At 45.6% G+C, this 144,179-nt stretch overlaps 1 protein-coding gene across 1 annotated transcript; it reads right to left on the bottom strand.

The window, feature by feature from the left end:
* Positions 1-32,817: 32,817 nt before the first annotated feature.
* Positions 32,818-138,659, bottom strand: LOC126426527 (odorant receptor 2a-like). The gene is made up of 6 exons (XM_050088431.1): positions 138,241-138,659; positions 92,821-92,920; positions 72,615-72,728; positions 56,667-56,851; positions 33,869-34,015; positions 32,818-32,911 (listed from the first exon to the last, which is right to left on the bottom strand). Exons 1-6 carry the CDS (start codon positions 138,657-138,659, stop codon positions 32,818-32,820), a joined length of 1,059 nt encoding a protein of 352 aa, XP_049944388.1.
* Between the last annotated feature and the right edge of the window lie 5,520 nt (positions 138,660-144,179).

The raw sequence follows: 144,179 nt of genomic DNA, 5'->3' as shown, positions 1-144,179 counted from the left end.
AATATAAAATAGAAAATCTGACTGGGTTTGGAATTTTGGTGGTTTCAGTTACGGATAAGGCGGACTTCGTATTATTGATTGAGATCGTGCTGTAATTTGACCGTGCATGGCAGACCAGGTCGGCAACACTACAAAAAGCGACTGTACGGAAATAGCATCAGAAACTAATTGAAATTTACCTTATAATCTTGTTAGATACGCAGTATTAATTACAATATAGTTTTCATGGCTGTCCTCCTAATTTCTCTTGTAGGACGACCCGTCTTTCACTTTTCTCCATCTGTTGAAAACTTCTTTAAGTTGTCACTGTCATGATCAATTTACAAATTTGGCGATAACCACCTCGAATCACTATTGAAACAACCTCGCTTTGTAATATAATTTTAATTTCCACCAAAAAGCACATTCAACACATCCCCGAGAAATACACGTCTTTCGTATCAAGACAAGAGAGAGAGTCTAATCAATTAGTTGTTAAAAACAAAAACCTACGCAAAAGTAAAAAGACGAACAAAATTATTTATAAAAATCGGTCGCTGGCGCAACGCTCTTCGGCGTGCGCGATCGTAAATTATATCTTTGTATTGGCGGAGGCGCGGAAGTCAAAGTACCATTACACCCTCCTATCCAAAATCTGTCTTTATCATAGTGTCTAATTACTGCAGTACTCATTACCTACGAATATAAACTGTTTGTGTATGTATTTTTCCAACTGTACCTTTGTAATTGTTTATTTCACTTTTTACTAGATGTGGTTTACCATACCTACTAAAACATTCGAAATCAAAATCTGTAGAATGCCTGGTTAGATGTAAGAGAGGACCTGATGGGCCCAATCTTGCCAGGTTAAATAAATCAATAAATAAATAAACTAAATAAAAATATACACTACTGGCCATTAAAATTGCTACACCACGAAGGTGACGTGCTACAGACGCGAATCTTAATCGACAGGAAGAAGATGATGTGATATGCTAATGATTAGCTTTTCAGAGCATTCACACAAGGTTGGCGCCGATGGCGACACCTCCAGCGTGCTGACATGAGGAAAGTTTCCAACCGATTTCTCATACACAAACAGCAGTTGACCGGCGTTGCCTGGTGAAACGTTGTTGTGGTGCCTCGTGTAAGGAGGAGAAATGCGTACCATCACGTTTCCGACTTTGATAAGCAGAACTGTTAGCAGAATATGGAATCGGTGGGTTCAGGAGGGTAATACGGGACGCCGTGCTGGATTCCACCGACCTCGTATCACTAGCAGTCGAGATGACAGGCATCTCATCTGCATGGCTAAAACGGATCGTGCAGCCACGTCTCGATTCCTGAGTCAACAGATGGGGACGTTTGCAAGACAACAACTATCTGCACGAACAGTTCGATGACGTTCGCAGCAGCACGGACTGTCAGCTCGGAGACGATGGCTGCGGTTACTCTTGACGCTGCGTCACAGACAGGAGCGCCTGCGATGGTGTACTCGACGACGAACCTGGGTGCACGAATGGCAAAATGTCATTTTTTCGGATGAGTCCAGGTTCTGTTTACGGCATCATGATGGTCGCATCCGTGTTTGGCGACATCACGGTGAACGGACATTGTAAGCGTGTATTCGTCATCGCCATACTGGCGTATCACCCGGTGTGATGGTATGGGGTCCCATTGCTTACACGTCTCGGTCACCTATTGTTCGCTTTGACGGCACTTTGGTCAGTGGACGTTACATTTCAGATGTGTTACGACCCGTGGCTCTAACCTTCTTTCGATCCCTGCGAAACCCTACATTTCAGCAGGATAGTGCACAACCGCATGTTGCAGGTCCCGTACGGGCCTTTCTGGATACAGAAAATGTTCGACTGCTGCCCTGGCCAGCACATTCTCTAGATATCTCACCAATTGAAAACGTCTGGTCAATGGTGACCGAGCAACTGGCTCGTCACAAGACGCCAGTCACTACTGTTGATGAACTGTGGTTTCGTGTTGAAGCTGTACACACCATCCAAGCTCTGTTTGACTCAATGCCCAGGCGTATCAAGGCCGTTATTATGGCCAGAGATGGTTGTTCTGGGTACTGATTTCTCAGGATCTACGCACCCAAATTGCGTGAAAATGTAATCGCATGTCAGTTCTAGTATAATATATTTGTCCAATGAATACCCGTTTATCATCTGCATTTCTTTTTGGTGTAGCAATGTTAATGGCCAGTAGTGTATATATATACAGGGTAGTCCACTGACAGTGACCAGGCCAAATATCGCACAAAATAAACGTCAAACGAAAAAACTACAAAGAACGAAACTCGTCTAGCTTGAAGGGGGAAATCAGATGGCGCTACGATTGGCCCGCTAGATGGCGCTACCATAGGTCAAACGGATATCAAACGCGTTTTTCTAAATATGAACCCCCATTTTTATTACATATTCGTGTAGTACGTAAAGAAATTTGAATGTTTTAGTTGAACTATTTTTTTCGCTGTATTAGTCACACACGTACATGTACGTGATATCACGCAACATTCCGCCAGTGCGGACGGTATTTGCTTCGTGATACATTATCCGACTTAAAATGGACCGTTTACCAACTGCGGAAAAAACCTGGCAAACCGCCGTCCGCTGTCTCTTCCTACCGTCCCATCAGCCTTACCTCGGTCTTCAGCAAGGTCCTGGAATCTATCCTCACCCGACGCATCCACCTGCATCTCCGCCTGCACCGCCTCCTTCCCGTTACCCAGTGTGGCTTTCGGCCGTCCTTCTCTTCCGACGAACTTCTCCTTCACCTCACTCATCTCCTTTCCAAACAGCTTAATTCCCGTCGCTCCACAATCTTCCTCTCCCTGGACCTCGAACGTGCTCATGACCGCTTATGGCATTCCGGTCTCCTCTTCAAGCTCCAAACCTTCGCTCTTCCCATTAACCATGTCCGTCCGATCGGTTCCTTTCTCTCCCGCCGTCCTTCCTATGTCACCGTCCATAACACAGATTCCTACACCTTTTTCCCCTCTGCCGGTGTGCCCCAAGGCTCCGTCCTCTCCCCCCTTCTGTACCTTTTGTACTCGGCGGACATGCAGACGCCGTCAGCCCCCGTCCACCTTCTCCAGTTTGCCGATGACACCGCCTTCCTTGCCCTTGCCCCCACCCTACAGCGCTCCCAACACCTTCTCCAATCCCATCTTGACCGGTTCACCGCTTGGTACAACCAGTGGTTGCTCAAGGTCAATCCCTTCAAAACCCAGGCGATCATTGTAGGCAAAATCACCCCTTCCTTCCGCCTCCTTGATTCCATCTATCGCCCTCACTCCCACCCTTAAGTACCTTGGCGTCACCCTCGACCGTCGCCTCTCCTGGACTCCCCACCTCCGGACAATCCAAGCCAAGGCACGCTCCCGACTCTGTCTCCTCAAGCTCCTCTCTGGCCATACGTGGGGTCTGGACCCCTCCACCATTCTCCACACCTACAAATCCCTCATCCGCCCTATCCTTTGTTATGCCCATCCGGCTTGGATCTCCGCCCCCCCCCCCCTACTTTTTACAAATCCCTCCAAATCCTTGAACGCCATGCTCTCCTCCTTGCCTATCGCATCCGTCTCCCCTCCCCTACGCGGATCCTGTACGATCTCATCCCCTTCCCCCACCTCCTCCTTTTCCTTGAAAGGATACGGATCCGGTACACCTCCCGTAAACTCGATCCTCCTCACCCACTCGTCTCCCCGATCCTCTCCCACCCCTGCCCGCTGCCGCGCCTGTATTCCCGCGTCCCACCCGGTCTCCATCTCACCACCCTCCTTACCCTCTCCCAAGCTGCTTCCGCCAGCTCCCCCTCCCTGATGATGTCCTCCTCCCCTCCATCTACCCCTCCTATCAACTTTGACCCTGCCCCACCCCTCACTTCCGGTGTCCTTTCCTTTAGGCACCCTCCCTCCCTTCTCTTCCCTTCCCTTCTCTTTCCTTTTCCCCCATCCCCTCCCTCCACCCCTCTTCCCCCGGGCTTCCCCTCCCCCTTCCTCCCACCCCCCTATCTCCCCTGCCCGTGGCATCTCTGCTCTCCCCTCTTGCTCTCCCACTCCCCTTCCTCCTCCTCCTCTCTTGGCAGGTCCCAGGACTCGCACACGCACAGTGAACATTCGCGCGCCGGAGATCATCGCCGTCAGTGTCTCGTGTGTGTGCTTCGTTTTGTGTTTCGCGTTCTTTCGTAGTTACAACTCCTCTGTTCACATGTGCCGTCGCCGTCCTCCGTGCTCTGTGCGCCGTGTCAACAAGTGTTAGTGTTTTTATCGTCCAGTGTGAACGGCTTCATGTTTATTGTTTTTTGTCTCTACTTTTTTTGCCCACCATTTTCATTGTATTGTCTATGTCGCCTCTTTGTCATATGATTGTACCACTTAAGGCTGAAGAGCGGCGTACTATGCTGCTGACAGCCCGCCTGTATGAGGTGCTAAAATTACAATAAAGAAAAAAAACTGCGGAAAAGGTCCATATCGTTTTGATGTATGGCTATTGTGATCAAAATGCCCAATGGGCATGTGCTGTGTATGCTGCTCGCTATCCTGGACGACATCATCTAAGTGTCCCGACCGTTCGCCGGATAGTTACGTTACTTAAGGAAACAGGAAGTGTTCAGCCACATGTGAAACGTCAACCACGACCTGCAACAAATGATGATGCCCAAGTAGGTGTTTTAGCTGCTGTCGCGGCTAATCCGCACATCAGTAGCAGACAAACTGCGCGAGAATCGGGATCTCAAAAACGTCGGTGTTGAGAATGCTACGTCAGCATCGACTGTACCCGTACCATATTTCTATGCACCAGGAATTGCATGGCGACGACTTTGAACATCGTGTACATTTCTGCCACTGGGCACAAGAGAAATTACGGGACGATGACAGATTTTTTGCACGCGTTCTGTTTAGCGACGAAGCGTCATTCACCAACAGCGGTAACAAAAACCGGCATAATATGCACTATTGGGGAACGGAAAATCCACGACGGCTGCGACAAGTGGAACATCAGCGACCTCGGCGGGTTAATGTATGGTGCGGTATTATGGGAGGAAGTATAATTGGCCCCCATTTTATCGATGGCAATCTAAATGGTGAAATGTATGCTGATTTGCTACGTAATGTTCTAACGATGTTACTACAAGATGTTTCACTGCATGACAGAATGGCGATGTACTTCCAGCATGATGGATGTCCGGCACATAGCTCGCGTGCGGTTGAAGCGGTATTGAATAGCATATTTCACGACAGGTGGATTGGTCGTCGAAGTACCATACCGTGGCCCGCACGTTCGCCGGATCTGACGTCCCCGGATTTCTTTCTGTGGCGAAAGTTGAAGGATATTTGCTATCGTGATCCACTGACAACGTCTGACAACATGCGTCAGCGCATTGTCAATGCGTGTGCGAACATTACGAAAAGCGAACTACTCGCTCTTCAGAGGAATGTCGTTACACGTATTGCCAAATGCATTGAGGTTGACGAACATCATTTTGAGCATTTATTGCATTAATGTGGTTTTTACTGGTAATCACGCTGCAACAGCATGCGTTCTCAGAAATGATAAGTTCACAAAGGTACATGTATCACATTGGAACAACCGAAATGAAATGTTCAAACGTACCTACATTCTGTATTTTAATTTAAAAAACCTACCTGTCGCCAACTGTTCGCCTGAAATTGTGAGCCATATGTTTGTGACTATTACAGTGCCATCTACCACAACGCGAAAAAAGTGGTCGAACTAAAACATTCATATTTCTTTACGTGCTACACGAATATGTAATAAAAAATGGGGTTCCTATTTAAAAAAGACGCAGTTGATATCCGTTTGACGTATGGCAGCGCCATCTAGCGGGCCAAACATAGCGCCATCTGGTTTCCCCCTTCAAGCTAGACAAGTTAAGTTCTTCGAATTTTTTTTGTTTGACTCTTATTTCGTGAGATATTTGGCCTGGTCACGATCAATGGACCACCCTATATATATATATATATATATATATATATATATATATATATATATATATATATATATATATATATATATATTTTGTGTGGGAAAACAAACTCTTCGATTTTCAGGAAGGAAACCATATCAGGAAGCACAGGGCTTGGGTGCTGGAAAGTCTGAGAACGAATGGTTCCAATTGGATATAGTGTCTGAATACAGAAGGAATGCAACCATTTATCCATCTGTCTACTGTATATGGGTGATCTGAGCCCAATAAGATTCCTTACATAGGCGCTACACTTCTTCACGCAGCCCTTGTGCACATCTTACTGTGAACTGTGTGTGGTCTGACAGTGCAGTAACATTGTTGACAGCAGTGTTGACAGCAGTGTGAGCAGTTCTCTTAGGTTGTTCGCAGATGATGCTGTAATTTATCGTCTAGTAAGGCCATCAGAAGACCAGTATCAGTTGCAAAGCGATTTAGAAAAGATTGATGTATGGTGTGGCAGGTGGCAGTTGACGCTAAATAACGAAAAGTGTGATGTGATCCACACGAGTTCCAAAAGAAATCCGTTGGAATTCGATTACTTGATAAATAGTACAATTCTCAAGGCTGTCAATTCAATTAAGTACCTGGGTGTTAAAATCACGAACAACTTCAGTTGGAAAGACCACATAGATAATATTGTGGGGAAGGCGAGCCAAAGGTTGCGTTTCATTGGCAGGACACTTAGAATATGCAACAAGTCCACTAAAGAGACAGCTTGGACTACACTCGTTCGTCCTCTGTTAGAATATTGCTGCACGGTGTGGGATCCTTACCAGGTGGGATTGACGGAGGACATCGGAAGGGTGCAAAAAAGGGCAGCACGTTTTGTATTATCACGTAAGAGGGGAGAGAGTGTGGCAGATATGATACGCGAGTTGGGATGGAAGTCATTAAAGCAAAGACGTTTTTCGTCGCGGCGAGATCTATTTACGAAATTTCAGTCACCAACTTTCTCTTCCGAATGCGAAAATATTTTGTTGAGCCCAACCTACAAAGGTAGGAATGATCATCAAACTAAAGTAAGAGAAATCAGAGCTCGAACAGAAAGGTTTAGGTGTTCGTTTTTGCCGCGCACTGTTCGGGAGTGGAATGGTAGAGAGATAGTATGATAGTGGTTCGATGAACCCTCTGCCAAGCACTTAGATGTGAATTGCAGAGTAGTCATGTAGATGTAGATGTAGATGTTCCAGCGCACAGCTGCAGAGGTGGCCGTCATGGCACCTGTGTACTGCAAAATGGACTGCAATGCTGGAAAACTGTGTGCAGAACGTTTTTCAAAGAGATGTACCCCACATCACTCCATGTTCACGGCCATTGAGAGATACCTCACAGAAGCCAAAATGTAGCATGTAGGTATTTTCCGCCTGAGGTGTGTCCATTGCACACTAAAGTAGCAGCACTTTTCGCTTGGTACTTGCGAGTACTATCGCCAGTGTGCTGTTTATCCTCTATTTATTTAATCGTATGGCTAGGGCACCCGTCAGGCAGGCCGTTTGCCGGGTGCCGGTCTTTCTGTTTGACACTACTTCAGCGACTTGCAGTCAATGAGGATGACAGGACGATGATGAGGGCAGCACAACACCCAGTCTCTGGGTGGAGAACATTCCCCAACCCAGCTGGGAATCGAACCCGGACCCAGACGATGACAAACCGTCACGCTGACCACTCAGCTATTGGGGGTGGACTGTGGTAGGTGTCGATACATCCACACGTGGGTCAAACACTACAGTTGGAGGAGGACGTGCTGACAATTGTCGAAGTGGACCCAGCCACCAGTATTCGCAGGTGGCATAGGTGCTGAAATGGCTAAATGTGCCATGTGACATGTCGTCCATGAATACCGGCTCCATCCTCTCCATCTGCAGAAAGTCTAGTAAGTATAGGAAGAGGACTACCCATGATGGGTACAGTTTCATCAATTGGTATTTACAACAATGCATACTCCATCCACAATTTCCGAATTTGGTGCTATTCATGGATCAATGCATATTTGCTAGAGACAGCATATTTGGGCAGACAAAAACACAAGAGTGTTGGTGATTCAAAGTCGTGAAGGTTGATATTAACATCTGGGCCATATTTACTTCCAAATAGACTAATAAGATCCATCTACCTCACATTTATTATAGATGTCTTGCTTGTCCTATTGGACATACTGCCACTAAATGTTCAGATAGACATGTGGCTGCAACACGACAGAGTTCCAGCCCACTTTGATGTTGATATGTGAAATCACCTCAACGTCACATATCCCAGTTGATGGATTGATAGGGGTGGACCAGTCCCATGACCAATACTGCCACCAGATTCCGATTATTTTCTGTGGAGTAGAATGAAGAGTACGGCGTATGTCACACTTGTAAAATCGGCAGAGGGCTTTATTGCTCGATTCAACACAGCGATTGAAATACTTCAAGGACAACAGTACATATTGGCTCATGTACTTGAGGTTCAGTGTCACCTATGTAGGCTCTGCATTACGTAGGAGGTACTCAGTTCAAAGCCCATTTGTTATGTAGGCAGCATGATGTGCTGCCCATGTTGAGTTTATTGACATAATGTAGAATGCACACCAATCTCAGATTTCTCCTGCGTTCAAGTTGTGCGTTCCCGAGTATGGCTGTTAAAGACTGGAGGTCTGCACTGTTTTGGAAAATTATATCCTACATCTATTGTATCTGGGTACATGCTATCCCAGTTATTTGCTACTGCCCTATGGATCTGTGATGTTGTAATTTACAGCACCCAAAGATGCTTTGCTACTACCCCCTGTTGATGCTCTGGCAATTTTTTCATCCCCAATATATGTTAATAATGACTTGATGAAGACACTAATTTTTTATTAAAGTTGTTCTGTGCACTATTTTTTCATCTCTCCTTGTGTAATATACCTCCCTATCTACAGTAAATTATGTAACTGTAACAATGGAGCTGGTATACGAGATATTCATATTTCTACTTAATGTTGTGATAGAAGAAATATATTCAACTAAAAAGAAGATACTTATATGGAAAGTTTGCTTGTCATCTAAGATCCACGAGAGATCAAGGTTGCAACTCAAATTACGGAATGAAACTTCATTTTTCATGTCATTTACATATACACGCGTTCATTGTTTGACAACACCATCAAAATTTTATATAAAGTGCTGGTGAGCGATGTAAATTTGCCACATTACTGATACAGAATTCATCTCTGTGTAGCTATACACAATCAACAACAATAATATCAATCCATTTTGGCTTACATTGGGGCTTTTATAAATGAATCAAAATTAGCAATAAGTTTTACATTCTTACAATTTTAATTCATCTTGATTTACAAAGTGGAATTAATTATCACAAAGTTTGAAACATGACAACATATTCTGCATAAACCAACTTCAAGCTTTGTAATGTGTCAATTATTTACGTTTATAATGGTTTCCAGAAACTTTTGTTATAAGAATTATATACAAAAAATTAATAGGGAATTGAATATGAGTTTCTCTGAAAAGAATGTAAGTTTCTTGCACTGAGCTACCATGTTTCCCATTTTGTACATGTTATCGTTCACTCAGTGTCTCGAGTGTAGATCTGTTGGAGGTCCCACTTATGTTTTAATTTTTAGACTACATTTTTCGAAGTTCTTTCTGAGAAATTACCAAACATTAATTTTCCTTTTGCGTCCCACTTCTATTCTTATACCGTCACATACATTACTGATTGGGACAATAATGTAAGTGATGTTGAAGAACAGTGAAATCGCAAAAGTTAAACAAGACTCCAGAACCTGATCGAATCCTTTTACGTGCTCTATAGAACATGCAACTGAGGTCTCTTTCATCTTAACTAAATGTACTGCTGATCCCTGTGCCCAGTAGCAGGAAGAAAGTGCAGGTTAGACATATGTACAAAAAGTGTAGGAGAATCATCCAAAAAACTGCCATCACATTTCATTAACGTCCACTTTTGTAGAATCTTAGAATATGTGGAACATGAAAAGGTATCTCGAGCAGAAGATCTCCTCCATGCCAGCCACCATGGATTCCGAAAACATCGATCACACAAAACACAATTTATGCTTTAGTTCTCGAGTGTATGGTTTTTTTTACGGTTTAAATTTTCATTAACATGCTCACCCAGAGACTTTTGCTGGAACACTGCGTTGCTAGGGAATGGCCCAGTTGTGAAACATTAAAACTGAATGAGTTGTGTTTAAAGCCGATCCATTTTGGCAAAAATGCTTAACAAGTTTAACAAAGACTCCATTTATTATTTTCCATGCTGACAATAAATCACTAACACAAAGCATGAATGGTATTGTGCCAACAACGAAACCTGCTAATTACTCATAGGGGCTTCTCCCTATGCAGATGTTGTGGCATTTCAATTTGTATTGCTCGAACATCCTAGGGTAGAATTCAGCATCCAGGGAACAAATCAGCCACATGTACAGGACTGACGGATATGTGCTGCAAAGCAGACACCTTGATCGAACAGCACCACACTGATACTCCAGTATTTACATGCTTGTCGCATATAATCATTAAAATATCATCCTTGTGCCTGTTTATTTTCACTACAGAAAAAAATTACATAAATCCCCCCACTCTATGGCCGTGGTGCAGTAGCTTAAGTAATACATGAGGTTGAGTCAAACGAAAACCTTTAAATTTGTAACAACAAATCGAAATTTCGCCCCGTTATCCTGTAAGTTGGTAAGCATGCTACAAACAGCGTGCAGAATGGCCTGTAGGTGGCAGCACAGTGCAGATGCACACATACCGTCACAGTATCAGTATAAAGATGGCCGCCCCACTTGCGACTGGCACCAGGGAAGAACAGCGTTCTGTTATTCGGTTTTTGAGTAGTGAAGGTGTGAAACCTTTTGAAATTCATCGACGAATGAAGCTTCAGTACGGTGATGCATATTTGTCGCAGCAGCAAGTCTACGAATGGAGTAGGAAGTTCGCAAATGGTGTGACTTCAGTGGAAGATGCTCCTCGTCCAGGTCAGGCACAACGAGTTGTGACTCCACAGAACATGGCAGCAGTTGAAGCCGTAGTGAAGTAAAACCGCCGAGTGACACTGAATGACATTGCAGCATGTTTACAGATTAGTCATGGGTCAGCACATCGCATTGTGCACGATGTGCTTCAGTTTCACAAAGTGTCTGCAAGATGGATGCCACGGCAGCTGACTCCTGAAATGAGAGAACGACGTGTTGATGCTCGTGAAGAACTTCTTCGGCGCTTTGAACGAGAAGCTGATGGCATCCTTGCAAGAGTCGTTACTGGGGACGAAACCTGGGTTCACTTCCACCAACCGGAAACAAACAGAGCGAGCAAGGAATGGCGCCATTCCTCATCACCAAAACCAAAGAAGTTTCGAACAGAACCATCAGCAGGGAAGATTATGCTGACTCTCTTTTGGGACGAAAAATGCGTCATTTAGGAGCATTACATGCCTAGAGGGACCACTGTCACCAGTGCATCATACACAGATCTCCTAAAAAATCATCTGCGGCCTCCAATCAAATCAAAGCAACGTGGATTGCCGTCAGCAGGTGTCCTTTTGAATCAAGACAATGCAAGGCCCCACACTGCCTGTACAACAGTTGCAAAAAATCAGAGACCTGCATTTTGAGTGTCTTCCTCATCCACCCTACTCAGCAGATCTTGCCCCAAATGATTTCCATATGTTTGGACCACTCAGACACACACAGTGGGAGGAAAGAAGTTCCATTCCAACGAAGAGGTACGCCACGCCGTGCATGAGTGGTTGCGCGGACTACCAAAAGATTTTTTTTCTAAAGGAATTTATGCACTTTGTAAGCGCTGGAGGACATGCATTAAGCGTAGGGGAGATTATGTTGAAAAGTGATACAGCTTTGTACCACTTCTGCACAATAAATAATATTTATAAAAATATTTAAGGTTTTCATTTGACTCACCCTCGTATTTCAGAAAGAAATGCAGTCTCGGTTGGAATGACCCCAGAAGTTTTATTGATGCTTTTCATCTTTTTCAGGAATTCATAACTAGCCAAAACACACCTTTGGCGAAGGCACACAGCTGCGCTGAGATAGTGCCACACTTATAATCTTGAGAAACATCAAACACTAATGTTTCCAGAGTATACATCTTTCCCTATTGTAACCTTCGCTGAGGTGCATACCAAACATTTAGCTTTTTATGACTAATTTGTTACGCACAGTTCCTAGACAGATTCTGAAGATGCCTGAGAAAGGCAAAATGAGTCAATGAAACTTCTTTGTCTATGAAAAAATCCGCTACAGTAACAAAAATTATTTATTTCTTAGAAGACAAGCACTACCCAGTTTCGGGAAATATGTCCCATCTTCAGGTGCATATTAAAATATGAGTTCACAAAAGATACATAACTTCTGCTGTCATTGCAACCTAGACCGAAAATCCGTTCATCATAAGACTAATCCTGATGTAAACAAACACAAACGCGATGATTGGTCAGATGCCGTAGCACACGTACACTGGTGTTGTTACGCTCTTGGAAGTAGGTCCTACTTATGTATTACATATATTATTACAAAGTTACGTTAAATGAAACTGTAAGATATTCAAATGTATCAACAGCTATCAACGTTTTTCTTAATCACGCCTCAGCTACTTAGTTTTTATTTCGAAAATCGCGTACAGTCACAGCCTATGCTGTGTTGTACTCTGATTGTCGCGCAGTTAATGCGCAGTGTGTAAATGGCTGAGGCTGCTTTCTGTTCCGTTGTGAAGCACGGTTAAAAGAAGCCGAGAAATAGGCTGTTCTTAATGGTTTTCATAAATTTACGGAGATAATCGGCTTTGACGTTTTTCCCAGCTTTGTATGTACTGCAGTACATGACTAAACTTAAATTGGACGTATAGTGCAGTCGGTAGCGCTATGGAATGTCAGGCTAATGCGATTCTTTGGGTAGTTGCCCCCTCCATTTTTTTTTCTAGTTCAATTTGAAATACCTAAATGTCGAAATTATAAAACTCAGCGTCATTTTTTATGAATAATGCACGTCTCCTTGTTTCTAATTAAATATTGAACGCGAAATTCTTGCTTCCATTTTAAATACGAATTCTTAGTCATCGATGTTTTATGAAAGACTGTTCATAAAAATTGTTTAAATTAAGAAAACATAACAATTTAATTTTTTAAGGCAAAAATGAAAAACCAAATACTCTTTATTTGGACTATGTCCATCGTTTTATACCAGAGAGGTAGACAAGTATCGTAGAAACATGAAAAACAATCATTTTCACAGCACCGAGCGTATCATAAAAATGCTGCATTTTTACATTTGCTACTGTACCGTTACAATATGTACCCAACAGAACTGATGCTGAGCGAAGCTACAGGATTTGGGCCGAGAAGTAACAAGACTGTTAAGCTGCCAGACGTCCCGGAACCAACGCACATTGGTTTTTCACACGTCACTACCGAACGCTGGCGTAATACAGAATGGCTCGTCATAAAAGAAGAGGAGAAAATGCTGCGTCTGGTTGGATTCGTGGATTCTATTGTTGACAGGCAGGTGACACTTCCAGAACTGAATTGTATTCCTCGGATTCGGATAAGTAAGGACCTAAGAGATTACCAGACGACTGATAGTAATTAATACCTTCAGTGGCTTGAATATTTAACTATACGGTGAAATCCTTCAATAGTCTCTTACGTTACACACAGCTTATGCGGAAAAAATTGCCCTGTGGTTAAGTCAAGAGTTTTCATCATCCTTGTTTTTAATTACAGTAGCTCGTTAACTAAAAACGACAACGTGTTGCGGTTTTCGTCTAGTCGTCTAAGGAGCGTATTGTGGGAGATTTGCAGTGTATTACCTCATTCTGGTTAAAAATTAAACGACAGCTGTATTGTACCTCTGCTCGTCTCTTTCTACTGCAGCTGGCCACGCCACTGAGGGCTAGCTGTACCAGCTGACCGGCCACTGCTGTCCGAGTTAAATGCGCCGCTAAAGCTGTTGTCCCGCCTTATTGTCGCCGAGTCGATGTGCGCGTAACGCACGGCACGAAACTTTTCCTTATTATCGCACTTAGTACTCGAGACAGCTTGGCCGCAGTCCCATGTGAAACGGAAATCCGATGAGGTTCCAGCAAACATGGAAGAATACATGGTGCAATGTTTACATCAGGTTTATTCTTATGATGGACGGTTTGTAGGACTGCTCAACTAGTTTTGACAAATAAGTAACAACAACTGAAATTCCGACGGCCTTTATAGACAGTGTGTCACCACAAGCGGTTGAGAACAGATTACTGGAAGCTGAGATGTCAAGTTGACATGTATCAGACTTCGAGTTGCCATGTGTTGTTTATCGCTGGTACCATACCACAACAACAGAGGCTTGCAGCGTGTAGCTCTAGGGGCAACTGGGACACTGGGTGGCATTCTGTGGTGTCCAGCGATGAAAGCAGCTTTTGTCAGTGTGAAACGTCCCCTTAGAAAAATTATAAATGACTGTGCTTAAACTGACACACAATATTTTTTAGCGCAACGCAATCTGACTTTGAAAAATCCCTACAAAAGAATGACCCTGACTAACATTAACCTATACAACCTATACCTTTCATGAATCACTTACCTCACAAAAATCTTCGTTACTTGAACTACTGCAATACAGCGAGCGCCACTACTGCCAGCTAAATAAAAGATTCAAACTTCTGAAGGCACTAACTACTGATAGGCGTAGTTGGCAAATGAAAGATTTTGATAGAGAACAAACAATGTATTTACCTTAATAGTGTTCAAAAGTCATAATATATATCAGTTCATGATATCCAGTATTACAAATTTACTCTTTCTGGCGGACACACGTCCAGGTCGTCCGCTCTTAAAATTCTGCCATCTCTCTCCCCACATCCACCACTGCTGGCGGCTCACCTCCAACTGTGCAACGCTACGCGCTGCCCAACGCTACAGTAGCAACTATTCCAACAATGCCACCCACCCACAGATTGCACACAGCACAGTCAGTGATATTCATACAGAGCGCTACATGGCGTTACCAATATAAAAACCTAAACAGCCTACTTACAAGTGGCGGACAGATCGGCGCCTGCATGTCTGTAGACGACCTGTGGAAGGTGGGAGGTGCCAATTCTGGAGACCCATGCCTCTGTTATGTTATGTTATGTCGTATTAACTGGGGGCCTAGAAACGACGGAGAGGCTCCGTCCCCGCCGCAGCCGCAGTGGTCCACAACCCCACGACGACTATCGCAGTCCACTTCACCCCTCCGCCACCCCACACCGAACCCAGGGTTAGTGTGTGGTTCGGCCCCCGGTGGATCCCCCAGGGAACGTCTCACACCAGACGAGTGTGACTCCTATGTTTGCGTGGAAGAGTAGAAGTGTTTGCGCAGCAATCGCCGACATAGTGTAGCTGAGGCGGAATAAGGGGAACCAGCCCGCATTCGCCGAGGCAGATGGAAAACCGCCTAAAAACCATCCACAGACTGGCCGGCTCACCGGACTTCGACACAAATCCGCCGGGTGGATTCGTGCCGGGGACCGGCGCTCCTTCCTGCCCGGAAAGCCGTGCCTTAGACCGCACAGCCAATCGGGCGGGCTCGTGCCTCTGTTACTACTTGAAACCACGGTCTGCCGAGCTGTTGGCTGTGGTGGCAGGACTGACTTGGCACATGATGGAGGAATGCTGAGTGCTGACCAGTATCTGACAGTACTGTCTAACACTGCTGCCATTCTATTCATGACCGGAGTATCAGATGGCGTATTCAATCAGGATAATGGCGCCACATTGCAGTTCAGACTGCTAACACTTGAGGAATGTAGGGATCCTAGGTTGACAGAGCGTGTGAGGCTTGTGCTGGGATGACATATACTTTCACACCTGAGTGTCAGGCGTGGCTAGAAAATCGTCGTGATAATATTTAGAAGCTCCTAGCTCCCATGCCACAACGAATGCGTTCATAACTGTGCGTTCATACCTGTTTAGGTCACATCTTATACTAATGTTGATGATTGAAATCAGTTCTGAATCCAATTGAAAATTTAATCGCGAAATACCTGTTTCGTTCTGAACTTCCCCTCAAAGTTTGATAAAAATCACACTATTCCTTTATAACGAAAAAGGCGTACGACTCCATAGACAGGGAATCTCTAATCTCCATATTAAAAGAATTGAACCTAGACAATAAAACTACAAACCTAATTAGAGAAACCATCACCAACACATACTCCAAAATTAAATTTATGGGAGAACTCTCGGACCTATTTGAGATAAAAACTGGAGTACGACAAGGTGATGGACTCTCTCCATTGTTGTTTAACTGTGCCCTAGAAAAAATAGTAAGAGAATGGAACAAGAAAATCAATAGTGGAATCCGACTAGGAACAAAAAACAAAGGCATCAAGGTTAATTGCCTAGCATTTGCAGATGATATGGCCCTACTAGCTGAAACATGGGAAGAAGCCAAAGAACAGATCCTCGAATTACAGAAACAAGCAGAGAAAATAGGCCTTAAAATTTCTTTTGAAAAAACCAAAATAATCACAAATATAAAAAAGCCAATGAAATATCTTAAAGCAAGAGACCAAAAGATCGAAATTGTTAAAGAATTCAAATATGTTGGTGAATGGATTAGCTGGAACGCCCTTGAGAAAAAAGCAATAGAATTAGGAAGAAACAAAGTTGAACTAGCCTTTCAGCTTACTAAAAATACTTATAATAAAAAGTCCCTCTCATGGAATTCAAAAATAAAACATTACAACACTGTCATTAAACCAGAAGCACTATATGCAGCTGAGACATTATCTATCACTAACCATGGCCCAATTGAAAGGCTAGAGATCAAAGAAAGAAAAATATTGAGAAAAATTTTAGGCCCCAAATTTCATAACGACAAACGAATTCATAACAAAAATGAAACACTCTACAAAACCACAGAAAAACTTTCGGATACAATGAGGAAAAGAAGAATTGAGTTTTATGGGCACATTCTCAGAATGAACCCAAATAGACTTACAAAAAGAATGTTTGACTACTTCAGGAATAAAAAATCCAAACCAAATTGGTTTATCCAAACAGAGAAAGACTTAAGAGAACTACACATCACAGAAAAAATGCTCACAGACAGGACCGCAAAAATGATAAACAAAGACAGAAAAGAGGGATTCCAGCTCCAAAATAGAAAGAAAAGAACGATTGTCATCTCTGATGAGGAAAGAAAAGCAAGATCAGAAAGAATGAAGCAGTACTGGGCGAAAAGAAAGGCACAGAACACACAGAAGTGATTGATTCAACGTACCCCAAAGTTGGGTGAAACGAAGAAGAAGAAGAAGAAGAAAAACTTTATAACGAAAAACTTTCTTTTTTTGTCAGTGTATTAAATCTTAATTTCTGTTACAAAGCACGGAATTTTCGATAAGTCGCAGAGGAGCCCAGCTGATGATACTTTCTCATCTAAACATTGTATTATACAATGAAGAGCCAAAGAAACTGGTACATCTGCCTAATATCGTGTAGGTGCCCCGTGAGCATGCAGAAGTGAAGTGCCGCAACAAGACGTGGTATGGACTGGACTAATGCGACACTGTGAATCCTGCAGGGCTGTCCATAAATTTGTAAGAGTAAAAAGGGAGTGGAGTTCTCTTCTGAACAGCACATTGCAAGGCATTCCAGATATGCTCAAATATGTTCATGTCTGGGGAGTCTGGTGGCCAGCGGAAGTGCTTAAACTCAGAACGGTGTTCCTGCAGCCACTCTGTAGCAATTCTGGACGTATGGGGTGTTGCGTTGTCCTGCTCGAATTGCCTACGACCGTCGGAATGCACAATGGAAACGAATGGATGCAGGTGATCAGACACTTGTCAGAGTCGTACGTAGACGTGTCAGGGATCCCATATCACTCCAACTGCATAAATGCCACACCATTACAGAGCCTTGACCAGCTTGAACAGTCCTCTCTGACATGCAGGGTCCATGGTTTGATGAGGTTGTCTCCATACCTGTACACGCCCATCCACTCGATAGAATTTGAAACGAGAGTCGTCCGACGAGGCAACATACTTCCTGTCATCAACAGTCCAATGTCGCTCATGATGGATCCAGGCGAGACGTAAAGCTTTGTGTCATGCAGTCATCATGGGTACACGAAAGGGCCTTCAGCTCTGGAAGCCCATTTCGATGATGTTTCGTTGAATGGTTGGCATGCTGACACTTGTTGATGGCCCATCATTGAAATCTGTAGCAATTTCCGGAAGGGTCACACTTCTGTTATATTGAACGATTCTTTTCAGTCGTCGATGGTTCCATTCATGCATGACCTTTCTCTGGCCCCAGCGATGTTGGAGATTTGATGTTTTACTAGATTCATGATATTCAAGGTACACTCGTGAAATGGTCGTACGAGAAAATCCCCACTTCATAGCCACCTAGAATATGCTGTGTCCCATCGCTCGTGCGCCGACTTTCAAATCTTGATAACCTGCCATTGTAGCAGCAGCAACCGATGTACACTACTGGCCATTAAAATTGCTACACCACGAAGATGACGTGCTATAGACGCGAAATTTAACCGACAGGAAGAAGATCGTGTGATATGCAAATTATTAGCTTTCAGAGCATTCACACAAGGTTGGCGCCGGTGGCGACACCTACAACGTGCTGACATGAGGGAGGTTTCCAACCGATTTCTCATACACAAACAGCAGTTGACCGGCGTTGCCTGGTGAAATGTCGCTGTGATCCCTCGTGTAAGGAGGAGGAATGCGTACCATCACGTTTCCGACTTTCATAAAGGTAGAACTGTAGCCTATTGCGCTTATAGTTTATCGTATCACGACATTGCTGCTCGCATTGGTCGAGATCCAATGACTGTTAGCTGAATATGGAATCGGTGGGTTCAGAAGGGTAATACGGAACGCCGTGCTGGATCCCAATGCCCTCGTATCACTAGCAGTCGAGATGACAGGCATCTTATCCGCATGGCTGTAACGGATCGTGCAGCCACGTCTCGATTCCTGAGTCAACAAATGGGGACGTTTGCAAGACAACAACCATCTGCACGAACAGTTCGACGACGTTCGCAGCAGCACGGACCATCAGCTCGGAGAGCATAGCTGCGGTTACCCTTGACGCTGCATCACAGACAGGAGCGCCTGCAATGGTGTACTCGACGACGAACCTGGGTGCACGAATGGCAAAACATCATTTTTTCGGATGAATCCAGGTTCTGTTTACAGCATCATGATGGTCGCATCCGTGTTTGGCGACATCGCGGTGAAGGCACATTGCAGCCGTGTATTCGTCATCGCCATACTGGCGTATCACCCGGCGTGATGGTATAGGGTGCCATTGGTTACACGTTTCGGTCACCTCTTGTTCGCATTGACGGCACTTTGAACAGTGGACGTTACATTTCATATGTGTTACGACCCGTGGCTCTACCCTTCATTCGATCCTTGCGAAACCCTACATTTCAGCAGGATAATGCACGACCGCATGTTGTAGGTCCTGTACGGGCCTTTCTGGATACAGAAAATGTTCGACCGCTGCCATGGCCAGGACATTCTCCAGATCTTTCGCCAACTGAGAACGTCTGGTCAATGGTGACCGAGCAACCGGCTCGTCAGAATACGCCAGTCACTACTCTTGATGAACTGTGGCATCGTGTTGAAGCTGCATGGGCAGCTGTACCTGTACACGCAATCCAAGCTCTGTTTGACTCAATGCCCAGGCGTATTAAGGCCGTTATTACGGCCAGAGGTGGTTGTTCTGGGTACTAGTTTCTCAGGATGTATGCACCCAAATTGCGTGAAAATGTAATCACATGTCAGTTCTAGTATAATATATTTGTCCAATGAATACCCGTTTATCATCTGCATTTCTTCTTGGTGTTGCAGTTTTAAAGGCCAGTAGTGTAACAACCGCACCAGACACTTGTTGTCTTATACAGGCGTTGTCGACCGCAGTGCCGTATTCTGCCTATTTACGTATCTCTGTATTTGAATACGCATGCCGATACTAGTTTCTTTGGCGCTTCAGTGTATTCTCAGTGAGAGAAGCTGATGGGTAAAGAAGGTTTTATTTTGCTCATTGCAGCCGCAGCTTTCTTAATTCAGTGAAAACAAACAGAGGCGAATACGACGCCATCTGAGCAAGGATGGAAACTGAAACGTGTCTTTAATGAATTAATCTGAAAACCGTGGCTGAGCACTATGCTTTTTCGAGCATTCCTGTGTCCTGCACACACTCTGCCCCTCGTGCCATCGCCTCTAGCAGCGGAGCAGCCGTCTCCGCCCGGAGCCTGGTGGGGGCGCCGCTCAGTCGGCGCTCTGCAGTTCGAACAGCAGGTTGAACACCGTATAGGACATGTTGAGCAGCTGTGGACAAAACATGGAGCCTACTCAGCAAGGTGGAGGAAAGATCAAGCGCAATTTTAGATTAGGTTAGTTTTTCGTTACAGAGATCTGTACCGAGGAGAGATCCTCGTAGATGTGGAACATGTCGCTTTTTTTAAGCGAAATAACAAAATTAATAGTATGGGTATATACAGTACATGAAACTTCCTGGCAGATTAAAACTGTGTGCCCGACCGAGACTCGAACTCGGGATCTTTGCCTTTCGCGGGCAAGTGCTCTACCATCTGAGCTACCGAAGCACGACTCACGCCCGGTACTCACAGCTTTACTTCTGCCAGTATCTCGTCTCCTACCTTCCAAACTTTACAGAAGCTCTCCTGCGAACCTACAATACATCATTTTTTTAAGCTGAAATAACAATACTAATGTTGTTGTTGTTGTGGTCTTCAGTCCTGAGATTTGTTTGATGCAGCTCTCCATGCTACTCTATCCTGTGCAAGTTTCTTCATCTCCCAGTACCTACTGCAGCCTACATCCTTCTGAATCTGCTTAGTGTATTCATCTCTTGGTCTCCATCTACGATTTTTACCCCCCATGCTGCCCTCCAGTACTATATTTGTGATCCCTTGATGCCTCAGAACATGTCCTACCAACCGATCCCTTCTTCTAGTCAAGTTGTGCCACAAGCTCCTCTTCTCCCCAATTCTATTCAATACCTCCTCATTAGTTAATCTTCAGCATTCTTCTGTAGCACCACATTTCGAAAGCTTCTATTCTCTTCTTGTCCAATTTATTTATCGTCGATGTTTCACTTCCATACATGGCTACACTCCATACAAATACTTTCAGAAACGACTTCCTGACACTTAAATCTACACTCGATGTTAACAAATTTCTCTTCTTCAGAAACGCTTTTCTTGCCATTGCCAGTCTACATTTTATATCCTCTCTACTTCGACCATCATCAGTTATTTTGCTCCCCAAATAGCAAAACTTCTTTGCTATTTTAAGTGTCTCTTTTCCTAATCTAATTCCCTCAGCATCACCCAACTTAATTCGACTATGTTCCATTCTCTTCGTTTTGCTTTTGTTGATGTTCACCTTATATCCTCCTTTCAAGACACTGTCCATTCCGATCAAGTGCTCTTCCAAGTCCTTTGCTGTCTCTGACAGAATTACAATACTAATAGTATAACTATTTACAATACATCATTTGTTTCTATCAAAAATTCGTCACTGGAGTGGAAGGAGTTGGCCACTAGTAAGTGTTTCAGGCTCCTTTTAAACTGATATTTATTTGTAACTTAATTTTTTATGTTTGCTGGCAAGTTATTGAAGTTGAGTGTTCCTGAGTAGTGGACCCCTTTCTGAACTAAAGTAAGTGCTTTTAAGTACTTGTGCAGATCAGTTTTGTTCCTGGTATTGTATGTATGAACTGAGCTGTTTGTTGGTGTGGTGTGTGTACTGTAAGACCTTCGGTACACACACCATCAGATTATTTGACTTGTCTCTCTAACGAAGTAGGCGAGCGTCAGCAATATGTCTCGTGGTGTTATTGTGGCATGTTTATCTTCTGCCGTTAGGTCAGACGATAGAAATGCCACTTGCACGCTTAGAGTAGCAGATTGGCGGTGACCAACTTTAAACAGAACTTGATTAATTTTCACACACATTTATTAAAATAACAAGCATAAAAATAACTTAACTTGGTTCTGGAGGCTATTTACAATTGACAGTCTGAAGTTCCTTTGGTCTTGGTATGTTAATGTTATTCTCACATATCTCTGATACTTGACAAAGTGTCTATTCAATTCTCTTCATGGCTATGTACAGGAACATGGTAATCTTATTAGGTGCAGACTGAAACTTGACTATAGACTAATGCAGACTAATGCAGACTGACTAATTGGAGGTCTGTACACTTGTTATAATACCTCGCGTGTTCCGGTATCACTGCGCGAGTGTGATCCGCGAGGAGAAAAGGTTCTACGTTAGCAGCAATATCATTGGCTGCGTTACATATTAATACGCAGATCGGCGGAAGCAGAATTTGGTCCGTCTCTATGGCAGCGCCATCTCCTAGTGCGGAGATGGACGAGCGCTGCGCCTGCGTGGTTGTGCTTAGCGGGGCGCGCTCTATTGGGAAAGTTGTGTACGCGCTGACTACGCGGAACTATGTACACAACAGTTAGAGAAAGAGATACATTATTTAAGACAAATTTCATTAAGGGGTAAATATACTGAGAGGCAGTAGTTAGTATACCCAGTTCTTTGAAGACGTTTCTACAGGACGTCTGTGAATTTACTCCACAAATAATACGTGTTACACGCTTTTGGACTCTGAAAACTTTTGTTTGACTTGAAGAGATACCCCAAAATATTATACCATATGGCATTATGGACTGAAAGTAGGCAAAGTATGCAAGCTTTTTCATTTTTATGTCGCCTATGTCTGCTAACACTCGAATTGCAAATACACATTTGTTAAGGCGTTTCTGCAGTTCTGTGGTGTGCTCCTCCCAACTGAATTTATTATCAAGTTGTAATCCCAGTAATTTAAGACTGTCAACCTCTTTTATCTGCTCTTCTTGATACTTTATGCAAATGCTGGGTGGAAACCTCTGACAGGTTCTGAATTGCATATAGTGAGTCTTTTCGAAGTTTAATGTCAGTGAGTTGGCTTTAAACCATTTATTAATATCCATGAAAATATCATTAGCATATCTTTCTAGAACTATGCTTGACATACTATTTATTGCAATACTTGTGCCATCTGCAAACAAAAAGAACTCTGCTTCTGTCATTGTAACTGATGAGAGATCATTAATGTACACAAGAAAAAGCAATGGCCCTAAAATGGATCCTTGTGGGATGCCACATGTAATTTCTTCCCATTCCGATGATGACTGACGACTTAATTCACTAGTCCCTTGCACTGACACCCTTTGTTTCCTGTTAGCGACGTATGACTTGAACCATTTTGTAGCGCTGCCCATGACACCATAGAATTCTAATTTATTTAAAAGGATGTTGTGATTCACACAATAAAATGCCTTTGACAGATCACAATGTTCGAAGGAAAGCCCCCAACAGTCAATCAGGGTAATTTAATACCACTTTTTCCATGTTTTGAAACTACTTCAGACAAAATAAGTTACTCACAACAGATATTGTAACATTTTACATTTATAACACAGACCAACGAAATTTTTTTTAAAAACCTTTTTTTACTTTGATAGCTGGTGTTTACAGATTTTTATGAAAAGCCTTGATACAACGTAAGCATGGTTTGTATTTGCAGTAAGCTACTTAAAACAATGATATGTGTTAATAGAGGTTTCACTTGTTGGCTGGATTGCTTTGTATATTCTTTATCTTTTTTCTCTGAAGCTTCTTCTGTAGCTTTTTCTACAATGAGTCGCTTGCTGAACTTATTGGTGAAGTGACCAACAGCAGTCCCTCATCATGTTGGTGTTCCAGAGGCCTTGGTAGCGTTTTTCCATCACTTTAACGACCTGGTGAAAACGCTCCACTTGCTCCTTACGAACATCTCCCATATTGTCCGGGAAGTAATCAGGGTGACTGTTCAAAAAGTGAACTTTTCAGGCTCATTAAACATCCTAAAGCTTAAACTTCTTTAACATTGTAGCTATAATAGAAAAACATTCTGGGTCTTTTTCATGTCCTAAGAACTTTGTAACGACTTGCTTGAATGATATTCATGCTTCTTTCTTATTTAATGTCATTGAGGATTCAAAGATAATATCAAACATCACTTCTCTAATGTCTGGTCCGACAAGGACGCATTCTTTTAGTTTAGCTTCTCAAAGGTATGGAAACTTTTGGCAGAGATACTTAAAACATGGTTCATCTTTAGGCAAAGCCTTCACAAACTGTTTCATTAGGCCTAACTTTATTTGTAGAGGTGGTAGGAGTACGTTTTTTGGAAGGTTTTAGCATAGAATATTCTTATCACCAGGTTTTAAAGACTCCCTCACAGCCCAGTTCTTTCTGCCCCAGTGTTGATCTCTAGCCCTAGTGTCCCATTCACACAAGAAACATGGAAATTTGGTAAAGCCACCTTGCTGACTAAGGAGCATGCATGTTACTTTTAGATCGCCACATATCATCCAACCATGAGCAGAATAGCCTATTTTATTTAGCACTATTTCTAGGTTTTCATAGATTTCTTTCATATGTACAGAATGTCCAACAGGTATAGATACATACATGTTACCATTGTGCAATAAAACAACCTTTAAACTAGTTTTGGATGAATCAATAAACAGCCGCCAGTCTTCCTTTTTGTATTCAATACAAAACCCAATCATCACACCAGGAATGTCTGAGCAGTACACTAAATCACCTTCTTGTTGAAAAAAACTTGAAAAATTGCTGCTCTCTCTTTCTATACATGTACATGCTGGTTCCAATTCTCAATAAGTTCTTTTCTTTTAATCTAGAGCCAAGCAATTCAGCTTTTTCTTTCGTTAAGCCCAGATTCCTAACCAAACCGCCTGAGTCAACAATTTGCACTCTAGACTTTCCGTATTACAAAAATGGTTCAAGTGGCTCTAAGCACTATGGGACTTAACATCTGAGGTCACCAGTCCCCTAGACTTAGAACTACTTAAGTACCCAAGGACATCACACACATCCATGCCCGAGGCAGGATTCGAACCTGTGACATAGCAGCAGCATGGTTCCAGACTGAAGCACCTAGAACCGCTCGGCCACAGCTGCCGGCTTTCTGTATTACAACGGAGTTCATTATCATCTGGTTCATCTAAATCAGATTATATATCAAAAAATACTTCTGTTGGAATAGAATTTAAATCATCTGCTGGTTCAGGAACCAGCAAATCTACACCATGCCTTACTGGTCGGATGGCGGACAGACGGTTAGGGTAGCTTATTACCTTCTTGTTTTTCGAATTGTGAGCAGTAATATCAAAACTGCAAAAGTAGCAATCATCGGAATGATTTCTTGGCTCCCTCCAGATCATAGGAACAGCAAATCTAAAGGCTTTTCTCTCCTTTTTGGACCATTTTCTCAGATCTTCAACACACACATAACATAATGTGGCGACCAAGATTTATTTTGATCACCAGTTTTAAATCAAAAGTATGATAGATAAAACATTTTCACAAAATCTGTAATATTTCTTTTGTGTTTTTTAATCAGAAATTCACCGCAAATATAACAAAAAGTGTCAGCAGAATTTTCACAACCGGGATTAGACATTGTATTGAATACATGTACAGGAAACAGGAAAGTGATGTTAGGTTGAGAGTAAACAAAACACCACCTGTTAACACAAAAATAGAATAGACCTTTTTTTGCCAGCAAATGTTTTTCAGCAGTGCTACCACAGTCATCTACATTCATTACACCTCCTTTTTCAATTATTTTAACTACATAAAAGCTGTTAAATTCTTTAAAAATCGCTCAATTTAATAAATTTCACTGTGAACAGTGAAGAAATTGTGGGTGCTACCGTTTTTTAAGTATCATATTTGGATTTCACACCCTAAAAAACATAAGAATGAGGTATTTTCAGCAAAAAATGTTTTCCCATCGTTGGCCTGTGTAGTAACTGAGTGCTTGGGAAAGTAAAAATGTTCACTAACTGTGCCGTATCACAGTAAAATTCCGGTTTAAATACTGGTGCAAAGTGACACTGTCCTATACCGTATCTTTAGACCAGTCTTAAAAAACATAGTATTTTTTTCTATATCTAATGCTCTGTGTAAATTTAGGTCATGCCAGAAGAATATCAGGTGTTTATAAGGAATAAAACCAAACAGTATACAAAGGTATCTGTATAGATCGGACATTGTTGAACTTACATCATTTTCGTCAGAAGCTCTCTTCACCGTCAGTGCAATTAAAGGATAATCACAACTGTGGGAGCTAGTAAGATGGTGGAAAGACAACTGAAATACTAACTAGAAAACACAAAGGTAACAAAACTGCAACTTTTAGTACAAAGTAATCTAAGCAGGTGGCGCAGATGCCATTTGAAACAACAGTAGTAAGTATTACAAAGCTACATCGACTGGTAAAAAGTTATCTTGATTGACTGTATCCTAGGGCCACGTCAACAACAAGACATCTGCTGCTACGATCACACCTACCCACATGCATGAAGAGTGACGTTCGTGGTGTCCAAAACATATATCTGTTGTTTCTCACTATAGAATACAGGATGGACATACGTCTGCACGTGGAAAAAAATAGACAGGGCGTCGGAAAATTTTATGGTACATTGCTCACCATTAAAATGCAACACAAGAAATAATATCTAATAACCCAGTTCTAAGCAAAGAAGGGAAAGCAGAAAGGTTGAAGGAGTATATAGAGGGTCTATACAGGGGCGATGTTCTTGAGGACAATATTATGGAAATGGAAGAGGATGTAGATGAAGATGAAATGGGAGATACGATACTGCGTGAAGAGTTTCACAGAGCACTGAAAGACCTAAGCCGAAATAAGGCCCCGGGAGTAGACAACATTCCATTAGAACTACTGACAGCCTTGGGAGAGCCATTCCTGACAAAACTCTACTATCTGGTGAGCAAGATGTATGAGACAGGCGAAATTCCCTCAGACTTCTAGAAGAATATAATAATTTCAATCCCAAAGAAAGCAGGTGTTGACAGATGTGAAAATTACCGAACTATCAGTTTAATAAGTCACAGCTGCAAAATACTAACGCGAATTCTTTACAGACGAATGGAAAAACTTGTAGAAGCCAACCTCTGCGAAGATCAGTTTGGATTCCTTAGAAATGTTGGAACATGTGAGGCAATACTGACCCTACGACTTATCTAAGAAGAAGGATTAAGGAAAGGCAAACCTACATTTCTAGCTTTTATAGACTCAGAGAAAGCTTTTGACAATGGTGATTGGAATACTGCCTTTCAAATTCTGAAGGTGGCTGGGGTAAAATACACGGAGCGAAAGGATATTTACAATCTGTACAGAAAGCAGATGGCAGTTCTAAGAGTCGAGGGGCATGAAAGGGGAGCAGTGGTTGGGAAGGGAGTGATACAGGGTTGTAGCCTCTCGCCGATGTTATTCAATCTGTATATTGAGCAAGCAGTAAAGGAAACAAAAGAAAAGTTTGGAGTAGGCATTAAAATCCATGGAGAAATAAAAACTTTGAGGTTCGCCGATGGCATTGTAATTCTGTCAGAGACAGCAAAGAACGTGGAAGAGCAGTTAAACGGAATGGACAGTGTCTTGAAAGGAGTATATAAGATGAACATCAACAAAAGCAAAACGAGGATAATGGGATGTAGTCGAATTAAGTCAGGTGATGCTGAGGGAATTAGATTAGGAAATGAGACACTTAAAGTGATAAAGGAGTTTTGCTATTTGGGGAGCAAAATAACTGATGATGGTCGAAGTAGAAAGGATAGAAAATGTAGACTAGCAATGGCAAGGAAAGTGTTTCTGAAGAAGAGAAATTTGTTAACATCGAGTATTGGTTTAAGTGTCAGGAAGTCGTTTCTGAAAGTATTTGTATGTGAGAGTAGCCATGTATGGAAGTGAAACATGGACAATAAATAGTTTAGACAAGAAGAGAATAGAAGCTTTCGAAATGTGGCGCTACAGAAGAATGCTGAAGATTAGATAGGTAGATCACATAACTAATGAGGAGGTATTGAATAGAATTGGGGAGAAGAGGAGTTTTTGGCACAACTTGACTAGAAGAAGGGATCGGGTGGTAGGATGCGGATAGGAGGGGCATGTGGTCAGTACACCGCTCTCCCAGTCGTTATGATGGTTTTCTTTGACCGGAGCCGTTACTAGTCGGTCGAGTAGCTCCTCAATTGGCGTCACGAGGCTGAGTGCACCCCGAACTCTCCATAGGTCCACATGAATTTTGCCGTGCGGGATTAGCCTAGCGGTCTAAGGCGCTGCAGTCATGGACTGTGCGGCTGGTCCCGGCGGAGGTTCGAGTCCTCCCTCGGACATGGGTGTGTGTGTTCGTCCTTAGGATAATTTAGGTTAAGTACCGTGTAAGCTTAGGGACTGATCACCTTAGCAGTTTAGTCCCATAAAATTTCACACACATTTGAACATTTTTTGAACCACATGAATTTAATAGGTGTCCTGCAACAGATAATTTAATGAATTTATTAACCATGGTGGCCCTAGTATATGTGAAATATGGATCTTATGACACAAAAAGGTGAAATAGGGGTTCATCAAACTATTGAATGAAAGACTGGTTAGTATGAAATCCTATTTACCAGAAGTCCCTGTAGGGTTCACATTGAAGATAAGTGCACGAAGACAGTAATCCGTTATGTTCAGTAAGTATTAACACAAGTTACAATGGGATTACAATATCAATAAAATGGCAAAACTCATGTAATGAGTCTGAGATGAGTACGTTAAAGTCAACAATACACTGGGGGAACAATCAAGTTTGCGGAAGCAGCAATGTGATTGTCGAATGTTAATCATAGAGGAAAGAAATACGGAAAGAACTATGCATACACCTACCATCTTCATCGAGCACATGCCGAGTTGTGAGTGTTCACAAATTTACTTGAATTAAAATTGTGAAAGTCCTGCCATTAATCTGAAGTCCTCGCATGGTTCCTACAAACACTGCTGCTGCTCACTTAGAGTTACCAGTGTCCAAGACCGGTGGCTGCTAAACTATAAACCATCTGGTCTGCACCGAATGTTGCCCTCCCTCAAAGCCTGGAATAAAGGCCCCTCTCTTGGCTGAAACGTCACCTGTCGAGTCTCGGATGAAAGACACTCTGCCGATCACTCCCAGCAAGCAACGGAACTTTTACTCTTACTTTCTGAGTGTGAGCATCCGAATGACAGCCAATCAGATGCTAAGTCTTCCTTCCTTACTCACTTTTAATACAACTGCCCAATTGTAGGGAGTTTTAGTACTAGAGCTCAGAAGCAGCCAAGCTCTGACGCCCACTATCAGTGGTATTTCGCGCTTCAGCCGGTAAGGCCTTCTCCATGTTCGCAAAAGCGAGTCATGTTCTGCCATTCCGAAATTTATTTATGGATTGAAGAGCCGAAGAAACCGGTTCACCTGCCTAATATCGTGTAAGGCCCCAGCGAGATCGCAGAAGTGCCGCAACACGACGTGGCATGGACTCGACTAATGTCTGAAGTAGTGCTGGAGGGAACTGACGCCATAAATCCTGACAGGGCTGTACATAAACCCGTAAGAGTACGAGGGCGTGGAGATCTCTTCTGAACAGCAAGTTGCAAGGCATCCCAGATATCCTCAATAATGTTCATGTCTGGGGAGTTTGGTGGCCAGCGGAAGTGTTTAAATTCAGAAGAGTGTTCCTGGAGACACTCTGTAGCAGTTCTGGACGTGTAGAGTGTCGCACTGTCCTGCTGGAACTGCCCAAGTCTGTCGGAATGCACAATGGACACGAATAGATGCAAGTGATCAGAGAGGATGCTTACGTACGTGTCACCCGTCAGCGTCGTATCTAGACGTATCACGGGTCTCATATCACCTCTAACTGCACGCGCCCCACAGCATTACAGAGCCTCCACCAGCTTGAACAGTCCTCTGCTGACATGTAGTGTCCACGGATTCATGAGGTTGTCTCCATACCCGTAGACGTCCATCCGCACGATAGGATTTGAAACGAGACTCGTACGACCAGGCAACATGTTTCCAGTCATCAACAGTCCAATGTTGGTGCTGACGCGCCCAGGCGAGGCGTAAAGCCTTGTGTCGTGCAATCATCAAGGGTACACGAGTGGGCCTTCAGCTCCGAAATCCCTTATCGATGATGTTTCGTTGAATGATTCGCGCATTGACACTTGTTGATGTGCCAGCACTGAAATATGCAGCTACACTCCTGGAAATGGAAAAAAGAACACATTGACACCGGTGTGTCAGACCCACCATACTTGCTCCGGACACTGCGAGAGGGCTGTACAAGCAATGATCACACGCACGGCACAGCGGACACACCAGGAATCGCGGTGTTGGCCGTCGAATGGCGCTAGCTGCGCAGCATTTGTGCACCGCCGCCGTCAGTGTCAGCCAGTTTGCCGTGGCATACGGAGCTCCATCGCAGTCTTTAACACTGGTAGCATGCCGCGACAGCGTGGACGTGAACCGTATGTGCAGTTGACGGACTTTGAGCGAGGGCGTATAGTGGGCATGCGGTAGACCGGGTGGATGTACCGCCGAATTGCTCAACACGTGGGGCGTGAGATCTCCACAGCACATCGACGTTGTCGCCAGTGGTCGGCGGAAGGTGCACGTGCCCGTCGACCTGGGACCGGACCGCAGCGACGCACGGATGCACGCCAAGACCGTAGCATCCTACGCAGTGCCGTTGGGGACCGCACCGCCACTTCCCAGCAAATTAGGGACACTGTTGCTCCTGGAGTATCGGCGAGGACCATTCGCAACCGTCTCCATGAAGCTGGGCTACGGTCCCGCACACCGTTAGGCCGTCTTCCGCTCACGCCCCAACATCGTGCAGCCCGCCTCCAGTGGTGTCGCGACAGGCGTGAATGGAGGGACGAATGGAGACGTGTCGTCTTCAGCGATGAGAGTCGCTTCTGCCTTGGTGCCAATGATGGTCGTATGCGTGTTTGGCGCCGTGCAGGTGAGCGCCACAATCAGGACTGCATACAACCGAGGCACACAGGGCCAACACCTGGCATCATGGTGTGGGGAGCGATCTCCTACACTGGCCGTACACCACTGGTGATCGTCGAGGGGACACTGAATAGTGCACGGTACATCCAAACCGTCATCGAACCCATCGTTCTACCATTCCTAGACCGGCAAGGGAACTTGCTGTTCCAACAGGACAATGCACGTCCGCATGTATCCCGTGCCACCCAACATGCTCTAGAAGGTGTAAGTCAACTACCCTGGCCAGCAAGATCTCCGGATCTGTCCCCCATTGAGCATGTTTGGGACTGGATGAAGCGTCGTCTCACGCGGTCTGCACGTCCAGCACGAACGCTGGTCCAACTGAGGCGCCAGGTGGAAATGGCATGGCAAGCCGTTCCACAGGACTACATCCAGCATCTCTACGATCGTCTCCATGGGAGAATAGCAGCCTGCATTGCTGCGAAAGGTGGATATACACTGTACTAGTGCCGACATTGTGCATGCTCTGTTGCCTGTGTCTATGTGCCTGTGGTTCTGTCAGTGTGATCATGTGATGTATCTGACCCCAGGAATGTGTCAATAAAGTTTCCCCTTCCTGGGACAATGAATTCACGGTGTTCTTATTTCAATTTCCAGGAGTGTATTTGCGGAGGGGTAGCATTTCTGTCGCACTGAACGATTCTCTTCTGACGTCGTTGGTCCCTTTCTTGCAGGTTTTCCGGCAGCAGCGATGTCGGAGATTCGATGTTTTTCCGGATTCCTGATATTCAGTGTAATGGTCGTACTAGAAAATCCCCACTTCATCGCTATCTCGGAGATGCTGAGTCCCATCGCTCGTCCCCCGACTATAGCACCGCGTTCAAACTCACTTAAATCTTGATAACCGGCCATTGTAGCAGCGGTAACTGATCTAACAACTGCGCCAAACAATTGTCTTATATAGGTGTTGCCGATAGCAGCGGCGTATTCTCCCTGTTTGCATATCTCTGTATTTGAATGCGCAGGTTCGTATCCTCCCTCGGGCATGGACGTGTGTGATGTCCCTAGGTTAGTTAGGTTTAAGTAGTTCCAAGTTCTAGGGGACTGATGACCTCAGAAGTTAAGTCCCATAGTGCTCAGAGCCATTTGAACCATTTTTTGTATTTGAATACGCATGCCTATACCAGTTACTTTGACGCTTCAGTGTATTAGCCAATGGTAGTTACTCTTACTATTTCACAGTAAAGTCAACGATAATTCAGTTAGCTTAGTGGTGTCCTGATGGCTCGAGTGCCACGCTCCCGAGCACAAAAAAATGGTTCAAATGGCTCTGAGCACTATGGGACTTAACATCTGAGGTCATCAGTCCCCTAGACTTAGAACTACTTAAACCTAATCAACCTAAGGACATCACACACATCCATGCCCGAGGGAGGATTCTAACCTGCGACCGTAGCAGTCGTGCGGTTCCAGACTGAAGCGCCTAGACCCGCTCGGTCACAGCGGCCGGCTCCCGAGCACAAAGGAGTCAGATAATCTCGTCTCACTCCACCTTACCGACCTTATCTTTGAGCTGTCCTGTGTCGAGCAGTTCCAAAATAAGCATTTTCTGCATGGCGCAGTGCATTACTGTACAACATACCCTGGTGCTGTTAGCTCAAGACATGCCTTCCCAGTGCCATTGGACACTCCATGTTAAAAGCAGTCTTTGATTACACAACAGCTTTCTTTAGGACGCAAATATAGACAGCGCCTACCCAGTGGAACTGGGCTCACACGCAACATACTGAGCCAGTGCTTCTACCTAGCTGCTTCTCTTCCCCTCACAGAGGCAGTGCGTACCTTTTGAAGAGCACTGTGACACCCTAATGGCCTGAAACTGGCTCTTTTCCCTGGTTCTGCTTGCCTCCGCTTAACTTGTATTCAACAGGTTTCCCAATTACCAATGTAAACAATCCTCTGGAATAAGAAATCAATGTTGAATTTAATAGTTAATTAGAGCAATCACTTGCATCAACTTAAACCATACTCACACTCTCATTTCTAGCTGAGAGTTAATTTAGATTAGATGGATTTATCATTTTAATGGCATTTGATTACCGTACATGGCAGTTTTGACAAAACTGGTAACCACATGGATTACAAGCTGCATGCTAAGCTATATAAGTAGCCTATTTGTACCTCACGACAGTCTGTGGTTTTGTTTTTATAGCGAGTCGTTCCACGTGTTGTAATTATATTTTCCTGGAGACATGTTGGGTATAAATTTTATCTTCGATAGGGAAAGATGAAGAAATCGTCAGAATTGCTGAGGCTGTCCAGTGCTGTAATAGCACATTAGCTTCTTTATGTAATGGGGAGATGCTACCTGTATCTCAGGCATAGGTGACCTACGAGGTGTGATTGCAAAGTTTCAAGAATGGGCTTGTAATTGTACAATGGTGGCACTTACATGCTACTGTGATGCATCTCCTTCAGAATAGTCCCCTTCTGACTGAAAACTCCGACTCCAACGGTGTTTCCACTTTTGGAAACATTCCTGGAAATTTTTTTCCCAGAGTGTGTTAACCCATTAAGTCCCAAATTAATTTTTTTTAAATGTAATTTTTTATTCCTTAATTATAGTGTAGATAGTGTATGAACCACAATAAGTACATAAATAGCCAAAGAATATTTATACATGCTGATATAATGGCCGTCCTCAAAATAGGACACTGGGATCTAACAGCAGCGTATAGCATACTAAACTGTATTCTAGTCTCAACTATTTATTTCTTGTGAAATGGTACAATCCACTTCACACACAGTGTTACACGGCATTTAACACAATATGTTTTAGGTTTCCCGTTGCATTTAGCTCTTACACATCTTCTTTGCGTGCTTCTTTTGTCAATCATATGACCAATTCCATCAAACCTGATGTCTAGTGTCACTCTCAACTGACTTGATGGGTATTCCATTGGACGTCCAATATTCGGTCTTCCAGTGCCCAATTTCAGGTATGTGACTGTAACAGCACGTCTGAAATCCAGTAAATCCTGTGCATTTTTCCCATGTACTAGTCTGTAACAGAGTCAGGCATTTACGAGGACCATTTCCAGCAAACATGTAATAGGACCCAGTACCATTTTGTCCCTCTAATTACCGTCGCATATTTTCCAACTAACCAGTCATGGTGGTCAACACCTTCCATGTACGCGTTGTACGACTTCAAAACGGCAGGTTGTTCCACTTGTGTCTTCTTACTTGCTTGTCTACTGTACCCCATAGCTACTCCCAAAGGTTCAACTTTGTCAAAATTTGTACCAATTGTAATGCATCTGTTGTCGTGCCATCGAACAAATAAGACTACACCATTCCTGTCGAACTGGTAGTCATAGTTTCGTCGAACTGTCTCTTTCAGTTCGTTGCTGCTCAGTAGTGGACAGTCGCCGACTCGATTCTCTCTGACAGTCCCAGTTGCTCGAAAACCCAAATTTCTCTGATGAATCAGAAGATCTCTACCAGTGAAGAAATTGTCAAAGTACACACAATGATTCTCGGGTTTTTCAATGCAGCAATGTTTAGGACTACTCTTGATCCCAATAGTAGGTCATCCCTTGCAGTATCTTCTGGATCCTTTCCACAGTATAAATCAAATTTGAAACAGTAGCCACTTGCTCCACAAAGAGATCACAACTTTTAGCCAAATCTAATAGGATGGCCACGGATAAACTGTCCATCTCGAACTGTATTATTTACTAATGGGTACGATATTCATAAATATACTTACATAATACACTGTAAATTTCAAAGTATCTTCATATCCTGTAATTTATATATAAAAGAGGGGTCGTTACTTACCTCAGCAACAAAATCTGGTAAAATTACCACGTTCTAAAAAGAAAATACATCAGCAGTAGCAGAGTTTCATATTGGAACGTGCAGCAATACAAATTACTGAAATGATAACACCAAGTCCCAGTGTCCTATTTCGAGTACACCAAATTTTATAACAATGGAAAACAATGAATATAACTCCAATTGAGCTAACAATGCAAGTAGATTGAAAGACACATTGTTGACTGTAAATAATGGCAAAAAGATCTTTGCCACATATTTCAAACATTACTAAATTGACGATAAAGTAAATACCTGTAATAACGAAAAGTGTGCCTTAGTATTCAATAACCAATTAAAGGTAGGATTTATTGCTTTTAATTTCCTCTAATCATACATTTGTTATAAAAAGCATCAACAAATGTCGTAGAACAGTAATAGGTGCAAATTAATAATTTATTGTGTATTTATAAATGAATATGTGCTCTGTCCTCAAAATAGGACACTGGTACTTAATGGGTTAAGGACGACCTCCATACTTGCCTGGATGTCTTCAATCGAGTCCAATCACTTCCTTCTCAAGAAAATTTTAGTTTACGAAACAGTTACAAGTCCGCAGGGGCCAAATCAGGGGAATATGGTGGTTGTGGAAGCACAGGAATTTGGAATTTGGTCAAAAATTCAACGGTGGAGAAGGCACGATGAGCTAGAGCATTGTCACGGTGCAGCACCCAACTCCTGCCCCTCCACAATTCAGGCCTTTCCTTCCGCATTTTTTGGCGCAAATGCTCAAGGACACATTTGTAGTATTCCTGGTCAACTGTATGTCCTCCAGGAGTAAATTCATGATGCGCAATACCAGTAGAACCGGAAAAAATCACCAACATTTTCTTCACCTTCGACCGACTTTGCCGTGCTTTTTTCGGTCGTGGTGAACCTAGAGTCTTCCACCGTAAACACTCCACTTTTGTTTCAGGATCATATCCATATACCCACGATGCGTCACCTGTAATTACCCTGTTTAACAAATCTGGGTCATTTTTAGTCCGATTAATCAGTTCTTGACACACTTGAAGTCGGTATTGTCTCTGGCGACTTGACAACACTTTAGGAATGAATTTTGCGGACACTCGACGCCTGTTCAGATCTTCATTTAAAATTGACTGAACTGCGTAGAAACATGTTCATCAGCAATATCCCTAGTTGTAAGTCTACGAACAGAACGCACTAAGTTGCGAACTTTCACAACATTTTCATTCGTTTTTGAAGTGGAACGACGGACGGTCCGTGGTTCATCTTCACATGATTTGCGGCCATTTTTAAATCTGTTGAACCAGAGAAAAACATTTGACTGGCTCATACAATTACCTCCAAAACTGTTTTAAATAGTTCGTAAATCTCTGAAGCTCATTTCCCGGCTTTAAAACAAAATTTCACACAAACTCGTTGCTCCGTTTCTACGTCTATTTTCGCGCAGACAGAATCACGCAACAAGCCCTAACAGACCCGCACGCAACCAGCTGCCACAACGAAATGAATAAAGGAAATGCAGTTTCCTGACAGAGGGCGTTCAAGGAGTAGGCAATGACTCACTCCCCACCCTCCGTGTACCTGCACGCCAAACTAGTAAACAGTAGTAGATCCATTCTTGGAACTTTCCAATAACACCTCGTATGTCTTCAGGTAAATATAATCACATCATATCCATTGTTGATCACCTGTGCCTGAGGTACAGGCAGGGTTTCACAATTATGCACAAAAACTGGGATACTGTTCCAGTATTGGAGAGTCCTGGCAATACCAACGATATTAAGTCAGGAAAAATGGGCTGATGGTGTGAACTGAAGCAAGCGTTGGGTAGGGCAATGGACTACAGCCCTGCAACCACAATGCCCAGGTGGTTTATGGTTAGCCCATCGACCTAGTAAGCAGGGGACCCATGTTCAAGTCTCAGCCTTTGCATAATTTTACTTCAGTACTTACCTTCTATCATTATCGAAGGTTTCATGTGTGATGTTGAGATGGCAACAGATCACAGATGAAGCCACACGTATAAATAAAAGCCCTAGCTGTCGTCGGATATAATAAAAAAAGGAAAACTGTTTACGAGCACAATTAAAAAAATGTACATCGTACTATCTAACAATAACATATTTGTGTCAGTACCTCAGTTGATACAAGAGTTACGAGTGATAATCGCAGAACCAAATTATGAGCCCATTTGCATACTTCCGTTTGACAGAAATCTTGTTTTTATGTCTTGAACTGTTCGCGAACCAAGACTTAGAGGGTCTCAGGAAAATACAGAAAAGGGCTTCAGTCTGAAAGAATGCCGGACGAACACAGAAAGAGGGTATATATACACTGTGTGATCAAAAGCATACAGACACTTGAAAAACATGATTTACAAGTTCGTGGTGCCTTCATCGGTAATGCAGGAATTCAATATGGTGTTGGCCCACCCCTTAGCCTTGATGACAGCTTCCACTCTCGCAGGCCTACGTTCAATGAGGTGCTGGAAAGTTTCTTGAGGAATGGGAACCCATTCTTCATGGAATGCTGAGGAGAGGTATCGATGTCGGTCGGTGAGGCCTGGCACGAAGTCGGCGTTCCAAAACATCCCAAAGGTGTTCTGTAGGATTCAGGTCAGGACTCTGTGCAGGCCAGTCCATTACAGGGATGTTATTGTTGTGTAACTACTCCGCCACAGGCCGTGCATTATGAACAGGTGCTGGATCGTGTTGAAAGATGCAATTGCAATCCCCGAATTGCTCTTAACAGTGGGAAGCAAAAAGGTGCTTAAAACATCACTGTAGGCCTGTGCTGTGATAGTGCCACGCAAAATAACAAGGGGTGCAAGTCCCCTCCATGAAAAACACGACCACACCATAACACCATCACCTCCGAATTTTAATGTTGGCACTACACGCGCGGGCAGATGACGTTCACTGGGCATTCGCCATACCCACATCCTGCCATTGGATTGCCACATTGTGTACCGTGATTCGTCACTCCACACAAAGTTTTTCCAGTGTCCAATTGTCCAATGTTTACGCTCCTTACACCAAGCGAGGCGTTGTTTGGCATTTACTGGCGTGATGTGTAGCTTACGAGCAATGGCTCGACCATGAAATCCAAGTTTTCTCACCTCCCGCCTTACTCTCATAGTACTTGCAATGGATCCTGATGCAGTCTGGAACTCCTGTGTGATGGCCTGGGTAGATGTCTGTCTATTACGACCCTCTTCAACTGTCGGCGGTCTCTGTCAGTCAACAGACGAGGCCAGAGTACGCTTTTGTGCTGTCCCCTCACATTTCCACTTCACTACCACATCGGAAGCATTGGACCTAGGGATGTTTAGGAGTGTAGAAATCTCGCGTACAGACATATGACACAAGTGACACTCGATCACCTGAGACTACATTCAAAGTCCGTGAGTTCTGGGGAGCGCCCCATTCTTCTCTCTCACGATGTCTAATGACGACTGCGATCGCTGATATGGAGTACCGGCAGTGGGTGGCAGCACAAGGCACCTAATATGCAAAACGTATGTTTTTAGGCGTGTTCGAATACTTCTGATCACGTAGTGTATTTGTGTCAGTATCTCAGTTGATACAAGAGTTATGATTGATAATCGCAGAACAAAATTATGAGTCCCTTTGCATACTTCCGTTTGCCAAAAACCTTGTTTTTATGTCTTGAACTGGTCGCGAACCGAAGGTTAGAGGGTCTCAGGAAAGTAGAGAAAAGTAGAGAAAGGGCTTCAGTCTGAAAGGATGCAGGACAAACACAGGAAGAGGGTAGACATAGCAGCCATCAATGTCGCAGTTGTAAACCGTCCTATCTGTATTGGGAAAGAACCAGAGCTCCAACTGCTACTAGAAAGCACTGAAGTTCCAATTGCTAGAGGTATAAAATGCTGGCTAAAGCTAATTTTTACAAAGGACCTGACAGTGTTCAGAAAGGATAGATTAAATACAGTTTGTCGCTGATAGTAGCAGTTTCTCTTGTAGTGAAATTGAATTACGTAGCCCCTGTGAGTTGGTATTGGTAGAGGTTATACTAGACAACCAGAATAAATTGATAACTGTCTCCTTTTACTGTCCCCACCTCTGACACAGATGACTCTGTTGCTGAACATTTCAAAGAAAAGTTGAGTCTCATTCCAAATAGGTACCCCATTCATATAATTATACATTAGCTGGTGATGACTTCACTCTCGCCTCAATATGTTGGTGAAAATACATGTCCAGAGCTGGTAGTCGGTGTAAAAGATCGCCCGAAAACATACTACAAGCTTTCTTAGAAACTTATTTTGAGCTGTTAATTCAGGAGCCCATTTGAACTGTAAATGATTATGAAAACGTACTTGAACTCTCAGCAGCAAATAATCCTGAGCAAATAGATAGCATCATGTCAGATACAGTGATTAGTGACCATAAGATCGTTGTATCCGGATTGACTGCCGCAACATCCAAGTGCATAATAATAAAACCGAAATATACCTATTTAAGAAAACAGATAAAAAATCGCTTGGCACCTTCCTAGCAAACAGTCTCCACTCTTACCAAGCTGACTATGTAAGTGTAGACCAGTTGTGGGCTGAAGTCAGAGAAATTGTATTAGTGGCAGTTGGGAGATTTATACCTAATAAACTACTAAAAATGATTCTGAACCCATGTGGTACACAAAACAGGTCAGAACACTTGCAGAATCAATGTAAAAAGCATGCCAAATTTAACAACTCACGAAATCTCCAAGATTAGCGGTTTTTTTATTTTATTTATTTATTTATTTTTTTTTTAATACTAAAGCTCGAAACTTAGAACGGACTTCAGTGCAGGATGACTTTAATAGGTTCCACGAAAAAAAACTATGTCTCGAAATCTGATAGAGAATCCGGTCATATGTAAAGTACACCAGCTGCAAGACGCACCCAATACCTCAGGTCACCGAGCGATATCAGTGCAAATATTACCAACGACATTTTTACGAAATTCCGACACCAAAGAAGTTGAAGTAAATGTTTCATAATTCTAATGAAGAACAGCTCCCAATATGAGTAACTTAGGTGTAGATATTCTCGGTGTAGCGAAGCACCTTAAATCACTTAACACAGGCAAGTCTTCAGTCCAGATGGTATACCAATCAGATTCCTTTCAGAGTGTGCTGATACAATGGCACCATATTTAGCAATCATATACAACCAATCGCTCGACACAAGGTCCATGTCAAAAGAAGGGGAAACATACAGAAGTCATATCATTGATCAAGAAAGGAAATAGGAGTAATCAGCTGACTTACAGACCCATATCACTGACGCCGACTTGCAGTGGGATTTTCAAACATATACTGTGTTCGAACGTCATGAAGTATCTCGAAGAAAACGATTTACTAAGTACATATTCAGAAAATATCGTTCTTGTGAAACACAAATAGCTCTTTATTCACACGAAGTGATGAGTGCTATCGACATGGGCTCTGAAACTCATTCCCAACTTCTAGATGCCGAAAAGGCTTTTGATGCGGTTCCTTAGGAAAGATTTCTTATTGAACTCCGTGCCTGCAGGGTAGCGTGTCCGTTGTGCAAATGGATTCATGATTTCCTCCCAGTAAAGTCAAAGTCTGTCGTAAGTGAGCCGGCCGGAGTGGCCGTGCGGTTCTAGGCGCTACAGTCTGGAGCCGAGCGACCGCTACGGTCGCAGGTTCGAATCCTGCCTCGGGCATGGCTGTGTCTGATGTCCTTAGGTTAGTTAGGTTTAATTAGTTCTAAGTTCTAGGCGACTGATGACCTCAGAAGTTAAGTCGCATAGTGCTCAGAGCCATTGAGCCATTGTAGTAACTGATGGAAAGCCATCAAGTGAAACAGAAGTGATACAAGGCATTCTTGTGTACTAAAAGAAAACCGTTAAATTTAGGTTACACGGTAAATCACAAAACTCTAAGGCGGTCAGCTGAACTAAATACCTAGGAATTAAAGTTACAAACAACTTAAACTAGAACAATCACATAGACAATGTTGTGGGAAAAAGGGAACCAAAGATTGCGATTTATTGATATAACACTCAGGAAATATAAGAAGTCAACTAGAGACACTGCCTTCACTACACTTATCCTTGGTCTCCAGGAGTACTGCTACGTGACATGCGTTCCACATAAGACAGGATGACGGAGGATATCGAAAAAGCTCAAAGGAGGGCGGCTTGTTTTATATTATAGCTAAGAAGGGAAGAGAGTGTCACAGATATGATACCTGAGTTGGAGTAGCAATAACTGAAATAAAGGCGTTTTTCGTTATGGCGGAATCTTTCCACATTCCAATCACCAATTTTCTCCTCTGTATGTGACAATATTTTATCATCACTACCGTGCATTGAGCGAAATTATCATAGTACTACACACATCAAGAAAAGTTTTGCATCACCCCAGTTCCCAGAACTCCTGAAGATAGACGTTGTGTAAGCAACCATGCATGAGCAGCGTCTTTTAGTCAGAGGGGGTTCGACAGCCGATCAGTTCCAGTCATTCCACCAGGAAGGAGGTGCACAGCTCGAGTTGTCTGTAGTTTAACCATGCCTAGACGGTAAATACTGCAGTTCGATCGCGTCTTCAATGTTACTTTGTGCCAGGAAGGGCTCTCAACAATGTTCAGGCGTCTCGGAGTGAACCAAGGCGATGTTGTTCGGACATGGAAGAGATACAGAGAGACAGGAACTGTCGATGACATGCCTCGCTCAGGCTGCCCAAGGGCTACTACTGCAGTGGATGGCCTCTACCTACGGATTATGGATCGGAGGAACCCTGACAGTAACGCCATCATGTTGAATAATGCCTTTCGTGCAGCCACAGGGCGTCATGTTATGACTCAAACTGTGTGCAAATAGGCTACATGACGTGCACCTTCACTCCCAACGTCCATGGAGAGGTCCATGTTTGCAACCATGACACCATGCAGCGCGGTACAAATGGGCCCAACAACATGCCGAATGGACTGCTCAGGATTGGCATCATGTTCTCCTCACGATGAGTGTCGAATATGCATCCAACCAGAAAATCGTCGGAGACCCTGTCAGGCTGAACGCCTTTAGACACACTGTCCAGAGAGTGCAGCAAGGTGGAGGTTCCCCACTGTTTTGGGGTGGCATTATGTGGGGCTGACGTACACTACTCGTGGTCATCGAAGGCGCCGTAACGGCTGTACGATGCGTGAATGCCATCCTCCGATCGATAGTGAAACCTTATCGGCAGCATGTAGGCGAGGCATTCGTCTCCATGTCCCCATCGTGCCCATCTTGTGAATGACTTCCTTCACGACAACAACATCGCTCGACTAGACTGGCCAGCATGTTCTCCAGACATGAACCCTATAGAACATGACTGGGGTGGATTGAAAAGGGCTATTTATGGACGACGTGATCCACCAACCACTCTGAGGGATCTACGCCAAATCGCCGTTGAGAAGTGGGACAATCTGGACCAACAGTGCCTTGATGAACTTGTGGATATATGCCTTGACGAATACAAGGATGCATCCATGCAGGGGGATGTGCTATTTGGTATCAGAGATACTGGTGTGTACAGCAGTCTGGACCAACACCTCCCTCCAAGGTCTCGCTGTATGACGGTACAGCATGCAATGTGGAGTTTTCATGAGCTATAAAAAGGGTGGAAATGATGTTTATGTTGATGTCTATACCAAATTTCTGCACAGGTTCCGAAACTCTCAGAACAGAAGTGAAGCAGAACTTTTTTTGATGTGTGTGAAATAAGAAACATTAGAGCTTGCAAGGAAAGTACAAGTGCTCATTCTCCTCGAGCGCTGTTAGGGAGAGGAACGATAGAGAAATATCGTGTGAGCTAGATGTGGGGGGAGAAATGAATCGAAAGGGAAGGAATTATTTATCAGGACTTAATGAGCTGAGTGGAAACGTGTGCCAGAACGGGTCTCAAACGTGGGATCTCCTGGTTACTAGGCGGCTGTATTAATCACTGCACACTACGGACAGAGTATTTATAGCAACTGCATTGACTATCTTGGCACACCTCCCTGTTGACCCACACTGCCACCCATGTCCTCCATGTTCTACTTTGAGATTCCCACAGGGGGTCTAAAGTAATTGTGCATCCACAATGAAGGTGATGGGTAGATTCATGGTCCATTGAGGCGAGTCAGTTACATGAATGTTTGGTGTCTGTTCTTTCAAAAATATATATAGCATCTGTGGATTCTATGTGGTGTCTGTGTTTTTGGACATGTCGGAAAGAAGAAGCTCCACACACTGATATGACAGAGAAATAGTCTGAAAATGGTTCAAAAAACCCTCCGCCAGGCACTTAATTCTGAATTGTAGAGAAGTCGTGTAGATGTAGATGATGCGCATCATGGCGGAGATACGCCACAAATGTCGATACATGCCTGAGTATGCAAATAATTATCATTTCAACATACACTATGTGATCGAAAGTATCTGGACACCTGGCTGAAGCTGACCTACAAGCTCGTGGCACCCTACATCGGTAATGCTGGAATTCAATATAGTGTTTCCCCACACTTAGGGTAGATGACAGCTTCCACTCTCGCAGACATACGTTCAGTCAGGAGCTGGAAGGTTTCTTGGGGAATGGAAGCCCATTCTTCATGGAGTGATGCACCAATGAGAGGTATCAATGTCGGTTGGTGTGACCTGGCAAAAAGTCGGCAATCCAAAAATCCCAAAGGTGTTCTATAGGATTTAGGGCAGGACTCTGTGCAGACCAGTCCATTACAGGGATGTCATTGTCGTGTAACCACTCCGCCACAGGTCGTGCATTATGAACAGGTGCTCGATCGTGCTGAAAGATAAAATCGCCATCCCCGAAGTATCTTCAGCAGTGGGAGTCAAGAAGGTGATTAAAACATCAATGTCGGCTTGTGCTGTGATAGTGGCACGAAAACAACAAGGGATGCAAGCCCCCTCCATGAAAAACACGACCACATCCTGCCTCCGAATTTTACTGTTGGCACTACACACGCTGGCAGATGACGTTCACTGGGCATTTGCCATGCCCACACCCTGCCATCGGATCGCCATATTGTGTATCGTGATTCGTCACTCCACACGACGTTTTCCCACTGTCCAATCGTCCAATGTTTACGCTCCTTATACCAAGCGAGGCGTCGTTTGGCATTTACCGGCGTGATGTGTGTCTTATGAGCAGCCGCTCGATCATCAAGTTTTCTCACCCCACCCCTAACTGTCATAGTACTTGCAGTTTGGAATTCCTGTGTGACGTTCTGCCTATTACACATTACGACCCTCTTCATCTGTCGGCAGCCTCTGTCAGTCATCAGACGAGGTCGGCCTGTACGCGAGAGTGCTGTAGGTGTCCCTTCAGGAACTTCATTATCACATCAGAAACAGTGGACGTAAGAATATTTGGGAGTGTAGAAATCTCGCGTTTAGAGGTATGACACAAGTGACACCCAATCACATTCGAAGTCTGTGAGTTTTGCAGAGCGCCCCATTCTGCTCTCTCAGGAAGTCTAATGACTACTGAAGTCCCTGATATGTAATACCTGGCAGTAGGTGGCAGCACAATACACATAATATGAAAAACCTATGTTTTGGGGGTGTCTGGATAGTTTTTATCCCATAGTGTAACCGCACAAAGTAGGTAGGTGTCATGTCATCTACACTCCTGGAAATGGAAAAAAGAACACATTGACACCGGTGTGTCAGACCCACCATACTTGCTCCGGACACTGCGAGAGGGCTGTACAAGCAATGATCACACGCACGGCACAGCGGACACACCAGGAACCGCGGTGTTGGCCGTCGAATGGCACTAGCTGCGCAGCATTTGTGCACCGCCGCCGTCAGTGTCAACCAGTTTGCCGTGGCATACGGAGCTCCATCGCAGTCTTTAACACTGGTAGCATGCCGCGACAGCGTGGACGTGAACCGTATGTGCAGTTGACGGACTTTGAGCGAGGGCGTATAGTGGGCATGCGGGAGGCCGGGTGGACGTACCGCCGAATTGCTCAACACGTGGGGCGTGAGGTCTCCACAGTACATCGATGTTGTCGCCAGTGGTCGGCGGAAGGTGCACGTGCCCGTCGACCTTGGACCGGACCGCAGCGACGCACGGATGCACGCCAAGACCGTAGGATCCTACGCAGTGCCGTAGGGGACCGCACCGCCACTTCCCAGCAAATTAGGGACACTGTTGCTCCTGGGGTATCGGCGAGGACCATTCGCAACCGTCTCCATGAAGCTGGGCTACGGTCCCGCACACCGTTAGGCCGTCTTCCGCTCACGCCCCAACATCGTGCAGCCCGCCTCCAGTGGTGTCGCGACAGGCGTGAATGGAGGGACGAATGGAGACGTGTCGTCTTCAGCGATGAGAGTCGCTTCTGCCTTGGTGCCAATGATGGTCGTATTCATGTTTGGCGCCGTGCAGGTGAGCGCCACAATCAGGACTGCATACGACCGAGGCACACAGGGCCAACACCCGGCATCATGGTGCGGGGAGCGATCTCCTACACTGGCCGTACACCACTGGTGATCGTCGAGGGGACACTGAATAGTGCACGGTACATCCAAACCGTCATCGAACCCATCGTTCTACCATTCCTAGACCGGCATGGGACCTTTGCCTTTCGCGGGCAAGTGCTCTACCATCTGAGCTACCGAAGCACGACTCACGTCCGGTACTCACAGCTTTACTTCTGCCAGTACCTCGTCTCCTACCTTCTAAACTTTACAGAAGCTCTCCTGCGAACCTTGCAGAACTAGCACTCCTGAAAGAAAGGATATTGCGGAGACATGGCTTAGCCACAGCCTGGGGGATGTTTCCAGAATGAGATTTTCACTCTGCAGCGGAGTGTGCGCTGATATGAAACTTCCTGCCAGAGTCTCGGTCGGGCACACAGTTTTAATCTTCGGTAGCTCAGATGGGAGAGCACTTGCCCGCGAAAGGCAAAGGTCCCGAGTTCGAGTCTCGGTCGGGCACACAGTTTTAATCTGCCAGGAAGTTTCATATCAGCGCACACTCCGCTGCAGAGTGAAAATCTCATTCTGGAAACATCCCCCAGGCTGTGGCTAAGCCATGTCTCCGCAATATCCTTTCTTTCAGGAGTGCTAGTTCTGCAAGGTTCGCAGGAGAGCTTCTGTAAAGTTTGGAAGGTAGGAGACGAGGTACTGGCAGAAGTAAAGCTGTGAGTACCGGACGTGAGTCGTGCTTCGGTAGCTCAGATGGTAGAGCACTTGCCCGCGAAAGGCAAAGGTCCCGAGTTCGAGTCTCGGTCGGGCACACAGTTTTAATCTGCCAGGAAGTTTCATATCAGCGCACACTCCGCTGCAGAGTGAAAATCTCATTCTGGAAACATCCCCCAGGCTGTGGCTAAGCCATGTCTCCGCAATATCCTTTCTTTCAGGGGTGCTAGTTCTGCAAGGTTCGCAGGAGAGCTTCTGTAAAGTTTGGAAGGTAGGAGACGAGGTACTGGCAGAAGTAAAGCTGTGAGTACCGGACGTGAGTCGTGCTTCGGTAGCTCAGATGGTAGAGCACTTGCCCGCGAAAGGCAAAGGTCCCGAGTTCGAGTCTCGGTCGGGCACACAGTTTTAATCTGCCAGGAAGTTTCATATCAGCGCACACTCCGCTGCAGAGTGAAAATCTCATTCTCTGTTCTCCTTGTTTGAAATATCTTCAATCATGGTTCTCATAAACTCTGTAGTTATTATTGCAGTGTGAATTCTGTTGTGTATTATCTGTATTTGAAACTGATGACGCTAGTAATAACTAAACTGAAGTTCATTTGCTTTAACTGTAGCGTGAGTGAAAGTAATTATTATGAAGTCGCAATGGGGAAGTGGGTGTTTAAAGAACTGCAAACAGAAAACATTCGAGCAATCCGTCACAATTGCAGACAGTGTTGATGAGTATATTTTTGCGCTCATGTCACAGTGAAATAAAAATCGCACCAACATTATTAGACAAAGGCTAAAAGTCTTGACACAGTGGTAACACAGGTTCCCATCATATCACCGTAGTCAATCAATGCTGGGCTTGACTAGCATTTTAATGGGTCACCATCCAGTCTGCCGAGAGGTGTTGGCAAGTGGGGTGCACTCAGCCCTCGTGAGGCAAACTGAGGAGCTACTTGGTTGAGAAGTGGCGGCTCCGGTCATGAAAACTGACAGTGGCCTGGACTGCAGTGTGCTGACCACGTGCCCTCTGTATCTGCACCTGGTGACGCCTAACGGCTGAGGATGACTCGGCGGTCGGTCAGTACCATTAGGGCCTTCCGAGACCTGCTCACACTGACTTTAGTTCAGTTTTTATTACTAGACAAAAGCCCCAATGAAACTTCCTGGCAGATTAAAACTGTGTGCCAGACCGAGACTCGAACTTGGGACCTTTGCCTTTCGCGGGCAAGTACTCTACCAACTGAGCTACCCAAGCACGACTCACATGCCCCGTCCTCACAGCTTTACTTCTGCCAGTACCTCGCCTCCTACCTTCCAAACTTTACAGAAGCTCTTCTGCGAACCTTGCAAAAATAGCACTCCTGAAAGAAAGGATATTGTGGAGACATGTCTTAGCCACAGCCTGGAGGATGTTTCCAGAATGAAATTTTCACTCTGCAGCGGAGTGTGCGCTGATATGAAACTTCCTGGCAGATTAAAACTGTGTGCCAGACCGAGACTCGAACTTGGGACCTTTGCCTTTCGCGGGCAAGTACTCTACCAACTGAGCTACCCAAGCACGACTCACATGCCCCGTCCTCAAAGCTTTACTTCTGCCAGTACCTCGCCTCCTACCTTCCAAACTTTACAGAAGCTCTCCTGCGAACCTTGCAGAAACAGCACTCCTGAAAGAAAGGATATTGTGGAGACATGGCTTAGCCACAGCCTGGAAGATGTTTCCAGAATGATATTTTCACTCTGCAGCGGAGTGTGCGCTGATATGAAACTTCCTGGCAGATTAAAACTGTGTGCCGGACTGAGACTCGAACTCCGCAATATCCTTTCTGCCAGGAAGTTTCATATCAGCGCACACTCCGCTGCAGAGTGAAAATTTCATTCTAAAAGCCCCAATGTCTGCAATTTTGTGTTCTGCTTTACACACCTCTCACTGTATCTATCGGTTACAAGTAATGCCAGTGAAGCGTGGTCTTTTAATGCGAAAACCAATCAACAGTTGGAAGTTGCTCAGCGAGTAACGCAAAGTTGCGACATGAACTACCAAAAGGGGCAGCGAGGCAGTGGTCCAAGGGGACAGACTGGTGTGGAGCCATAACTGTGACCTCGGTGGAAATTAAATCGAAGTGGATGAGACTGTAGACAGGTGCGTGGGAGTACTCGGTTCGACTCTGAGAGATGAGACAGGACTGGGTCAGCGACCCAATGAGGGGTGGATTGGTGATGTCAGAAAATATTCAGGGCGGATACCATGATATATGGAGATGCCTTTTATACAGCATGGATGACGACAGCCTGAATAAGAAGGGAGTCAGGACTGGCGTCCCTTCAACAAAGAAGCCTTTGGAGATAGAACACTAGCTAGAATTTGAGTGGGCTGATGAGAGAAAGTAAGAATTCATCCAAGGATGCATTCCAAACATGTCAAAGGCAGTTTAAGGAAATGATGCAAATTCGAAATATGAGTGACCAGATGGAGACCTCTTAACACTGCTCTACCATGCTTAATGACGATTTGATGGTGAGGTGGTGACGATGTTATCATGTTGATTATATTATGACAACGATATGAGATGAAAATAAGGTGATAATGGTGATGAAATGGTGATGATTTGATGTGAGAGTGGTAATGATTTGATCTGAGGGAGGTGATGGTTTGATAATGACCTCAAGTCATATGCAGTGTCCTACCACTGTGCAACTTTGGCTGTTGGTGATATTTTGATATGATGATGTAAGTAGATGAGAAGCTGATGAGATTGTGATGATGTGCAGAAATGACAAGATGAAAGGTATGTGCTGAGATTCGATCAGGATAGCTCCAGTGAAAAATGTCGATAGTTCCCAACCGCAAGGTTGGACGAGTAGTACATCTTCGAGTAGTAAGATCTTTGACAGCTAACAGAGCTAGGTGCACGCGGTAGAAGTTTGAGTAGTGGCGAGGAGGTGCGCAGAGACAGCAGACGTGTTTCGAGTCAGAGCTAGATGCCTGCAGGAGGCAGCCGGGTCGTGACAGCATCAAAGTAAGAATTGGCGCTACGCACATAATAAGCTATATATTGAGCGAAACTCGGAATATACCTCGGGAAACTAGAAAGAATAATTAATAAAATAGGTTTTCTTTGGTTAAATAATGTCTAAAGCTAGATAGAAATCCCATTGTTGATGCTATAAGCTTTTTGTGAAACTTGCTATAGAAGTTTTTTTTTTAGTTTTTCACGTGTGTCTTAAAAGTTTGAATAATAAATATTTTTTAGATAAAATTAGAGTTTCATCTCACACCTTATGTCATTCTCCGCATCCTGTGCTTTCATTGAACCAAAAGGTACATTAAAGTAAAGTTCCCATGAGTAAAGCTAATAATTTCATTTATCAGAGTAAAATAATCTATATTCCATTGCACAGTTGGCAAGTTATTCAGATCAGAACAGAATTTTTATTAAGTAACAAACAGGGCCAAAAGCAGTAAAGTTATCTAGAATGACAATTTTATGCCATTGCACTATGGCTGAGTTGAATATATGTTTTATAATCGGCTAAATGGGAAGGAGTGCACGAGCTAAGTCCACAGACGCAGTCAGGTGCAGGTTGGCGACTTTCATTTATTTTTACCACTAAACTTTCATGCAGTCAGATGTGTATTTTGAGTATTAATTTTCCAACAATATTTTCATGCAGTCAGATAAAGTTCAGTTCAGTTAAATATGCAGTGAGATGCAAGTTTTACTAAAGACTAAAGCAGTCACATGCAGTTCAGTCAAGTTTAAATAGAAAAATTTTATTAACAACACTTTCAAAGATTGTGATGATAATAATTTTTACAATGATTTTATTATAATGGGCGATCAAAAATTTTCGGTTTGAGGGTTAGGTTAGGTTAGTGGTGTTTAACGTCCCATTGACAATGAGATCATTAGATACGGAGCACAAGCTCGGGTTGGGGAAGGATGGGGAAGGAAATCGGCTGTGCCCTTTCAAAGGAACCATCCCGGCATTTGCCTGAAACGATTTAGGGAAATTACGGAAAACCTACATCAGGATGGCTGGAGATGGGATTGAACCGTCGTCCTCCCGAATGCGAGTCCAGTGTGCTAACCACCTCACTCGGTGGTTTCAGCTTGAGGGCATTGCTACAGCGTATATGCAACATAATGCAACTTCAGTGCAGGTATACAGGGTGTTCGAAAATTCCTGTTACAAACTTCTAGGACTTGTAAAGGGGAGTAAGTAGATAATATTTTGAATAAGGACCCATGTCCGCAAATGGACCATTCCCGTGTTGCTGTCGTTTGAAAACGTATTTCTTAGGTAAGTATGCAGCATGGTACTCCATTGCATGTTCTTTTCGCCACAATTACGCAACGCGTCGAGAAATGGCACGTTCACTTTCAGCAAGCTTGAGTATGATGCTCCAAGCAGATTCTGCCCGCTCATATTGAAAGAGGCCATACTGTACCACGTTGAAGAGAACCAGTCAATGAGTACACGAGCAATTTCTTTGGATATTAGTAGGTGGGATTTTAAAACAAATTACGTCACGCCTAATCAGGTACTTGTAAGAATGGTTGCGTACCAACATGTTTTCAAATGGTGGTAGTGCGGAGACGGTACGTTTGCAGATATGAGTTCCCGTTCAAAATGCAGGGTGTACATAAAGTCTGGGAACACTTTCAGTTATGTATTGCACAAGAACCAAACATTGTACAAATATCATACATATGTCATTTTGAACAGAAACGCTGTAAGTTTTTTTTTTTCATGTACGCCGCCACAGTGTTGTTTGGTAATCATCCGATAGTCAGCGCTAGTCGCAAATATGGTGAGTTCACGTGCGGAGCGAACTTTCTGTGTTTCGGAGTTCGACAAAAACAAGTGTGCTACAGCTGTTCGACAGCTGTTTAGAACCAAGTACGGTAAGGAGCCACCAACAACAACGGCCATTTACCACTGGCACAACAAATTCGTTACGAAGGGTTGCTTGTGCCCGGCAAAGAAAAGCGGACGCCCCAGTGCGAGTGAAGCGAATGTGGGGCACGTACGAGAGACATTCGTAAGAAGTCCAAAGAAATCGGTGCGTCGTGGATCCCTTGAACTCAAAATGGCTGCAATGGCAGTGTGGAAAGTCCTGCGACAGAAGCTGTCTATGAACCCATTCCAATTAGAGGTAGTGCAGTAGCTCAATGATAATGACAGAGACAAGCGTTTTGAGTTTTGTTCACAGTTGCAACAACTGAATGAGGATGGGGATGACATTGTTGATCAGTTAATGTTTAGTGACAAAGCCACTTTTCACACTAATGGGAAAGTGAGCAGTTATAATTGTCGAATCTGGGGTACAAAGCAACCACACGAACGCATTGAAGTTGAGCGTGATTCCCCAAAGGTAAAAGTTTTTTGTGCCTTGTCACTTCGAACACCGTACAGGCTGTTCTCTTCCGCCGAGAGCACTGTCACTGGATATACATACTCGGACATGTTGCAGCGATGGCTGATGCCTCAAATGCAGTCGGACTCTCCGTTCATCTTTCAGCAGGATGGGGCTCCACCCCATTTTCACCGTGAAGTTCGTGGCTACCTAAAGACGGAGCTGCCGCATCAATGGATCAGCCGTGCTCTAGAAAGGGAGAGCTGTTTCACGAAATGGCCTCCCCGATCACCAGATCTCACTCCGTGTGTCTTTTTTCTGTGGAGACACATTAAAGGTGTATGTACCGCCTCTGCCACGTGATGTAGCAGAGCTCCGGGAGAGAACACGGGAAGTGACTGCCACAGTCGACGATGCCGTGCTGGGACGGGTATGGCGAGACTTCGATTACCGTATTGACGTCTGCCGGGTCACTCATGATTCGCGTATCGAATGTTTGTAGAAAAAACTTTCAGAGTTTTTTTTCAAAATGCAGAATGCAAGACATCAGTACAATGTTTAGTTCATGTGCAATAAGTAACTGAAAATGTTCCTGGATTTTATGTACAGCCTGTACTATCTAATCACTCCCCTCCAAATGTTGTAGAAGTCTGTAACAGGAATTTACGAAACCCCTCTATACGCACCAATATGTAGACAAGGGATTATTGCAGTATTTGTGTCTCTCCAACGTGTGTGTCGTAAATGCGGAAACGTGATCTATGGCGACGTTTTTACCAAATGTGTGCAAACAGGCTTATCGTGCTGTTATTCCTTTGCTTGCTGCCAAAACACAAACACCGGTAGACATCCATCTGAGGATGAAGAATGTGTGTGGGGCAGCATGTCTGTCGGAAACCACTATTGTGGAATGATACACCAAGTGGTGCTACTGCTTCATGGTAACACAGATCCCCATGTTGCAAATGTTCTAACGCAGAAGCTATGCCAACCCAAGTCGGAGACACTCTAGCATCCAAACTATAGTCCTTATCTTTCCCCATATCATTCTCAGGCTCTCGGTCCCTTAAAAAAGGCTTTGAAGGTGGACGCTTCCTGTCGAGCGAGGGTGTGAACCAGGCAGTCACGGACTTCTTAACGCAGCAGGATACAGTGTTTTATCAAATGTGTATCTTCAACCTGGTATATCGGCAGGATAATTCCCTCAATGCTCATGCCTGATTGGCATGCCAATTCTGGACTGTATGACCTTCGAAAGGAAAGTTTTTGACCACCCTTTACATATCAAGTTCTTTGACTGCTGATAAGATGATGATACGATTATGAATCGTCACTCTCACAAATACGAATACTCTCACAAATCCAGTCTCTTTCCACTGTCACCTTACTTGTTGATGATATGATTATACTGAAATGTTGAGAGATGATAATGATATGATTATGGTAGATTGTTATAATAATGATGGTGATGATATGATGTTGAATTATCACACTTCCAAACGTGTATCCACTCTCTTACCAATCAGCTTCGCGACAATATGCGTATGCCGATAAAACAATGATGTGATGATGATAACATGATGGTGATAATGCACACATCAAAAAAAGTTTTGCATCACCTGGTTTCCAAGAGTTCGAGAACCTGCACAGAAAACTGGAATAGGGGTCAACATAAACATCATTTCCGCCCTTTTTATTGCTCATGAAAACCAGACATTGCATGTTATACCACCTTACAGCGAGAGATTCAGAGGTGGTGGTCCAAACCTCTGTACACATCGGTACCCCTAATACCCAGTAGCACGTCCTCTTGTATTGATGCATGCATGTATTCTTCGTGGCATACTATCCACAAATTCATCAAGGTACTGTTGGTCCAGACTGTCCCATTCCTCAATGGCGATTCGTTGGTGGATCACATTGTCCATAAACAGCCCTTTTCAATCTATCCCAGGAATGTTCAGCAACGGCCTTTCACAGTGGGTACACCGTTTCCCGTGAGATCACCATGGGTGACCATTCAAGCTGCCATGCGCTGTTGTCATTTTTCGGGATGCAATCAGCCTCCTGATGCCAATTGAGGAGCTACTCGACCGAATAGCAGCGGCTCTAGTAAAAGACAACCATCATCATGACCGGGAGAACGGTGTGCTGACCACACGCCCCTCCTATCTGCATCCACAGCTGAGGATGACAAGGCGGTCAGATGGTCCGGATGGACCACTTGTGGCCTAATGACAGAGTGTAGTGCCAGGCATCTTCGATAGGATTCATGTGTGGAGAACATGCTGGCCACTGTAGTCGAGCAATGTTGTTATCCTGAAGGGAGTCATTGACAAGATGTGCACGATGGGGGCGCGAATTGTTGTCTGTGAAGACGAATGCCTCGCCAATAAGATGCCGATATGGTTGCACTATCGGTCGAAGGTTGGCATTCACGTATCGTACAGCTGTTACGGCACCTTCCATGACCACCAGCGGCGTACGTCACCTCCTTATAATGCCACCCCAGAACATCAGAGAACCTCCACCTTGCTGCACCCTCTGGTCTAAGGCGTTCAGCCTGACCGGGTTGCCTCCAAACACGTCTCTGACAATTGCCTGGTTGAAGGCATATGCGACACTCATTGGTGAAGAGAATATGATGCCAATCCTGAGCAGTCGATGTAGCACGTTGTTGGGCCCATGTGTATCTCGCTGCATGGTGTCGTGGTTGTGAAGATGGACCTCTCCATCGACGCCGAGAGTGAAGTTGCGCATAATGCAGCCTATTGCACACAGTTTGAGTCGTAACACGACATCCTGTGGCTGCACAAAAAGCGTCATTCAGCTTGGTGGCGTTGCTGTCAGGGTTCCTCCGAGCCATAATCCGTAGGTAGCGGTCATACACTGCAGTAGTAGCCCTTGGGCGGCCTGAGCGAGGCATGTCAACGACAGTTCCCAACTCTCTGTATCTCCTCCATGTCCGAACAATATCGCTTTGGTTCGCTCCGAGACGCCTGGGCACTTCCCTTGTTGAGAGCCCTTCCTGGCACAAAGTAACAATGCGGACGTGATTGAAATGCGGTATTGAGAGTCTAAACTTGGTTGAACTACAGGTAGCACGAGCCATGTGCCTCCTTCCTGATGGAATGACTGGAACTGATCAGCTGTTGGACCCCCTCTGTCTAATAGGCGCTGCTCATGCACGATTGTCTACATCTTTGGCCGGGTTGAGTGACACCTCTGAACAGTCAAAGGGACTGTGTCTGTGATACAGTCAACATCTATCTTCAGGACTTCTGGGAACCAGGGTGATGCAAAACTTTTTTTGATGTGTGTATTATGATGATAATAGGAAGTAATATGAAAATGGCATGACAATCTAAGGATAGTGATAAGATGGTAGAGATGTGATTATGAAGTGCCCCACTCTCAAATGTGAATGCAGACCCCTTCCACAGCATGATGTTCTTGTTAAGTGAAGCTAATGATTATGATGAGGATATGTCGAGATGATGAGACAATGACGATTGTGGGAGGTAGATATAATGGTAAGATGGTGATTGTTGTGTACATAGTTCCGCGTAGTCAGCGCGTACACAACTTTCCCACCAGAGCGCGCCCTGCTAAGCACAACAGCGCAGGCGCAGCGCTCGTCCGTCTCCGCACTACGAGATGGCAACAGATCATGCACAATGTCGGCACTAGTACAGTGTATATCCACCTTTCGCAGCAATGCAGGCTGCTATTCTCCCATGGAGACGATCGTAGAGATGCTGGATGTAGTCCTGTGGAACGGCTTGCCATCCCATTTCCACCTGGCGCCTCAGTTGGACCAGCGTTCGTGCTGGACGTGCAGACCGCGTGAGACGACGCTTCATTCAGTCCCAAACATGCTCAATGGGGGACAGATCCGGAGATCTTGCTGGCCAGGGTAGTTGACTTACACCTTCTAGAGCACGTTGGGTGGCACGGGATACATGCGGACGTGCATTGTCCTGTTGGAACAGCAAGTTCCCTTGCCGGTCTAGGAATGGTAGAACGATGGGTTCGATGACGGTTTGGATGTACCGTGCACTATTCAGTGTCCCCTCGACGATCACCAGTGGTGTACGGCCAGTGTAGGAGATCGCTCCCCACACCATGATGCCGGGTGTTGGCCCTGTGTGCCTCGGTCGTATGCAGTCCTGATTGTGGCGCTCACCTGCACGGCGCCAAACACGCATACGACCATCATTGGCACCAAGGCAGAAGCGACTCTCATCGCTGAAGACGACACGTCTCCATTCGTCCCTCCATTCACGCCTGTCGCGACACCACTGGAGGCGGGCTGCACGATGTTGGGGCGTGAGCGGAAGACGGCCTAACGGTGTGCGGGACCGTAGCCCAGCTTCATGGAGACGGTTGCGAATGGTCCTCGCCGATACCCCAGGAGCAACAGTGTCCCTAATTTGCTGGGAAGTGACGGTGCAGTCCCCTACGGCACTGCGTAGGATCCTACGGTCTTGGCGTGCATCCGTGCGTCGCTGCGGTCCGGTCCCAGGTCGACGGGCACGTGCACCTTCCGCCGACCACTGACGACAACATCGATGTACTGTGGAGACCTCACGCCCCACGTGTTGAGCAATTCGGCGGTACGTCCACCCGGCCTCCCGCATGCCCACTATACGCCCTCGCTCAAAGTCCGTCAACTGCACATACGGTTCACGTCCACGCCGTCGCGGCATGCTACCAGTGTTAAAGACTGCGATGGAGCTCCGTATGCTACGGCAAACTGGCTGACACTGACGGCGGCGGTGCACAAATGCTGCGCAGCTAGTGCCATTCGACGGCCAACACCGCGGTTCCTGGTGTGTCTGCTGTGCCGTGCGTGTGATCATTACTTGTACAGCCCTCTCGCAGTGTCCGGAGCAAGTATGGTGGGTCTGACACACCGGTGTCAATGTGTTCTTTTTTCCATTTCCAGGAGTGTATTTTAATAAATGTGTGTGAAAATTAATCAAGTTCTGTTGAAAGTTGGTCTCCATCAATCTGTTACTCTAAGCGTGCAAGTGGCATTTCTATCGTCTAACCTAACGGCAGAAGATAAACACGCCACGATAAGACCACGAGACATATTGCTGACACTCGCCTACTTCGCTAGAGCGACAAGTCAAATAATCTGATGGTGTGTGTACCGAAGGTCTTACAGTACGCACACCACAGTGATAATACAATTACAAATTGCCATCCTCCCAAATTGTGTAGACTCGTATGACAGTGTGGCCCAGATTACTGATGATATGAGAATGGTTCTAAGACTGTGATGATATTATGATGGTAACCACATGAGGAGGGCATGATATGGCGATGATAGCACGATGCTGACTTGGTGTACTGGTGGAGCAGAGCTGTCACCTGCAGGAAGGAGCTCCTGGAGAGTGCGGCCACTTTGCCCACGTGGACGGTGAGTGGCCTGGAGGCCTGCGTCAGCACCACCAGCAGTGCGCGCCGCACTGCAGCCTCAGCCTCCAGCCAGCCACATCCTCCGACAGACTCCACCAGGCGCTCGCTCTGCAACATTTTCAACTTCATCATTCTCATTATCCAAGTATTTTTTTTTTCATAATTTCCTGTCACTGACTCAGAATTGCTACAGCCATGCCCAAACTCTGAGCAGACTGCTATTAACCGATTCCCTCCTTTAGTCAAGTTGTGCCACAAATTCCCTTTTGCCGGCCGCGGTGGTCTCGCGGTTAAGGCGCTCAGTCAGGAACCGCGCGACCGCTACGGTCGCAGGTTCGAATCCTGCCTCGGGCATGGATGTGTGTGATGTCCTTAGGTTAGTTAGATTTAAGTAGTTCTAAGTTCTAGGGGACTGATGACCACAGATGTTAAGTCCCATAGTGCTCAGAGCCATTTGAACCCATTTTTGAAATTCCCTTTTTCCACTATTGGATTCAGTGCCTGACATGTAGCAAAACATGTTTTAAACCTAACCTAAAATCATTTCTCCTTTTTTTTAGTCTAACTGTACACATAGGAGTACAAAACAAAATTATCATTAATGTTAACATTAATCACATATACACATCCTGTAAACTGATATCATTTTGACAAAAGAATCGTTCGGATGATCTTTGGAACATTAAACTAAGTAACTAACCAACTAACTCGTCATCAGTTACTCGATCTACCCATCTAATCTTCAGGTAACTTCTGTAAAACAACTTTTCAAGAGCTTCTCTTTTCTTGTCCTATCTGTTTATAGTTAACATCTAACTTCTGCACAAGTTCACATTTTGGACGAATAGCTTCAGAAAATTCCTAACACTTGAATATAAAGAGTGTTTCAAATTGAATATACGGATTTCAACGTATTGTAGCATATATCACATTCAAATAATGCATCAAATGAAAGGGAAACTCAAACAGTTCTGTTTGCATACCCGTGCGCAGAGGGAAGAGAATGGAACAAGCTAAGAGTAGCCGCACGGGAGTAGCCCGGCGGTCTTGGTTCTGCAGTCACGGACTGTGCGGCTGGTCCTGGCGGAGGGTCGAGTCCTCCCTTCGGCATGGGTGTGTGTGTTTGTCCTTAGGATAATTTAGGTTGAGTAGTGTGTAAGCTTAGGGACTGATGACCTTAGCAGTTAAGTCCCATAAGATTTCACATACATTTGAGCTAAGAGTGACTGAACAATGTGTTGAACGAGTGAGATCCTTTCACGCGGAGCCTCAAGAAATCAGTTCGGAAGGCTAGTCGTGAATTAGCAGTTCCAGTGACACCTGTGTGGAGACTTAAGGAGAAGCTTACAACTACGTCTTTACCATTTTCAATTGTTACGCTCTCCAAAACCTACAGAGTACAGTTTACATGTCAACTTTGCAGCCAAAACGTTGCTGCATGGCGATGAAGATTTTCTGGATCGGCGATGAATCGACATTTCACTTAAATGTGGACACAAGTAATGTCAGCATCTGGGGGTCAACAAATCCCCACGAGGCGGTATAGTTGGAAAGAGACTAAGCTCAATTTTTCTGTGCCATATCCCTGCGGAAAATTTATGAGGAGCCTTTCTTTTTCGGTGATGCGCCTCTAACTGGTGCTTCGTATCTTGATGCTCTAAATTATGGCTCTTTTCCTCAACTAGAAGAAGCTGAACCATAGAACTGAATTGGCAGCAGGATGGTGCGCCTCCTTGTTGGCATAACTCAGTGCGCGATTGGTTAAGCGACGTTGTACCTTAACACTGGATTTGCCACAAGGGGCCGAATGCCAGAGCTTGTTTTTCATGGCCTCCACGTTCACACACCAGCTGACTCAACACGCGTTTTACATTTGGAAATTGCCAGCCGGTGTGGCCGAACGGTTCTAGACGCTTCAGCCTGGAACCGCGCGACCACTACGGTCGCAGGTTCTAATCCTGCCTCGAGCATTGATGTGTGTGATGTCCTTAGGTTAGTTAGGTTTCAGTAGTTCTAAGTCCTAGGGGACTGATGACCTCAAAGGTTAAGTCCTATGGTGCTCAGAGCCATTTAAACCATTTGATTTTGAACATATGGGAATTCATAACGGACCTTGTGTATGTGTCTCTGGTACCCGGTGAGCCATCTGACTTTAGAAACAGCATCTTTGCAACAATTATACCAGACCCACTGATCAAGGTTTGGGAAGAACTCCCATACAGACTTGATGTCAGACGAATGGTGGTCACATTGAAGACTTGTAAGAAAAACTGTTTCATCTGCTCTTTCATTTGATCTATTCTTTATAACTGTAAGTTGAATGTAATAAATGCTATAGAGCTTTAGAATCAGTACATTCATTTTCAAACTCCCTGTACATTAAATGTTAGCAAATTCTTGTTTTTCAGAAATGCTTTTCCTCCTATAGCCAGTCTACATTTTGTATCTTATCTTATTCGACCATCACGCTGCACAAACAGCAAAACTTATCTACTGCTTACAGTGACCCATTTACAAATCTGATTTCCTCAGCATTGCCCTATGTAATTAGAATATATTCCATTTCCCTTGGTTTAATTTTGTTGATGTTCTTCTTATATCGTTCTTTCAGGACACTGTCCAGTCCGTTATACTGCTCTTTCTAGTCTTTTGTAAGCTTTGATAATATTACAATATCATCAGCAAAGAGCAGAGCTTTTGTATCTTCCCTGTCAGCTTTCATTCTGTTTCCAAATTTCTTCTTCATTTCCTTTACTCCTAGTGCAATGTACAGAATGAAAAACACTGTCATTACCATCTCGTCCATGCTTCTCAATCACGTCCATCGAATCTTATACTGCAGCCTGGATTCTGTACAAGTTCTAAAGTCTAAACAGCTTTTCGCCCCCTGTATTTTAGAAATTGGAACCGTGCAGTCCAGTCAACAACGAGAATAGCTTTCTTTTAAACTACAAACGCTACAATCGCAGGTTTGGCTTTCTTTAACCTTTCCTTTAACGTAAGTTGCATGGTCAGTACTGCCTTGTGTTTTCCAACATTTCTCTGAAAACCCACCTGATCTCCAAGATTGGCTTCTACCATCTTTCCCATTGTTCTGTAAATAAATCAGCTGAGGAATTATTCAACTGAATGCACGCTGTCTGACAAAGAAACTAAACCACCGACAAAGAGAGGGGGCAACCAAGTGGCACTTCATGGGTTGAGAGTATATGTGGTGTTATTTAAGGACCAAATTTTAAAAAATAACTTGCGTGAGCTCTTTCGTCAGCGTGAAACTGCGCCCTCTCTGGCCTGATACGATTTGGGTGTCATAAAGCTGTCAGAGACAACAAAGGACGTTGAAGAGCAGTTGCACGGAATGGACAGTGTCTTGAAAGGAGGGTATAAGATGAACATCAACAAAAGCAAAACGAGGATAATGGAATGTAGTCGAATTAATCTGAGGGAATTAGATTAGGAAATGAGACACTTAAAGTAGTAAAGGATTTTTGCTATTTGGGGAGCAAAATAACTGATGATGGTCGAAGTAGAGAGTATATAAAATGTAGACTGGCTATGGCAAGAAAGCGTTTCTGAAGAAGAGAAATTTATTAACATCGAGTATAGATTTAAGTGTCAGGAATTCGTTTCTGAAAGTATTTGTATGGGGTGTAGCCATGTATGGAAGTGAAACATGGAGGATAACTAGTTTGGACAAGAAGAGAATAGAAGCTTTCGAAATGTGGTGCTACAGAAGAATGCTGAAGATTAGATGGGTAGATCACGTAACTAATGAGGAGGTATTGAATAGGATTGGGGAGAAGAGAAGTTTGTGGCACAAATTGACTAGAAGAAGGGATTGGTTGGTAGGGCATGTTCTGAGGCATCAAGGGATCATCAATTTAGTATAGGAGGGCAGCGTGGAGGGTAAAAATTGTAGAGGGAGACCAAGAGATGAATACACTAAACAGATACAGAAGGATGTAGGTTGCAGTAGGTACTGGGAGATGAAGAAGCTTGCACAGAATAGAGAAGCATGGAGAGTTGCATCAAACCAGTCTCAGAACTGAAGACCACAACAACAACAAAGCTGTAGTATTCTCTCCTGAGGCCAGCTGGTCCATGAGTGTTCTAACTGGTCCTTGATATCCAGGATACTATCACAGGGTTGAAAATGATGTCCAAGCTGGTCCCACATACATTCTATCAGGGACAAATCTATAGACCTCGCTGGCCATGGCACTATCTCAACATCATGTTCCATATATGGACAAACATTGTCCTGGTGAAAAATGGCATCACAAAACTGTCTCATGAGAGGTAACATGAGATGTCTGTGACATACCATTGTGCCATAACTGTTCCCTCAATCACTACCAGCTGTGAGCTGAAGTCATCCCTGATGACTCTCCACACCATGACACCAGTATGAGTCGTGTCATGTGTCTCCAAGATAATGCAAAAATGGAACCTCTGCCCAGGTCGCCGCCATACTCGCTGATGGGGATCATCTAGGGTATTGCAGAACCGTGATTCATCACTGAGCGCAACACAATGGCATTCGTCAGTGGTGCCCACTTTCCAATCAAGGGACCACCACTCCAAATGCAGCCGCATGTGTTGTGATGTTAATGGTAACCACTGATGGGATGGCAATTCCAACGGTTTCCTGTCAGGGTACCACTCCAAATGCAGCTGTTTGCAATGTGGTTTTAATGGTAACCACTCATGGGATAGCAATTCCATAGTCTGGCTGGTGCTAATCCCTCAACAATTTTGAGGGGTTACACACTTTGCTGGAGGGGGGGTCTATTACTTGTTCTCAGATTTAAAGAGATTTAGTCCGCTTGTTCCACAACATGGCAGTCCTCCCTTGTGGTGACCAGAACTGGCCAACTGGAACGTTGACGATGAGTATATCTGCCCTTTCGTTCCTATGCCATTAAACATCCGGTAACTGTCACATGTGGATGCCCCACAAATGTGGATATTGCACGATTCGTCCAGTCAGCCAAATGGAGACCAACAATGAGATACATTTCGAACTCTGTCAGATGCTTATAACGCCACCTCAGACAAGTACGCAGCATCGCATGTCCTTCACACTGAACAGTCATTTACTGGTTCATTGATAGTGGCCAGGCCAAATATCTCACGAAATAAGCATCAAACGAAAAAACTACTAAGAACGAAATTCGTCTAGCTTGAAGGGGGAAATCAGATAGCGCTATGGTTGGCCCGCTAGATGGCGCTGCCATAGGTCAAACGGATATCAACTGCGTTTTTTAAAATAGGAACCCTCATTTTTATTACATATTCGTGTAGTACGTAAAGAAATATGAATGTTTTCGTTGGAACACTTTTTTCGCTTTGTGACAGATGGCGCTGCAATAGTCACAAACGTATAAGTACGTAGTATCACGTAACATTCCGCCAGTGCGGACGGTATTTGCTTTGTGATACATTACCTGTGTTAAAATAGACCGTTTACCAATTGCAGAAAAGGTCGATATCGTGTTGATGTATGGCTATTGTGGTCAAAATGCCCAACGGGCGTGTGCTGTGTATGCTGCTCGGTATCCCGGACACCATCCAAGTGTCCGGACCGTTCGCCGGATAGTTACGTTATTTAAGGAAACAGGAATCGTTCAGCCCCATGTGAAACGTCAACCACGACCTGCAACAAATGATGATGCCCAAGTAGGTGTTTTAGCTGCTGTCGCGGCTAATCCGCACATCAGTAGCAGACAAATTGCGCGAGAATCGGGAATCTCAGAAACGTCGGTGTTGAGAATGCTACATCAACATCGATTGCACCCGTACCATATTTCTATGCACCAGGAATTGCATGGCGACGACTTTGAACGTCGTGTATAGTTCTGTCACTGGGCACAAGAGAATGTATGCTGATTTCCTACGTAATGTTCTACCGATGTTACTACAAGATGTTTCATTGCCTGACAGAATGGCTATGTATTTCCAACATGATAGATGTCCGGCACTTAGCTCGCGTGCGGTTGAAGCGCTATTGAATACCATATTTCATGACAGGTGGATTGGTCGTCGAAACACCATACCGTGGCCCACACGTTCACCGGATCTGACGTCCCCGGATTTCTTTCTGTGGGGAAAGTTGATGGATATTTGCTATCGTGATCCACCGACAACACCTGACAACATGCATCAGCGCATTGACAATGCATGTGCGAACATTACGGAAGGCGAACTACTCGCTGCTGAGAGGAATGTCGTTACACGTATTGGCAAATGCATTGAGGTTGACGGACATCATTTTGAGCATTTATTGCATTAATGTGGTATTTACAGGTAATCACGCTGTAACAGCATGCGTTCTCAGAAATGATAAGTTCACAAAGGTACATGTATCACATTGGTATAACCGAAATAAAATGTTCAAACGTACCTACTTTCTGTATTTTAGTTCAAAAAACCTACCTATTACCAACTGTTCGTCTAAGATTGTGAGTCATATGTTTGTGACTATTACAGTGCCATCTGTCACAGAGCGAAAAAAGTGGTCCAACTAAAACATTCATATTTATTTACGTACTATACGAATATGTAATAAAAAATGGGAGTTACTATTTAAAAAAACGCAGTTGATAGCCCTTTGACCTATGGTAGCGCCATCTAGCGGGCCAACCATAGCACGATCTGGTTTCCCCCTTCAAGCTAGACGAGTTTGGTTCTTTGCAGTTTTTTCGTTTGATGCTTATTTCGTGAGATATTTGGCCCGGTCATGATCAATGTACCACCCCGTATTCCAACATTAAATATTAACAACACCAGTATACTCTTTTGCGTGTTCTGTCACAGAGAACTTTATCTTCTGAGTGCTTTACTTTCTTTTGTCAGGCATGTGTATAAATTGCTAATATCCTTCATGTCATTTTAAGTCCAAGTTCTGTATGTTTCAGGACACCTTCATTCTGGCGTGTGGGCAACCTTTCTCAATGTCGGTGTAGCCCAGTTCGGTAAAACAGAGGCTTCGCAATACGATAAAATGTAGTAAAAAGCCTAAAACTTATATGTGGCTGTCCCTTCCTTAGTTACAGCGAAATAACGTACGTCATTTGAGGTGTTTTTACTTCTAGAATACAAGGAAGATGCCTTTGAGACGCGTGAACTAAATCCATGATACTCTTAAAGACACCAGTCTGTACTGGCGATGCAGCGACACTCAAACGTAGCAGGGCGCTTATGGACAGCCTCACGTTAACCAATGTCACCTGAATGTTGGAGTCAAGGTTACTTTGACGACAAACGTTCCGCTGGTATTCCCACTTCATGGTTTACGATGGGAAGTCGCGAGTTTTGTATATGTCTGCAACAGAATGGCCGAGTTCAGTTGACGCTCTTTTCCTAGTGTGTGACCGTATGGCCCATTTAGTAACAGGAAGAACTGCTAAATCTCTTTCACGATAAAAAGGGACGTGATAGTACACTAAATACACGACCTGACAGAAAAAGTGAAGAACACAGAAGAAGTGGTGGACTAGGAGATTAACGTTTAACGTCCCGTCGACATCGAGGTCATCAGAGACGGGGCACAAGCTCGGAAATCAGCTGTGCCCTTTCAAAGAGGCATCCTGGAATTTGCCTTAAGGGGGGGTAGGACGTCAAACGGGCCGACTTGGAGCAGGAGAGGCACCACAGGACATTTTAATTTCCACTGTCTATACTTTTACAAATAAGTTCATAAAAACTTACTGGCAGATTAAAACTGTGTGCCCGACCAGGAAGTTTCATATCAGCGCACACTCCGCTGCAGAGTGAAAATTTCATTCTGGAAATTCATAAAAGTTTGTCAGCATGACCAGGGAGGATTCAGGATTCACACTCATAAAAGTGGAAGTGCAAAAACGTAACAAAATAATTTTTTTTAGATATGAAATTTCATCATTTTTTGACTTACTGTTGGCTGCATTTGTTGCTATAGGTACACTTTCCTTCACAAGTAAGGGATTCTTTGATGAATTTTACACAGCATACAAACCATACTTATAGGTGTATGAGACTCTAGAATTTTCCAAATCTATTAATAACTGTGGTAAAAATTGAGATAATTAACTACAAAATTTGATTTTTTTTCTGAACATAAGGCTTAAAACGTAACAGCTCATTCATTTTTTCATAAATTAAATAGATTCTAGAGTTTCAGACACCTGTAAGTATGGTTTGTATGCTGTGCAAAATTCATCGAACAGTCTCTCTTACTTATGAAGGAAAGTGTACCTATAGCAACAAATGCAGCCAATAGTAAGTGAAAAAATGATGAAATTTCACATGTAAAAAATTATTTTGTTATGTTTCCGAACTTCCACTGCTAAGAGTGTGAATTCTGAATCCTTCCTGGTCATGCTGACAAACTTGTAAAAGTATAGACAGTGGAAATTAAAATGTCCTGTGGTGCCTCTCCTCCTACAAGTCGGCCCGTTTGACGTCGTGCCCCCCTTAAGCCATTTAGAGAAATCACGGAAGACCTAAATCAGCATGGCTATACGTGGGTTTGAACTGTCGTTCTCCCGAATGTGAAACCAGTGTGCTAACCACTGCACTACCTCGGTCGGTAAAGATATGGTCATATGTCAATATGACTTCATGCAGACACACAATTGCACTTCAGCAGTGCACTGTGACAGATGGAATGGCGTCCTGAGTGCATTTGTGTTGTTCATGTGTAGTGCTGTCGCCATGCCGTGTAGCTGTGGCCGAGCGGTTCTAGGCGTTTCAGTTCGGAACCGCGCTGCTGCTACGATCGCAGGTTCGAATCTTGCCTCGGGCATGGATGTGTGTGATGTCCTTAGGTTAGTTACGTTTAAGTAGTTCTAAGTTAAAGGGGACTGATGACCTCAGATGTTACAGCCAATAGTGCTCAGAGCCAAACACAGCAGGTCGTAGCACGGGCCCTCGATGTGCCACAAAGTGTGATCTCAAGATTATGGCAACGAATCCAGCAGACCGGAATCGTGACCAGGCGCTACAGTAGGCGACGTCCACAGTGTAGAACACCACAAGAAGACCGATATCTCACCATCAGATCAGTGGCCGCAGACGGCCACAGAGCAGGCTCGCTCAGCAACTTACCGCAGCCACTGGAACAGTTGTCTCCAGACATACAGTCTACAGACGACTGAACAGACACGGTTTATTCGCCAGAAGACCAGCAAGGTGCATTCCACTGACCCCTGGTCACAGGAGAGCCCGTAAAGCCTGGTGTCAAGAACACAGTACATGGTCATTGGAACAGTGGTCCCAGGTTACGTTCACGAACGGGTCCAGATGTAGTCTGAACAGCGATTCTCGACGGGTTTTCATCTGGCGTGAACCAGGAACCAGATATGAACCCCTTAAAGTCCTTGAAACATACCTGTATGAAGTCGTTGTTTGCTGGTGTGGAGTAGGATTATGATTGGTGCACGTACACCCCTGCATGTCTTTGACAGAGGAACTGTAACAGGTCTGGTTTATCGGGACGTCATTTTGCACCAGTATGTCCTCCTTTTCAGAGGTGCAGTGTGTTCCACCTTCCTCCTGATGGATGATAATGCACTGCCCCACCGAGCTGCCATCGTGGAGGAGTACCTTGAAACAGAAGATATGAGGCGAATGGAGTGGCCTGCCTGTTCTCCAGACCTAAACCCCATCGAGCACATCTGGGATGCTCTCGGTCGACGTATCGCTGCACGTCTTCAAACCCTTACGACACTTCAGGAGCTCTGACAGGCACTGGTGCAAGAATGGGAGGCTACACCCCAGCAGCTGCTCGACCACCTGAACTAGAGTATGCTAACCCGTTGTGTGGCATGGTGATCATATCCCATATTCATGTCGGGGTACATGCGCAGCAATCTGGCGTGTTGTAAACATGCGTTTCGGGACAGGTTTCTCAAGTTATCACCAATACCGTGGACTTACACATCTGTGTCGTGTGTGTTCCCTATGTGCCTATGCTATTAGCGCCAGTTTTGTGTAGTGCCACGTTGTGTGGCACCACATTCTGCAATTATCCTTCATTTATGAGCATGAGTGTACATGCAGTTCCTCGAAACATATCAGGCGAATGGAGTGTCCTGCCTGTTCTCCAGACCTAAACCCTGTCGATCACGTCTGGGATGCTCTCGGTCGATGTATCGCTGCACGTCTTCAAACCGCTACGACACTTCAGGAGCTCTGACAGGCACTGGTGCAAGAGTGGTCCTTCAGTTCTTCATGGCACAATAGGTTGAATTATAGAACACGGTAGTACATGCACATGGACCATCGAGCCACTATTAACAACACTAACAAGGTGAGACCACGACTTTGCGATCACAGATTTACTGCAAACTGTAACAGCTTTAGTAGGCCATTAAAGCAACATAGTCGCAGGTTCGAATCCCGCCTTGGGCATGGATGTGTGTGATGTCCTTAGGTTAGTTAGGTTTAAGTAGTTCTAAGTCTAGGGGACTGATGACCTCAGATGTTAAGTCCCATAGTGCTTACAGCCATCTGAACCATTTCAATCAGGCCGTGCAGGGCACACGAGGGACGTTCACAGTATTAGATGTTGGGTGATAGCAGTGAAGAACACAGAGGTGCCACGTACTCCTGCGAGACAGCGTTATCAGCATCTGACTGAGTTTGAAAGGAGCCTCGTTGTGTGTCTCCACATGGCCGGCTGGTCAAATCGTGCGATATCCAGATTTGTGGGGTATTCAAGTGTGACAGTGGCCCAATGTTGCACTACACTGGACGCGAGAACAGCCATACTGATCGTCAAGATTCCTGTCGATCACGCCTGACCATCGCCGTATAGCACACCAACGACAGCATACGCCCTTCACATCTGTACTTGTCACCTGAGAAGTAATTTACTCCCTGTGACATTACACTATGTGATCAAAAGTATCCGGACACCCGGCTGAAAATGACTTACAAGTTCGTGGCGCCCTCCATCGCTAATGCTGGAATTCAATATGGTGTTGGCCCACGCCTTAGCCTTGGTGGCAGCTTCCACTGTCGCAGGCGATACGTTCAGTCAGGTGCTGGAAGGTTTCTTGGGGAATGACAACCCATTCTTCACGGAGTGCTGCACTGAGGAGAGGTATCGATGTTGGTCGGTGAGGCCTGGCACGAAGTCGGCGTTACAAAACATCCCAAGGGTGTTCTATAGGAGTCAGGTCAGGACTCTGTGCAGGCCAGTCCATTACAGGGATGTTATTGTCCTGTAACCGCTCCGCCATAGGCCTAGCATTATGAACAGGTGTTCGATCGATTGAAAGATGCAATCGCCATCCCCGAATTGCTCTTCAACAGTGGGAAGCACGAAGGTGCTTAAAACATCAATGTAGGCCTGTGCTGTGATAGTGCCACGCAAAACAACAAGGGGTGCAAGCCCCCTCCACGAAAAACACGACCACACCATAACACCGCCGTCTCCGAATTTTACTGTTGGCACTACACACTCTGGCAGATGACGTTCACTGGGCATTCGCCATACAAACACCCTGCCTTCGGATCGCCACATTGTGTACCGTGATTCGTCATTTTACACAACGTTTGTCCTCCAGTCGTCCAATGTTTACGCTCCAAGCGAGGCGTCGTTTGGCTTTTACCAGCGTGATATGTGGCTTACGAGCTGCCCATCGACGAGGAAATCCAAGTTTTCTCACCTCCCGCCTGTCATAGTACTTGTAGTGGACCCTGATGCAGTTTGGAATTCCCGTGTGAAGGTGTGGATAGACGTCTGCCTATTACACGTTACGACCCTGTTCAACTGTTGGCAGTCTCTGTCAGTCAACAGACGAGGTCGGCCTGTACGCTTCAGTGCTGTTCACGTTTCCAATTCACTATCACATTTGAAACAGTGGACCTAGGGATGATTGGGAGTGTAGAAATATCGCGTACAGACGTATGACACAAGTGATACCCAATCACCTGACTATGTTTGGAGTGCCCCTTTCTGCTCTCTCACCATGTCTAATGACTACTTAGTTCGCTGATATGGAGTACCTGGCAGTAGGTGGCAGCATAATGCGCTTAATATGAAAAACGTATGTTTTTAGGGATGTCCGGATACTTTTGATCACATAGTGTATTGTCATCCTGGTCCATTCGCTGGACACTATCTGCATCCAGACTACAGAATTACCATGTCATAAACAGGCTTCTGTTAGGGCCACAGTACAAAAGGCACTGTTTGGAGTGATGCCATAACCAGGAACCATGAAATGTTCATCAACGGCGTCATATTGTGTACAGCAATGAACCGTATTTGTGCACTGTCTCGGATGACTGTAGTCAGCGAGTATAGCGGGACATGGAGAGATGCCCCATCCTCCCAATGTTTTGGAGCCGCACAGTGGTGTTACCCCTTGGGTAATGGTGTGGGGAGCCATCAGATATGACTTCAGGTCTTGAGCTATAGTGACTGATGGAACTCTGACAGCACAATGGGTCTTCGAGATCATCGTGCGTCCTTATGTGCTACCTCAGATGTAACAGTATCGTGGTGCTACTTTCCAACAGGGCAATGCTCGACTACACTTGGCACATGATTCTACGAACTGTCTGTGTGATGTTGAGGTACTCCCGTGGATATCAAGACACCCTGACACAACGCGAGTGGGACTGGCTAGTACACTCCTGGAAATTGAAATAAGAACACCGTGAATTCATTGTCCCAGGAAGGGGAAACTTTATTGACACATTCCTGGGGTCAGATACATCACATGATCACACTGACAGAACCACAGGCACATAGACACAGGCAACAGAGCATGCACAATGTCGGCACTAGTACAGTGTATATCCACCTTTCGCAGCAATGCAGGCTGCTATTCTCCCATGGAGACAATCGTAGAGATGCTGGATGTAGTCCTGTGGAACGGCTTGCCATGCCATTTCCACCTGGCGCCTCAGTTGGACCAGCGTTCGTGCTGGACGTGCAGACCGCGTGAGACGACGCTTCATCCAGTCCCAAACATGCTCAATGGGGGACAGATCCGGAGATCTTGCTGGCCAGGGTAGTTGACTTACACCTTCTAGAGCACGTTGGGTGGCACGGGATACATGCGGACGTGCATTGTCCTATTGGAACAGCAAGTTCCCTTGCCGGTCTAGGAATGGTAGAACGATGGGTTCGATGACGGTTTGGATGTACCGTGCACTATTCAGTGTCCCCTCGACGATCACCAGTGGTGTACGGCCAGTGTAGGAGATCGCTCCCCACACCATGATGCCGGGTGTTGGCCCTGTGTGCCTCGGTCGTATGCAGTCCTGATTGTGGCGCTCACCTGCACGGCGCCAAACACGCATACGACCATCATTGGCACCAAGGCAGAAGCGACTCTCATCGCTGAAGACGACACGTCTCCATTCGTCCCTCCATTCACGCCTGTCGCGACACCACTGGAGGCGGGCTGCACGATGTTGGGGCGTGAGCGGAAGACGGCCTAACGGTGTGCGGGACCATAGCCCAGCTTCATGGAGACGGTTGCGAATGGTCCTCGCCGATACCCCAGGAGCAACAGTGTCCCTAATTTGCTGGGAAGTGGCGGTGCGGTCCCCTACGGCACTGCGTAGGATCCTACGGTCTTGGCGTGCATCTGTGCGTCGCTGCGGTCCGGTCCCAGGTCGACGGGCACGTGCACCTTCCGCCGACCACTGGCGACAACATCGATGTACTGTGGAGACCTCACGCCCCACGTGTTGAGCAATTCGCCGGCACGTCCGCTCGGCCTCCCGCATGCCCACTATACGCCCTCGCTCAAAGTCCGTCAACTGCACATACGGTTCACGTCCACGCTGTCGCGGCATGATACCAGTGTTAAAGACTGCGATGGAGCTCCGTATGCCACGGCAAACTGGCTGACACTGACGGCGGCGGTGCACAAATGCTGCGCAGCTAGCGCCATTCGACGGCCAACACCGCGGTTCCTGGTGTGTCCGCTGTGCCGTGCGTGTGATCATTGCTTGTACAGCCCTCTCGCAGTGTCCGGAGCAAGTATGGTGGGTCTGACACACCGGTGTCAATGTGTTCTTTTTTCCATTTCCAGGAGTGTATTTCAACTCTGACCCAGTGCAAGTATCCAGGGTATCAAAGGCCAGTCACAACTGTCTCTGTTGGTCCATCATGGCCAGGGGACGTCGGCTGCTTAAGTAATTGTCAATATCAATCAAATTCACCAGCAGCCGTGTACTTTAAGATATAACTTTATTTTATTGTGGAGGAAACAGTTACGGCATTTCATTATGTCATCTTCAGACACCATTCGCATCTATCCAAATAAACAGACTTGTCATATAGCACCATAAACCATTGGATATCGTCAATTCAATCTATAAAGATGCACCACATACGGATTCCATGTTCGTTTTAAACTTTTACTTTAGGCTTGACTGCTTTGTGTTTTTCGTTGGAATTCACGATATCTAGTGATTTGTGGCGCTATGCGACAGGTTCGTTTATTTGGATTGATGTGCATGGGGCCTGAAGATGGGCTAATGAAATGACAAAACTGGTTGCCTTCACAACAAAATAAAGTAATATCTTAAAATACATGGCTGTTGGTTTTGGGCCAGCTTGGCTCAGGAGAGGATACAATGGCTTTGTGAAACCCTTCTGAGCCAAATCAGTGCGTTCATTCAGGCCAAAGAGGGGCAAAGTGAGTGTTCATCGGAGGTGAGGGTATCATCTGGAGTGCCCAGGGAAGTGTGGTAGGTCCGCTGTTGTTTTCTATCTATATAAATGATATTTTGGATAGGGTGGATAGCAATGTGCGGCTGTTTGCTGATGATGCCGTGGTGTACAGGAAGGTGTCGTCGTTGAGTGACTGTAGGAGGATACAAGATGACTTGGACAGGATTTGTGATTGGTGTAAAGAATGGCAGCTAACTCTAAATATAGGTAAATGTAAATTAATGCAGATGAATAGGAAAAATAATCCCGTAATGTTTGAATACTTCATTAGTAGTGTAGCGCTTGACACAGTCACATCGATTAAATATTTGGGCGATATGAAGTGGGACAAGCATGTAATGGCAGTTGTGGGGAAGGCGGATAGTCGTCTTCGGTTCATTGGTAGAATTTTGGGAAGATGTGGTTCATCTGTAAAGGAGACCGCTTATAAAACACTAATACGATCTATTCTTGAGTACTGTTCGAGAGTTTGGGATCCCTGTCAGGTCGGATTGAGGGAGGACATAGAAGCAATTCAGAGGCGGGCTGCTAGATTTGTTACTGGTAGGTTTGATCATCACGCGAGTGTTACGGAAATGCTTCAGGAACGCGGGTGGGAGTCTCTGGAGGAAAGGAGGCGTTCTTTTCGTGAATCGCTACTGAGGAAATTTAGAGAACCACCATTTGAGGCTGACAGCAGTACAATTTTACTGCCGCCAACTTATATTTCGCGGAAATAGGACAAGTATAAGAGAGATTAAGGCTCGTACAGAGGCCTATAGGCAGTCATTTTTCCCTCGTTCTGTTTGGGAGTGGAACAGGGAGAGAAGATGCTAGTTGTGGTACGAGGTACCCTCCGCCACGCACCGTATGGTGGATTGCGGAGAATGTATGTAGATGTAGATGAAAGTTATTCTGATAAGTGGACTCATATGCCAAGTTCTTTATGAATCTGACTTAATTTTGTAATACATCGTATACTCTATAAAGTGGCGGAGATTCGTTTCGTTGCCTCGTCTCCTTCTGTGTGCTCAATTTTTTTTTGCCAGATAGTGATGCACCAGTATCCTAGCGCCTTTCTGTACCTCAGATGTCCTACGTAAGCCCTTCCCCACATGTGACATGTTACTTTACTTTCTAAACCACCCTCCTACGTCTCCAGCATGGGGCTGACAAACTGCTCACCGTGAAGGCATGACGCGCGCTCACCTGGTCCGTGATGGCCTGCCCGAACATGCAGAACATGCCCGTCTCGAACATGTAGGCGACGAACGTGAAGAGCATCTTGGTCACCAGGCCCCAGTCGATGCCACTGCGGAAGAGCTGACACACACAAGAGAACGTTAGAGGGGAGTTAACTGCACGCGAGGTGCATCCAAAAACGAGAATCTTCGTCTTGTGTTTACATGTGGGACAATAGCATTGAATCTGAGGTCATTTGTCACATAAAACAAAATTCGCACGTTTTTCTCATAACACCATCAAAACCTATGGATCAAAGCAGTCAGACAGACACAGTATTTCTTGAGTCCTCAAAAGCGTTTAACTCGATACAACATCAATGTTTATTATCCTATAGCGTATCAAGTGCAGACTGTTACAGGATTGAGGATTTCATGGTAGACAGGACACAGCACGTTATCCGTGTGGTGTCACCGCCAGACACCACACTTGCTAGGTGGTAGCCTTTAAACCGGCCGCGGTCCGTTAGTATACGTCGGACCCGCGTGTCGCCACTATCAGTGATTGCAGACCGAGCGCCGCCAGACGGCAGGTCTAGAGAGACTTCCTAGCACTCGCCCCAGTTGTACAACCGACTTTGCTAGAGATGGTTCACTGACAAATTACGCTCTCAATTGTCGAGACGATAGTTTAGCATAGCCTTCAGCTACGTCATTTCCTACGACCTAGCAAGGCGCCAAGGTTGTGATTCATGTACCGTCAGACCGATGTTCACCAATTATGGATTAAAGTTAAGAATTCCTGAAGCTACGTACTTTTCTTGATAGTATAATTACTTTACCTGTTCCAGACCTCACGCCAGCCTGCGTGAGCTTAAACGCGTGCCTTTCGGCTTCCTCGAACCCCGTGAATTGGCTCCTGCCAATTCACAACAATCTAGAATGGAGGACGGTCGACTGGTGTAGAAGTAACTTCAGTTGTGCCCCAGGCAAGTATGTTGCGTTATTTGCGGTTCATGTTGTGTATTAACGGCCTTGATAGTAACCTCATACTCCTCACATAAGATGCACTTACCTGTAATGAAGTACTGTCTGAAAAAAACTGCACAAATTTTCAGTCGGGTCTTGATAAGACTGTCAAGTGGTACAAAGATCCCAAACATGTTTTACAAGGCAGCGATGAAAAGTAATGCCTCCGAATTTTTTCGTGAGAACACTCTTAAAGCTTTTGAAATAAAATAAACTTCATTAACAAAAACATGGTTCAAATGGCTCTGAGCACTATGGGACTCAACTGCTGAGGTCATTAGTCCCCTAGAACTTAGAACTAGTTAAACCTAACTAACCTAAAGACATCACAAACATCCATGCCCGAGGCAGGATTCGAACCTGCGACCGTAGCGGTCCTGCGGTTCCAGACTGCAGCGCCTTTAACCACACGGCCACTTCGGCCGGCAAACTTCATTAACATTCCGCGTTGTTGTTCTTCATGTCGACACACAGTGAAGCGCCAAAGTATCTGGTATAGGAATGCGTATTCAAATACAGAGATACGTAAACAGGCAGAATACGGCGCTGTGGTAGACAACCCCTATATAAGACAACAAGTGCCTGGCACAGTTGTTAGACCGGCTGCTGCTGCTGCAACGGCAGGTTACCAAGATTTAAGTGACTTTGAACGTGGTGTTACAGTCGCCGCACAGGCGATGGGACAAAGCACTTCCGAGACAGTGATGAAGTCGGGATTTTCCCGTACGACCATTTCACGAGTGTACAGTGAATATCAAGAATCTGTAAAATATTCATCTCTGACATCGCTGCAGCCGGAAAAAGATCCTGCAAGAAAGGGACTAATGACGACTGTAGAGAATCGTTCAACGTGACAGAAGTGCAACGCTTCCACAAATTGCTACAGATTTCAGTGCTGGGCCACCAACAAGTGTCAGCGTGCGAACCATTCAAAATGGTTCAAATGGCTCTGGGCACTATGGGACTTAACTTCTGAACTTAGGACTACTTAAACCTAACTAACCTTATGACATCACACACATCCATGCCCGCAGCAGGATTCGAACTTGCGACCGTAGAAGTAGCGTGGTTCCGGACTGAAGCGCCTAGAACCGCTAGGCCACTGCGAACTATTCAACCAAACATCATCGATATGGGCTTTTGGAGCCAAAGACCACTCGTTTACCCTTGATGACTGCACGACACAAAGCTTTACGCGTTACCTGGGCCCGTCAGCACCTACACTGGACTGATGATGACTGGAAACATGTTGCCTGGTCGGATGAGTCTCATCTTAAATTATATTGGGTGGATGGAGATGCACGGGTATGGAGACAACCTCATGAATCCGTGGACCCTGCATCTCAGCAGAGGAATGTTCAAGCTGGTGGAGGTTCTGTAATGGTGTGCGGCATGTGCAGCTAGAGTGATATGGGACCCCTGATACGTCTAGATACGACTCTGTCACGTGACACATGCATAAGCATCCTGTCTGATCACCGGCATCTATTCATGTACATTGTGCATTCCGATCGGCTTGGGCAATTCCAGCAGGACAGTTCTACACTTCACACATCCAGAATTGCTACAGTGCTCCAGGAACACTCTTCTCAGCTTAAACTCCCCAGACACAAACATTATTGAGCGTATCTGGGATACCCTGTAATGTGCTGTTCGGAAGACATCTCCACCTCCCCCCCCCCCCCTGCCCCCCCTCCCGTACTCTTACAGATTAATGGACAGCCCTGCTGGATTCATTCATTCATTCAGTTCCGTCCAGCACTATTTCAGACATTAGTCGAGTCCATGCCACGTCGTGTTGCGGCACTTCTGCGTGCTCGCGGGGGCCCTACACGATATTAGGCAAGTATAACAGTTTCTTTGGCTCTTTAGTGTATTAATTTCTCAACATAGTCTCCCTGGCGACGAACAAATTTCTCCCAACAGGAGACCAGTTTGTTGACACTGTCATTGTATAGAGTGTTTGACTTTTATTGAAGGAACCACAATCTCACCTCTGTTTGCACCGCTTTATCACTATCAAAGTGAAGTCCTTGGAGGGCTTCCTTGAATTTTAGCACCAGATGAAAATCGCATGTGGCCAGGAGGGTGATTGATGACAGCGAACCCAAGCTGTCAGATTGTAACAGATGTGTCAGCACTCGTGCAGTGTCTCTCTGCTGAAGGAGAGAGTGCTCATCCTTTCCACCCTTTAGAAGACGCCCAGTGCTATCGTAATGTGGGAAATACCTCTGATTCATTTCTGCCCCAGAATGACCCTCAACACAAAACCGCCCCTCAGAAACACTACTGAATTCTGTGCACAGTGGACTACCTGAATGATTATCAATATTGTCTGCTCCTAATAGTCAACCCTGCCAACGGCCGTGCCGCATTGGTATCACCGGTTCCCATCAGATCACTAAAGTTAAGAACTGTTGGGTTCGGCTAGCACTTGGATGGGTGACCATTCAGTCTGCCGAGTGCTTTTGGCAAGCAGGGTGCACTCAGCCCTTGTGAGGCAAACTGAGGAGCTACTTGATTGAGAAGTAGCGGCTCCGGTCTCGTAGAATGACATACAGCCAGGAGAGTGCTGTGCTGACCACATGCCCCTCCATATCCGCTTCCAGGGACACCTATAAGCCGGCCGGAATGGCCGTGCGGTTCTAGGCGCTGCAGTCCGGAACAGCGGGACTGCTACAGTCGCAGGTTCGAATCCTGCCTCGGGCATGGATGTGTGTGATGTCCTTAGGTTTAAGTAGTTCTAAGTTCTAGGAGACTGGTGACATAAGATGTTAAGTCCCATAGTGCTCAGAGCCATTTGAACCATTTTTTGACACCTATAGGCTGAGGATGACACGGCGACCGGTCGGTACCGTTGGCCCTTCATGGTCTGTTCAGGTGGAGTTAAGTTTAGTTCTTTTAAAGTCAGTTGCCAACTTGTAATAATACACGAAAGGCTCTTCACTGAAACGATTGGTTTACTGAACAGAAATGTGTATGGAATATGATATTCAAGATAATAATACAGGAAAACAAATCCAACGAAACACATATAAATCACAAGTAAGTAGTAACTATCAGCTGGCAAAGTTTCATGAAGGGATGGGAGTTTCTACGTTATGCCTCGCTCTTTGTGGATCACCAGGCACGCTGTCTGACTGACTCTATCTTACATGGTGACAATTATCAAACTTCGGAGTCCGCCAGAAAAATGTATACACTCTTTGCCAGGCTCTATCTAGATATCGATATTGTCGTTCGATTTGAGTTACAGTGTGGTGTAGTATGATCTTTGGCTCAACAGATGTTAGTACTTTCATCTTGGTACTGAGAAAACAAGATGGCTAGAGCACGCTTGATGTTCGAGCAACGAAAATGGATTGTGAAGTGGATTTTCAAGTTTGATAATGCCGTTGAAGTGTAACGTCAGTGGAAGCGGGAATTTGAAACAGAACTGCCTACCCGCCTAACAATTAAACGCATCAATGACAAGTTTGAATTGCATGGGACGATTTGTGACGTTCCCAAAGGAAGATTAGGAAGACAGCACACAGCTACAATTCCTGCTGCGTCGGCTCTCGTGTTGGAAATGTTTGTTAATTCTCCACAGAAGTCTGCTGCGCAATGTGTACGTGGAGTGATGGTTAGCAGTACAAGTGTACGAAGAATTCTGAAAGCTGCAAAGTGGAAAGTTTACATTCCTTGATTACTGCAGGCGATTCATGATGACAATCCTGACCGCCGGATGCAATTTGCGAATGGTATCAGCAAATGGTAGCTGATGACGAACAATTTGTGACGAAGGTAATGTGAAGTGACGAGGCACAGTTTGAATTTAATGGAACCGTCAATCAGCGTAACAGTGTGTACTGTGCACTGGAAAATCGACACGTTTATGTGGATAAAGCGGTCAGTCGACCATGCGTTCATATGTTGTGTGGAGTATCACCTAGGGGCTTAGTAGGACCCTTTTTCTTTGATGCTACTGTCACTGGCCGGCCGCTGTGGCCGAGCGGTTCTAGGCGCTTCAGTCTGGAACCGAGCTGCTGCTACGGTCGCAGGTTCGAATCCTGCCTCAGGCATGGATGTGTGTGATGTCCTTAGGTTAGTTAGGTTTAAGTAGTTCTAAGTCTAGGGGGCTGATGACATGAAATATTAAGTCCCATAGTGCTCAGGGCCATTTTTGTACTGTAACTGGACAAGTGTACCTGGAAATGTTACACACATCAATGTTACCCGGTATCGTGCGCTTTATGGAGCTGATGAAGAGGTCTTCAGCCAACAGGACAGGGCGCCACCACAATACCACCTACCCGTACGAGCTTTCCTGGATGACAGTTTTCCAGGGCATCGGATTGGACGAAGAGGGCCCATTGAGTTCCCTCCACGGCCGCCAGATGTAACACGTAAGGACTTTTCCTTCAGGGGAACTGTGAAGTATAATGCCTATCTACGTAAGCCACGCACGCTGGAGGAACTTGGCCAGGAGATTACAGCGACATGTGCAGCGATCTACACTGTAACATTGACTGACGTAGTTGCGGCGACCGCTCGTCGTTCTGTCATGTGTATACCCGCCAACGGTGAACATTTTGAATATTTAAAGTAACCATGCGCTAAACTTAAGGTTGTACAACATCTGTGTTCAATTATTAAATGTAAAATAAACATATAAGTAATACTTTTCGTTCCTTAAAGTGTGTATACATTTCTCTGCCGGACTCTGTATACGAAAAAAAAAACGTAAATTAGTTACAAACTACAGCGTGCAAATACTTCATTCAACATGTAAACGTCACTACTGATACTCGGATTTAGGTTATGACACATTCGATTCGCCTGTCATCATTGGCGATGATGTGGCACAGACGAGTAGCGAAATTCTGCATGACCCGCTGAAGTGTCGGTACATCGATGCTGTCCATAACCTCCTGATTGGCTGTTTTCATCTCAGCAACGATTTTGGGGTTATTGCTATACACCTTGTCTTTAATGTAGGCCCACAAAAAGGAGTCACATGTGTTCACATCTGGAGAATATGGGGTCCAATCGAGGCCAATACCAATGCGGTTCCCAAAGTGCTCCTCCAGGATATGAAACACTCTCCTGCTTCGATGGGGTAGAGCTCCGTCTTGCATGAAGCACATTCTGTCGAAATCAGGGTCAGTTTGAATCATTAGGATGAAATAATCTTCCAAAACCTTCACGTACCATTCGGTAGTCACCGTTCCGTCGAGGAATATCGCACCGATAATTCTGTGACTGGACACTGCTAACTACACAGTCCCCTGTTGAGGGTGAAGAGGTGAAGAGACTTCTCCATCGCGAAATGCAGATTCTCAGTCCCCGAAATGTGCCAATTTTGCTTACTGACGAACACATCCAAATGGAAGTGGGCTCCGTCGCTAAACCAGACCATACTAACCAACCGCGGCCAACCGCGCAGTTTGAACGTCCTAAACCAAACCGTTCAGAAGTTACGATTTTATTTCATATAGCTCAATAATTGTGTCCCTGTATGTCAAAAACTATTTTATATTCCTGGCAAACGTAGCTGTTGACAGGCATGATGTTAGTAAGAACTCCGCTTACACCGACATAACTGGTTATTAAATTGTAACCGGTTTCGTAGTCTGTGGCTCGTGGTCTTGCGGTAGCGTTCTCGCTTCCCGCGCACGGGGTCCCGGGTTCGATTCTCGACGCGGTCAGGGATTTTCTCTGCCGCGAGATGACTGGGTGTTGTGCGTCTTTCATCATCATTCTATCCTCATTCACTCGCAAGTCGCTGTAGAGGCATTAAAGAACTTGTGGAGCGGCTGCCGAACCGCCCCGCGATGGGTCTCCCGGCCACCAATGCCATACACTCGTTATTATTATCATTTATACCGGTTTCGTGCCTTAAAACCCCATCATCAGATACAATCTACATAGTAAAAAGGAAAGTACAGTGTCACGACGTTTTTTGGATATTAAAACCAATAAAGGAATATCTAAAATATACTGACGACGTTAAAAGATCATCGGCATACCCGTCGATTCTAGTCAAAATTTACTATTCGTAGAATATCATCGATACTATGGCGAGCGAAAGGTAAACAAGACTTGCTCCGTTCTTTAAAATTTGCCTGCATCTAAAATGAAAATATTTTATAGTGACCGGACGCTAAAAGTTTTTAAAAAGGGACGGAATTGGCGATAAAGAATTGCCATTGCTGACATGATTAGTCGGGGCTCTATGCAATTTACTATGTGGAATGTATCAGGCGGCAGTGTCTTACCAGTGTGACCGTAGGGCAGCTCTGTGCAGGGTGACACAAAAGCGGGCCGCACGAACGACAAAGACACTGGCTGGCTATCCGTGTGGACAGCGTGACGTCATATACCCATGAGTAGGAGCGCTGGGTCACTACCATTGCGAGCGAGAATAATACAGAATTTTATTACGTACTATAGTTGAATTCTTTTATCTTGGCGGCTCGCGCATGCCCGCCCAGACGCGGGAGATTGCTGCGTTGCCAGTTGTACGCGCCAAGAGAAGCAGCGCCATAGTATAGCATAGTTCGCAAACTTACGTTTAGGGGGGAGAGCGCAGTTTATGAAGAAAAGCCACCACGGCCGCATTAACCCTTTCGCTGCTACAGAGACGTGCTCCCCGCATTTTGTCATCACTGCACTGCTCGCCTGTGCAGACACATGGTGTTCCGATTGCTTTGACACACTTATCATTCGATTTCACAAAAACTATTTGGCCCAAAAATTTGATTTTTACACATCTTCTTGACTGATGCCTTCCCCCCAATGATTACTTAATTTTGTTTCGATGTTCAACGCAGTAATTGTGCAGTATTAAATGTAGTAAACCATTGCACGCAATTTTGAAGAGTTTGCAGAGGTAAAAGTCCACAGCATATACTTTCCGTATGGTAGATTTTAGTTGCCACTAGAAATTTCAGAAAATTACGTTCATACGAATAAAATTCATGAAGTAAGGCACTCCGATTTTGTTTTTAAATAAAGAAAATATTAAGCACCAAATAAGGTTTGCTTTTGCTTCACAGCCAAACACTTTAACCTCACACTAATGCAGCTTGTCACTGATTAGAACTCACAAAGCACTTTAAAATATAACGCAAAATACCGAAAACACTGTTGCTATGACTATGAATTACTCACGTTTCATCGAGGTACAATAGGAAATAAACAATTACCGCTGTTCTTTATTGCGAAAAAGCGGTTAGTGAGAATGATACAAACGCCTTTCCTTGCTATCGCCTGAATTAGGAGGCTTATTGGCTATTTGGTTTAATTAATTAATAGAATATGAAGCAATTGGTATAAAGAATGCTTTTTCCAAACTTTCTATAAAAGAAAGTGTGCTACCAAGACATTGCTTTTGTTCAATTACTTTATTTATGACTGAACGTTTCTAAAACTGAAGACACTCGTCCGTGCTCTGCACTGCAGTCGAGCTCTGGCAACGTCGTTCTCTGTTCATTGGCTGACTGTGTTTTGTGACGTCAGATGCGCAGAACGAACCTAAACTCGGCCGCCGTCATAAATGACGCGCACTTTAACACCTAATCATACAAACAATCAAAATTAGCCAGAATGCTTTGGTGGTTTAAATCCAATTGGTTGCGTGTTTCCTTTCTTATGTCTAGAAATTTCCACATCCCCTACCACATTCAATATATGGCTTCTTTCTTTTCATGAAGTATTTTTAAATTTTCTGAACGGCGAGTGATGCTGTGCCCCTCCACGCGTAAGTGCCCTGTTAATGTAGACTGCGGGCTATTTAAGTTAGGAGTTCCTGAAATCTTATTCCAAACGACCAACCAGTAGTTTGTCCTATTTACTTCTTTAAGCAACCATTGCGTGTGACGCAGTATGCACCCGTTTCATTATACTCTACTGGCCATTAAAATTGCTACACCAAGAAGAAATGTAGATGATAAACGGGTATTCGTTGGACAAATGTATTATGCTAGAACTGACATGTGATTACATTTTCACGCGATTTGGGTGCATAGATCCTGAGAAATCAGTACCCAGAACAACCACCTCTGGCCGTAATAACGGCCTTTATACAGCTGGGCATTGAGTCAAACAGAGCTTGGATGGCGTGTACAGGTACAGCTGCCCGTGCAGCTTCAACACTATACCACAGTTCATCGAGAGTAGTGACTGGCATATTGTGATGAGCCAGTTGCTCGGCCACCATCGACCAGACGTTTTCAATTGGTGAGAGATCTGGAGAATGTGCTGGCCAGGGCAGCAGTCGAACATTTTCTGTATCCAGGAAGGCCAGCACAGGACCTGCAACATGCGGTCGTGCATTATCCTGCTGAAATGTAGGGTTTCGCAGGGATCGAATTAAGGGTAGAGCCACAGTTCGTAACACATCTGAAATGTAACGTCCATTGTTCAAAGTGCCGTCAATGCGAACAAGAGGTGACCGGCACGTGTAACCAATGGCACCCCATACCATCACGCCGGGTGATATGCCAGTATGGCGATGACGAATACACGCTTCTAATGTGCGTTCACCGTGATGTCGCCAAACACGGATGCGACCATCACGATGCTGTAAACAGAACCTGGATTCATCCGAAAAAATGTCGTTTTTCCATTCGTGCACGCACGTTCGTTATGGAGTACACCATCGCAGGCGCTCCTGTCTGTGATGCACCGTCAAGGGTAACCGGAGCCATGGTCTCCGAGCTGATAGTCCGTGATGCTGCAAACGTCGTCGAACTGTTCGTGCGAATGGTTGTTGTCCTGCAAACGTCCCCATCTGTTGACTCAGGGATCGAGACGTGGCTGCACGATCTGTTACAGCCGTGCGGATAAGATGCCTGTCATCTCGGCTGCTAGTGATACGAGGCCGTAGGGATCGAGCACGGCGTTCCGTATTAGCCTCCTGAACCCACCGATTCCATATTCCGCTAGCAGTCAATGGATCTCGACCAACGCGAGCAGCAATATCGCGATACGATAAGCCGCAATCGCGATAGGCTACAATCCGACCTTTATCAAAGCCAGTAACGTGATGGTACGCATTTCTCCTCCTCACACGAGGCATCACAACAACGTTTCACCAGGCAACGCCGGTCAACTGCTGTTTGTGTATGAGGAATCGGTTGGAAACTTTCCTCGCGTCAGCACGTTGTAGGTGTCGCCACCGGCGCCACCCTTGTGTGAATGCTCTGAAAAGCTAATCATTTGCATATCACAGCATCTTGTTCCTGTCGGTTAAATTTCGCGTCTATAGCACGTCATCTTCGTGGTGTAGCAATTTTAATGTCCAGTAGTGTATTATCATTAGGAATATTATTATGTGCGTGTGAACTTTTACTAAATATACAGGGTTCTAAATGATGGGCCCATTTTCAAAAATTCGTGTGTATTTAAGTACAAATAGAAGATGAACAAGCTTTATAATAATGAAAAGAGGAAGTTTCAAAGTTTCTGGCGAGTGGCAGCGGGCGGGCGGCCATGGTTTCAGAAGCGGCCGGTAGAGTTCGCGCAGCAATGGGACTGTCATTCCGTTTCACTGTCAGTTGTGAGTGAGATGGTGACTGTGGAGCATAAGGTTTTCTGCGTTCTTCAGTTCGCGAAAAGTGAGTCGCAAACTGCAGTGGAGCGGGCATTTCGTACCAAAGTTGGTATTCAACCACCAACTCGCAATAGCATTAGCCGTTGCTATAAGCAATTTAAACAGACTGGGAATGTGTGCAAAGGAAAAAGCACAGGCCGACTACGTGTGTCAGAGGAAGATATCCGACGGACTCCAGAAAATTTTGTGCCCAGTCACAGTAAGTCTACCAATAAAGCCAGTCGAGAACTTGGAATACCCCAACCACCTGTATGGAAAGTTATGAGACGGCGTTTGGCCTACCAATCCCGACTTGTGCAGACCCTCAACCCCGATGACAAAGAGAAGCTTCTCGCGTTTTTTGGTTATGTCCTAGCAAAGGTGGAGGATGACGCATTTCTGCAGCGTGTAATTTTCAGCGATGAAGCGACGTTCCAACTTAGTAAAAAACTCAACAGACAGAATGTTTGTATAAGGGGTTTGGAAAATCCACATTCACCATTGCAAGACACGAAAGAGACACACAAAAGATCATCATCTTCTGTGCCGTATCCCGTACAAAGGTTTACGGACCATTTTCCTTAGCGGAAAGAACTGTAATGGGTATCAGGTACCTAGACATGTTCCAACAATGGCTGTTTCCTGAAGTTACCGAAGAGTCCCAGGAATTCATTTTCCAACCAGATGGAGGTCCACCCCATTGGCACCGTGGTATACGAGACTTTTTGAGTGACTCCGCCTGCCTTGTGGCCGAGCAGTTCTAGGCGCTTCAGTCCGGAATCGCGCGACTGCTTCGGTCGCAGATTCGAATCCTGCCTCAGGCATGGATGTGTGTGATGTCATTAGGTTGGTTAGGTTTAAGTAGTTCTAGGGGGACTGATGAACTCAGATGTTAAGTGCCATAGTGCACAGAGCCATTTGAACCATGCGAACATTTGAATGACTCCCTTCCCCAGTGCTGGATCGGTCGCAGGGGACTTGAGGACGAGGCTCTGCACTTCTGGCCACCGAGATCTCCTCACGCCCTGCGGCTATTTCTTATGGGGTTATGTGAAGGAAGCTGTTTCCGTCCCGCCTCTGTCGACCACCCTGGATGGTCTGCAGAATCGGACCACTGCTGCCGTGCACTCAGCAACAGCAGATACGCTTTCGCATGTGTGGGACGAGTTTGGCTACCACGTCAATGTTTTCCGCGAAGGCAACGATGGCCATATTGAACGTTTATAACATTTATCACATTTATAAGTATTAAATAATTCAGTACTTTAAACATAGCTGCGCTACAGCAACGGTTCCACGTAATCAGATTAAGAGCAGCCGACCAGTTGCAAAGGATAAATCTATCTTCTTCAGAAGACGGCCTGGGGACAATGAACATCGTAATTTATATTAAAGTGTGAAACATGAGTCAAGTTTTTTTTTTTTTTACTTTATTGTTATTTTAAAACCTGTACAACAGGCAGGCTGTCAGCAGCACACTACGCTGCTCTTCAGCCATAGAAGACACAAGCAGCAAAAACAGGGAGAAGACACATAAGTCACAGAGCGGTGGGCAATAAAACAGGAGACACGTAGAGACAATCACGGAGCCGTTCATACTCGTCGATAATCCACACTGTTAGCTGATGAGACGACGCACAACCACTGAAGATGATGATGGCACAGGTGAACGATGGAGGGGACGGTGAACACTAAACACTAAACACTAAACACACAAAACACTGATGGCGGCGACCTCCGGCGCGCGAATGTCCACGTAACGTGTGCGAGTCCGGGGACCTGCCAAGAGGGGTAGAAGGGGGAGGTGGGGGAGAGGGGAGAAAAAGGATGCCAATGGCTGAGGAGTCGGGGGCAGGAGGAGAGGAACAGGGGAGGGGAGGCCCAGGGGAGGAGGGGGGGGGAGAAAAGGGAGAGGAGGGAGGGAGGGCGCCCAGAGGAATAAGTACAGGAGGAGGGCGGGAGGATCAAAGTTGGTAGGAGGGGTAGATGGAAGGGAGGAGGGCATCATCAGGGAGGGGGAGCTGGCGGAAGCCACCTTGGGAGAGGGTAAGGAGGGTGGAGAGATGGAGACCGGGTGGGACGTGCGAATACAGGCGCGGCAGCGGGCGGGGGTGGGAGAGGATCGGGGAGACGAGCGGGTGAGGAGGATCGAGTTTGCGGGAGGTGTACAGGATCCGTATCCTTTCAAGGAAAAGGAGGAGGTGGGGGAAGTGGATGAGATCGTAGAGGATCCGCGTGGGGGAGGGGAGACGGATGCGATAGGCGAGGCGGAGAGCATGGCGTTCAAGGATTTGGAGGGATTTATAAAAGGTAGGGGGAGCGGAGATCCATACTAGATGGGCATAACAAAGGATAGGGCGGATGAGGGATTTATAGGTGTGGAGGATGGTGGAGGGGTCCAGACCCCACGTACGGCCGGAAAGGAGCTTGAGGAGACGGAGGCGGGAACGTGCCTTGGCTCGGATTGTCTGGAGATGGGGAGTCCAGGAGAGGCGACGGTCGAGGGTGACGCCAAGGTACTTAAGGGTGGGAGTGAGAGCGATGGGACGGCCATAGACGGTGAGATAGAAGTCAAGGAGGCGGAAGGAAGGGGTGGTTTTGCCTACAATGATCGCCTGGGTTTTGGAAGGATTGACCTTGAGCAACCACTGGTTGCACCAAGCGGTGAACCGGTCAAGATGGGATTGGAGAAGGCGTTGGGAGCGCTGTAGGGTGGGGGCAAGGGCAAGGAAGGCGGTGTCATCGGCAAACTGGAGAAGGTGGACGGGGGGTGACGGTGGCGGCATGTCCGCCGTGTACAAAAGGTACAGAAGGGGGGAGAGGACGGAGCCTTGGGGCACACCGGCGGAGGGGAAAAAAGGAATCGGTGTTATGGACGGTGACATAGGAAGGACGGCGGGAGAGAAAGGAGCCGATCAGACGGACGTAGTTGATGGGAAGGGCGAAGGTTTGGAGCTTGAAGAGGAGACCGGAATGCCATATGCGGTCATATGCACGTTCGAGGTCATTGAGTCAAGAATAAAGTTTAACATATATTAGGAAAATAATGTATTACAGGATGTGAGAAGATTTCCTGGTACTTACAGTATTACATTAATATGAAGCAATATGTCCTTATCGTTTTTACAAACATCTGCCTAGTTTCATTAGTCAAATAAAACATAGCCCTGAGAACAGGGTTTGTCAGACAAATAAAATAGGTACATGGAAGTTGGAGAGTGCATAAGCGACTGATTAAAATCGGCCAGCGTAGCAGCACTGCAGGCCAGGGCAGGTGGCGCTCAGGTCGCGCACTATGTGCCGTTTGGCGTACTGAAGTAACATTTGAAATATCAATATTAAATCCGTTCTTAAATAGAGTGACAATAAATAAAATGGAAAGCATTTAACACTCCCGTTATGACATTGTGGGAGGTATAGGAACGATAACGTAGATACATACATCAAAGAGATAGGTGGCGCTTCCGCCGTGAGTTACATGCAGTGGCATATACAGCCAGAATATAAAAGTTATATTACCATATTAGTGAAGTACATAGAACGTATATAAGTCAAAACTTTAAGAAAATCAGTAATGGCTCTTAAGACATAAATAACGAGACCTGGTCCAAAATCCAGTTACTATATATTATAGAATAAGAGAAATTTACATGAGGGCCACTGTAGTTGCAGCCATACATCACGAGAAGAACACATTATATAAAAGGTAGTGAACAGAAAGATTTCTCCCACCCCCGCCCGCTGCCGCGCCTGTATTCCCATGTCCCACCCGGTCTCCATCTCTCCACCCTCCTTACCCTCTCCCAAAGTGGCTTCCGCCAGCTCCCTCTCCCTGATGATGTCCTCGTCCCCTCCATCTACCCCTCCTATCAACTTTGACCCTGCCCCGCCCCCCTCTCCCGGTGTCCTTTCCTTTCGGCGCCCTCCCTCCCTTCTCTTCCCTTCCCTTCTCTTCCCTTTTCCCCTGTCCCCCCCTCCACCCCTCTTCCCCCGGGCTTCCTTCCCCCTTCCTCCCTCCCCCCCTTTCTCCCCTGCCTGTGGCGTCTCTGCTCTCCCATCTCGCTCTCCCACTCCCCTTCCTCCTCCTCCTCCTCCTCTATTGGCAGGTCCCCGGACTCGCACACGCTCAGTGGACATTCGCGCGCCGGAGATCACCGCCGTCAGTGTATCGTGTGTGCTGTCATGTTTAGTGTTCAGTGTTTCACCGTCACACTCCATCGTTCACCAGTGCCGTCGTCTTCTTCAGTGTTTGTGCATCGTGTCAACCGTTCGTCGTGTGGATTGTCATCGAGTGTGAACGGCTTCTTGTGTTTTTATGTTCATGTGTCTCCTGTTTTTTCCCGCCGATTTTTTACGTGATGTCTCTTCTCTGTTTATCTCATTGTCCTCTCTTCGGCTGAAGAGCGGCGTATTGTGCTGCTGCCAGCCTACCTGATTGTTCAGGTGTCAAAATAACAATAAAGTAAAAAAAAAAAAAAAAAAAAAAAAACAGAAAGATTTGAACCCCCTTCTCCTCTTTCCTCCTTCTCCCAGAGCAGATTTTCCTCCGTCCCCCCCTCCCTGAGACCCTGCACCCCATACTTGCTTCTCTCCTTCCCACATCCCTCCCTACCTGGCCCTCTTCCGCGCGCCCCCCATTCCCCTCCCCCATCTCTTCCCCTCCGTCCCTTCTTCAGGTCTCCCTCATCTCCTTGAACCTGGCAGATCCTCTGTATTGATCATCATCAGTGTGCCACATCAGTGTTGTGTTTAGTGCTGTTTCTCCTGTGCGTCAAGAGGTGTGATTTTAATTGTGTACTGGCTTGAGGTTCGCCGTCAGTGTTACGCAGTGTGCTATACCATCCGTCGACACCTTTATGCTCCAGTCATACTATGCCTTGTGTTCTTTTAATCGTCGCAGTGTGTGGCTTTTTGTGTGTGCTACTTTTAAACAGTTTTTTATCTCCATTTTAGTCACCCCGTTTTTTTGTCTATTGCCTTCCATGATGTTCTCCCTTTTTATATCTATGTTCGCCTTCTTCTCTCCTTTGCTGTTTTTAAATGTCTTCTATTGTTTTGTTCTATGTCTTTCGGCTGAAGAGCAGCGCATATGCTGCTGCCAGCCCACCCCGATGGGGAATTGAAATACAATAAAGAAGAAAAAAAAAAAAAAAAAAAAAAAGATTTGAAAGTGCATTATAGCTTCCTGAGGAAATAGACTACTGAGGTCACTAGCATCAATGTTACATACTAAGCAGTACGGGCTTGAAGCCTTCGAAAAACTGTCTACAGGCAAGGTTCAACTGATCATTCAGTATATTGCCGTCTTTGAGCTCTAGATGTTTAAAAATAAATAGCTCTTCCCACAGATCTAGTCTCCGTCCTTTGACCTGTCTGTGTAGGATAACCATGTCTTCTAACTGTTTAGGCGTATGGCCGGTTATCAAGAGGTGTTCAGCAAAAGTAGAGTTGTAAATATTCGTTCCTTTTTTACCTAATAGATGTTCTCTATATCGTGTTTTCACGGCTCTGCCAGTTTGACCAATATAATATGAGGGGCAGTTATTACAGGTTAGCTTGTAAATACCTGAATTAGAAAACGGGAGTGTTAAATGCTTTCCATTTTATTTATTGTCACTCTATTTAAGAACGGATTTAATATTGATATTTCAAATGTTACTTCAGTACGCCAAACGGCACATAGTGCGCGACCTGAGCGCCACCTGCCCTGGCCTGCAGTGCTGTTACGCTGGCCGATTTTAATCAGTCGCTTATGCACTCTCCAACTTCCATGTACCTATTTTATTTGTCTGACAAACCCTGTTCTCAGGGCTATGTTTTATTTGACTAATGAAACTAGGTAGATGTTTGTAAAAACGATAAGGACATATTGCTTCATATTAATGTAATACTGTAAGTACCAGGAAATCTTCTCACATCCTGTAATACATTATTTTCCTAATATATGTTAAACTTTATTCTTGACTCATGTTTCACACTTTAATATAAATTACGATGTTCATTGTCCCCAGGCCGTCTTCTGAAGAAGATAGATTTATGTCTATTGAAACCTAGGTAAAGATTACTTTATTCTTTGCAACTGGTCGGCTGCTCTTAATCTGATTATTAAATAATTATTAAAAACTAAAATAATTACAAATTATCAAAGTTATAAATTGATGTCAAACATTATTTTTTTTTATTTGATTTAATCGTAAGGCTAGGGGCCCCCCGTCGGGCAGACCGCTCACCAGGTGCCGGTCTTTCAATTTGACGCCACTTCTGCGACCTGCAGTCGGTGAGGATGACAGGATGATGATGAGGACAGCACAACACCCAGTCCCTGGGCGGAGAAAATTCCCCGACCTAGCCGGGAATCGAACCGGGGCCCAGAGGATTGAAATCCGTCACGCTATTTGTTTTTTTAATCTCATTTTGTTTCGTAATAGTTCGTTTGTAATTGTTCGTGGCGGACGTCCCCTGACGCCCGTTGAAGTTCATTATTGATCCATTAACTCAGATTTTTTATTTTTATTTTTTTATTAGAGAGGGCAGCTAACCCTCTGACCGAACACGCTGAGCTACCGTGCCGGCTATGAGAACTAAGTATTGGACGTCGGCATTCCGTGGAGACTGCCGCTCTTTTCATTGCTATAAAGCTTGTTCATTTTTGATCTGTGTCTGAAAAAATACGAAGTTTTGAGAATGGGCCCATCATTTAGAATAACCCTGTATTAATCAGTTAGAACTCAAAACTGTTATTTTTAGTCATAGTCCCCGATCCCGCTAAGTAAGTTGTAAGAAGGAACATCTTCTTTCAGTAAGCACAAGGAGAATGTGGTCTTGCAGACTGGATATTATGGTCAGTATGTTCTCCATCGCTTTCTGGCAGCGCGCAAAAGTAGTTTTCAGGCTCTTGTGAATACAGCGACGAATATTTAAAATCCACTTGCCACCCTACATGATGTGTTAAACTGAAGTAAAACAACAAGCTACTTCGTTTTATGGAAATCCCTAGAGGCAGCTTGTCATTGACAACGTTTACAAGGTTTCCTTTTGTCTGAGAAACCTGCCCCCAAATAATGACAAAGTACTTCTGGTGGAATCTGTACATTCGGCTGAACTTCGTTAAGACCTCTGTAAACAATAAAGCTTGTCTGTCAAATTCACAGTATGCTATCCACTAGTTTGTCAAACAAAAACGGAGACATTCTAACCCAGTATTTCAAATTTAACCTCACTTCTAAAGCAACTGTCACACTTTGCGTATGGTTTCACGAAGTATTTTAACGCTACTGTGAGTGGTTATCACCGCGGACAACATGTTCCTTGCATTGACGTTACCACTCTGTATAAAGATGATGAAAACAAGACGCAGCTCCAATGAATGTTTGAAACTGTGAGAGATAACTGGACCCATGAAAACCTGTTAAATGAAATTACCACATTCGAATCGATAGTCCAACTTTGAATAATTTGTTCAAATTATTTCGCACTCACAATGAAAACAATGCACCGTTCTGCGAAAATTTAGTTCAGTTTCTCAAAGGTTGTCTATAGCTGTCATAAATCTGGCAGCTGGTGCAGATTTCGAACTTTGAGTTGCATTGCTATCGAACCATGTGAAGCTATAAATGAAGTATTAAAAGGCAAATGTGGTTTTTGTCCAAGTAGTTATTTGATTTTAGTTTCACCAGGCGAGTTGTCGCAGTGGTTAGCTCACTGGACTCACATTCTGGAGGATGACGTCCTGCTATCCAGATTTAGTTTTTCTGCGATTTCCCTAAGTCGCGCTAGGCAAATGGTTCCTTTGACAGGACACGGCCGATTTTCTTCCTCATCCTTGACCCAAAGCAAGCTCGTGCTCCGTCTCTAATGACCTCGATGTCGACGGGACGTTGTGACATCCCCTTCTCTCTTTGCTCCGTTTCTTTCGCTGATCTTTCCTCTTCTTTCTTCCTTCTTTGTACCGCGGCTACATCTCAGGGTTTTCAATGCAGAAATGTAGTGAGTAGGTGGTGGTTCACGATATCGTAGTGCTGTGAGGGAGCATCACTCGTGCCTCTGATTTCAGAAGACTGACGCCTGAAGTACGAACATTTCTCAAAAGAAAAACAGGTACGTGCTCCCTTTTCTCTTAAAACTGTAAATAGTAGCGTAGCTAGTACTATCTATCGTTCTACTAAACTGAATGGGCGCGACACCATTGATGAAGTTTCAACCTCGAAAGAAGTTTATTAACACCAATTAGCTGAAATAAAAAAAAGACTCATCCAGTCCAGAAGTCACTCACAGTGAGAGTAATTAGTTTCTGATGTGTTGTAGTGGTCATTGATACTTAAATGTCCGTTTATGAGTTGTTAAGCAACGTATCAACAAGCTGACTATGCAATGATTGTTATTTGTCGTATCCCGACAGTAAATCGCTTCTCGCTTGCTTTAAGCATCAAGACGATTACTATGCCGCTCATGTAAGTCTTTGATAGTTATTATCAAGCTAATTTCCGTAAATTGCGGTTAATGTTACTGAATCTCACACGCGACGATAACGCCCAATATCCAGCCGCGTATCTTAAATTCCGCGCCGATATTTGAGAATTCGCGCGTGATTTGTTTGCGCCAAAGTCGGGTCGTGGTTCGCTAGAATAATTTTTAAATCAACTGTGGGTTGTAAATTAATAATTCTATGCCCATTCATGAAAGTTACAGCAGATCCACACTCGACGACTACTTGATCGCGCACACGATCAACACGGAAGTTTTTTTTTTTCTTACAAAGAGAAAACATATCATGTGTAATACATCAAGGTTATTTGCTATGTCAAAACATATTTATATCTATTAAATGTTGCACATATTTAAATTTTTTACTCTGTAAATAATCAATAAAATTTAGAAATGAATGATATGTATAAAATACTCATGTTGATATGACGTCGTCGGTCACTACGGGTTTCGACTCCGCTACACTCATGTGACGCAAAGTAGATCCGACTATATACCGCATATTCATGTAATGTTACAACGTTAAACACTAATCTTCCTTCCTTACTTCGATTTTAGTTTCCGCAACTGTAGAAACTAACGATACGAAAAGTAGACATCATCAAAAGTCATTGTCGCTCGAAATATGGGACGAAACTTCTACATTATGCTGCCTGTCATATCGAAGTATGGCATGATAATGACCTTTGTCAAACGCACCAAGTCAAATTTGTTTGTCAAATCCGTCGTCAACCAATGTTTCGTACAGACATCAAACAAGATGTATGTTTGAAAAAGACGTATATAAAGCAGCTCTGCCAAAGAATTTGACAAACATGTGAAGTTTGACAAATTGATCATCTATGGGGATCTTAAATGTTTCAGTTTTTGGCGGCTTTGGAGTGTTAGCAGATGACCGAAAATTACTGCAGACTAATATTACACCCTATGACGGTTGGCTTCATTAACTTAGATGTAATACAGTCAAAAGACCATGACATTTTGGTTCAGTCTAAATTAGCTTACGATGTGGGACTGAGCTCCGGAAAAAATTTAGGTCTGTCACGTATCTAGATCAACATCTTACAAAACAAAGACGAGGTTGAAATGAGGTAGGTTGCGGAAGTTTGATACCGTCAGCAGAGCATCTGGCTGAGCTACTTACCACGGCAGAAGCGAAGGCCTGCGAGCAGATGTTGATGACGTTGGTGAGCAGGATGACGAAGATGGACTGGCCCATCACCCTCTCCAGGTCGTCCACACACCTGCAAGGAAACTGAACAGAGTAATACCCAAAACACTTCCGGCTACGGACTTAATTAAACGCCTTTGGGTTCTATTGCTTCAAATGGCTCTGAGCACTATGGGACTTAACAGCTGAGGTCACCAGTCCCCTAGAACTTAGAACTACTTAAACCTAACTAACCTAAGGACATCACACACATCCATGCCTGAGGCAGGATGCGAACCTGCGACTGTAGCAGTTGTCGGGTTCCGGACTGAAGCGCATAGAACTGCTCGGCCACCCCTAAACGCCATTGAGAAATTGAAGAAATTATCGCGACGGTTCCCCAGTTAGTTCCAAAACAAACAAATTGCGCTGCACACTTGTAGCGGGGTTGCCACATTTTCCATCCTTTTCCAGATTTATATGTTTCCTTCGTATAGTTTTGGTACCCAGTTTTTTTTTCTTTCCCTGAGTTCCTAATAATCCTTTTCCTTTTTTTAAGTTCGTTTTCACACAGGTATTTTCCTAAATTTCAGAGGCACTTTAAACGCTATGGAACCATAACGTGATTGTCTGCTTGGATAGACATACACAGAATAGCCAAAGAAACTGGCACACCTGCCAAAAATCGTGTAGGGCCCCCGCGAGCACGCAGAAGTGCCGCAACACGACGTGGCATGGACTCGACTAATGCCTGAAGTAGTGCTGGAGGGAACTGACACCACGAATCCTGCAGGACTGTTCATGAATCCGTAAGAGTACGGAAGGGTGGAGATCTCTTCTGAACAGCACGTTGCAAGGCATCCCAGATATGCTCAATAATGTTCTTGTCTGGGGAGTTTGGTGGCCAGCGACAGTGTGTAAACTCAGAAGAGTGTTCCTGGAACAATTATGTAGCTATTCCGGACGTGTTGGGGTGTCGCATTGTCCTGCTGGAATTGCCCAAGTTCTTGGAAAAGCACAGTGGACACGAATGGATGGAGGTGATCAGGCAGGATGCTTACGTACGTGTCACATGTCAGAGTCGTATCTAGACGTATCAGGGGCCCCATACCACTGTAACGGCAAATGCCTCACACCATTACACAGCCTCCATTAGCTTCAACAGTCCCTTGTTGATATGCAGTGTCCATGAATTCGTGAGGTTGTCCCCATACCTGTACCACGTCCATCCGCTCGATACAATTCGAAACGAGACTCCTCCGACCAGGCAACATGTTTCGCATCATCAACAGTCCAATGTGGGTGTTGACGGGCGCAGGCGAGGCGTAAAGATTTGTAACTTCAGTTTTATATTTTATCGAAGGAACGACCATGAGAGCAGTTTTATTATTTTTTATTGGTTGTGACAGTGATTTTTATCAGATGGTCTGCCTCATGTGCCAAGATATCCATATGGTTTTATAAATGTTAATCCAAGTTTCAGATCCGATGATGGCACCTTCAGAGTGCTGAAGCCGGTCATCTAGTAAACGATATTGAAGCGATCGTGGCTTTTCAATTATTTTAAAACAGAGTGATTGCCCCACGAACCACCATCTGTTCACTGCAAAAAAGTAAAGGTTTGTGTCGTGCAGTCATCATGGGTACACGAATGGATCTCCGGCTCCAAAGACCTACATCGATGATGTTTCGTTGAATGGTTCGCACGCTGACACTTGTTGATGGCCCAGCATTGAAATCGGCAGCAGTTTGCGGAAGGGGTGCACTTCCGTCACATTGAACGATTCTCTTCAATCGTCGTTGGTCCCGTTCTTAGAGGGTCTTCTTCTGGCCGCAGCAATGTCGGAGATTCGATGGTTTACCGCATTCCCGAAAACTCGTGAAATGGTCGAACGGGAAAATCCCCACTTCATCGCTGCATCGGAGATGGTGAGTCTCATCGCTCGTCCCCGACTATAACACCACGTTCTGACTAATGTGAATCTCGATAACCTGCCATTGTAGCAGCATTAACTGATCCAACAACTGCGCCAGACACTTGTCTTATACAGGGTATTACAAAAAGTTACGGCCAAACTTTCAGGAAACATTCCTCTCACACAAATAAAGAAAAGATGTTATGTGGAAATGTCTCCGGAAATGCTTAATTTCCATGTTAGAGCTCATTTTAGTTTCGTCAGTATGTACTGTACTTTCTGGATTCACCGCCAGTTGGCCCAATTGAAGGAAGGTAATGTTGGCTTCGGTGCTTGTGTTGACATGCGACTCATTGCTCTACAGTACTAGCATCAAGCACATCAGTACGTAGCATCAACAGCTTAGTGTTCATCACGAACGTGGTTTTGCAGTCAGTGCAATGTTTACAAATGAGGAGTTGGCAGATGCCCATTTGATGTATGGATTAGCACGGGGCAACAGCCGTGGCGCGGTACGTTTGTACCGAGACAGATTTCCAGAACGAAGGTGTCCCGACAGGAAGACGTTCGAAGCAATTGATCGGTGTTTTAGGGAGCACGGAACATTCCAGCCTATGACTCGCGACTGCAATGGACGAGGCAGTTCTTCGTGCAGTTGACAATAACCCTAACGTCAGCGTCAGAGAAGTTGCTGCTGTACAAAGTAACGTTGACCACGTCACTGTATGGAGAGTGCTACGGGAGAACCAGTTGTTTCCGTACCATGTACAGCGTGTGCAGGCACTATCAGCAGCTGATTGGCCTCCACGGGTACACTTCTGCGAATGGTTCATCCGACAATGTGTCAATCCTCATTTCGGTGCAAATGTTCTCTTTACGGATGAGGCTTCATTCCAACGTGATCAAATTGTAAAGTTTCACAATCAACATGTGTGGGCTGACGAGAATCCGCACGCAATTGTGCAATCACGTCATCAATACAGATTTTCTGTGAACGTTTGGGCAGGCATTGTTGGTGATGTCTCGATTGGGCCCCATGTTCTTCCACCTACGCTCAATGGAGCACGTTATCACGATTTCATACGGGATACTCTACCTGTGCTGCTAGAAGATGTGCCTTTACAAGTACGACACAACATGTGGTTCGTGCACGATGGAGCTCCTGCACATTTCAGTCGAAGTGTTCGTACGCTTCTCAACAACAGATTCGGTGACCGATGGACCGGTAGAGGCGGACCAATTCCATGGCCTCCACGCTCTCCTGACCTCAAGCCTCTTGACTTTCATTAATGGCGGCATTTGAAAGGTCTTGTCTACGCAACCCCGGTACCAAATGTAGAGACTCTTCGTGCTCCTATTGTCGACGGCTGTGATACAATACGCCATTCTCCAGGGCTGCATCAGCGCATCAGGGATTCCATGCGTCGGAGGGTGGATGCATGTATCCATGCTAACGGAGGACATTTTGCACATTTCCTGTAACAAAGTGAAGTCAAGTTCGTACGTTCTGTTGCTGTGTGCTTCCATTCCATGATTAATGTGATTTGAAGAAAAGTAATAAAATGAGCTCTAACATGGCAAGTAAGCGTTTCCGGACACAAGTCCACATTACATCTTTTCTTTCTTTGTGTGTGAGGAATGTTTCCTGAAAGTTTGGCCGTACCTTTTTGTAACAACCTGTATAGGCGTTGCCGATAGCAGACCCGTATTCTGCCTGTTTACATATCTCTGTATTTGACTACTCATGACTATATCAGTTTCTTTGGTATTTCAATGTATAATAAATGTTCATGATTGTTACAGAGATGAGTTGGTAACACTTGCAGCCACTCTCTTCTTGAGAATAAATGCATAGAGACTAGCATCAGACTTCAGTCTGTGTGCTCAGATCAGGCCTTTCCCCCTTATTCTGCTTGAGACTTATCGTCACATTTTAACCGCTGATACCCATAGTGATCTAAGTTATTGTATTCCAACAGGTTTTATTTAATCATATTCCTTACTAAAGATACGTAGATAAATGCCCCTTTAATGCACTTTCGGAAACCTTTCTTACGGCTGTGTGTGATTTCTACCCAAAAAGGTGATCGGTTGAGCGGATAAGAGTTGGGAGCAGTGTAGAAGAGAGAGAAATACTTCGTTCTTTCTATTCTCGTCACCTCGCAGCAACAATCATTATCCCTTGCTTTCCTCACTTTATGGCTATAGACTGCATCAGCGGCAAACCATTGTTGCGTTGCCTATTATGATTATTAAGCGTTATTGTCATCTTTACCCGTTTCTGTTCAGCTGTAGACAGAGTGGGACGCATTTCCGATTCACTGATTTTTCTTGCGAGACCAACAGGGAAGTAGGGGAAGTCCGGCTAAAATGAGATGCCATTTTGTTTTACGTCGTTATTACTTCATAAACCATTATGTTAAAGAAAATTTGTATCAGGACCAATGCCGTATAGGGGGAGAGGAAATAGAGCAAGTGAATAACTTCAATTACTTGGGAAGTGTAATAATGGATGATATGTATTGTTCAACAGAAATTAGGAAAAGAATTGCAGAGGCAAAAGAAGGATTCAAGAGGAAACAGAAATTACTTTGCGGACCACTAAACAAAGACCTGAGGAAAAGACTTGCCAAGTGTTACATCTGGCCGGCCAGAGTGGCCGAGCGGTTAAAGGCGCTACAGTCTGGAACCGCACGACCGCTACGGTCGCAGGTTCGAATCCTGCCTCGGGCATGGATGTGTGTGACGTCCTTAGGTTAGTTAGGTTTAAGTAGTTCTAAGTTCTAGGGGACTTGTGATCACAGCAGTTGAGTCCCATAGTGCTCAGAGCCATTTGAACCATTTGTTACATCTGGAGTGTTGCAGTGAATGGTGCGGAGACCTGGACATTGAGGAAGGAAAATGAAAGAAGATTGTGGAGGCTCTAGAGATGTGGATATGGAGAAGAATGGAAAAAGTGGAATCGGAAGACCGAGTAAGGAATGAAGAAGTTTTAAGAAGAGTGGGAAAAGAAAGAAACATGCTGAAACTCATCAGTAAGAGAAAACGGAACTGGGTTGGACATTGTTTGAGGAGGGACTGTTTATTGAAGGCAGGAATAGAAGGAGTGGTGGAGGGAAAAAGGGGAAAAGGAAAAAGAAGATATCAAGTGCTGGACAATATAAAAGGAGACAGATATTTAGAAATGAAAAGACTAGCTGTTGTTGTTATTGTTGTTGTGGTCTTCAGTCCTGAGACTGGTTTGATGCAGCTCTCCATGCTACTCTATCCTGTGCAAGCTTCTTCATCTCCCAGTACCTACTGCAACCTACATCCTTCTGAATCTGCTTAGTGTATACATCTCTTGGTCTCCCCCTACGATTTTTACCCTCCACGCTGCCCTCCAATACTAAATTGGTGATCCCTTGATGCCTCAGAACATGTCCTACCAACTGATCCCTTCTTCTAGTCAAGTTGTGCCACAAACTTCTCTTCTCCCCAATCCTATTCAATACTTCCTCATTAGTTATGTGATCTACCCATCTAATCTTCAGCATTCTTCTGTAGCACCACATTTCAAAAGCTTCTATTCTCTTCTTGTCCAAGCTATTTACCGTCCATGTTTCACTTCCATACATGGCTACACTCCATACGAATACTTTCAGAAATAACTTCCTGACACTTAAATCTATACTCGATGTTAACAAATTTCTCTTCTTCAGAAACGCTTTCCTTGTAGCTACGGACAGACAAAAGTGGAAGAGGCTTTCGTAGAGAACGTATTGTTTTGAACTGCTGATACCGTACTGCAGGATACCATACTACTACCACTACTATTACTCATTCACTTGCAGGTTTCGCTATCTTCGTGCCACGTTTTTAAATTAATATAAAGCATAGATGTTTACATTCTTGTAAAAAGTTCAAACATGGTATTTCAGACCGATGTCGGGGTAAAATGACACAGAAGTGAGAAAAAGCAAGAAATTCAGATAAACATTAGATATCTGATATATTTAACAGATTTGTACTTAAGAACAAATAAAAGACTATTCCTGAAACAGTTCTTCGATAGTATCAATAAAGGTTTCTCAGGCCAGTCGCAAAAAACGTGGAGAATCACGAATCACGATGAAACAATAAAATTATTTCCTTTTTCGAAAAATTGTTTCTCACCAATCCTGTCTATTTTCAGACATAACGAATAAAGTTTCTTTTTTTTTTCTGTGGCTTACTTCAGCGCATTCATGGCGTGCGCACAAATTACTCTGCTGACACCCTAACCACTGTTCTCCAGTTTTTCAGTGCGAGTAAAGTTCCAAGCGGTACAGACAAGTGACAGCCTCACTGTTGTGGCTAAAAAGGCCGTTTTTCGTAAAGTATGTCTTTTTTAAAAAAAGTTTCCTCTTTGCTTTTCTCAGCTATTTGGAATGCAAGTTGCCTCACCTTCTCCGTAATCGTACCAAATCTGCGCGACTCCAATACTCCAGGCTGTAACGGGACGTCCTTCTTTAGCATTACTTTTCCTCAACAGTAGTTGTCGATACCAGTATTATTTTTCGAATTGTAGAGAGGTCAATACTAGCTCAGCTGTTTTTTCAAATCTTTCATATAATTTCATACACAATATGTTATATTTCAAGCTAAAATTTATGAAAAGGAATTACTTTATTTACGGTGCTACATTCGATAAGTACTAGCTCTGAATGTACAAGCAAGCGGACCACACCCTGCCTATCTAACCCATGTTAATTTAGGCAAGTATTTGACCCATTTCTGAAAAAACTATTTGATGCAGGACCTTAATATTTTTACAGTATGTTACATGATTCTAATAGAGTCAACGGTATTAAAATCTACATGATCCATTTTATAGTTATTAAGAAATACTTTTTTTTAATTTATTAACAAAAATATTAAATTTTTTCAGCAGAAAACATTTTTTGTGAACTTCCCAATGGGCGAATATTAATGAATGTAGTACCAGAGGTGGGTGGCTTTTTATGTTATGCAGAGTCTCTGAAAATTTCATTCATTTATCTATGATAGTTGGTTGGTTGGTTGGTTGGTTTGGGGAAGGAGACCAGACAGCGTGGTCATCGGTCTCATCGGATTAGGGAAGGATGGGGAAGGAAGTCGGCCGTGCCCTTTCAGAGGAACCATCCGTGCATTTGCCTGGAGTGATTTAGGGAAATCACGGAAAACCTAAATCAGGATGGGCGGACGCGGGATTGAACCGTCGTCCTCCCGAATGCGAGTCCAGTGTCTAACCACTGCGCCACCCCGCTCGGTATCTATGATAGTTTCTGATATAATGGGGCATATGTACTGAAAATTTTAGTTTGTCGGTTATTGACTTAAAAGAAAAAAAAACTTTTGAAATTTGTTACTTACAGTTAATTAAAACTGTCCTGCTGCATATGATGGCCTTTCTTTGGCCTCCAGCAGGTCTTCAAGCTTCTTTTTCACCTTCCTGGATGTTTGTCAAGCTTTCTTGGCCATATTAGATGCAGATCTGTGTGCATGGGTTATCCTCATTTTCTCGCAATGTTGCAGCCCAGTGATCATATTTTCACCCAATACTTTCCAATATTACCACAATTGAATGTAATAACAGCATGATGAACTCCTAGTTTCATTGTATGCATGCCTACAAATACAGTTTTAAGAGCGCGGTTCGAAACAATGCTGTCGAAACATTCATTTGGGTTGTGTGTCTGCCCATGCAGACATTTCCTTAGAAGGTCAGGATGAGCCAGGTCTCTGAAAATAGGTTTAACTCTAATAACAACAGCAGGAAGAGAATGCTGGTGAGAATAAGATTCTCCAGTTGCCTGAGCCCTATTGTATTTGCACCACGAATTTTCTCCTGGTGGACACAATCCATGAAACGGCTTACTAGTAGAGGACTTACGGAAGAATATGGCCCAAAAATCTCTCTTCATTGCCTCCAGATTTTCTTTATTTTTCCTAATTGCCTGCCCATAGTATACCTGCCAGATTTCTATAGCAACTACTCGCAATCACACTTGAGCAAAACTAACCGCGTGTTTGAAAGCGTGTTGTTCACAAACAGCAGAAACAAAAGAACACCGACCGTTGCATTCCAAGGATAGCCAATACACTCGGGAGTAAAAAAAAAATTCCTAACGTGCAATGTAGGGGATATAAAGATCTAAAACATATGCAGAAATGTGGGTGACAGAAAAGCGGGAGTGGCACATAAACACACGTGGTAGGAAAATGCTCTTTAAATGCTCGAAAAAAAATTTTTTCAGCAAAATACTTTTCAGAGAACTTAAATAAAACCTTAATCTATCGAAATATGATGAAAACCGAAAATCGATTTTTTTTCGACCTGAACCACGGTGTGATCCCCTTACAATTATTTTTAGAAACATTGGAAATTATGAATTATTTTCCACATTTAAAATTTCCATTACGCAATCTATTACTGTTTATTATGCTTATTTCTGGATTCATTTATGAAATAATAATCGAAATTAACATGAATTCATTTGTCAAGAAAAATTGTAAACCTTTTGAAATATTGTTACTACCGCTAAGTGAAGCAGTAGTAAGCATGCCTCTGATGTGATGGAATGTATTTTCGTATTTTGGGCGAACAATGTAATTTCGGCTTTGTTAATGTGAAAATTCAAAAGACTGTATGACACGCTCAAATGTGACAAAATATGTTAATGTAACAACAAAAATTCTGCAACAACAGTCTGCAAATTTTTTTAGATCAGTTCAACCACGTGGACCTACAATGTGACAATTTCACCCTTCAAGAATCAGACCCCTAGACAAGAAGAACTGGAGCCAACTCTACACCAAAAGCTACGTGAACTAAAAAGTTTATTGTAATCGTGCTATGGAACTTAACTTCTGAGGTCATCAGTCCCCTAGAACTTAGAACTACTTAAACCTAACTAACCTAAGGACATCACACACATCCATGCCCGAGACAGGATTCGAATCTCCGACCGTAGCGGTCGCGCGGTTCCAGACTGTAGCCCTAGAACCGCTCGGCCACTCAGGCCGGCTCGTATTTCTAGTTCGTCTTCTAAAGCATAGCGTGGGGAACTTCGAATGCTTCCAACGCCCGAAGCTGTTCCATCCCATCTCGCCTCTGGTAATAGCATCTCTAGCCTGCTGCATTTGCACCGCATCCCAAGACTGTCTTGACGATCTACTTACGTTATTGCCTACCATCTGAAAGGGGAAATTCACGCAAAATCCCCAAGATTGGCAAAGTTTTACAGAAGTTCGAAATATAGCGCGTACTTCAATGCGAGTTGCTTTTAATAATTTCCAAGACGAAATTCTGTCTCGAAATCTGGCAGAAAACCCAAAGAGATTCTGGTCATACGTAAAGCACGCTAGTGGCAAGACGCAGTCAATACCTTCAGTCCGCGATAACAACGGTGAAGTCACTGATGACAGTGCCACTAAAGCAGAGTTAGTAAACACGGTTTTCTGAAACTCCTTCACCAAAGAAGACGAAGTAAATATTCCTGAATGCCAATCAAGAACAACTGCCAAGATGAGAAACATAGAAGTAGATATTCTCGGAGTAACGAAGCAGCTTAAATCAATAAAGGCAAGGCCTCCGGCCCAGATTGTATACCAGCCAGGTTCCTCGCAGAGTATGCTGATAAAATAGCTCCATATTTAGCAATTATATACAACCACTTGCTCACAGAAAGATCCATATCTAAAGACTGGAAAATTGCTCAAGTCACAGCAATACCCAAAAAGGGAAATAGGAGTAATCAGCTGAATTACAGGCCTATATCGATTTGCAGTAGGGTTTTAGAACATATACTGTATTCGAACATTATGAAGTACCACGAACAAAACGATTTATTGACACATAGTCAGCACAGATTCAGAAATTATCGTTATTGTGTAACACAACTAGCTCTTTATACTCATGAATTAATAAGTGCTATCGACAGGGGATGTCAAATTGATTCCACATTTTTAGATTTCCAGAAGGCTTTCGACACCGTTCCTCACAAGAGTCTTCTAATCAAACTACGTGCCTACGGAGTATCGCCTCAGTTGTGCGACTGGATTCGTGATTTCCTGTCAGAAAGGTCACAGTTCGTAGTAATAGACGGAAAGTCATCGAGTAAAACAGAAGTAATATCCAGCGTTCCCCAAGGAAGTGTTATAGGCCCTCTATTGTTCCTGATCTATATTAATGACGTAGGACACAATCTGAGTAGCCCTATTAGACTGTTTGCAGATGATGCTGTCATTTACCGTCTTGTAAAGTCATCACATGACCAAAACGACTTGCAAAATGATTTAGATAAGATATCTGTATGGTGCAAGAAGTGGCAATTGACCCTGAATAAAGAAAAGTGTGAAGTTATTCACATGAGAACTAAAAGAAATCCGCTAAATTTCGATTACGCGGTAAGTCTCACAAATCTGAAAGCTGTAAATTCAGCTAAATACTTAGGGATTATAATTACAAATAACCTAAATTGGAACGATCACATAAATAATATTGTGGGTATAGCAAACCAAAGACTCCGATTCATTGGCAGAACACTTAGAAGGTGCAACAGGTCTACTAAAGAGACTGCTTACACCACGCTTGTCCGCCATATTCTGGCGTATTGCTGTGCGGTGTGGGATCCGCATCAGGTGGGACTGACGGATGACATAGAAAAAGTATAAAGAAGGGCAGCTCGTTTTGTATTATCGCGAAATAGGGGATATAGAGTCACAGACATGATACGTGAATTGGAGTGGCAATCATTAAAACAAAGGTATTTTTCGTTGCGACGGGATCTCCTCATGAAATTTCAATCACCAGTTTTCTTCTCCGATTGCGAAATCATTCTGTTGGCACCCACCTGCATAGAGAGAAATCATCACGATAAAATAAGAGAAATCAGGGCTAAAACAGAAAAATTTAAGTGCTCGTTTTTCCCGCGTGCCGTTCGAGAGTGGAACGATAGAGACACAGCTTGAAGGTGGTTTATTGAACCCTTTGCCAGGTTCTTTATTGTGAATAGCAGAGTAATCACGTTGATGTAGATGCGTGGATGTACTTATATTTGGCCTATGTAAATTAATTCCATTTGTGTATCGTCGCACAATTATCAGGTCATCTTTAGTGTTTCGTTTAATTAACTTAGTTATAGAGTAATCTACTGTTGTAATCTACTGTTATTGTTGTTAAATTTGAACAGATATGCGAGATAAATAGCTTAATTAATATCAAATATCACACAGAACAGAACTAGAGTCCTCATACTGAGTCATTTTACCCTGACATATAATGCGTCATCGTAGCCTTGGACGCCTTCTTTGATTTATTCGAGAAACCTTCAACTACTGCGAGCTCTAGCACAAACTTCTACCTCTCAAAACGTAGCTAAAAGTATGCTTTATAAAGTAACTTATACATTTCTCAAACATGTAATTACCTACAATATTAATGAGTGAATATACACTCCTGGAAATTGAAATAAGAACACCGTGAATTCATTGTCCCAGGAAGGGGAAACTTTATTGACACATTCCTGGGGTCAGATACATCACATGATCACAGTGACAGAACCACAGGCACATAGACACCGGCAACAGAGCATGCACAATGTCGGCACTAGTACAGTGTATATCCACCTTTCGCAGCAATGCAGGCTGCTATTCTCCCATGGAGACGATCGTAGAGATGCTGGATGTAGTCCTGTGGAACGGCTTGCCATGCCATTTCCACCTGGCGCCTCAGTTGGACCAGCGTTCGTGCTGGACGTGCAGACCGCGTGAGACGACGCTTCATCCAGTCCCAAACATGCTCAATGGGGGACAGATCCGGAGATCTTGCTGGCCAGGGTAGTTGACTTACACCTTCTAGAGCACGTTGGGTGGCACGGGATACATGCGGACGTGCATTGTCCTGTTGGAACAGCAAGTTCCCTTGCCGGTCTAGGAATGGTAGAACGATGGGTTCGATGACGGTTTGGATGTACCGTGCACTATTCAGTGTCCCCTCGACGATCACCAGTGGTGTACGGCCAGTGTAGGAGATCGCTCCCCACACCATGATGCCAGGTGTTGGCTCTGTGTGCCTCGGTCGTATGCAGTCCTGATTGTGGCGCTCACCTGCACGGCGCCAAACACGCATACGACCATCATTGGCACCAAGGCAGAAGCGACTCTCATCGCTGAAGACGACACGTCTCCATTCGTCCCTCCATTCACGCCTGTCGCGACACCACTGGAGGCGGGCTGCACAATGTTGGGGCGTGAGCGGAAGACGGCCTAACGGTGTGCGGGACCGTAGCCCAGCTTCATGGAGACGGTTGCGAATGGTCCTCGCCGATACCCCAGGAGCAACAGTGTCCCTAATTTGCTGGGAAGTGGCGGTGCGGTCCACTACGGCACTGCGTAGGATCCTACGGTCTTGGCGTGCATCCGTGCGTCGCTGCGGTCTGGTCCCAGGTCGACGGGCACGTGCACCTTCCGCCGACCACTGGCGACAACATCGATGTACTGTGGAGACCTCACGCCCCACGTGTTGAGCAATTCGGCGGTACGTCCACCCGGCCTCCCGCATGCCCACTATACGCCCTCGCTCAAAGTCCGTCAACTGCACATACGGTTCACGTCCACGCTGTCGCGGCATGCTACCAGTGTTAACGACTGCGATGGAGCTCCGTATGCCACGGCAAACTGGCTGACACTGACGGCGGCGGTGCACAAATGCTGCGCAGCTAGCGCCATTCGACGGCCAACACCGCGGTTCCTGGTGTGTCCACTGTGCCGTGCGTGTGATCATTGCTTGTACAGCCCTCTCGCAGTGTCTGGAGCAAGTATGGTGGGTCTGACACACCGGTGTCAATGTGTTCTTTTTTCCATTTCCAGGAGTGTATGTGAATAAAATTAAAAGTTGGAGCCTTACCTATACGTTTTTGATTCCCACCACCAAGACGGAACAAAGCCACAGGGGCCGTGTTCCTGGACATCGAAAAGGCTTTCGACCATCTCTGGCAAAACGGACTCATACGCAAGCTAAGCGAAGCTGGTTTCCCGGACGGACTTGTGCGTCTCATACACTCATATCTCACGAACAGATGTTTCAACACTAACGTGCAGGATAAACAATCAACACAACACGGTATCCGAGCTGGAGTACCCCAGGGAAGCATCCTAGGGCCCATCTTGTTTAATCTGTACATTAATGACTTCCCAGCGACACGAAACACGACGTTAGCCGTCTACGCGGATGACACAGCCATCCTCGCGCAAGACTGGAAACCGTCGAACATCAATTCACGAATACAGACAGCACTCAGAACAGCTAAGCCTTGGTTGGAGCGTTGGCGTATTAAAGTAAACGTCGACAAGTGCGAAGCAGTTCTGTTCTCAAGTAGAACGAAACTACTGCGCAAACATCAACACTGTAGATCGCTAACACTACATACACGCCCAATACGTTTCCGAATGAAAGATAGATAGGTGTCTGGTTTGTAATATTATTGGTATTTCCGACCTATGAAAGCTTTGAGTACCCTTGGAAAGGCATTCACCTATCTGTATATTAAATGATCAACTTATAAGATGAGACATATTCTTTGAAAGACATTTGTTTTGTATAATTTACATAACTGTAAAGATGCGCATCTAGCGCGGACGCTAATACATCGATTGCGCAGTCAAAGAAACAATTTAACAGAAGCTGAACTGTCGTTCCGCTTCGATCTAAATAAAAGATGACGGTAGAAAACTTTTGTAGATCTTCAGATTTTAATGTACTTCTGCTTGTAATGTGAAAGCGTAAAGAAGGTCGTTTTTAAGCTATAAAAGTGAGCGGTCTTGCCAGCGCGCAGACAACATTATTAATTAATAAAATTGAAGTAATTTATGTTCGAAACCGTAGATCAGCAAGTTATTGTTATCGGAGGTGTTGAACAGTGCAAGAATTGTATTTAACGAAAGGAGAAAAGTAATGACTGTAATTTGTGACAAAAACGTGAACCAAGGAGATAGCACGGGACAGGCTGAAATCTGATCGCACCATACTGTTAAAAAAAGTACTTATGTAAGTTATATTGTTTATAAATAAGCCCTAATTTGCTAGTGAGAATTGTTTGAATATATATAGTGTTTACCAGACTTCTTATTCTGTTCTTTTCCTTTATATTTTTTTTATCCTCCATGCCATATTATTTTTATAAATGTCAAACAGCCTTTACTACAGCAGAGAATACTGCGGCATCCTGGTCGTAGACAGAAGGCCGCTCCTTGTCTTCTATACAACTCATAGCTGCCCCATTTATTAATGATTTCATTTGCAAATGCAATTTTTTTTTACTATTCATTGTTAAAGGTCCCTTAGGTAATTATAATATTCATACTGATTACGCAAAGAAATCCGGGTTGCTCTTTTCCAAATAATAGAAGTCTTTGCGTAATCAAAAACCAGCCACCTTCTGACAACGATCAGGAGCCGACCAGAAGACGGAAGTCTTCGACCGCTTTCGTGTGTCCTGTGGCAAAGCTGTGCCAAACTGGGAACACGGCATTCTAATATGAAATACAGATTTAAATTGAAAGAATTGAGATATATTTAATAATAATAATTTTTTTATCATACTAGAGGTTGGAACGGAACTTACATGGTTGGGACCATATCGAGTACGTGCCCAATCGAGCGCACGCGAGGCTGAAACAGCTCTACCCAATGCTCAACAGGGAAAGCACACTGAATAGGAGGGTGTCGAGGTCCTTATACATGACACTGATTAGACCTCTGATGACGTACGCAGCTCCCGTCTGGGGATATGCAGCTCCCACACGACTGCGCCGCCTGCAGATCATACAGAACAAAGTGCTACGAATCATCAGCAATGCTCCACGCTACACACGCACCGTGAATCTTCGCAATGAATACCGCCTCGAAACCCTCAAGCAAGTGCTTAAAAAACATAGCACAGGAACTCGAGGCATTCGAACAATCCTTTCATCCTCACTCTGGGAAACTACGATCACAACCACAGGTGGAAGCACAAGCGGCCAAAGACACTGCTAGCCAGGGCATAACCACCTATGGTAAACTAACATACGCAAACAAGCGACAAACGTCGGCAAGCCCCTGCATATCAGCAACACTGACTGGTAACTACCAGCTGCTATTAGAGTCGACCAGCCACAGCAGGGAAACAGACGAGCTCGCCCACAGACGCACGAACAATCCGCCAACATTCCCTCACACTGTGCTTCCGGCATATGACCTTCCGGACACAAAAACGATAATATACCTAACCGTTGCAGGTCGGTGACGCTGAACGAGGACTGTGCACCAGCACCCAGCGCCAGCCGCCGAGCAGCACAAACGCACAACGTCAAGGTATCGACATGCATGATACCCACTACTAACAAAGCCTACCCTCGCACGACCTGTCGCAGGCAGCAAGACATCCGCTACTGCTCTCGCTACCCGACCTAACTAGCGCAGTTTTTTCCCCTTGGCTCTTGCCTTGGCACTTTTTTTCCTCTGCCCTTCAAACAGCTACCCTTCGTTCGATTTCGACCCAATCTATCTCCAGATGAGCGCGTATTAATGGTTAACCTTAACCAGACGTACGCAAACATCGCAGTACCCACATCCTGCGACACCTTATGGCGAGATGGAGTAGACCTGTTGTGTTGGCCATCATGTAGGTGTGGGCGTGGAGGGGCTCCACCTCTACTAAAATTTTTACCAAGACGGAAGCTGGCAACTCGTCACCATATACGCAGGAACAGGACTGCCAGTCGACCTCTCTATACAGTTTAGCACAGGTGGACCCACTCAAGTCTTTTCGTTCGTAGCCTTGCTGTGTCATTTTACCCAGGTATGTCATTATAGCATAACTTCGCCCATTATACGAGGGCCGTTCAGAAAGTAACCTCCGGTTGATTTAAAAAAATACACCAAGTTAAATAAAAATATTTTAATATATACATCTTACAACTACATCTTTGCACTATTTTTCTACATAGTCTCCATAGCGATTGAGGCACTTATCGTATCTCTTCACAAGCTTTGAAATTCCTTCTGCATAAAAATCACCTGCTTGTGCCTGGAGCCAGCCTGTGACCGCATCTTTGAGCTCTTCGTCGTCATCATACCACTGTGACCCGAGCCATTTCTTCAAATGCATGAAGAGGTGATAATCACTTGGCGCCAGGTCTGGGCTGTAAGGTGGATGGTTGATAACGTCCCACTTGAAGGACTCAAGAAGGGCCGTTGTTCTGCGAGCAGAGTGAGGACGGGCGTTATCGTGCAAAAAAACGATACCGGAAGTCAGCATACCACAGCGTTTGTTCTGTATAGCCCGTCGTAACTTTTTTATTGTTTCACAGTACACGTCTTGATTAATGGTCGTACCACGTTCCATGAATTCAACCAACAACACCCCTTTGGCATCCCAAAACACCGTTGCCATCAGTTTTCTGGCAGAAAAATCTTGCGAGGCTTTTCTTGGTTTGGTAGGCGAATTTGAATGTGCCCACATCTTTGATTGTTCTTTTGTCTCAGGGTTCACGTACTTAATCCAGGTTTCGTCACCAGTCACGATTCTGTTTAACAATGGTTCTCCTTCGTCCTCATAACGTGACAGAAAGTCTAATGCAGAGGCCATTCTTTGAGTTTTGTGGTGGTCGGTAAGAATTTTGGGCACCCGTCGTGCACAGAACTTACGGTAACCCAATCTTGCTGTCACTATCTCGTACAAGAGAGTCTTAGAAATCTGTGGAAAACCAGTAGACAACTCTGACATTGAGAAACGTCGATTTTCACGGACTTTTGCATCAACTGTCTGAACGAGTTCGTCAGTCACCAATGATGGTCTACCACTCCTCTCTTCATCATGAACGTTTTCTCGTCCACTTTTAAATAAGCGTACCCATTCACGGACAACTCCTTCACTCATAACTCTTGGTCCGTACACGGCACAAAGCTCACGATGAATAGCTGCTGCAGAATATCCTTTGGCTGTAAAAAACCTTATGACAGCACGCACTTCACATTTGGCGGGGTTTTCTATTGCAGCACACATTTCAAACTGCCACAAAAACTAAACTAGCGCAGGTACGACGTTCACTCGACCACGGCTTGATGCCGACTGACCTGTTGAGTGCGTGAACGCACAGACGGCGTCGCTACTCCCCCCACAACCCGCACTGTGACCAATCGGAGGTTACTTTCTGAGCCGCCCTCGTAGCCTGCTTTCCCCTGTACATTCTCGTATTTTTACCATCACTATTAGACGAGGTAATTTACATACCAGTGTAGTAAAATCGCTGGTTTAATTAGTTTTAGAACGAGTGAATGTGGAATTGAAGATTCGTACAGGACTGCCCCCTCCCTCCCCCCCTCCTGCCCAAAGAAAAAAAACTGAAATCTAAACACACTTAAGCATATCTGAAGATTTGGGAAAATACGTTTCCTTTGGTTAAACTGGGACCGAAAGAACATCGGGCGTTTTTTGTTTTATGCAGAAATGATTTTAGCACTTCTCACGGCAGACAAAATGACATGCGCAAACACAAAGAATGTAAGGTTCAAATGGCTCTGAGCACTATGCGACTTAACTTCTAAGGTCATCAGTCGCCTAGAACTTAGAACTAATTAAACCTAACTAACCTAAGGACATCACACACGTCCATGCCCGAGGCAGGATTCGAACCTGCGACCGTAGCGGGCGCTCGGCTCCAGACTGTAGCGCCTAGAACCGCACGGCCACTCCGGCCAGCAGAATGTAAGGGACATGCATCAAAATAAAAATGTAGTACAACGAAAAACCAGCCCAAAGTTGCAAATTTTACTGTTTTTATTCACTCGATGACTAGACCCACTTTCAAATCATCATAACATAAGAACTTCCAGCATGCTGGAGTATCCGGAAACTAGTCAACGAGTGAATAAAAAAGTAAAATTTGCCACTTTCGACTGATTCTTATTTATACTGATAAAAAGAAGTCAGTAACTTCTTTTTATCTGTTGCTCCATCATGCTGGAAGTTATTAAAAATGTAGTGTTGAATAAAAAAAAACTGCACAATTATTTCGTTAAGTAAAACGAATACAACGGAACATCCTGATGTCGCTTCAAGTGAACTGGCCTTAGAGTATCTTGCAGTGAAAAACAGCCACACTTAACTCCAGTCCGGACTGTGGAAGTAAGCTCGTTTCACACATCTGCGAAGATTTACGACAGCTTCAAAGATTTCTTGTGGAAAAACAGCGCGGAAATGCCGATGATGAATGTGCTGGTTCCTAAAAGTGTGAACGACTTTTTAGACATTTTGAGAGGCTCAGAAAAACCACAATCCTTTTTTTTTTTTTCATTGGCAGCAGATGAATCAAATAAGGACCGCAGAAAGATGTTCCTGTTTTCATTCGCTATTTTGACCCACTGAAAGGAGTACAGAACAAACTTTTTAGATTCACTGAGAATTCTAATGAAACCTCTCCTGGAGTGACTTATTTGTTACCGCGAAGTTTCCATATCCGCAAGTTGAGTGTAAATAAGATTTCTTCACACAGTGCTGTAACTTTGGCGCGAATAAATCAGTTTTTAAGTCACTTCTCAATAAGAATAAAAATATTATAAAGGTGAATTGCCCTAATCATATACTCCACAATGCAATTTAGAATTCGACTGATAAATTAGATATCAACATGGAAAACATAGTACTAAAAATTTGTAATTACTTCATGGTTTGTGCAAAAGAAGGGAGGAACTGAGATCTTTGCTTCAGTTCGTGGAACTCGACTGAACAGAGATACTGAGACATTTTCCCACAAGATGGCTTTCTTTGACTACAAGCTGCAAACAGGATTCTTCTGAACTGGGATGTCATCATCGAAAGTGTTGATGAGTGTCCAAAATTTTTGAGGTCAGTTTTGCTGGATGAAGACACAAAAAATTACATGTCAGAAACACACCTTCATTTTGTGTGTAATGTTGGAAATCTGGTGGATACAGTTAACAGGACTTTAAAAGATTGGGATTTGAGCGTCTTGGAGACCTTTAATCAGATGAATCTTCTAAGTGATGAGCTTAAACAGAGGCAGAAGGTTGATTTTTATGGCTGCAAGTCAGAGGAAATATTGGATGGCTTATCTGCTCTCTTGTATATATATAAAAAACCTTTCAGCAGACTTCAATGGTTTTAATGTATTTTACTTCATTACATCAAAAATAGGATATGATTATACCATCAATAATCGATATACACGCTTAGCTTGTTTTTCCTTGGAGAATATAATTGAATTTAAAGACTTTAAAACTGCAATGGAAATTCTTAACCTGAGAGATCACGTTTGTATCGATAGATTGTATTGAAGAAGTCTCTGAATTCAAGACTAGCTTACTTGAAAGTGTGAACAAGCATGGTGGTTGGATCTGAAGTTTTCCCGGCGTATTTCCAATTTGAACAGTTCTCGGGTATCCGACCGGGTAGCGTCGTAATTTCTCCACAATATTTCGGCAGACGTACATGCTGCCATCTTCAGGTGGTTCCTGGCGAATGCTGTGCTGTTCCTCTCGGCGCGCTATATATACTATCCGTTACCCCCTCCACCGTTCCTCTCCTGGTGTCTTCGGTGCGGCTGGCGCGGCGGCTACTGGAGGTGGTGGGTGAAGTGGGGCCTGGGTCTGAACTGGGGACTGCAGCCTCCCTGCTGCCGCCGTTGGGGGCGAACCTCGATCTCTGGGACCGCATCTTTCTCTCCAGGCTGAGTGCAGGGTTCCAAGACTAAGTCGCAGTCCCAGAAGTAGGAGGATTGACAGATTGGATGGGTGACCATCCGGTCTGCCGAGCGCTGCTGGCAAGCGGGGTGCACTCAGCCCTTGTGAGGCAAACTGAGGAGCTACTTGACTGAGAAGTAGCGGCTCCGGTCTCGGAAACTGACATACGGCCGGGAGAGCGGTGTGCTGACCACATGCCCTTCCATATCCGCATCCAGTGACGCCTGTGGGCTGAGGATGACACGGAGGCCGGTCGGTATCATCGTCCCTACCAAGGCCTATTCGGACATAGTTTTAGTTTATGTCTTCCCACATAAAATTCAAACTTATCAGCCATTAAGCCCCAGGGCCATGGAACAGCGGTTGTGTTTCGCCAACACTATTGTCCACAGAACTGAAAAACACGACTTTGATGTGAATATTGTTTCGTTTAGCGACGAAGCCCACTTTCATTTGGTTGTGTTCGTCAATAAGCATTTGGAGGCCTGAGAAACCACGTTTAGCGATCTAGAAGTCTCTTCACCCTCGATAGGTTACTGTGTGTGTGCAATGTCCAGTCACCGAATAACTGGTGCGATATTCGTCGATGGCACAGTGACTACCGAACGGTACGTGAAGGTTTTGGAAGATGGTTTAATCCCGATTATCCAGAATGACCCTGATTTCGACACGATGCAAGACGGAGCTCGATCCCCATCGAAGCAGGAGAGTGTTTGATGTCCTGGAGGAGCACTTTGGGGACCACATTCTGGCTCTGGGAGCTGGCCGGTGTGGCCGTGTGGTTGTAGGCGCTTCAGTCTGGAACCGCGTGACCGCTACGGTGGCAGGTTCGAATCCTGCCTCGGGCATGGATGTGTGTGATGTCCTTAGGTTTAAGTAGTTCTAAGTTCTAGGGGACTGATGACCACAGATGTTAAGTCCCATAGTGCTCAGAGCCATTTGAACCATTTTTTTGGCTCTGGGATACCCAGAAACTGCTGGCATTGGCCTCGATTGGTCGCCATATTCTCCAGATCTGAACACATGCGACTCATTTTCGTGGGGCTATATTAAAGACAAGGTGCACAGAAATTACACAAAACTATTGCTGAACAGAAGACAGTCAGGAGGTCAACAACTCCATCAAGGTGCGGACACTACTTCGACTCATGCAGAATTTCGCTATTCGTTTGCGCCACACCATCGCCAATGATGGCAGGCATATCGAACGTGTCATAACCTGAATCCGAATATCTGTAGTGACGTTTACATGTTCCATAAAGTGAGTGCACGCCGTCGTTTTAACTAATTTACGCCGTCCGGTGTGTCCGTGCGGTTTTAGGCGCTTCAGTCTGGAACCGCGTGACCGCTACGGTCGCAGGTTCGAATCCTGCCTCGGGCATGGATGTGTGTGACGTCCTTAGGTTAGTTAGGTTTAAGTGGTTCTAAGTTCTAGGCGACTGATGACCTCAGCTGTTAAGTCCCATAGTTCTCAGAGCCATTTAACTAATTTACGTTTTTCCATATAGTTCAATAACTGTTACCCTTTATGTGGAAACTTTTACTATGTACTCACTGTTATCTCTCAAAAAATCTAGAAAAGGCGGAAATACTCTGGCACTTTTCCTGAAGCATTCCACGACAAAAAATCTGGCAGCCCTAACATATAGTAATTCTTTGACTCTACTCTGTGTACGCTCAGACGTATCCAATGACACGTCCATTAAGCTGTCATATGCAGACACGAGACATAAATTATGCGCCTGTGGGAGACATCTTTCTAACAGAGAGTAATACTGCCTCTAGCTTTGACCAACCCACATACCTGCAAGTGTAAACGCGACCACTTTTTGCAGGGGTTATAGTATGCCGGCCTCAGATTGAACCACCTGAAGCACAGTAGACCAATTCGCTTCCAAATCTGCGCATAACAGAAAAATGAATACAAAATCCTGCAAAACTGTGTTCTTTTTACATTCCTTGGGTCGCAGATTACGAATCGGAATGACAAAATTCAAAATGGTGGATCTGATTTGGGGGGCAAAAAATTATACATTTAGAGGATGCGAGTAAAACTTACGGGTATAAAGTACTGTCACGTCGCTGATAACGAATTAGAACTCCGAAATTGCTCTACTGAAATGTTTTAGTCGATATTTTACATTTTTCAATCGAAATCGTAAAAGTCACATTCGCTTGAGTCATTATTGCTTTCAGAAAGATGGCTATCGGGTTCTACACTGTGAGATGGTTCGAAAAGCACCTGTCTACGTTCTTCAATTGCTATTTTCTCGACTCTCGAGATGAACTGACCCGAAGATGCTAGAAGCCGATGGATTACGACATGCATCGTTTTCTCGAGTGAATGTTTGCGTAGTGAGTCATGGGGCGGGCCGTTAGTCATCTCGGCAACAAGATCGACCAAACCCGTCGAATGTCCCACGTGCCAGCCTCCCGCCTACAACTGTGACTCCCGCAATGTTAGAACGTGCGGACACTCTCACTAGAGGTGATCAATGGATCACCACCAAACACCTCACCGCTCAAATGGATGTCTGTGTTGGTAGTGCTGCCACACCAGTCCACCAGCTGCGGTACTCACAGGCGTGTCTTTGCTGGCTTCCTCGCCGCCTAACAGAGGACCATAATGAGCAACAAAGGACTATCTGTGCGGAATCGCTCGCACATTGTTGATAGTGAAAATTTTTGGTCGTACATCAGCACAGGTGATAAAACATGGGTTCATCACTTCGAACCAGAAACAAGATGGCAATCCTTGGAGTGGTGCCACACAACCTCTTCCCCAAGGAAAAAGTTCAAAGCTGCACCCTGAGCTGGTAAATTCATTGCGACAGCCATCTGGGCGATTCTGTTTGGTCATCAGTCTACTGACTGGTTTGATGCGGCCCGCCACGAATTCCTTTCCTGTGCTAACCTCTTCATCTCAGAGTAGCACTTGCAACCTACGTCCTCAATTATTTGCTTCACGTATTCCAGTCTCTGTCTTCCTCTACAGTTTTTGCCCTCTACAGCTCCCTCTAGTACCATGGAAGTCATTCCCTTATGTCTTAGCAGATGTCCTATCATCCTGTCCCTTCTCCTTGTCAGTGTTTTCCACATATTCCTTTCCTCTCCGATTCTGCGTAGAACCTCCTCATTCCTTACCTTATCAGTCCACCTAATTTTCAACATTCGTCTATAGCACCACATCTCAAATGCTTCGATTCTCTTCTGTTCCGGTTTTCCCACAGTCCATGTTTCACTACCATACAATGCTGTACTCCAGACGTACATCCTCAGAAATTTCTTCCTCAAATTAAGGCCAGTATTTGATATTAGTAGACTTCTCTTGGCCAGAAATACCTTTTTTGCCATAGCGAGTCTGCTTTTGATGTCCTCCTTGCTCCGTCCGTCATTGGTTATTTTACTGCCTACGTAGCAGAATTCGTTAACTTCATTGACTTCGTGACCATCAATCCTGATGTTAAGTTTCTCGCTGTTCTCATTTCTACTACTTCTCATTACCTTCGTCTTTCTCCGATTTACTCTCAAACCATACTGTGTACTCATTAGACTGTTCATTCTGTTCAGCAGATCATTTAATTCTTCTTCACTTTCACTCAGGATAGCAACCCTTATGGTGCAAGATCAACATTGAAGTGTATTGCACTACACTAAAGAAACACAAGAAACGATGCCCCAATAATGCAAACGAACTTTTCATTCTCCATGTCAACGCAAAGTCTCACACAAGTCTGCATACTCTGGTGGAGCTCACATAACTTCATTGGACTGTTTTTTCCCTACAGCCTGGATTCCACACCTTCCAACTTCCAACTGTTTGGCGCAGTGAAGGATTCAAAAAAATGGTTCAAATGGCTCTGAGCACTACAGGACTTCACATCTGAGGTCATCAGTCCCCTAGACTTAGAGCTACTTAAACCTAACTAAGGATATCACACATATCCATGCTCGAGACAGGATTCCAACCTGCAACCGTTGCAGCAGCGTGGTTCCGGACTGAAGCGCCTAGAACCACTCGGTCACAACGGCCGGCTAGTGAAGGAGTGACTCTACAGGAATGAAGTGGTATGTGGATGATAGGGAGATTACTGATGCAGCAAGACGTTTCCTCTGGCGTCGACTGGTGGGGTGGTAGCAAGCGGCCATACAGGACATCCCAGCAAGGTGGTGAAAGGCCGTCGCATTTAACGGAGATTAGGTTGAAAAATAGGTTTTCGTATCCAAAAGAGTCGGGAATGATATGGTTTATTGAAATCCTGAACAAATCCAAAGTGCTTTCAGGAAAAAAGTCTTGCAATATTTACTGAAGGCCCCTCGTACATCCTCTACAGTGCTTCAAAGTGACCAATGTGAGCTTCTTAAGCCTGGTTACCACCGTGGCGAATGGAAGTGACTGAGGATGAGAGACAATTCGCCAGTGTTCACTACCATTCACCTCTGTCTGTGAGTAAGCGTTTACTCTGGACAGAACGGAATACAACAAGGGATAACGAGTGTGGTCTATGAATGCTGCACTATTGTTTTTTGGCGCTAATAATCGCCACAATGTTCGCTAGGAAATCGGTTGAGGTGGACCAGCACTTACTGACATCAGTAATTCCTGTTGGGTTTGAAACTGATCGCCATTGACAAAGCACGACACTTGTCTTTGTTGGCTAAGGTCTTTTTATGACCACTGTTCTTTCTTACGTAGTTTATTTATTTATTTATTTATTTATTTTTTGTCATGAGTATTCTGACTGGTTTTATGTGGGCCGCCACAAATTTCTCTCCTCTGTCAACATCTTCATCTTAGAGTAGCACTTGCAACGTACATCCTCAATTATTTACTGGATGTATTCCAGTTTATGCCTTCCTCTATAGTTGTTGCCCTCTACAGCTCTCTCTAATACCATGGAAGTAATTCCATGATGTCTTAACAGATTCCCTATCATCCTGTCACTTCTCCTTGTCTGTGTTTTCCACATATTCTTATCCTCTCTGACTTGACACAACCTCCTCATTCCTCAGCTTATCAGTCAATCTAATTTTCTTCATTGGTCTGTAGCACCACATCTCAAATGCTTCAATTCTTTACTACTCCGCTTTTCCCACAATCCACGTTTCACTGCCACACAAAGCTGTGCTCCAAACGTACATTCCCACAAATTTCTTCCTCAAATTTAGGCATATGTTTGATACAAATAGACTTCTCTTGGCCAGGAATGGCCTTCTTGCTCGTGTTAGTCTGCTTTTGATGTCCTCCTTGCTCCGTCCGTCATTGGTTATTTTACTGCCTAGGTAGCAGAATTCCTTAACTTCATCTACTTTGTGACCATCAATCCTGATGTTAAGTTTCCCGCCGTTCTCATTACTTTCGTCTTTCTTCGATTTTCCATCAATCCAAATTCTGTACTCATCAGACGGTTCATTCCATTCGGCAGGTAATGTAATTCTTCTTCACTTTCACTCAGGATAGCAGTGTCATCATCGAATCGTATCATTGATATCGTTTCACCCTGAATTTTGATTCCACTCCTGACCCTTTCTTTTATTTCCATCATTGTGGATGCACAGATTGAACAGTAGTGGCGAAGGACCGCATCCCTGTCTTACACCCTTTTTAATCCGAGCACATCGTTCTTGGTTGTCCACTCTTATTATTCTCTCTTGGCTCTTGCACATATTGTGTATTACCGGTCTCTCCCTATAGCTTACACCTATTTTTCTCAAAATTTCGAACATCTTGCACCATTTTACATTTACATTACATGTCGATAAATCCTACGAACGTGTTTTCGCTTTTCTTTAGTCCTGCGTCCACTAGCAACTGCAACTGAAAATTGCCTCTTTGGTGTCGTGTTACAGAGCAACAAACAGTACATAATTTCCTTTAGACCAGTTGGTCAGTCCGCGTTGATCAGGCAACAACGTCACGATGTAACACGCACGTCCTGACACAATAGCTCCTGAAACTTCCTGGCAGATTAAAACTGTGTGCCGGACCGAGACTCTAAATCGGGACCTTTGCCTTTCGCGGGCAAGTGCTCCACCAACTCAGCTACCCAAGCACGACTCACGCCCGGTACTCACAACTTTACTTCTGCCGGTACCTCGTCTCCTACCTCCCGAGTTCGAGTCTCGGTCGGGCACACAGTTTTAATCTGCCAGGAAGTTTCATATCAGCACACACTCCGCTGCAGAGTGAAAATCTCATTCTGGAAACATCCCCAGGCTGTGGCTACGCCATGTCTCCACAATATCCTTTCTTTCAGGAGTGGTAGTTCTGCAAGGTTCGCAGGAGAGCTTCTGTAAAGTTTGGTAGGAGACGAGGTACTGGCTGAAGTAAAGCTGTGAGGACGGGGAGTGAGTCGTGCTTGGGTAGCTTAGTTGGTAGAGCACTTGCCCACGAAAGGCAAAGGTCCCGATTTGGAGTCTCTGTCCGGCACACAGTTTTAATCTTCTAGGAAGTTTCGTGTCAGTGCACACTCCACTGCAGAGTGAAAATCTCATTCTGGAAACATCCGCCAGGCTGTGGCTAAACCATGTCTCCGCAATATCCTTTCTTTCAGGAGTGGTAGTTCTGCAGGGTTCGCAGGAGAGCTTCTGTAAAGTTTGGTAGGAGACGAGGTACTGGCAGAAGTAAAGCTGTGAGGACGGGGAGTGAGTCGTGCTTGGGTAGTTCAGTTGGTAGAGCACTTGCCCGCGAAAGGCAAAGGTCCCGAGTTGGAGTCTCTGTCCAGCACATAGTTTTAATCTGCTATGAAGTTTCATATCAGCGCACACTCCGCTGCAGAGTGAGAATCTCATTCTGGAAACATCCCCCAGGCTGTGGCGAAGCCATGTCTCCACAATATCCTTTCTTTCAGGAGTGGTAGTTCTCCAAGGTTCGCAGGAGAGCTTCTGTAAAGTTTGGAAGGTAGGAGACGAGGTACTGGCAGAAGTAAAGCTGTGAGGACGGGGAGTGAGTCGTGCTTGGGTAGTTCAGTTGGTAGAGCACGTGCCCGCGAAAGGCAAAGGTCCCGAGTTGGAGTCTCTGTCCAGCACATAGTTTTAATCTGCTATGAAGTTTCATATCAGCGCACACTCCGCTGCAGAGTGAGAATCTCATTCTGGAAACATCCCCCAGGCTGTGGCGAAGCCATGTCTCCACAATATCCTTTCTTTCAGGAGTGGTAGTTCTCCAAGGTTCGCAGGAGAGCTTCTGTAAAGTTTGGAAGGTAGGAGACGAGGTACTGGCAGAAGTAAAGCTGTGAGGACGGGGAGTGAGTCGTGCTTGGGTAGTTCAGTTGGTAGAGCACGTGCCCGCGAAAGGCAAAGGTCCCGAGTTGGAGTCTCTGTCCGGCACACAGTTTTAATCTGCTATGTAGTTTCATATCAGCGCACACTCCGCTGCAGAGTGAGAATCTCATTCTGGAAACATCCCACAGGCTGTGGCTAAGCCATGTCTCCGCAATATCCTTTCTTTCAGGAGTGGTAGTTCTCCAAGGTTCGCAGGAGAGCTTCTGTAAAGTTTGGAAGGTAGGAGACGTGGTACTGGCAGAAGTAAAGCTGTGAGTACTGGGCGTGAGTCGTGCTTCGGTAGCTCAGTTGGTAGAGCACTTGCCCGCGAAAGGCAAAAGGTCCCGAGTTCGAGTCTCGGTCGGGCACACAGTTTTAATCTGCCAGGAAGTTTCATATCAGCGCACACTCCGCTGCAGAGTGAAAATCTCATTCTGGAAACGTCCCCCAGGCTGTGGCTAAGCCATGTCTCCGCAATATCCTTTCTTTCAGGACTGCTAGCTCTGCAAGGTTCGCAGGAGAGCTTCTGTAAAGTTTGGTAGGAGACGAGGTACTGGCAGAAGTAAAGCTGTGAGGACGGGGAGTGAGTCGTGCTTGGGTAGTTCAGTTGGTAGAGCACGTGCCCGCGAAAGGCAAAGGTCCCGAGTTGGAGTCTCTGTCCAGCACATAGTTTTAATCTGCTATGAAGTTTCATATCAGCGCACACTCCGCTGCAGAGTGAGAATCTCATTCTGGAAACATCCCCCAGGCTGTGGCGAAGCCATGTCTCCACAATATCCTTTCTTTCAGGAGTGGTAGTTCTGCAAGGTTCGCAGGAGAGCTTCTGTAAAGTTTGGTAGGAGACGAGGTACTGGCAGAAGTAAAGCTGTGAGGTCGGGGAGTGAGTCGTGCTTGGGTAGTTCAGTTGGTAGAGCACTTGCCCGCGAAAGGCAAAGGTCCCGAGTTCGAGTCTCGGTCCGGCACACAGTTTTAATCTGCTATGAAGTTTCATATCAGCGCACACTCCGCTGCAGAGTGAAAATCTCATTCTGGAAACATCCCCCAGGCTGTGGCTAAGCCATGTCTCCGCAATATCCTTTCTTTCAGGAGTGGTAGTTCTCCAAGGTTCGCAGGAGAGCTTCTGTAAAGTTTGGTAGGACACGACGCAATGGCAGAAGTAGAGCTGTGAGGACGGGGAGTGAGTCCTGCTTGGGTAGCTCAGTTGGTAGAGCACTTGCCCACGAAAGGCAAAGGTCCCGATTTGGAGTCTCTGTCCGGCACACAGTTTTAATCTTCTAGGAAGTTTCATGTCAGTGCACACTCCGCTGCAGAGTGAAAATCTCATTCTGGAAACATCCCCCAGGCTGCGGCTAAGCCATGTCTCCGCAATATCCTTTCTTTCAGGAGTGGTAGTTCTCCAAGGTTCGCAGGAGAGCTTCTGTAAAGTTTGGTAGGACACGACGCAATGGCAGAAGTAGAGCTGTGAGGACGGGGAGTGAGTCCTGCTTGGGTAGCTCAGTTGGTAGAGCACTTGCCCACGAAAGGCAAAGGTCCCGATTTGGAGTCTCTGTCCGGCACACAGTTTTAATCTTCTAGGAAGTTTCATGTCAGTGCACACTCCGCTGCAGAATGAAAATCTCATTCTGGAAACATCCCCCAGGCTGCGGCTAAGCCATGTCTCCGCAATATCCTTTCTTTCCGGAGTGGTAGTTCTGCAAGGTTCGCAGGAGAGCTTCTGTAAAGTTTGGTAGGAGACGAGGTACTGGCAGAAGTAAAGCTGTGAGGACGGGGAGTGAGTCGTGCTTGGGTAGTTCAGTTGGTAGAGCACGTGCCCGCGAAAGGCAAAGGTCCCGAGTTGGAGTCTCTGTCCAGCACATAGTTTTAATCTGCTATGAAGTTTCATATCAGCGCACACTCCGCTGCAGAGTGAGAATCTCATTCTGGAAACGTCCCCCAGGCTGTGGCTAAGCCATGTCTCCGCAATATCCTTTCTTTCAGGAGTGGTAGTTCTGCAAGGTTCGCAGGAGAGCTTCTGTAAAGTTTGGTAGGAGACGAGGTACTGGCAGAAGTAAAGCTGTGAGGACGGGGAGTGAGTCGTGCTTGGGTAGTTCAGTTGGTAGAGCACTTGCCCGCGAAAGGCAAAGGTCCCGAGTTGGAGTCTCTGTCCAGCACATAGTTTTAATCTGCTATGAAGTTTCATATCAGCGCACACTCCGCTGCAGAGTGAGAATCTCATTCTGGAAACATCCCCCAGGCTGTGGCGAAGCCATGTCTCCACAATATCCTTTCTTTCAGGAGTGGTAGTTCTGCAAGGTTCGCAGGAGAGCTTCTGTAAAGTTTGGTAGGAGACGAGGTACTGGCAGAAGTAAAGCTGTGAGGTCGGGGAGTGAGTCGTGCTTGGGTAGTTCAGTTGGTAGAGCACGTGCCCGCGAAAGGCAAAGGTCCCGAGTTGGAGTCTCTGTCCGGCACACAGTTTTAATCTGCTATGTAGTTTCATATCAGCGCACACTCCGCTGCAGAGTGAGAATCTCATTCTGGAAACATCCCACAGGCTGTGGCTAAGCCATGTCTCCGCAATATCCTTTCTTTCAGGAGTGGTAGTTCTCCAAGGTTCGCAGGAGAGCTTCTGTAAAGTTTGGAAGGTAGGAGACGTGGTACTGGCAGAAGTAAAGCTGTGAGTACTGGGCGTGAGTCGTGCTTCGGTAGCTCAGTTGGTAGAGCACTTGCCCGCGAAAGGCAAAAGGTCCCGAGTTCGAGTCTCGGTCGGGCACACAGTTTTAATCTGCCAGGAAGTTTCATATCAGCGCACACTCCGCTGCAGAGTGAAAATCTCATTCTGGAAACGTCCCCCAGGCTGTGGCTAAGCCATGTCTCCGCAATATCCTTTCTTTCAGGACTGCTAGCTCTGCAAGGTTCGCAGGAGAGCTTCTGTAAAGTTTGGTAGGAGACGAGGTACTGGCAGAAGTAAAGCTGTGAGGACGGGGAGTGAGTCGTGCTTGGGTAGTTCAGTTGGTAGAGCACGTGCCCGCGAAAGGCAAAGGTCCCGAGTTGGAGTCTCTGTCCAGCACATAGTTTTAATCTGCTATGAAGTTTCATATCAGCGCACACTCCGCTGCAGAGTGAGAATCTCATTCTGGAAACATCCCCCAGGCTGTGGCGAAGCCATGTCTCCACAATATCCTTTCTTTCAGGAGTGGTAGTTCTGCAAGGTTCGCAGGAGAGCTTCTGTAAAGTTTGGTAGGAGACGAGGTACTGGCAGAAGTAAAGCTGTGAGGTCGGGGAGTGAGTCGTGCTTGGGTAGTTCAGTTGGTAGAGCACTTGCCCGCGAAAGGCAAAGGTCCCGAGTTCGAGTCTCGGTCCGGCACACAGTTTTAATCTGCTATGAAGTTTCATATCAGCGCACACTCCGCTGCAGAGTGAAAATCTCATTCTGGAAACATCCCCCAGGCTGTGGCTAAGCCATGTCTCCGCAATATCCTTTCTTTCAGGAGTGGTAGTTCTCCAAGGTTCGCAGGAGAGCTTCTGTAAAGTTTGGTAGGACACGACGCAATGGCAGAAGTAGAGCTGTGAGGACGGGGAGTGAGTCCTGCTTGGGTAGCTCAGTTGGTAGAGCACTTGCCCACGAAAGGCAAAGGTCCCGATTTGGAGTCTCTGTCCGGCACACAGTTTTAATCTTCTAGGAAGTTTCATGTCAGTGCACACTCCGCTGCAGAGTGAAAATCTCATTCTGGAAACATCCCCCAGGCTGCGGCTAAGCCATGTCTCCGCAATATCCTTTCTTTCAGGAGTGGTAGTTCTCCAAGGTTCGCAGGAGAGCTTCTGTAAAGTTTGGTAGGACACGACGCAATGGCAGAAGTAGAGCTGTGAGGACGGGGAGTGAGTCCTGCTTGGGTAGCTCAGTTGGTAGAGCACTTGCCCACGAAAGGCAAAGGTCCCGAGTTGGAGTCTCTGTCCGGCACACAGTTTTAATCTTCTAGGAAGTTTCATGTCAGTGCACACTCCGCTGCAGAGTGAAAATCTCATTCTGGAAACATCCCCCAGGCTGCGGCTAAGCCATGTCTCCGCAATATCCTTTCTTTCCGGAGTGGTAGTTCTGCAAGGTTCGCAGGAGAGCTTCTGTAAAGTTTGGTAGGAGACGAGGTACTGGCAGAAGTAAAGCTGTGAGGACGGGGAGTGAGTCGTGCTTGGGTAGTTCAGTTGGTAGAGCACGTGCCCGCGAAAGGCAAAGGTCCCGAGTTGGAGTCTCTGTCCAGCACATAGTTTTAATCTGCTATGAAGTTTCATATCAGCGCACACTCCGCTGCAGAGTGAAAATCTCATTCTGGAAACGTCCCCCAGGCTGTGGCTAAGCCATGTCTCCGCAATATCCTTTCTTTCAGGACTGCTAGTTCTGCAAGGTTCGCAGGAGAGCTTCTGTAAAGTTTGGTAGGACACGACGCAATGGCAGAAGTAGAGCTGTGAGGACGGGGAGTGAGTCGTGCTTGGGTAGCTGAGTTGGTGGAGCACTTGCCCGCGAAAGGCAAAGGTCCCGATTTGGAGTCTCTGTCCGGCACACAGTTTTAATCTTCTAGGAAGTTTCATGTCAGTGCACACTCCGCTGCAGAGTGAAAATCTCATTCTGGAAACATCCCCCAGGCTGCGGCTAAGCCATGTCTCCGCAATATCCTTTCTTTCCGGAGTGGTAGTTCTGCAAGGTTCGCAGGAGAGCTTCTGTAAAGTTTGGTAGGAGACGAGGTACTGGCAGAAGTAAAGCTGTGAGGACGGGGAGTGAGTCGTGCTTGGGTAGTTCAGTTGGTAGAGCACGTGCCCGCGAAAGGCAAAGGTCCCGAGTTGGAGTCTCTGTCCAGCACATAGTTTTAATCTGCTATGAAGTTTCATATCAGCGCACACTCCGCTGCAGAGTGAGAATCTCATTCTGGAAACGTCCCCCAGGCTGTGGCTAAGCCATGTCTCCGCAATATCCTTTCTTTCAGGACTGCTAGTTCTGCAAGGTTCACAGGAGAGCTTCTGTAAAGTTTGGTAGGACACGACGCAATGGCAGAAGTAGAGCTGTGAGGACGGGGAGTGAGTCCTGCTTGGGTAGCTCAGTTGGTAGAGCACGTGCCCGCGAAAGGCAAAGGTCCCGATTTGGAGTCTCTGTCCGGCACACAGTTTTAGTCTTCTAGGAAGTTTCATGTCAGTGCACACTCCGCTGCAGAGTGAAAATCTCATTCTGGAAACATCCCCCAGGCTGCGGCTAAGCCATGTCTCCGCAATATCCTTTCTTTCCGGAGTGGTAGTTCTGCAAGGTTCGCAGGAGAGCTTCTGTAAAGTTTGGTAGGAGACGAGGTACTGGCAGAAGTAAAGCTGTGAGGTCGGGGAGTGAGTCGTGCTTGGGTAGTTCAGTTGGTAGAGCACGTGCCCGCGAAAGGCAAAGGTCCCGAGTTGGAGTCTCTGTCCAGCACATAGTTTTAATCTGCTATGAAGTTTCATATCAGCGCACACTCCGCTGCAGAGTGAGAATCTCATTCTGGAAACGTCCCCCAGGCTGTGGCTAAGCCATGTCTCCGCAATATCCTTTCTTTCAGGACTGCTAGTTCTGCAAGGTTCACAGGAGAGCTTCTGTAAAGTTTGGTAGGACACGACGCAATGGCAGAAGTAGAGCTGTGAGGACGGGGAGTGAGTCCTGCTTGGGTAGCTCAGTTGGTAGAGCACTTGCCCACGAAAGGCAAAGGTCCCGATTTGGAGTCTCGGTCCGGCACACAGTTTTAATCTTCTAGGAAGTTTCATGTCAGTGCACACTCCGCTGCAGAGTGAAAATCTCATTCTGGAAACATCCCCCAGGCTGCGGCTAAGCCATGTCTCCGCAATATCCTTTCTTTCCGGAGTGGTAGTTCTGCAAGGTTCGCAGGAGAGCTTCTGTAAAGTTTGGTAGGAGACGAGGTACTGGCAGAAGTAAAGCTGTGAGGACGGGGAGTGAGTCGTGCTTGGGTAGTTCAGTTGGTAGAGCACGTGCCCGCGAAAGGCAAAGGTCCCGAGTTGGAGTCTCTGTCCAGCACATAGTTTTAATCTGCTATGAAGTTTCATATCAGCGCACACTCCGCTGCAGAGTGAAAATCTCATTCTGGAAACGTCCCCCAGGCTGTGGCTAAGCCATGTCTCCGCAATATCCTTTCTTTCAGGACTGCTAGTTCTGCAAGGTTCGCAGGAGAGCTTCTGTAAAGTTTGGTAGGACACGACGCAATGGCAGAAGTAGAGCTGTGAGGACGGGGAGTGAGTCGTGCTTGGGTAGCTGAGTTGGTGGAGCACTTGCCCGCGAAAGGCAAAGGTCCCGATTTGGAGTCTCTGTCCGGCACACAGTTTTAATCTTCTAGGAAGTTTCATGTCAGTGCACACTCCGCTGCAGAGTGAAAATCTCATTCTGGAAACATCCCCCAGGCTGCGGCTAAGCCATGTCTCCGCAATATCCTTTCTTTCCGGAGTGGTAGTTCTGCAAGGTTCGCAGGAGAGCTTCTGTAAAGTTTGGTAGGAGACGAGGTACTGGCAGAAGTAAAGCTGTGAGGACGGGGAGTGAGTCGTGCTTGGGTAGTTCAGTTGGTAGAGCACGTGCCCGCGAAAGGCAAAGGTCCCGAGTTGGAGTCTCTGTCCAGCACATAGTTTTAATCTGCTATGAAGTTTCATATCAGCGCACACTCCGCTGCAGAGTGAGAATCTCATTCTGGAAACATCCCCCAGGCTGTGGCGAAGCCATGTCTCCACAATATCCTTTCTTTCAGGAGTGGTAGTTCTGCAAGGTTCGCAGGAGAGCTTCTGTAAAGTTTGGTAGGAGACGAGGTACTGGCAGAAGTAAAGCTGTGAGGTCGGGGAGTGAGTCGTGCTTGGGTAGTTCAGTTGGTAGAGCACTTGCCCGCGAAAGGCAAAGGTCCCGAGTTCGAGTCTCGGTCCGGCACACAGTTTTAATCTGCTATGAAGTTTCATATCAGCGCACACTCCGCTGCAGAGTGAAAATCTCATTCTGGAAACGTCCCCCAGGCTGTGGCTAAGCCATGTCTCCGCAATATCCTTTCTTTCAGGACTGCTAGTTCTGCAAGGTTCGCAGGAGAGCTTCTGTAAAGTTTGGTAGGACACGACGCAATGGCAGAAGTAGAGCTGTGAGGACGGGGAGTGAGTCCTGCTTGGGTAGCTCAGTTGGTAGAGCACGTGCCCGCGAAAGGCAAAGGTCCCGATTTGGAGTCTCTGTCCGGCACACAGTTTTAATCTTCTAGGAAGTTTCATGTCAGTGCACACTCCGCTGCAGAGTGAAAATCTCATTCTGGAAACATCCCCCAGGCTGCGGCTAAGCCATGTCTCCGCAATATCCTTTCTTTCCGGAGTGGTAGTTCTGCAAGGTTCGCAGGAGAGCTTCTGTAAAGTTTGGTAGGAGACGAGGTACTGGCAGAAGTAAAGCTGTGAGGACGGGGAGTGAGTCGTGCTTGGGTAGTTCAGTTGGTAGAGCACGTGCCCGCGAAAGGCAAAGGTCCCGAGTTGGAGTCTCTGTCCAGCACATAGTTTTAATCTGCTATGAAGTTTCATATCAGCGCACACTCCGCTGCAGAGTGAGAATCTCATTCTGGAAACATCCCCCAGGCTGTGGCTAAGCCATGTCTCCGCAATATCCTTTCTTTCAGGACTGCTAGTTCTGCAAGGTTCGCAGGAGAGCTTCTGTAAAGTTTGGTAGGACACGACGCAATGGCAGAAGTAGAGCTGTGAGGACGGGGAGTGAGTCCTGCTTGGGTATCTCAGTTGGCAGAGCACGTGCCCGCGAAAGGCAAAGGTCCCGATTTGGAGTCTCTGTCCGGCACACAGTTTTAATCTTCTAGGAAGTTTCATGTCAGTGCACACTCCGCTGCAGAGTGAAAATCTCATTCTGGAAACATCCCCCAGGCTGCGGCTAAGCCATGTCTCCGCAATATCCTTTCTTTCCGGAGTGGTAGTTCTGCAAGGTTCGCAGGAGAGCTTCTGTAAAGTTTGGTAGGAGACGAGGTACTGGCAGAAGTAAAGCTGTGAGGACGGGGAGTGAGTCGTGCTTGGGTAGTTCAGTTGGTAGAGCACGTGCCCGCGAAAGGCAAAGGTCCCGAGTTGGAGTCTCTGTCCAGCACATAGTTTTAATCTGCTATGAAGTTTCATATCAGCGCACATTCCGCTGCAGAGTGAGAATCTCATTCTGGAAACGTCCCCCAGGCTGTGGCTAAGCCATGTCTCCGCAATATCCTTTCTTTCAGGACTGCTAGTTCTGCAAGGTTCACAGGAGAGCTTCTGTAAAGTTTGGTAGGACACGACGCAATGGCAGAAGTAGAGCTGTGAGGACGGGGAGTGAGTCCTGCTTGGGTAGCTCAGTTGGTAGAGCACGTGCCCGCGAAAGGCAAAGGTCCCGATTTGGAGTCTCTGTCCGGCACACAGTTTTAGTCTTCTAGGAAGTTTCATGTCAGTGCACACTCCGCTGCAGAGTGAAAATCTCATTCTGGAAACATCCCCCAGGCTGCGGCTAAGCCATGTCTCCGCAATATCCTTTCTTTCCGGAGTGGTAGTTCTGCAAGGTTCGCAGGAGAGCTTCTGTAAAGTTTGGTAGGAGACGAGGTACTGGCAGAAGTAAAGCTGTGAGGTCGGGGAGTGAGTCGTGCTTGGGTAGTTCAGTTGGTAGAGCACTTGCCCGCGAAAGGCAAAGGTCCCGAGTTCGAGTCTCGGTCCGGCACACAGTTTTAATCTGCTATGAAGTTTCATATCAGCGCACACTCCGCTGCAGAGTGAAAATCTCATTCTGGAAACGTCCCCCAGGCTGTGGCTAAGCCATGTCTCCGCAATATCCTTTCTTTCAGGACTGCTAGTTCTGCAAGGTTCGCAGGAGAGCTTCTGTAAAGTTTGGTAGGACACGACGCAATGGCAGAAGTAGAGCTGTGAGGACGGGGAGTGAGTCGTGCTTGGGTAGTTCAGTTGGTAGAGCACTTGCCCGCGAAAGGCAAAGGTCCCGATTTGGAGTCTCTGTCCGGCACACAGTTTTAATCTTCTAGGAAGTTTCATGTCAGTGCACACTCCGCTGCAGAGTGAAAATCTCATTCTGGAAACATCCCCCAGGCTGCGGCTAAGCCATGTCTCCGCAATATCCTTTCTTTCCGGAGTGGTAGTTCTGCAAGGTTCGCAGGAGAGCTTCTGTAAAGTTTGGTAGGAGACGAGGTACTGGCAGAAGTAAAGCTGTGAGGACAGGGAGTGAGTCGTGCTTGGGTAGTTCAGTTGGTAGAGCACGTGCCCGCGAAAGGCAAAGGTCCCGAGTTGGAGTCTCTGTCCAGCACATAGTTTTAATCTGCTATGAAGTTTCATATCAGCGCACACTCCGCTGCAGAGTGAGAATCTCATTCTGGAAACATCCCCCAGGCTGTGGCGAAGCCATGTCTCCACAATATCCTTTCTTTCAGGAGTGGTAGTTCTGCAAGGTTCGCAGGAGAGCTTCTGTAAAGTTTGGTAGGAGACGAGGTACTGGCAGAAGTAAAGCTGTGAGGTCGGGGAGTGAGTCGTGCTTCGGTAGCTCAGTTGGTAGAGCACGTGCCCGCGAAAGGCAAAGGTCCCGAGTTGGAGTCTCTGTCCGGCACACAGTTTTAATCTGCTATGAAGTTTCATATCAGCGCACACTCCGCTGCAGAGTGAAAATCTCATTCTGGAAACATCCCCCAGGCTGTGGCTAAGCCATGTCTCCGCAATATCCTTTCTTTCAGGAGTGGTAGTTCTCCAAGGTTCGCAGGAGAGCTTCTGTAAAGTTTGGAAGGTAGGAGACGAGGTACTGGCAGAAGTAAAGCTGTGAGTACTGGGCGTGAGTCGTGCTTCGGTAGCTCAGTTGGTAGAGCACTTGCCCGCGAAAGGCAAAAGGTCCCGAGTTCGAGTCTCAGTCGGGCACACAGTTTTAATCTGCCAGGAAGTTTCATATCAGCGCACACTCCGCTGCAGAGTGAAAATCTCATTCTGGAAACGTCCCCCAGGCTGTGGCTAAGCCATTTCTCCGCAATATCCTTTCTTTCAGGACTGCTAGTTCTGCAAGGTTCGCAGGAGAGCTTCTGTAAAGTTTGGTAGGACACGACGCAATGGCAGAAGTAGAGCTGTGAGGACGGGGAGTGAGTCGTGCTTGGGTAGTTCAGTTGGTTGAGCACTTGCCCGCGAAAGGCAAAGGTCCCGATTTGGAGTCTCTGTCCAGCACATAGTTTTAATCTTCTAGGAAGTTTCATGTCAGTGCACACTCCGCTGCAGAGTGAAAATCTCATTCTGGAAACATCCCCCAGGCTGCGGCTAAGCCATGTCTCCGCAATATCCTTTCTTTCCGGAGTGGTAGTTCTGCAAGGTTCGCAGGAGAGCTTCTGTAAAGTTTGGTAGGAGACGAGGTACTGCCAGAAGTAAAGCTGTGAGGACGGGGAGTGAGTCGTGCTTCGGTAGCTCAGTTGGTAGAGCACTTGCCCGCGAAAGGCAAAAGGTCCCGAGTTCGAGTCTCGGTCGGGCACACAGTTTTAATCTGCCAGGAAGTTTCATATCAGCGCACACTCCGCTGCAGAGTGAAAATCTCATTCTGGAAACGTCCCCCAGGCTGTGGCTAAGCCATGTCTCCGCAATATCCTTTCTTTCAGGACTGCTAGTTCTGCAAGGTTCGCAGGAGAGCTTCTGTAAAGTTTGGTAGGACACGACGCAATGGCAGAAGTAAAGCTGTGAGGACGGGGAGTGAGTCGTGCTTGGGTAGTTCAGTTGGTAGAGCACTTGCCCGCGAAAGGCAAAGGTCCCGATTTGGAGTCTCTGTCCGGCACACAGTTTTAATCTTCTAGGAAGTTTCATGTCAGTGCACACTCCGCTGCAGAGTGAAAATCTCATTCTGGAAACATCCCCCAGGCCGCGGCTAAGCCATGTCTCCGCAATATCCTTTCTTTCAGGAGTGGTAGTTCTGCAAGGTTCGCAGGAGAGCTTCTGTAAAGTTTGGTAGGAGACGAGGTACTGGCAGAAGTAAAGCTGTGAGGACGGGGAGTGAGTCGTGCTTGGGTAGTTCTGTTGGTAGAGCACTTGCCCGCGAAACGCAAAGGTCCCCAGCTGAAGTCTCTGTCCGGCACACAGTTTTAATGTGCTAGGAAGTTTCATATCAGCGCACACTCCGCTGCAGAGTGAAAATCTCATTCTGGAAACATCCCACAGGCTGTGGCTAAGCCATGTCTCCACAATATCCTTTCTTTCAGGAGTGCTAATTCTGCAAGGTTCGCAGGAGAGCTTCTGTAAAGTTTGGTAGGAGACGAGGTACTGGCAGAAGTAAAGCTGTGAGGACGGGGAGTGAGTCCTGCTTGGGTAGCTCAGTTGGTAGAGCACTTGCCCACGAAAGGCAAAGGTCCCGATTTGGAGTCTCTGTCCGGCACACAGTTTTAATCTTCTAGGAAGTTTCATGTCAGTGCACACTCCGCTGCAGAGTGAAAATCTCATTCTGGAAACATCCCCCAGGCTGTGGCTAAGCCATGTCTCCGCAATATCCTTTCTTTCCGGAGTGGTAGTTCTGCAAGGTTCGCAGGAGAGCTTCTGTAAAGTTTGGTAGGAGACGAGGTACTGGCAGAAGTAAAGCTGTGAGGACGGGGAGTGAGTCGTGCTTGGGTAGTTCAGTTGGTAGAGCACTTGCCCGCGAAAGGCAAAGGTCCCGAGTTGGAGTCTCTGTCCGGCACACAGTTTTCACGTGCTAGGAAATTTCATATCAGCGCACTCTCCGCTGCAGAGTGAAAATCTCATTCTGGAAACATCCCCAGGCTGTGGCTACGCCATGTCTCCACAATATCCTTTCTTTCCGGAGTGGTAGTTCTGCAAGGTTCGCAGGAGAGCTTCTGTAAAGTTTGGTAGGAGACGAGGTACTGGCAGAAGTAAAGCTGTGAGGACGGGGAGTGAGTCGTGCTTGGGTAGTTCAGTTGGTAGAGCACTTGCCCGCGAAAGGCAAAGGTCCCGAGTTCGAGTCTCTGTCCGGCACACAGTTTTCATGTGCTAGGAAGTTTCATATCAGCGCACTCTCCGCTGCAGAGTGAAAATCTCATTCTGGAAACATCCCCAGGCTGTGGCTACGCCATGTCTCCACAATATACTTTCTTTCAGGAGTGGTAGTTCTGCAAGGTTCGCAGGAGAGCTTCTGTAAAGTTTGGTAGGAGACGAGGTACTGCCAGAAGTAAAGCTGTGAGGACGGGGAGTGAGTCGTGCTTGGGTAGCTCAGTTGGTAGAGCACGTGCCCGCGAAAGGCAAAGGTCCCCAGCTGAAGTCTCTGTCCGGCACACAGTTTTAATGTGCTAGGAAGTTTCATATCAGCGCACACTCCGCTGCAGAGTGAAAATCTCATTCTGGAAACATCCCCCAGGCTGTGGTTAAGCCATGTCTCCGCAATATCCTTTCTTTCAGGAGTGGTAGTTCTGCAAGGTTCGGAGGAGAGCTTCTGTAAAGTTTGGTAGGAGACGAGGTACTGGCAGAAGTAAAGCTGTGAGGACGGGGAGTGAGTCGTGCTTGGGTAGTTCAGTTGGTAGAGCACTTGCCCGCGAAAGGCAAAGGTCCCGAGTTGGAGTCTCTGTCCGGCACACAGTTTTCACGTGCTAGGAAGTTTCATATCAGCGCACTCTCCGCTGCAGAGTGAAAATCTCATTCTGGAAACATCCCCAGGCTGTGGCTACGCCATGTCTCCACAATATCCTTTCTTTCCGGAGTGGTAGTTCTGCAAGGTTCGCAGGAGAGCTTCTGTAAAGTTTGGTAGGAGACGAGGTACTGGCAGAAGTAAAGCTGTGAGGACGGGGAGTGAGTCGTGCTTGGGTAGTTCAGTTGGTAGAGCACTTGCCCGCGAAAGGCAAAGGTCCCGAGTTGGAGTCTCTGTCCGGCACACAGTTTTCACGTGCTAGGAAGTTTCATATCAGCGCACTCTCCGCTGCAGAGTGAAAATCTCATTCTGGAAACATCCCCAGGCTGTGGCTACGCCATGTCTCCACAATATCCTTTCTTTCCGGAGTGGTAGTTCTGCAAGGTTCGCAGGAGAGCTTCTGTAAAGTTTGGTAGGAGACGAGGTACTGGCAGAAGTAAAGCTGTGAGGACGGGGAGTGAGTCGTGCTTGGGTAGTTCAGTTGGTAGAGCACTTGCCCGCGAAAGGCAAAGGTCCCGAGTTCGAGTCTCTGTCCGGCACACAGTTTTCATGTGCTAGGAAGTTTCATATCAGCGCACTCTCCGCTGCAGAGTGAAAATCTCATTCTGGAAACATCCCCAGGCTGTGGCTACGCCATGTCTCCACAATATACTTTCTTTCAGGAGTGGTAGTTCTGCAAGGTTCGCAGGAGAGCTTCTGTAAAGTTTGGTAGGAGACGAGGTACTGCCAGAAGTAAAGCTGTGAGGACGGGGAGTGAGTCGTGCTTGGGTAGCTCAGTTGGTAGAGCACGTGCCCGCGAAAGGCAAAGGTCCCCAGCTGAAGTCTCTGTCCGGCACACAGTTTTAATGTGCTAGGAAGTTTCATATCAGCGCACACTCCGCTGCAGAGTGAAAATCTCATTCTGGAAACATCCCCCAGGCTGTGGTTAAGCCATGTCTCCGCAATATCCTTTCTTTCAGGAGTGGTAGTTCTGCAAGGTTCGCAGGAGAGCTTCTGTAAAGTTTGGAAGGTAGGAGACGAGGTACTGGCAGAAGTAAGGCTGTGAGGACGGGGAGTGAGTCGTGCTTGGGTACCTCAGTTGGTAGAGCACTTGCTCGCGAAAGGCAAAGGTCCCCAGTTGGAGTCTCTGTCCGGCACACAGTTTTAATCTGCTAGGAAGTTTTATATCAGCGCACACTCCGCTGCAGAGTGAATATCTCATTCTGGACGATAGCTTCTTTGTACCACTGTGCGCATGTCCATGTCGATCCACCATATTGTAGTAATTCCACACAACTCAATGGTGCGTACCCGTCACTTGACTTCATTAACTGCACATCAGTGATGGAGTGTGATATGGCTTTCCGGTAGTGGTCCTAGACCATCTGCAGGGCCCCAAAACAACCAGTGTGCTCTGTTAAGGGCTTGGCTGATACAGTCAGATCCTGTTATACGCGGATTCGGTGCCCCCTTTTTCGCGTTTATGCGGTGGTGCCATCTGTTAACAGTACACGGGAGCAGTAATGCATCAGCGCATCTTAACGAGCATCTTCTTCGGTGTAATTTTTCAAGCTTTCGCGGCGAGGCGTTCTCATGTTGATTAATCGGGTTTCTGCCGGTAATTCGCGTCTTTCGAAATGGTTCAAATGTCTCTGAGCACTATGGGACTTAACATCTATGGTCATCAGTCCCCTAGAACTTAGAACTACTTAAATCTAACTAACCTATCACACAACACCCAGTCATCACGAGGCTATTCGCGTCATTCCTGTCCGCAGCTCGTGGTCGTGCGGTAGCGTTCTCGCTTCCCACGCCCGGGTTCCCGGGTTCGATTCCCGGCGGGGTCAGGGATTTTCTCTGCCTCGTGATGACTGGGTGTTGTATGATGTCCTTAGGTTAGTTAGGTTTAAGTAGTTCTAAGTTCTAGGGGACTGATGACCATAGATGTTAAGTCCCATAGTGCTCAGAGCCAGCCAGCGTCATTCCTGCACGATATTTCAACTGCGTGACTCGCAGCCTTCTTCAGGTGCTGTCTGATACTACAGGCAGCAGTGTGTACTACAGATACTGATACTACAGACGCACCTGAAGAAGACTGAGAGTCACTTTTGTGTCTGTCAAGACGAGAATCGTATGTTGAGGTCAGTACAGTTGTGAAGTTGCGCTTGACACGGTCAGCATTCTAAATACCTGGTAACAGGAAAGGGAGCATGGCTGTTGAGGGAAAGAAGTGTAGCCGGCCGCGGTGGCCGAGCGGTTCTAGGCGCTTCAGTCTGGAACCGCGCGACTGCTACAGTCGCAGATTCGAATCCTGCCTAGGGCATGGATGTGTGTTATATCCTTCCTTAGGTTAGGTAGGTTTAAGTAGTTCTAAGTTCTAGGGGTCTGATGACCTCAGATGTTGAGTCCCGTAGTGCTCCGAGCCGTTTGAAAGAAGTGTGTACGAAGGTCGTGTTCAATAGAAGCAAAATTAGAAGTTTTGGATCGTCATGAGAAGGGTGAGGGTATTGTTGACATCCAGTCTGGCTAGGGACTTTGTAAATCCACTGAGAAAACAGTTCGAAAAACTTCTCACAGTTCAACTGACTTAAGCGTGAGCAGAGTGACCAAATGTTGCCTGCGGGCGATAGAAAAAATGCTAAGCCACTGAATCCAGCACCGCAGCCAGCAGCATATATCGCTCTCTGGAGCTGCCATTCGAGCTCGCGTCAACGAGCTTGTATGCAGATTTGCCAAAAGAAGAGGAAAATCCAGCACCTTTCTAGCTCATCCTGGTATGGTCGCAGGCAGAGGTAGCTGGCACCGAGGACTGTAAATCAACGTTTAAAGGATTTATGACATAAAAAAGGCTCTAGTGCTAAACAAGTTTTCAGCCTTGATGAAACGAGCTTATTTTGGAAACGAAAGCCTAGCCACACGTTCATTTCTATTGAAGAAAAAACAGCACCTTAATTTACAGCTGCCAAGGACCGATTCACCCTTATTTTCCGAGGAAATGCTGCAAGGAATTGCAAAGAAAGCTCCCTCCTTTTCATCTACCACTCTTAAAATCATATTGCACTAACGGGTTGTGACAAGACCAGGCTGGACCTGTAACAATGATTTTAGAACATTATTCGTTTCAGTGTTAAATTGTGTAAAAATTTTGAATTAAAATTCGTTTCAGATACACAATAACGGTTATTAGTGGTAAAAATACTAAGAAACTCTGCTACTTTAAACTTAATATGTGGGCAAAGGTGAGCCGAACCCCATATTTTACATACAAAATGACTCTCGATTTATGGGAATCCAGCATGCGTGGTTATTTCGCGGAACATAACTATCGCATGAAACGAGATTTACCTGCACGAAATTGGGTGAGCTTATTCGTCCACGAAATACAGTCCGAAAATTAAATCAAAAATAGCTCTCGTCCCTGCTGGGCACGTTTCCCTTATTTGTAAGCGGAAACCGCTGCCAGATATTCGCAGTTTGGGTCTCCTCTGCGCCGTTGTCAGCTCACATGGTATTTGGCTGGAAAGTCCCTGACTGTACAGTGAGTCACAACCTGAACATTCCTCTCTGTCTTTAAGGGTTGAGGACGGAAAAAAATGCATATTCAATGTATTTTGCTGGCTACATCTTAATTTTGGTTCAGATAGGATAAATTAATGTATTTCCACTTAGTTATAATTTTGGTTGAGTTGGGACAATTTAATGTTTTTCCTTAATAGTTATAATTTTGATGCACATGCGATAAATTAATGTTTTTCCATGCTAGTTACAGAAGTGCCAGTTATTTCTGCTGATTTTTATTAACTGACAACCGCGTGTGTTGTAATAAGTTGATGGAGGACAGAGTCAACAGACGCTGAACCTAATTTCACCTCCCTAAAGGTAACGTACTGTGGTTGATTTTTTGTTAGAACTTGCATGCAACAAAAAGTTGTTGTTTATTGTGTCTGGTGCATTCAGTATCGATCACCATTCCCCCTTATCAAAGCTATAGGCAGTGTTGCAGAGTATTGGGTGATGTCACCTGGGGGTCACTAATTTTTTGTCTGGTGTGCTTAAGTGAATTAGGCACTATCATTGCAGCTCTCATAAGAAAACAATAACTCTAATAAAGAATTTAATACTCAAAAGAAAGGAATTAACTCGCAAATTGCTGTTTTGATTGCGCATCAACCTCTAGAGCGTTTCAGAAGAAATGAAAATTTGTGCCAGACCAGGACTCGCATCCAGATTTCCCACTTGCCCCGACCGCTCATCTTAACCACTTTGGCTATATGAGCACGTGTCCAGGAGCAGCTCTAGTCTCCAGTAGTCCTGGTGCCTGCTCTGCCCTGTGTTCTCACCCACGCAGGGCGACAAAACTTTTCTCCTGTCACCGCCTTGCTATGGGATGGAGAGTGTAATGGAGCATCTGAGACGAACGACAGCTGTATTGAGTCAAACAGAGCTTGGATGGCGTGTACAGGTACAGCAGCCCATGCAGCTTCAACACGATACCACAGTTCATCAAGAGTAGTGACTGGCGTATTCTGACGAGCCAGTTGCTCGGCCACCATTGACCAGACGTTTTCAATTGGTGAGAGATCTGGAGAATGTGCTGGCCAGGTCAGGAGTCGAACATTTTCTGTATCCAGAAAGGCCCGTACAGGACCTGCAGCATGCGGTCGTGCATTATCCTGCTGAAATGTAGGGTTTCACAGCAATCGAATGAAGGGTAGAGCCACGGGTCATAACACATCTGAAATGTAACGTCCACTGTTCAGAGTGCCATCAATCCGAACAAGAGGTGACCGAGACGTGTAACCAATGGCACCCCATACCGTCAAGCCGGGTGATACGGCAATATGGCGATGACGAATACACGCTTCCAATGTGCGTTCACCGCGATGTCGCCGAACACGGATGCGACCATCGTGATGCTGTAAACAGAACCTGGATTCATCCGAAAACATGACGTTTTGCCATTCGTGCACCGAGGTTCGTCGTCAAGTACACCACCACAGGCGCTCCTGTCTGCGATGCATCGTCAAGGGTAACCGCAGCCATGGTCTCCGAGGTGATAGACCGTGCTGCTGGAAACGTCGTCGAACTGTTCGTGTAAATGGTTGTTGTCTTGCAAACGTCCCCATCTGTTGCCTCAAGGATCGAGAGGTGGCTGCACGATCCGTTACAGTCATGCGGATAAGATGCCTGTCATCTCGACTGCTAGTGATACGAGGCCGTCGGGATCCAGCATGGCGCTCCGTATTACCCTCCTGAGCCCTCCGATTCCATATTCTGCTAACAGTCATTGGATCTCGACCAACGCGAGCAGCAATGTCGCGATACGGTAAACCGCAATCGCGATAGGCTACAATCCGACCTCTATCAAAGCGTGATGGTACGCATTTCTCCTCCTTACACGAGGCATTACAACACCGTTTCACCAGACAACGCCGGTCACCTGCTGTTTGTGTATGAGAAATCGGTTGGAAACTTTCCTCATGTCCTCACGTTGTAGGTGTCGCCACCAGCGCCAACCTTGTATGAATGCTCTGAAAAGCTTATCATTTGCATATCACAGCATCTTCTTCCTGTCGGTTAAATTTCGCGTCTGTAGCACGTCATCTTCGTGGTGTAGCAATTTTAATGGCCAGTAGTGTAGAGGCAAGGCCAAATGGAGATTTGAGCCCCTCTTGGAAGTATGCTCGGATTACCGAAATGGTTAGAGCGACTGCTCACGAGGAGCGCGACATTCGGGTTCGAGTCCTGGTCTGGCATTTGTTCTGAAATATCCAATAACTGACATGGAACCATAATTGCAGTTTGCGAGTTAATTTAATTGAATGTGGCTGTTGAAAGTCAACACAATGTTTGAGATATTCCATTACAGTACAATGTTAAAGGAAAGGGTTTAGTGAGCTTACATGATTATCATCTGATGATGCTGGATATTCTTCACGAGGAGTCGGTACATGTGAGATCTGGACGTGCTTGTGCGGACATGGAATGAGTCTCCCCGTGCAGTGTAGACGGCGTCTGTGGAGGTCTGTTCGGTGAGAGAGTCACCGTCCCGGCTTTCTAGACTGTCGGCAGGAGCTACGGGAGACGGGCACAGGGAGGCCACGTTGAGGTTGAGGACGTCGAGTTCGGCAGTGAGGTGCAGCATGAGCGTGACGAAGAAGATGTCGAGGAAGAGGCCCGTCAGGTTTATGACCACGTTGGTGACGGCCTGCACCGCGTAGACCAGCTCGTAGTTGGGGGAGCGCTGCAGGTCGAAGGGTGCCCACACGGGTAGGGGGGTTCCCCTGGTCACTGCCGTGCCATTGGCTGCCGGGGCAGACATGGCGTCCACGAGTGCCGGCGTCAGCACCCACAGCAGCGCCGGCACCATCACCGACACCTGGACAGCACAGGCAGCGCTCTGTGGGAACCAGCTACCACCAAACCTAGGCAAGTAGCACGTTATATACAGGGTGTCCACAATGAGACTCCAACATTTGAACTCATAAAATCTGACAGGAAACACAATTTATTGACGAACAAATACAGGGAAATCACACAGCAGCTCATCAAGTTTTCATACACAGGTGGACGGTTCAGTACACTTGAACATGGGCGCCACGGGTAGCGTGAAGAATATCAAGTCTATAATCGATTTCGTGCCATGTGTTGCGGAGCATCTGTTGTGTGACAGAGTTGATGACCATTCTTATGCGCTGTTTCAAGTCTTGCAGGTCCTTTGCTGGTGTAGCGTGTACCTGATCTTTCACATAACCCCACAAGAAAAAATTGAGGGGGGTTATGTCGGGCGAACGTGGCGGCCAAGGAATTGGCCTCCACGCCCAATCCATTGTTGTGGGAATGTGTCATTTAAAAATTTTCGGACATGAAGGGCCCAATGGGGTGGTGCACCGTCCTGTTGAAACATCACATTTGGCTGCCGATCTTGCACATAAGCCCACAAGAAAAAATTGAGGGGGGTTATGTCGGGCGAACGTGGCGGCCAAGGAATTGGACCTCCACGCCCAATCCATTGTTGCGGGAATGTGTCATTTAAAAATTTTCGGACATGAAGGCCACAATGGGGTGGTGCAGCGTCCTGTTGAAACATCACATTTGACTGCAGGTCTGTTATCTGTGGGACGGCAAATTGTTCCAACATGTCCAGGTAGATAGCTCCATCCACAGTCGGCTCCTGAAAGAAAGACGGCCCAACAATGCGATTTATCATTAAACCACACCACACATTAACTTTCTGACTGTCGCACATGTGTTCCCTAGGTGCATGTGGATTTTCGGACCTACAGATGCGCACATTGTGACGATCGACAGCCCCTGACGAGTGAAAGGTTGCCTCGTCAGCAAGCATCACGCGTGATAAAAATGTCTCGTCCGCGGCAATGCGATCTAACATGACACGTGCAAATTCTTCTCGCTATGGTCGATCATCAGACTTGATTTCTTGCACAACCTGCACTTTATGTGCGTACAAACGTAATCGCTGATGCAGCACTTTGTGCACTGTTGAACGTCTCATACGAAGTTCTCGTGCTGCCTGTCGCACTGACTTCTGTGGACTTTGTTCGAATGACTGCCACACTTGTTCCACACGACGTTCGCTGATCCCAGGCTTACCACCACCGTGCCCTTTCGCAACACTCCCAGTAGCCAAAAACTGATCACACCACTTCTTTATAGTCTTGAACGACAGAGGCGCTTTGTTGTAAACTCGAAGAAAGTTTCTTTGCACTGGGGGGTCGCCGATTTTGTCTCTGCATACCAACAGACCACTTGTGCACGCTCCTTCATATCCTCCATTTTGCTAAAACAATTGATTGCAGCTCCACTACCGCCACTTGGAGTATCAAACTTGCACACCACAAACTTGTTGAGTTGGTCTGTCTGCCCCCTCAGGATTCACAGGTCCACCATCTCAAATGAGAAAGATATAGCATATTAAAATGTTGGAGTCTCATTGTGGACACCCTGTATTTAAACTGACAGACTCTGGGAGGTTCTAGGGGACATCAAAAAAAATATTTTTCCCTAATGTCATTTTTTCCTATGACTAGTATTTAAACCAGTAGAGGAAGATTTCTCTGGCGGCAAATTGATTAAACCTACAAACACTTTTCCATTTTTTATGACCAAGAGACAACACATTGACACAACCCAATTTCAATTACAGTAGATTTTCAAAAATGCCTCCATTGACACTTAAACAAAGGTTACACCGTTGGATCATATTCTGTCTGACACGGGCAGAAACCTCAGGAGTATCCTGAATTGGTCCTGCTGCTGCTACTATCCGGGCAACCAGATCCTCTTCTGATGCAACAGAAGTTGCGTAAACAAGGTTCCGCATCTCTCCCCACACAAAAAAGTCCAGAGGGGACATATCTGGGGATCGAGCAGGCCATGGTACAGGATACTAAAATGTAGACTTTCACGGCCGGAAATGTCATGTCCATTATGATTATCCGGGCTGTTATGCCGTGGTAGGTTGATAAATTTTGTCTCAATTCCCAACGTTTCGTTCCCGTCTTCGGGAGATATCTTCAAGGGGGTCTGTAGCTCGATGGAAGGTCCAACACAGCCACTGGCTCGCTACGTTTGGAAGAGCACAAGGGCAATTGTAGAAGAGGAGAAACGGAACGATCAGCTGTTGCAGAGCATGCTTTCCAACCAAGGAACCACCATATTCGTTTCGAGGAGACGCAGGTACTAGCGGCCACAAGCGGATATTACGAAAGGCTCTACAGGGAGGCAATCGAAATCGCTAAACACTCTAATAATTTCAGTCGAAAGAGGAGGCCGTGTAATTTGACGGTATATGGATGTCGGTGTTGAAGAAGGTGTGTACCACCCGTCCACTACTGGGTGATGGCAGCGGACAGCGGCCAATTGCACTGACGTTTTCAAAACACGTGACGTCACGCCGCGGCGCGGGAGCGCGCTGACACGGAATTTGGCGGCAGTCAGTAGCGAGTCAGCGGGGGTGTTGGACTTCCATCGAGCTACAGACGCCCTTGAAGATGTCTCCCGCAGACGGGGACGAAACGTTGGGAATTGAGACAAAATGCATCAACCGACCACGGCATAACAGCCCGGATAATCATAATGGACAGGACCAACTCTGCCAATCCACGTTTCTGGGAACCGTCGGTCCAGGAATCGACGCACACGACGACTGAAACGTGCCGGCGTCCCGTCATGTTGGAACCACATGCGTTGTCTTGTAGGAAGCGGGACGTCTTCCAGCAATTCCGTCAATGCTGTGGCTAGAAAATTGCAATATTGCCTGCCATTTGATGGCCTAGGTAGCAGATACGGCCCAATTAAACAGTCCCCAACAACACCGACCCACACATTAACGAAGAACCTCACTTGATGAGCGCTAGTAACTGTGCAATTTGGGTTATCCTCACTCCAAACATGCGAATTGTGCATGTTGAAGACTCCATCACGCCTGAACGTTGCCTCATCGGTAAACAACACAGATGACGGAAATGTAGGATGCATTTCACACTGTTCCAGGTGCTACTGCGAAAACTGTGCTCTGGGTGAATAATCAACTGGTGCCAGTTTGTGGACACGCTGTAAGTGAAATGGACGTACCAACTGCTCTCGAAGGACTGATTCGTCCCCATGTTACGTACAATCGCACAAGTGCAGATTGCAGGATCCCGTTCCACATGCTGCAAGACAGCTTCCTCAAATTGCAGCGTTCTTACCGTGCGACGGCGTCCCTGTCCAGGTACCCTGCTAAATGACCCGGTCTCACGCAGAGGTTGCTACACAGCAGCAATGGTCGCATGATGCGGGATACGGCAATTAGGATATTGTTGTTGACAAACTCACTGTGCAGCTCGTCATTGTGGTGCTCTACATAGTACGCACCAACCAAATCACTATACTCACTCTGGGTCTATCGATCCATTACTAAACAGAGACAATGCACTACTACACTCGGGGACAGCAATTGCCTACAACTGAAGACCGTAATACGGCCTTTAACAACTGAAGAGCGTAATCCGGCCTCCACCGGTTTAAATAGTCCTCATTGCAAAAAATGACATTAGGGAAAAATGTTTGTTTTGATGTCCCTTACAACCCCCCAGAGTTTGTCGATTTAAGTACTTTTCACCCTGCATATACAGGGTGTTTCAAAAATGACCGGTATATTTGAAACGGCAATAAAAACTAAACGAGCAGCGATAGAAATACACCGTTTGTTGCAATATGCTTGGGACAACAGTACATTTTCAGGCGGACAAACTTTCGAAATTACAGTAGTTACAATTTTCAACAACAGATGGCGCTGCAAGTGATGTGAAAGATATAGAAGACAATGCAGTCTGTGGGTGCGCCATTCTGTACGTCGTCTTTCTGCTGTAAGCGTGTGCTGTTCACAACGTGCAAGTGTGCTGTAGACAACATGGTTTATTCCTTAGAGCAGAGGATTTTTCTGGTGTTGGAATTCCACCGCCTAGAACACAGTGTTGTTGCAACAAGACGAAGTTTTCAACGGAGGTTTAATGTAACAAAAGGACCGAAAAGCGATACAATAAAGGATCTGTTTGAAAAATTTCAACGGACTGGGAACGTGACGTGTGAACGTGTTAGAAAGGTAGGGCGACCGCGTGCGGCAACCACAGAGGGCAACGCGCAGCTAGTGCAGCAGGTGATCCAACAGCGGCCTCGGGTTTCCGTTCGCCGTGTTGCAGCTGCGGTCCAAATGACGCCAACTTCCACGTATCGTCTCATGCACCAGAGTTTACACCTCTATCCGTACAAAATTCAAACGCGGCAACCCCTCAGCGCCGCTACCATTGCTGCACGAGAGACATTCGCTAACGATATAGTGCACAGGATTGATGACGGCGATATGCATGTGGGCAGCATTTGGTTTACTGACGAAGCTTATTTTTACCTGGACGGCTTCGTCAATAAACAGAACTGGCGCATATGGGGAACCAAAAAGCCCCATGTTGCAGTCCCATCGTCCCTACATCCTCAAAAAGTACTGGCCTGGGCCGCCATTTCTTCCAAAGGAATCATTGGCCCATTTTTCAGATCCGAAACGATTACTGCATCACGCTATCTGGACATTCTTCGTGAATTTGTGGCGGTACAAACTGCCTTAGACGACACTGCGAACACCTCGTCGTTTATGCAAGATGGTGCCCGGCCACATTGCACGGCCGACGTCTTTAATTTCCTGAATGAATATTTCGATGATCGTGTGATTGCTTTGGGCTATCCGAAACATACAGGAGGCGGCGTGGATTGGCCTCCCTATTCGCAAGACATGAACCCCTGTGAATTCTTTCTGTGGGGACACTTGAAAGACCAGGTGTACCGCCAGAATCCAGAAACAATTGAACAGCTGAAGCAGTACATCTCATCTGCATGTGAAGCCATTCCGCCAGACACGTTGTCAAAGGTTTCGGGTAATTTCATTCAGAGACTACGCCATATTATTGCTACGCATGGTGGATATGTGGAAAATATCGTACTATAGAGTTTCCCAGACCGCAGCGCCATCTGTTGTTGACAATTGTAACTACTGTAATTTCGAAAGTTTGTCTGCCTGAAAATGTACTGTTGTCACAAGCATATTGCAACAAACGGTGTATTTGTATCGCTGCTCGTTTAGTTTGTATTGCCGTTTCAAATATACCGGTCATTTTTGAAACACCCTTTATGCACTCAAAACAGTGGTGATGCAGTGGTTAACAAGTGAGGCGACAGACTTCTATGAGGAGGGTGATCAAAAACTGGTACAACGTTATGAAAAGCGCCTCAATATTGACGGAAATTATGTAGAAAGTAGATTAAGGTACAGGCTTTCATGTAAAAC

This window comes from Schistocerca serialis, chromosome 11, assembly GCF_023864345.2.
Source record: "Schistocerca serialis cubense isolate TAMUIC-IGC-003099 chromosome 11, iqSchSeri2.2, whole genome shotgun sequence".
Lineage (NCBI taxonomy): Eukaryota > Metazoa > Arthropoda > Insecta > Orthoptera > Acrididae > Schistocerca > Schistocerca serialis.
This window is presented reverse-complemented; position numbering and strand designations above follow the sequence as displayed.

What these genes read in the sequence shown, in the direction of transcription:
- LOC126426527 (XM_050088431.1), bottom strand. Translation starts at nt 138,659, where the DNA reads ATGTCTGCCCCGGCAGCCAATGGCACGGCAGTGACCAGGGGAACCCCC. An exon ending in CTGCTCCACCAGTACACCAA is followed by an intron (nt 34,016 to 56,666) that starts GTCAGCATCGTG and finishes ACTCTGTTACAG; the next exon opens with ACTAGTACATGGGAAAAATG. An exon ending in AGAGTGACACTAGACATCAG is followed by an intron (nt 32,912 to 33,868) that starts GTTTGATGGAAT and finishes TTCTTATTCCAG; the next exon opens with AGGATTGTTTACATTGGTAA.